We start from the raw sequence: 142,535 nt of genomic DNA, 5'->3' as shown, positions 1-142,535 counted from the left end.
GCTGGAGAGATGACTCAGAGGTTAAGAGCACTGGCTGCTCTTCCAGAGGTCCCGAGTACAAATCCCAGCAACCACATGGTGGCTCACAACCATCTGTAATGGGATCCAATGCCCTCTTCTGGCATGTCTGAAGACAGCAACAGTGTACAGGTGTAAATAAAAATAAATAAATCTTGAAAAGAAAAAAAAGAAAGATAATCCATGAGGGTATAGGAAGGAAAGAGTTAAACAGTAGACAAGTTTTTAATGTATATGGGCCTTTTGCCTGTATGTATGCCTGTACACTGTGTGTGTGTGTGTGTGTGTGTGTGTGTGTGTGTGTTTGTGTGTGTTTGTGTGTGTTTGTGTGTGTGTATAGACCAGAAGAGGGCATTGAATCTCCTGGAACTGGGATTACTGGTGGGCTCTTATCTACTGATCCATCTCTCCAGTTCCAACACTAGAAGCTTTTTTGTTAATATTTTTTTTCATACAGTATATTTGGATGATGTTTTCTCCACCCATCAACTCCTCCCATATCCTCCCCACCTCCCTACCCACCCAACTTCAAGTTTTGTTTTGTATTGTTTTGGAATTTGTTTGTTTGTTTGTTTGTTTTTGTTTTTCGAGACAGGGTTTCTCTGTGTAGCCCTGGCTGTCCTGGAACTCACTCTGTAGACCAGGCTGGCCTCGGACTCAGAAATCCGCCTGCCTCTGCCTCCCGAATGCTGGAATTAAAGGCATGCGCCACCACACCCGGCTGTTTTGGAATTTCTAGTATTGGCTTTTTATTTGTTTGTTGGTTTCTATTTGGTTTTTTTAAAGAGCATCACACACACACACACACAGAGGAGAGAGAGAGAGAGAGAGAGAGAGAGAGAGAGAGAGAGAGAGAGCGTGCAGAACCACAGTACACTCAGGTTCATAGCACAATACCAAGGAGTGGAGGCAGACCATTGTGAATGAAGAGATAAATAAAGTCTGTCCATACAAGGGAATATCATTGAGCCCAGGAAGAGAAGGTTATTCGGACACACAGTAGGACACGGAAGAACCTCGCAATATTTCTTGTGAAACGAGCCAGTTCTAAGAGAACAAACAGTGGACGTTCCCGCTCACAGGAAGCACCTGAGAGGCCTCTGTGGCTTTGGCTAAACTCCCAGAGACAGCAGAGGAAGATGCTGGTTGCAGGATGCGGAGGAGAACGATGGGGTGGACTTTACTAGGTGTGGGGTTTCGGTTCTAGAAGAGAGCTTTCCGTGCTGACAGCAACGACACTCAGGCAACCTCGAGTGTACGCGACGTCGCTGTTCATGGTGGCTGGCATGGAGAAGGACGTGTGCAGATTCTTCGCCATGACAAAAATGATAACTTATTTTTGAAAATGAGGATCTAGAGCTTGGTGGAATGGGGAAGTGCCAGCCACAGGCTTGACCGATCCATGTCACCAGTTTCCGCCCTGCACAGGAGGGCTTGTGGGTCCGTTACACTTGTCCCAAGAGAGGAGTTTATGCGTGTCCGGCTTCGGACACACAGGATATCAGACTGTACCTTAAAAATAGCAAGATGGGTCGGGCAGTGGTGGTGCACGCCTTTTTTTTTTTTTTTTTTTTTTTTTTTTTTTTTTTTTTTTTTTTTTTTTTTAGTTTTTCGAGACAGGGTTTCTCTGTATAGCCATGGCTGTCCTGGAACTCACTCTGTAGACCAGGCTGGCCTCGAACTCAGAAATCTGCCTGCCTCTGCTTCCTGAGTGCTGGGATTAAAGAGAACATAGAGAAACCCTGTCTCAAAAAACAAAAAACAAAGCAAGATGGGACAGCAGTAGAAGATGCATACCATCAGGCCTTACAATCTGAGTTCAAACCTCAGGACCCACAGGGTGGAATGAAAGAACTGAGGTTTGAAAGTTGTCCTGACTGCTGTATGTGAGCTGTGGCACACACACACACACACACACACACACACACACACACACACACACACACGCATGCATGTACACGCACACAAATGTGCACACACACACATGCGCACATAGCACATGCGCTCAGACACGTATCCACACATCCACATAAAGAGTAACAACAATAGCAGCAGCCTCTCAGACCCGTTTTGGAGACCTCTCCTGCTGCAACACAAGCATCTCCCAGGAGCCACGACCTCCCTGGGTGTCCATCTGGGTAGCATCCCTGTGGTCTGTTGTTTGGGATGACTTTCGTAGGACAGTGGTTTTTAATCCCTTACTGATGAAGGAGAGATTGTCTTTCACTGCCTCCCGGCACCGCTCTGCGGAGGGGGGTGGGCTGTCCAATTTCTAACCAGCTGCACCTGAGATAAGCTCACTCCAGGCTGCAGCTCTCCAGCATCAGCCTGGCCTCATCAGCACTTTATCCGTGAAGTCCTACATAACCAGTGTGGATTTAGACAGCTCAGACCATCAGGCTCATGAAGGAGGCAGAAGAGAGAGGATCAACAAAACCTCTGCTTTGGTGATGGAAAGCAAGGTGGCCTGTCTGTGATCAGGAGACCAAAGCGCTGAGCATCCTGGGCCATGACAGGTGACACAGAGCCCAGGATGAATGAACTGGGAAGGGCCCCAAGCATACTCCCTGGCTCTGGCTCGCTTCAGAGAAGAAAGGGTGGGTGAAAGAGACAGTCAGTGATACACAGTGAGCAAACCAGACCTGCAAATGTGTGCACATGTACACATATACATACAAGCATATATGTGCTGGGCTGCATGTGTGTGCATGCACATGTGTGCCTACTAGTGTTTGTGTGCCTAAGTGTATGTGTGTGCATACACATGTCTGTATACAAGTGTACGTGTGCTTGCTTGTATGCATGCACCTGTTTGTGTGTGTGCATTCACATGTATGTAGGCCTGTTTGCATGTGTGGGCCTGCTTGCGTGTGTGTATGCATGAATATGATTGCATATACACGTATATGTGCCTGTATGTGTGTTTATGTAAGCATGCAAGTGTGTATTACTCCATGCATGTGTGTATGCATGAACATGTGTGCATACAAATGTACATGTGTCTGCTCTGCTTGGGTACATGGGTACACATATGTATGCCTGTGAGGCCATCCAAGTCTGTCCCCAACAGCTGGAGGTCAGAGCTGGTGAGCCCAAATGCTGGTGTAGCTTTAGACAAACCACACCAGAGACTTCGGCTCCCACGGTGGCTTGCAGGAGCTAGACTATTTTCAGATTCAAAAGAAAATCTGTTCGTCCCACGTGGCATTAGCTCTGGAAGAAGCCTATCTCTGTAAATAGCATCAGTTCCACCTATGGCAGGCACGGTCCCGTGTTCACCAGCTCTGCAGACACTTTGACAAAGGCTCTACAAAGGGATGAATGTCGCAGGCCATTGTGGCCACACCTTTCATTCCCAGTACTTGGGATGCTGAGGCAGGAGAATCACAAGTTTGAAGCCAGCCTGAGCTATATAGTGAGACCTGAGCTCAAATAAAATAAGGAAATGAAACAACATGTTGGGGTAAAAACTGTGTTAAACGCCAGCACATGTTGCTTGTAGGAATATCAAATGACTAAAGTCCTGTCCCTGCACGTCTGGAGGGTAACTTTCCCTGCATAATGGGGAACGTCTCTGTTTGATGTTACTTCCGATAACTACAGCCCTCAGAGCGAAAGCAAACATGTAGGGCCACAGGAGTCGAACAAATATTTGTCCTGTGGTTAATATTAATGTGTATGTGTTTCCTTGGACCTTGCAGGCCGCTTTGAATCTGCGCCAACTGGTCAACAATCCGCAGTGGCTCATCAGGCAAAGAGACAGGACACATGCTCTGCAGACAGTCCAGAGCCCTTCATTATGGCCTCTGGCAATAATTTCCCCGCCCCTCCTCGACTTCTGGCTTAATTGCCAACGTGGACTGAGTCCCGAATACAGAGAGTACTTGAAATGTACTGTTGTGTTCCCTGATGTCATGTAAGCTCTACTCCACCTTCAGTATTGTCCCGAGGGTTTGAAGACTGGGGAAATGGGCAAAGACACAGAAGTAAAGTCGCCTGGTGTGGGAGTGACACTCAGTGACAGAGCACTTGCCTAGACCTGTGTGGCACTGAAGGCCACACCCAATAAAAAGAGAGAGACAGAGAGAATTAAAAAAAAAGTCTTTTACCAAAAGTCAAGTGATTTGAACCTACACAATGATGCAGACATAAATAAAGCCCTGAGTTCAGTCCCTAACACCACATACAGCAGAACATAGCAGGACAGGCTTATGAGCCTAGGTGTGCCAGAGGCTGGAGAATTGGAAGTTCAAGATCATTCTCGGCCACAACGTAAGTTCTAAGCCAGCCTGGGCTACATACATGGGACCCTGTCTTAAATAACAACACCAAATTTGAAAATAAGTGAAAACTGATATAATTTTTGGTTTTGTGTCATTATTTACTTTAAAGGGACTAGAGGCAAGATGGAGAAGCTGAGGCCACAGTCAGCTGAAGTGAAGTGCTAATACTGGCTGGTGGGAGACAGACACTCATTAAATTAGATGAAAATGCACCTAAATTATAAGTGCCTGGGCTAGAGAAATGGCTCAGCGGTTAAGAGCACCGACTGCTCTTCCAGAGGTCCTGAGTTCAAATACCAGCAACCATATGGTGGCTCACAACCATTGCAATGGGATCTGATGCCCTCTCCTGGTGTGTCTGATGACAGCCATAGTGTACTCATATACATAAAATAAATAAAATCTTAAAGAAAAAAAAATTTCCTGACCTGCACCCAACCTTGAGTTTGTTCATTCACAGTAGGAATTTTTAAAAATCTATCAACACAGACAGAGGCAGGGGGATATGCCGAGGAGAGAAGAGGCTTGGAAGAAAGATTTTACTGGATTTTGTGTCAGTGTGTGTTGCTATGAACAAAACCAGGTCTTATGTGCCTGGCAGGCACTCCAACAATGGGCTACATCCCCAGACTTGATGTTTCTGGCCCCTAACTCAGAATCTGCTCAGTCTACTGAGGATTACACACCCATACCACCACATCTGGATGAATGATATTTCAATATTTAAAATGTAAACTGGACTGGGGTGATGGTTCAGTGGTTAAAAAGGGCACTTGGTGCACAAGTAAGAGGCCCAGGGTTCAGATCCTATGTGGTGACTTGCCTGTGGTTCCAGCTCTGGGAGTCAGAAACAGGATTCTATGAGCAAGCCAGACTAGCTGATTCAGCAAGCTCTAGATTTGATTGAGAGACCCTGCTTCTTCAATAAGATAGAAGTGTGATTGAAGGAAGTTTCCTATAAGAACATCAGGCCTTCTCACACACAGACACACACACACACACAGACACACACACACACAGACACACACACACACAGACACACACACACACCTCAACAGACATTTTAAGTCTTTTCATGAGGCTAATCATGACCTTTGTGTCCCCAAGCCTTCCACTGTAAACACTGTAATGAGCACCCTGGAAGGGGTTGCCTTGGCTGGCTTCTTATTTGAAGGGCTTCAGTTACCTTGAAATTTAATTTTTGTGAGAACAGACCGTAGAGAACTTGCTGAAGAGTGTGTGATTGGTAGCCAGTATTGCCACGTTGCAAACACACCTGACTCTGTTAAGACAGCGAATGAGCTGCTTCCTCTCAGGTACAAACATCAGGGGCAAAGTCTTTTGAATTAAGTAAGTTAATTAATGCCATGAAATTTATGTTCTAGGCTTATCAACAAGCACAGAGGCAATAGATAGAGTTCATTGACTCTACTGGCTGTCTGGAGTGCCAGGTCACGGTGATTGATTAGTGATGTCTGCCATGGCACAGAGTGGGCTCTACTCACAGTGAGCCTGTTCCACGCCTGATCTAGATTCATAAATACAGGGTGTATGCAGAGCAGAGACCTGTCTGGTTAAAAATCAATTTTGATGAAGATGTCGATTTTCTTTTCTTAGAGTCAATGTACTGCTTATCTGTGCAGCCTCTTGCTTGGTATTCTCCCCACTACCCGTTGTCTGTTACAGAAATGAGAGAAACTGCAGGGAGTTAGCAGATTAGCAGACAAAAGCACTGAAAGGTGCAACTGTGAGCACATGTACACACACAAAGAGACAGAGAGACAGACAGAGAGATACAGAGAGAGACAGAGAGACAGATACAGAGAGAGACAGAGTCAGAGGGACAGAGAGATGGAGAGAGATAGAGACAGAGACAGACAGAGAGACAGACAGAGGATGCTTGAGAGAATGAGCTTGCAAAGAACCAAGCATCACAAAGAGTAGACTGGTCCTCATCACCACCTCTCATCCTGAAACCATTCCACGCCTCCTGCTGGCTTCCTCTGGATGTGGTTCCTAGGTACAGCCCCTCGGTCAGGGACTATTTTAGAACAGACCCACATCAGACCTTCCTTTGTGTGTCTCGTAAACATTTGCTCTGGGCCTCCCCCACCCCCATCCCCGAGGTTGTCTAGCAGAATTTGGCATCTCACTCACGGCATTCAGCCAAGTCATGGCTTATATAAAGACTTCCTTCCAGTGAACCCACTTTCAGTAAAAAAAAAAAAAAAAAAAAAATAGCCCCATGCTACTGCAAAACACATAATACATTTCAAGAATTTGTATGGAAATGATCCGGTCAGGAAAGGTTTGATTTTCCTTTTGCAGATAATTAAAAAAACAAAAACAAAAACAAACAAACAAAAAAACCCTCTGAAGTATCTGAGACGCCGGGTGGCTGCCTTGGTGTTGCATAACTGAGACAGTGTGCTCTACTGTCTCCTCTGAGGATATTCTTGCGGGGGGGGGGGGGCGGGGGGAGCCCAGGTATGATACCAGCTGTATGAGGAATACCATAAGTTAGTAAAATTGCACGGATCTCAGTCTACTCATCTAGAAGACAGCAAAGGCATCGGCTACCTCACAGGCTTGGCCCAGAAGTGGATATGTGGGCAGCTCCTGCCTGCAAGTGCTAGGCTGAGAAGCTAAAGGTTCCTTCAAGCTGGGCGTGGTGGACACACCTGAACATCCAGCATTTGCCAGGTGGAGAAGGGAGGAGCACGCATTTGAGGGCAGCAGCCTGGGTCTTTTCTCGATGGTCAGAAGACATGGCTCAGTGCGTATACCACTTGCCAGGCGAGCCTGATGGCCTGGTTCTACCCAGAGCCCATGTGAAGTTAAGAGAGAACCAAGTCCACAGCGCTATTCTCTGACCTTCACATGTGTGTCACGGTGAGCATAAGCCTGCACTCATACACACAGCACATGCCCATGCCCACGAAATAATAAACAATGCTTCAAAGGAAGCATAAAAGTTATAAGTAAATTTAACTTCCAGTTCTAGGAAGCTGTGTATATCACCTTAAATATTACCCAAAAGGCGTGAGCAAGTTGAGGCTTTCAGGATGGGAAGGTGAGAGTTAGCATGAGCTCCGGGTTCAGTGAGATATTCAGTCTCAAAAAGTAAGGTGGAGAGTCACTGATGAAGACCCACAATGTCTACCTCAGGCCTTCCCATGCATGTGGATCTGCAAGCACACACACACACTCACATACACACACAAATATTAATGGATAAACAAAGTATGGAATACTACTTAACAAGAAAAAGGAATAAGATATTGATTTACACAACAAGTGGATAAGTGTAACAAAAACAAAAGCGCCAAAACTGGATCTGAAGAGATGGCTCAGCTGTTAAGAGCACTGACTGTCTGAAGACAGCGACAGTGTACTCATATAAAGATATATATTTATCTATATCTTTTTAAAAAAAATAAAGCCAGACACAAAAGCACACACAGCATGATTTTAGTATATTGAATTATTTTTAAAAATTCAAAACCATAGTAATAGAAAGACACCGGGTACCCGGGCTTCAAAGGGGACGGTTTGTTTAGAAGGTAATAGAAATATTCTCTACTTGATGGAGTAGGCTGCGTTCACCTGCATGTGTGCTTTTTTTTGTTTTTCTAAACATCAAACCACATAGTTAAAACCTTGCAGCTCACTGCACGTCTCCCCCAACTCTGCGTGAGGTGACGGGACAAATAATGACAGCACAGGCAGAGATCGCCACAGCCTGGAGGCTGGGCGGGCTGTGACTTCCTTCTCTGGTCCACGGGCTTCATGGCTGGCTCAGGGCTCCAATTGACATTGCAGCTGGCAACCGGGATTGTGAGTTTTCCTCGGCTGAGTTACGCACTGTGCCTCGTCAGCGCTCCATCAACAACAGTAAAAGATTTCCAATCAATTCTAACCCCCTTGGGCTCTCTCTGCTGGTCTCCTGCAAAATGGAGAGAGACCGAAGACTCTCCCAGGAAGAGGGAGGCCAGTCTATGAGTGCAGCTCCCGGCTACACAGAGCTAGGCTTGAGGCTCAGCCCAGGAGCCCTGAAGGATCCAGATGCTTAGGGATTCAGGCTCTGTCAATACGACTCCTTGCTACCCGAGGAGATCTCTAATCCCAGGCTCACAGGGCAGAAGGAGCCTGGAAAATCACAAAAAGAAATATCCCTGCTCTCAGACCAGATCCTCTATGTACAATTCTTGAAAGATTCAGAGTGGAGGAGGGTGAGACCCGGGCAGTCAATCGCCCTGCTTCCAGGGACAGACTGACTTCAAGATGAGGAGAAGCAGTGATCCATCAGAGACCCGACCACTCCATGGGGATCAGATGGCCTGGTCTTCTTGGATGGGGAATGGAGAAAGTAGTAAGGAATTGTCCTCTGGGGAGCAAAGGGTGGCGGGAGACACCTGTTTTCCTCTTCTCATGCCACAGAGGAAGATCTGGGACACGGACTGTGCGCTTTAGGCGCCATAGGTGCCCTCTGCTGGTGTTTAAGACCTATTTCAGAAAGGCCTCCCTTGGCCTGAAACAGCCCTGCAGGCTCCTAACCACGTGGCAGGTTCCGTACTGCTGCCCAAAGATGCTGGGTTTGCTGGACTCAGACGGCCCCCACGCGCTTGCACAGTGTTCACAATGTCCCTGGATAAACCTCAGTCTGCGACCCATAAATCCTGCTTTGGAAATGCCAGTCCTCCGGGTTTGCCTCCCCTCCTCTTCCAGGGCCTCTCCTCCTACTGGGTGGGACTGCCTCACCCCCCTCACTCCCCTATCGTTGGGAGTGCCTTTCTTTTAGACAAGCCCGGTGCTTTCCATTCGGTGCCAGGGACTGGAGCCGGCCAGGCACAGACGGCAGCCACCGGCTCTGCTCTACATCGGCCGCTTTGGTCTCTTCTGTCTCACTCTCACTATTCCTGTCTCCTCAGCTATTTTAAGCTGAGCTGCGACACATCAATGGGTTTATTTGACATAGAAAATTCCAGAACCACCAGGACTCTTTCCTGTTTCAAGATGCTCTCATGGCCTGGATTCTCCTATCTGGAATATCCTAAATCCACCCCATGTCCTCCTTTGAGTGTGTGTGTGTGTGTGTGTGTGTATGTGTGTGTTAAAGGTCTAGACCCTTGCTGTAACAAAAGTATGTGGAGGGCTAGAATCTCCACCCCCACATGGCCACAACCTCTCTCTTTTATGCCGGAGATCAAGCCTAGGGTGTAACGCAGACTAGGCAATCTCCCTGATCCTGAGCCACACACTCAGCCCTTGACATTCTTTTCTTGTCTGCCTTCTGAGCCCAACAGACTGCCCGACGGAGAATTTAGACCAGTGTTTCTCAACCTTCCTGATGCTGCAACCCTTTAATACAGTTCCTTGCTTTGTGGTGACCCCCAACCATAAAATTGTTTTTGTTGCGACTTAGTAGCTGTAATTTTGCTACTGTTATGAGTCATAATGTAAATATTTATGTTTTCCTGCTGGTCTTAGGCGACCCCTGTGAAAGGGTCATTCGACTCCCTAAGGGGTCACGACCCACAGGTTGAGAACCACTGGCTCAGACCCGGTGAGTATAACTGTTTGCTCTAGCTCTACCGAGTGATTACTGAGGACCGCTATCTTAGTGTTGTGTCTTGCTGAACCAGAATACCACAGGCTGTGTAAGTTACACAAATAAGAAATCTGCTTTTATTTGCAGACTGTGAGGTCCAAGGCCAAGGGCCCTGCATCTCTAGAGACTCTGCCCACGGGGCAGGCAGATGGGCCCAGAGAAAGTAAAATAAGAAGAAACAAGAAGAAGCACACAGCCTCAATAATCCAGTCATGGAGGAGCGTCCCCAAACCTGAACACCTCCCACTAGGGCCCAACACTGCATCTTCCTGGGCCATCGTCCCTGCTCACATTCCAACATAAGATGGAAAATGATACAGGGAGACATGTCAGACTGTCCTCCACATGTGCATACCCATGCACATGTGTGCACACATATATGTACACACATATGTATATAGATTATATAAGTATACATATGTGTATGTATATATGTATGTATAAAAGTATATATTGTATATTTGTGTATATGTTATATATAAACATACATGTATGTATATATTACATATAAGCATACATGTGTGTATATTATATATAAGCATACATGTAGATATCTATATATATGTACACATATATGTATACTTATATACATTTATACATATAGGGTGGAGGGGGTTGATGGGATAAAATCCTAAAGATTTATATGTATATGTATGTGTATGTGTATATGTATACATACACACAAACACACACACACACACATATATATATATATATATACTTATGTTTTAAAAGTAAGAAATATGAATAGCTGGATGTGCCATGGGACAGTGGCTTGCTCAGATGTGCCCCGCCAAGGAACAATCCCAAGTGTTCTCCAACCAACAAATGCACTTTGGTATAGCAGGGAGAGTTCTGGTCCCACCAGCAGTGAGCACTTGACCTCAGGGCTCTTCAAGCCAGCCCTGTCCTGCCACACTCTGATGCAGGCAGGGACAACGGGCAAGTGTCAGCCCAAAGACTATCCTGCCCTTACATCTGCAGAACCTCAGATGCCTCAACACCCCCCTGCAAACCTCAAACAGCAGACTCAACTCCGCTTATACAGTCCAAGAACAGCGGGACTGTCTCTGAGGTGCCAGCACCAGAGTAACGACAGGGAGACTTTTTAATAATTATGAAAGCCTCGCCTTAGCTTAGGCTTGTTCCTAACTAGCTCTTATACTTAAATGTCCCGTTTCTACTAATCTACATTCTCCACACTTGCTCCTTCCCGGAATCTGGTTGGCGAATGATGTCTGACTGATGATTGTCCGCGCTCAGACTTTCCCAGAGTTCCCAACTCTCCCCAGAAGCCCCGCCTATTCTTTCCTGCTCTGCCATGGGCCGTTCATCTCTTTATTAATCCAATCAGAAGGCCATGGATAAGATGCTTGCAAAACTCTGAGAGATGGGATGCTTCATACAAAGACAACCTGTATACAGTGCACAAGAGATTCGCCCAACATCTAAGCCTCCCCTGTGCTTGGTGGGGGTGGAGGGAGGGAGTGGGATAAAATCCCAAAGATATCCTAGAGAATTTATTCCCCTCCATGTTAGTGTGGACCAGTGGTTCTAGGCCTGTGGGTTGCGCAATCCCTTTGGCTAACCTCTATCTCCAAAAATATTTACATTATGATCCATCAAAGTAGCAAAATTATCCAGTGACAACGAAAATAATTTGATGGTTGGGGGGGGTCGCCCCAACATGAGGAACTGTATTAAAGGGTCGCAGCATTGGGAACCACTGGGCTAGAGCAGTCTGCAAGTGTAAGATCTTTTTTCTCCACCTGCTGGAACCACACTTCTTGCGCGCTGGTCTCAGAAACAGAGGGGATTGGTGACCTTTCCATCTGGCCTGGATTTCCGGCTATCTGAAGGTGGAGATGCATGGCCCCCCTCTGCCAAGAGGCTGAGAAGCTGTCCGCAGCGCCACCCGGCTCCTGTCCCCTCTCTGCCAAAGGAGTCAGGAGCAGAGCCAGCCCCTGGCATCCCCAGCCAGATGGCAGGGGAGTAAAACAAAAGTGGCCTTGTTAGTACCGGGCGCCTTCCTCAGGAGAAGCTATTTTTGTTGTGGTTATGAAGCGAAATCTCCGCTGCACCCCCTTTCCTGGCGAGGAGGGCTGTGGGATGAAATTTGTTCCAAAGTTCAGGGTTTTAATTAGAACCAGAAGTGCCAGGTTTTGTCAGAAATATTTTGGAATTGGGTATGCTCGCTTGTGATCCCCACCCCCTACCCCGTCTCCCTCTCTCCTGGCAGTGGTACAAAGTAAATGTTGTCCCAGCGGGGACTCCCCTCCCATCACACTTCAGAGCAGAGGGGAGAACTGTTGCCCCTACCCCTGCTCGCAGCTGGGAGCTCTACCCACTTTATGGCCACTGTGGAACTGGGGGAGGGGCACCGGACAGAAGTGGAACCACAGTGTGGGGACACGCCCCCGGGGTTCTTTTGGGAAAAAAGCAAAGGAGCCTGGCACGGCGCCCAGCACATAGGGGCCTCCAGGAAATCCATGTGCCTTGAGAAGAGAAAACAGGCTTCCCCAGGACTGAAGCCAGTGGAGACACTGCAGCCAGGAACCCAAGTTCAGGGCTGGCAGCGGTGTTCTGGATCCAGTCAGCCCTCCTTGTTATTTTGGATTCTTACCTTCCTCTTTCAAAAAAAAAAAAAAAAAGTGTGTGTGTGTGTGTGTGTGTGTGTGCACGGGCACACACGCACACACTAGAACATATGTGTTCTGATGTGTGCATGCAGAAGTCACAGGACAGTTGTTAGCATCGGGGGATCAGGAGATGGGGTAGCACTCACCTTGATTTTTGAGGCAGGTTCTCTCATTGTCCGGAGCTTGCCATAACGTGCATGGCCAGTGAGTCTCACCGATCAGCCATCTTTGTCCCCCCGGTGCCGGGATTGCAGGCGGGGACCACTATATCTGACTTCTTTTCACGTGGGTTGTAGGGAATCAAAGTGAAGCCCTCTTGTATGCAAGATGACTCTACCAAAATATCTAGCCCTCTCCTCTCTATTCCTTCCTTCCTTCCTTCCTTCCTTCCTTCCTTCCTTCCTGTTTTTCTACCTTTTCTTTTCTTTTCTTTTCTTTTCTTTTCTTTTCTTTTCTTTTCTTTTCTTTTTTAATTGGGGTGGCTGTTTTGTTTCTCCAGCGCTGGAGACTGAACCCAGCGCAAGCATTCTCCCACTGACCTTTTTGCAGTTTTTGTTTTGAAGCAGGATCCGTACTCAGTAACCCAGACTGACCTTGAACTTGCAATCCTCCTGCCTCAGCTTCTGGAATAGCTGGGACGACCGGCCTTCACTACTTTCTCTGCTTAAATGAGTTAGAAACTCAAACCACATGTGACTCCTTCCCTCGCAGCAGAATAAACACAGGTAAGATGAAAGCATCCCCACCCTCCACGGGCTCCTGGTAATGTGGTGCAGTTGCCTCATGGTGACCTCCTCTGTGCTTGACAGAATCAAAGTGATGCTTTGATTACTTATGGCCTTTGGTTCGGTGCAAAGGGAGTTTGCTTCTGTCTTGGGGTGAGGTGGTTAGAAGTGAGGACTCGGGATCCAGCGTGGCTGGAGTCTAACTCTGGCTGCAGGCCTTTGTGGTAGCTTCAGAGTAGATGGGTGGGCCAGGCCTCCTGGTGTGTGACCGCCAGTGACCGCAGCGGCCTGTTCAGGGCTGTGTGTGGCCAGGCACTCTAGGAGATCTGGGCTTCCTGCTCTGGTCTCAGTTCTCTGAGGTCCAGGGTTACAGCCCTGTGCCATTTTGTTTATTTTGAGGCAGAGTCTTGCTTTGTAGCCTGGGACTTATAATCCTCCTGCCTCAGACTCCCAAGTAAAGGAGATCATAGCTGGGCACCACCACACTTGGCTCTGAGCCAGCTTTCCAACTAGAAGAAGAGCTATGTGCTAAATTTATGACTGCCCTTCCTTCCTTCCTTCTTTCCTTCCTTCCTTCCTTCCTTCCTTCCTTCCTTCCTTCCTTCCTTCCTTCTTGTGTGTTTACGTATGATGTGTATTGGTGTGTGAGCATGTGTATACTGTCCCATGGTATGCATGTGGAGGGCCACAATTCATCCAAGAACTGAATATATGTCATCAGGCTTTTAGGTCATTAGGTCATCAGGATTTTAGGTCATTAGGCTTTTATCTGTTGAGTCTTCTTGCCAGTCCTACCTTTAACTTTTCAGACATTACCTGGCTATCACTTCATTTCCAGAGCCTCAGGCTAGACCCTCAGACTTGGAGAAAAGACTCAGTTGAAAGAGATTGCTGAGGTCTGGGGTGGGGGAATGGGGGCTGTGTGTGTGTGCTTGTGTGTTGTGCTGTGTGTGTGTGTGTCTGTGTGTGTGTGTAGCAAATCCCCTGCTCACCTTAACCTCCACCTGCATTCCACTTTGACTTAAAAAAAATCAGTAAACAGCCGGGCAGTGGTGACACATGACTTTAATCCCAGCACTTGGGAGACAGAGGCAGGTAGATTTTTGAGTTCAAGGCCAGCCTGGTCTACAGAGTGAGTTCCAGGACAGCCAGTGCTACACAGAGAAACCCTGTCTCGAAACCCCCCCACCAAAAAAAAATCAATAAACAGAGGCCAGGCATAGTGGTTCACACCCATCATCCCAGTACTCCAGAAGCAGAGGCAGGAGAATCAAGGGTTGGAGGCCAACTTGGGCTACAGAATGAGTCCCTATCTTGAAACAAACATGCAATCAGTAATTGCCTACAGGTGGCAGAGTTGAGAAGACACAGGAACACACGTGGGTCATGGCTTTTTAAATTCCTGCTCCAGGGAACCCAGCACCCTCTTCTGGCCTCTACAGGCACTGCATACCTGTGTGCACAGACAGACAGACAGACAGACACACACACACACACACACACACACACACACACAATTGAAAGCCATTGGTGGTGCATCCCATGGTGATATGGAAGGCCAAGGCAGGAGAATTCCCAGGGAAGCTCGAGGGTCAACCCTCTTGTCCCATCAACTTGGTTGCCCTTTCTACATGATACACTTTTCCCAGAAGCTCCGGAACATCAAGCACAACACCTAGGGCCGATGAGTATAGAAAGCTTGATTTCATTTAAAATTAAAAGGATGCAGAAGTGCCGGTGTAATGATGAATCTGGCCGCCTGGCTTTCTATTAATGAAGTTGTAAAACATGTTTGTTTCTTCAGGAGAAAGGGGTCTGCCAAGGCAAACAGTCCCTCCCATAGGGCCTTCTGTACCATACAGGCTGGTTCTTCTTGTCACACGTTTCCTCTGCATCCTGAAGCATAGCACCCGAGCTCTAACCACACTTGCTCTTTCACATTTGTGCCTTGGACTTCCAGTCATGCCATCACATCCGACACAAAGCCCAGCACTAAGTACATGCTCAATAAACACTCGTTGCAGCCGCCCCCAAGCTGAGGCACACTCTACCCAACAAGAACCTCCCAGCTGTGATTAGCTGTCTGCCTGGCCTGGGAGCATCTGGAGGGGACAGGATGAAAACCCAGGGGAAATATCACAATGTGCATGGAAGAATTCCTGGTGCCATGGTCTCCCTCAGGGAGTTATGCCGGGGTGGGGAGAGGGGATTGGGGGTTCACAGAAACAAGCATTCCCTTGTCTGGTAGATTGTTTTGGAATGACACGCAGGTCAAGGGCTTTCTAGCTAAGAAGCTGGATGGTGTCTGTTTTAGAGCAAAGGGGACTTCTATCCAAGCCTCAGGCTGTGGAGTGTCACTGTGATGAGAAACAGGAAAGCCATCGAAAGGAAAGGGAAGGGACTGACCTAAGGTATAGAGAAAAGGTGAGAGCAGAAAGAGTCTATGAACATGGGCGGGGGGGGGTTGGGGGGGGGGGAAGTGGCGTCCAGGCAGGAAGCCCTGTGCAGGCTGCCCTGGAGGAAAGGAGGCAAAGGGTGATTTCAGTTCTTCTGAGAGGGACTCTGGTCAGGGCAGCTGGTGAGAGCTGTTACAGCCATCAGAGGAATGGGGAGGGGAAGCTGCTGCCAGAGGTGGGGCCAGCCTCTGGTAGACAGCGGTGATTTCCAATCTACCCCATCACTGGATCCCAGCACACACACACACACACACACACAAACACACACACACACAGAGAGAGAGAGAGAGAGAGACAGAGACAGAGACAGAGAGACAAAGAGAGGCAGAAAGAGACACAGACATACACACAGGGTGGGGGGACAGGCAGGTAGACAGACAGATAGAGAGAGGAAAGAGAGGGGACAGGCAGACAGACAGACAGACAAGCAGGCAGGCAGACAGACACACACAGACAGAGAAAGACACACACACACAGAAACCAGACAGACAGACACACACACACAGCTGTTGGCAAACAGGACGAACTGGTGATCACATGCCAACACCCCTCGGTTCACATTTGACTTGGAGGGAGAGTAGCTGGGACTCTATCAGACGCAAGCCTGACCTGGTTAAGAGTCTCCTGTCTCTGATAGCTCAGTGGGTGGAGGCACTTGTAGCCAAACTTGACCCAGTTCAATCTCCAAGATCCATCTGGTGGCAGGAGAGGACTGACTGCCACAAGCTGTCCTCTGACCTCACCTATGCTATGTCACACGCACAGCCACACAAACAACATATGAATATAATTTTTAAAAATTCCCCTGCCACCACAGGCCAAAAATCAATGTGCCTTTTCGCGGCCCCGGCTGTCGGCGTAAAACCCCGTATTAGTTAATGATACAGGAGGGACACTCTGATCCGATGCTGGGGGAAAAAATCTTATTTTATTTTTTGCTGATGGCTACCAATTGCTAATGCTTTAGCAGGAGGTCGGTGTCAGCACTTACAGCCTTGTCCTCTGTGACAAAGGGTGACACTGGTATTGTCTACACTGCAAAGTTTCCCAAAGCGTGAATCTCTTATCTTTCCCTTTAAACAGCCTTTCACTCGAGGTCCACACACCATGACAGTCATGGTATATGAAAGGGTTTCGGTGAACCCACAGTGTCTCGGGGCCATCTCCACAATCTAATTCTGGAAAGTCCATGGCTCCCCTAAAGAAAGCCCATCCCATAGAGGTGAGCCCAGGCTTCCCTCTTCTTCTGTGCATTTCCTGTAAATAGAGTCAGACGGATGGGATGTGGTGGGGCTTGCCTGTGAGCTGGGGCAACAGGATCTTACAAATTCAAAGCCAGCCTGCTATGCTAGTCAGAGTTCCAGGCCAACACACTGCAATAAATAAGTAAACATAACAACTTTCCTTTCTTTCTTTCTTTCTTTCTTTCTTTCTTTCTTTCTTTCTTTCTTTCTTTCTTTCCTTCTTTCTTTCTTTCTTTAACAAAGTAAAACATAAATTGTAGCTAAACAACGTGGGGTGTGGGCAGTGGAATAGTGTTTCACAGTGGAGATAAAGAAGTCGTTCTACAAGCACCTCTTGCAATGTGATGGGGGTTGGGGGGACACGATGCTATGTAAGGAAAGCTTCCCCAGAGACCACATGTTGTCTGCTTGTGTTTGTTTGTTTATTAAGTAAGTTTTGTTTGGGACAGGCTGACCCCACCCACAGCAGGCTGGGCCTTCCCACATAAATCACTAATCAAGAAAATGCCCACAGGTTTGCTTACAGCCTGATTTTTTTTTTTATAGGGGGAGGGTTTTGAGACAGGGTTTCTCTTTGTAGCCCTGGCTGTCCTAGAACTCACTCTGTAGACCAGGCTGGCCTTGAACTCAGAAATCTGCCTGCCTCTGCCTCCCAAGTGCTGGGATTAAAGGCATGTGCCACCACCGCCTGGCTACAGCCTGATCTTATGGGAGTTTTCTCAATGGAGGCTTCTTCCTCTCAGATGTCTCTCTCTTTCTCTCTTGTTTTTTTTAAATTGCTGTTTGTTTGTTGGTTTGTTTTTTTTTTTTTTTCACTTTATAATATCTCTTTTGGGGAGGGGAGACATTTTATTTATTTACATTTCAAATGTTAATGTCCTTTCCCGGTTTTCCCTCCGCAAACCCCCTTTCCCATCCCCCCTCTCCCTGCTTCTATGAGAGTGTTCCCCTACCACACCCATCCACTCCAGGTTTCTCTGTGTAGCCCTGACTGTCCTGGAATTTACTTGGTAAACCAGGCTGGCCTTGAACTCAGGGACCTACCTCTGCCTCCCGAGTGCTGGGACCCTGATGTTCCTGCCACCACCCAGCAGATGGCTTTTTCTCAACTGAGGTTCTTTCCTCTCAGCTTGTGTCAAGTTGACCTAACATTAGCCAGGAAGGACGGCCATATCTGCCAGGGCTTCTTTCATTGTTTGATTGGCGCCTTCCTTAGCTTTCTCTTCTAGACAGAATCTTGGTTTACACAAGCTGCCCTGGAACTCCCTGTATAGCCTAGACTGACCTCACACTCATGATCCTCCTGCCTCAGCCTCCCAAGCACTGAAGACGGCAGGTGAGCACCACCTTGCTTCTTTCAGTTTTAGTTCTATGAGGACAGTCCATATTGTTTTCTTCAGTGGCCGCAGCAATTTACATTTTAGCCCCCACTTTTTTTCTGCCTCTTCTCCAACTCTTGTTATCTTTAATAATTACAATAATAATAACAATACTCTTCCTTAGTCCAGTTCTAGTTGTGTGCCCAGAGGAATTGAAGTTGGGACCTTGAAGCTGTCACCGCACCCAGGACCTGATCAGGCATCACAACAGCCCAGGACAGAAGCAACCTGCATCCACCCAAGATGGATACATAAAGGAAGTGTGGTGTTCAGTCCAGAGGCATGTTCAAGCAGAGGCACATCCTGCTGACAGTGAAAAGATAGAGACAGAGAGACAGACCAGAGGATGTGATGTTTGTCACAATGAACTACACAAAATGGCCAATGAATGCCACAAGGTCCCTTGTATGAGGAATCTTAGCAACGCCAAGCTTACAGATGCAGAGACTGGGGGCTTGAGGCTGGGATCAGAGGCTGGGGTAGGGGAGGGGTGAGGCTGCCAAGAAGGACAAAACTACAACAGTGCAGGATGCTAAATCCTAGGGATCTGTGGGTGGCACTGCCCACAGTCAGCAATACTGTACTGCATGCTTAAAACTCAACAGGGCACTGGGCATGTTGGCACATGTCTATAATTCCAGACCTTGGGATGATGAGTTCAAGACAAGCCTGGGCTACATAGCAAGACCCTGTGTCAATCGGTTTCTTTCCTTGCTAAGAAAAGAGACAATCTAGTTAAATATCCTCCAATGGCCCATGTGTTAGAGGTTTAGTCTCATGCATAAGGCTGCTGGGACCTTTAAGTGGTGGAGCCAATCAGAAGCTTTCTGGTCTTTGAGAGCGTATCTTTGGAGGGTGTCTTCCCGATGCTGTGAAAATACCCTGGCAGAAATGACTTACTGGAGGAATGCTTATTTTCACAATTCCAAGTGACAGCCCCTTGTTTTAGGGGCGTCAAGGCAGCAGGAACCTGAAGCAGGCAGCCACATGGCACTCACAGTCAAGAGCAAAGAGTAATGAATTAATGACAGGAATGAGTGAATGCAGGCATGCTAGTGCTCAGCTCATTTTCTCCCCCTGCCTAGGGAATGGTGCCACCCACAGTGGTCAGGACTTAACACCACAGCTAAAACAACCAAGGGCCTCACAGACAATTCTCAGAGGCCAATTTTAATTTTTAATGTAAGAATACCTCACAGATGTGCCTGGAGGCCTGGCAGGAAGGTGTCAAGTTAACAATGAATATTGACCATAAAGAGATATATGCAAACCTTTCTTCCCTTCAGTTTCTTGCCATAGTTTGGGCAACTGTGTTCTGCATCATGCCTCCACCAAGGTGTGCCACCTTGTTACCAAAACAAAGGATGTCACTTATGAACTTGGGCTTTGGGTGTGGCTCAGTGGCTGAGCACTTGCCAAGTGTGCACAAGGCCCTGGGTTCTCAGCAATACACGCATGCACGCACACACACACATGCAAACACAGACAAACACACACAAACACATACAGACAAACAAAGACACAGACAGACAAACATTCACAGACAAACACACATGCACATACACATAGCCCCCATGGACAGAGACCTCCAAAACCATGAGCCAAAAATGAATCTCATATATATATACGGTGAGCATACACACACACACACACATATATATATATACTCACATCAGGCATTTCTTTCAGCGACAGTCAACTGACATAGTAGATACACATTAAGTAATGCAAGATGAAGCTGGAGAGGAAGAGGATGGGAAGCGGAGGGAGGAAGCATCCGCAGCTACAGTTATGTTTCTGAGTTGGACTAGAGAGAAAGCTGTCAGTCCTTGCCCAGCTGCCAACTTTCCCAGACGTAGACATTAAATACATACAGCTCCCTGCATGTCAATCATACTTCAATAAAGTGGCTCTTTAAAAATAAATCAATGGATGTGGGTTTAAGAGTCCAATGTGGAATGCCTATAGACCCTGAAGTGCTCTCTTTTAGCCTAATGACCTGAGAACAATGCTCTATTCTTGGCATTTTATGTTATCTTTTTTGTTGTTGATTTTTGCTTCTGTGAGACAGGGTCCTGCTCTGTATCAGAAACTGGGTCAGCTTCCTGGGTGCTGGATTCTAGGCATCGACATCATGTCTGCTCCATCTCATCTTTCCTGTTGAGATCTGTGTTACATTTATTTGCTGTTTGTTTGATGGATGCCTGCTTGCTTGCTTCATACCCAGCTCATACCTCAGACTTGCTGATCCACTAGCTCCATAGCAGATGTAGAGTCATCCCTGTGGGGATGGACAGGAGAAGCAGGTTAGCCAAAGCCCCCCAAAGAAGGGGCGTTACTGATCTCAGCCGAGTGAATAAGAGCCAGGGGCCCGCTTGCCACCAGTCTCCATGGCTCTTCTAGATTGATGTTTCTTTGGTGGGAGGCCTATTTGCAGACCTAGAAGGAGAAACTGAGGCATTGAAGAGACTGGATCTCACTAGGATCAACCAGTGAGACCAGCCCCAGTGCCCAGAACTTTCTTCTGAATAGACAATCTTGCCAAATTCCCAGCTCTGTGATCTTCAAGGATCTGATTCTGCACCCAGCCTCCCTGGCCTGTCTGAACACCCTCAGAGCCAAGGACTTGGAGACCTTGCTGAGTAATGATCTGGGGCTCTGTTTAGGAGCTCTGTCCTATCACTAAAATATGACCAAAAAAAAAAAAAAAAAAAAAAAAAAAAAAGCAAGCTCTGGCCCACAAGGAGACAAAGTGTAATTCTTGCACCTTCCTTCAATTAATTACCTCACTGAAATGGAGACATGCCCAAGAGGGGTTCCTGCATTACAGCTGCTGAAATGTTGAAGGCTGTATGCAGTGGATGATGTAATGGATGCAGTTGATGATCCAATGGATAATGCAATGGGTGATGCAATGAATGCAGTTGATGGTGCAGTGGATGACCCAGTGGATAGTGCAGTGGATAATGCAGCAGTTGTAGCAGATGATGCAGTTGGTGCAGTGGATGCACAGAATACAGAAGCAGAGGTAGCCCAGAGCTCAGCTTCACAAGAGCGGGATTCACAGCACCCACTACGTGCCACCATGACCCTCATGCCTTTAGTCCAGGAGCTTCGTGGAGGTCAAATCAGAGAAATGAAAAACTGGACTGAAGTCCCAAAGTCACCTGAGTCAAGGGTCAGCAGAGCCAGGGCTGAGGTGACCTTGTTACCCACTATGTAGCCTCCACGTGTCTATGCAAGCAAGAAGCACTGATGGGGACAGACAAGATGAGGCTCTCAAAGCAGAGTGTCTGATCTTAGGTGAGGAAAGATTAGCCCAGATGTGTAGTCCATAAACAATCACATTCTGTAGATGCAGGAAGAAGGGCTGGCCACTCTGGGTGTGACAGCAGAACTTCCCTGCAGCAGCCTCAGCCTTCACAAGCTCCCCCTCTCATCCCAGCCTTCTGTGGTCACTCCAGTGAAGGGCAGCCTGGGTATCAGGAAGCCAAAGATGGTCCATTTAGGAGGTGAGATGGATCAGCGGGCAAACGTGCTTGTGGGCAAGCCTGATAATTTGAGTTTGATCTCCAAAGCTCACGTGGTAGAAAAAAGGATCAACCCCACAAATTGTCCTCCTATGTCCACTCATTCTCTGTGTCACATCCATATACACACACCCACACACATGTACACACACCCACACAAACACAAATAAACAAACAAATAAAATTATATTTAAAAAAAACTTTCTTCAAGCCCTCAAATATAAGCTGGAACTCTATATCACTCCTCACCAACCAAATAAATTCCAGAGGGATTAAAATCAAGCATTAAAGTCATAAAAAGCCTGAGAGGGGTGGAATGTTATTAAATATGTATAGAATCCTAGAGATAAAAAGGAGAAATAAAACAGGCACAACCATAAAGAAAAGACGGGCAGACCCAACTGTACAAAAATTAAAGTCTCTATACAGTAAAAAAGAATTACAAACATAAACTATACACTGGGAAAAATATCGGGAGCCAGCCTTGTTGGTGTTCAGAAAGCTCATATATATCTTCATGAAAAAAAACAGAGTTCAAATAAAAAACTGCATAAAACACACACACACATACACATATATACCTACATATACACATACACATATACACACTTGCATACACACATATACATACACATACATACAAATATGTAAATACACATATACATATACACACATACAAACATATATACATGCAAACACACACATATATACATATATACACACCTACATATATACATACTTACATACATACATACATACATACACATGCACACATATACATACTTATACACATATATACATACTTACACATACATTCTTATACACATATATACATACATACATTTAGATACATACTTAGATACATACACATATGCACACACATATATACCTATATACACATACACATATACACACATATACATACATACAAACATACATACATACATACATACACACACATATATACATACATATACACACACACACACACACACGAAAACATAGTAAACATTTCTGGCCAATAAGCAAGCAGAAAACGTGCACTTGTGACTGATTTGAAGTAAGAGAGTCAAGTGGGCAAAGATGAATAGGGTTGGTGATGCCAGGAGACAGGGAGCATGGAATCCCAATGTTCATTCATGCTTAAGGAAGGCCAGATCTGCACAGCTGCTTGGCGTGAGACTGGGGGATACCTGTCAGAACTCAAGGTATGATACCCCTCATCTGGCAGGTCCAACCCGCAGCATCTGTTCTGCGTACACATCTGCAGCATGCTCTGAGACAGTACACTCAAGGGCACGTCAACATGCTCAGGTATTTGTAGGAAGACATTAGGTCAGGGGATGATGGCAGCAGGACTAAGTATCCAGTCTTGCAAAAGAATTACAAAGTAACTTGGAGAGACCTTCAAGGTGTACAGATCAGCAGAAATAGGAAATCTGAAGGTTTAGAATCATGCCACAGGCATCTCAGATCAGCTCTGGGAGGCCGAGGCAGGAGGATGACTGCAAACACTTGGCCACCTTAGACTCTTGAATAAAGACCCAGTCTCCAAACATTAATCAGGCATGGTGATATATGTCTATAATTCTAGCATTTGAGAAGTAACAGCAGGCAGACCAGATGTTCAAGATGTCATTGAGAACAGAAAGAATTCAAGGGCAGCATAGGATGTAAGACCCTGGTTCAAAAAGTGAAGAAAAGAGAATTAACAGCCCTCAGCTGCTCCAGATAGTTTAAAACAAACAAAACATCCAGGCACTAGGGGGCACACATAATTCCAGCACTCTGGAGGCCAAGATGGAGGACTGGAATGAGTTTGGGGTCAGCCTGGAATACACAGAGTTTGAGGCTAGCCTGAACAACATAGTATGGCCTGTCTCAGAAATCTAGGGTTTGGGGAATACAGCTCAGAGGTAGATCGCTTGCCTAGCATGCAAGGTGGGGCTGGGTTTCTTTGCCATCACAACAGAGATCTGAGCATCTTCAGGAGTTTCTGAGGAACACTGGCATCTCCTTTTCCGCCTTGCATCAATACCAGCGCAAGGACAGGGCTACCTGACTGGTTATCCTTGGGAAGCACACTCAATGTCTCTGGGTCTCAGGAAACAAATATTGCCCAGAGCTCAATAGTAAGTAACTGTGTGGCAAACACTCAGAAGAAAAGATGCCCAGACGCGGCAGTGAACAGTATGGATGTCTGTCCGTAGATGTCTTAGAGGAGCTTAACAAAGGCCATCTAAACATGGGAAATCCCATGAAGAGAAGAGGGAGAATTAGAATCACAGAAATAGTATGAATGGCTTCCATCCCTAATGCAGTAATTTGCATCAGTACCAGAAAATGTGACACCCAAGAAGACTCTCTCGGGATACCCGAGGGACCAGAGTTTTCACCATAAGCCCTTTTGAATGTTAAATTGAATGTATTAATTGCCATAAAGTCAGCATAATTTAAGAGTTAAAACAGCTACCAGAGAGATGGCTCAGTGGTTAAAAGCACTGGCTGCTCTTCCAGAGGACCAGGGTTCAGTTCCCAGCACCCATATACACGGTGGCTCACAACCATCTGTCAACTCCAGTTCCAGGGGATCCAATGCCCTCTTCTGGTCTCTGAGGGCATTGCACCTATCTGATGCACAGACATACATGTGGGTAAAACACCCACACATAAAAAGTAAAAATAAATGCTCACCTTTTAGGAAGACTGAGGTAAGATTTAGGCAGAGACTGTTTTCTTTTGTTTGTTTGTTTGGTTTGGGTTTTTTTGTTTTTGTTTTTGTTTTTGTTTTTTTTTTTGTGATAGGGTTTCACAATGTAGCCCTGGCTGGCCTGGACTTGGCTTTGAAGACCAGGGTGACCTCAGACTTACAGAGATCTGCCTGCCTTTGCCTTGCTGTGATTAAAGACATGCACCACCATGCCTGGTAAGTCATTTATCTTCTACCACTTATAACGTGAGTGTGTGTGTGTGTGTGTGTGTGTGTGTGTGTGTGTGTTGTAGAAATTATTTAATCCCAATCCGGGTTTTCTATCCTCCTGGATAAAAGTCGCACACAGCCTTTAAATTTACAATAAGCCTTAAACAGCACAAGAGCTGGGCAGATACCTGCCCTCTGTGGTATTAGAATCTACTTTCCCATCAATAACCCTGAGTTATTACTATGTTTCATCTGGGCTGCTCTTAACTCCAATTGGCCAGCCCTCAGGGCCACCTTTGCATGACTCACCTAACCCATGGCAGCTTCTCTCTCCTCCTCCACCTTCTTCCCCTCCAAACCCCAAGCCCAGGAATCCTAAATCCTGCCGATGCCTGCCCAACTATTGGCTATCAGCATCTTTATTCACCAATCAGAAATAACTTGGGGGCGAGGTCACACAGTGTCACTTAGGTCTATACACAGACTCTCTCATCTCTGGGATGACCAGGTCTTGAGGAACCAGTATTAGCATTAGAATACAAGCAGCATCAAGCCAACCCACTACATATGTGAGTGTTAACTTGTGCTTATGTGTTATGTGAGCTTTGTACAGTAATTGAAAACTACACACCCAAGCCAAAACAACACAAAGGCGAGAAGGGCTTCCTGTCAGTGGGATACAGAAGGGGCAGTCCTCCCCGGAGTCTGGAATCCTCCCCAGAGTCTGGTCGTATCAGCCGGGTGGCTGGCAGAGTCTGGAGTCCTCCCCAGAGTCTGGAGTCCTCCCTGGAGTCTGGAGTCCTCCCCAGAGTCTGGAGTCCTCCCCGGAGACTGGAGTCCTCCCCAGAGTCTGGAGTCCTCCCCGGAGTCTGGAGTCCTCCCCAGAGTCTGGAGTCCTCCCCGGAGTCTGGAGTCCTCCCCGGAGTCTGGAGTCCTCCCCGGAGACTGGAGTCCTCCCCGGAGTCTGGAGTCCTCCCCGGAGTCTGGAGTCCTCCCCGGAGTCTGGAGTCCTCCCCAGAGTCTGGAGTCCTCCCTGGAGTCTGGAGTCCTCCCCAGAGTCTGGAGTCCTCCCCGGAGACTGGAGTCCTCCCTGGGTTCCTCCCCAGAATCTGGTCCTATCAGCTGAGTGGCTGGCAGACAGCATGGGAAGCTGATGGGTGGTCGTGGCTCCAGGCTTCAGCCCCACACAGGGTATTGCTCCCATCCATCTCCCATTGGTAACAGAATCAATATCCACTTAAAAACCTCTGCTGGCCTCCCACTGCCTACAGGAATCTGTCCCTTCTCTGCATCACAGCATTAAAAGTCCTCTGCAGCCTGCCCTCCCCCGACCCACCAGCTTCATCTGTCTACCTCCAAACCACACCAAACAGGGTGCTTGGGAGAGCTGAGACCAGCAGACCTGGGAACAGCCATCCTCTTTTCCTTAGCCCATGACCTTGGCTGATCAGCCTGTCCCCAGCTACATCTGAGATCTTCATCTGTAAGCACAGGCTAGCACTCCCTAGATGCTGGGGGAGGCAGTGCGACCGTATATGTGTAGAATCTGCACACCACTCACCACAGACTATGGAAACCTTTGTTTTCCTCTTCCCTCCTCTTCTGGCCTTGGTAGAATCCCTTCCTCCTGTCTGCTAATCTCCTTCCTTGAAAACCCTTCCCAGACCACCCACTTTATGGTCCCCGATAATGTAAACTCATTGGCTCACATTGACAGCCAACACCTACAGTGACTATGTCCTGTGTTGATCTGCTTCTGGTACCCAGTGAAGGAGTTCATGGTCTCTATACCACTTGGTATAATATAAATGTAGACCCGAGCAGCACAGATGTTCAGCTAACGCTTGCTTTGTGTGTCTCTGGGTATGCTATCTGTCTCTTTTGGTTTGGGTGGTTTGGTTTGCTGAGACAGGGTCTCACTAGGTAGCTTAGGATGGTCTCAAACCTGTGATTCCCCCTGCCCTGGGTCTGTGACCCAGTGCTGGATTTATAGATAAGGACCACCATGTCCAACCTTCGGTACTTTTTGTTATTTGGTTTTGTTGACACAGGGTCTTAGGTTGCCCAGGTCAGCCTCAAACTCTTGATGGGGCCACAAACCCTCTCTGTTGTTTTGAACTCTTGACCCTGCTGCCTTCAGCTCTCACGGGCTGAGATCATGGGTGTATTCAACTAGTATACATTTTTTGGAATAAATATATTTACCCACCTATTCTCAGTAAGCCTCTAGCACCTACTTCATTATCTATATTACAAGAAAAAGACTGAATGGGAAAAAATAAACAGGATTACAGAGTGTGGATGCAGATGGAGGCTGTCCCTGCTCCTGTCTCTCCTCCCCCCCCCCCCACACACACACTGGGTTTTAATCTAATTCACACAGATCTTTGCTTACGATTTTCCGCAATGTTCTGCCGTTTCTTACATCCAAGCTCAGTGCACACCTGTTTACACGCAGTGTAACCCTTGGGTGCAATAGCGGCACCTTCTCTTTCAAATGGAATGCTTCTGAACAGAGAAAGGCAGGCAGAAGCACTGGGCCTCCAATTACACATGCGCAGGCCTCCAAAAGCCGCCTCTTAGGGCTCTTCCGGTTCACAAGCCTGAAAATGTCAGAACAGATGCTTCCAAATTGTAAGGAGAAATAAAAAAACACATCAATGGCTACCTGGCTAGTCCCTGGGGGCCAGAGTCAGTCTGGAGGACACTTTATGGCCAGTGGGAACCTGGAGATGGAAGTCCTACTTGTAGACTCGAGGGATGAAGAAGAAACCGCATCAGTTTGGCGTCTCCTTTGAACCTCGTGCTCCTCTGGAGTCTTCTGTGCCTATTGTTTCATATCACTTTATTCTTAATTATTTTAAATATATTCTTATTAATGGGGTAGGGAACAGGGCCTGAGTCCCGTAACTCACATGGTAGAGGTTGGAGGGAACTTGCGGAAATCCCATTCTCTCCTTCCACCACGAGGGCTCCGGGAAATGAAATCAAGTCACCAGGATTGGTAACAAGCACCTTTACCTGCTGAGCCATCGGGCTGGCCCCGGATCACTTTAATACCCATTCTGTGGATGGGCAGAGAAGGAAACTGAGGAGGGCGGGGCGCACAGGTATGGCAGAATTCAAGCCCCCTGCAGACTCCATATTCAAGCACGGGATGCTGACAGGCTGGTCTTGGCTTCTCCTCTGCCAGAGAGAGAGCCATGCTCCCTTGGATGCCCATGCACTTGGGCATGGGTAACCCTAATGCCCTCTCCTCTCCCCAGGCAGGAAGATGCCTATTCCTAGAGAAGCCAGGAGCTCACACAGAGGGAGAGGGGTTGTACTGCCCCCTTGTGTTGGGAGGACCAGCAAAGCACAGCCCTGGAACTCTGCACCCTTCTTTCTACCAAAGGGTACGTTGGGCTGCAACCAGGCTCTGACTTCCTACCACCGTATGTCAGTCACTCTGCTCCCATCCCAAGTTCTAGAACGGCGCTGGCCATTCACAGTGCCTAAGATGTGACTGTGTGTGGACTCACCTCCCAAGATGCTGGGCAAGCCACCTGCAGTCCACACCCCGTGTTCCCTTCTGAGCCTCTCTTCTTTTAAAGGACACGTCTATCCATTGTAGTACAGTGGACCTCTGTGATGCCCAACACATCTGTACGAGGAATGTTCCCAAGCAAGTGAACGCTGTCCTCACCCTGTTTTGATAGGCTTAAGACCCTCCTACATCAGCAGGGAGGGAGGGAACTCCACTTCTGTGTGCAAGGGCGTGGCGGGAGCAGACTGTGATTTGGACAAATCCAAGTCTTGGTGTAACTGATAAAAGACCTCCTGTTGTTGTATCAAAGGAGAGAGTTGCTGTTGTTGCTGCTTGCTTGCTTGCTTTCCTTCTTTCTTCCTTTCTTTCTCTCTCTCTCTCTTTCTATTCCTTTTTCTTTCTTTGGTATTTGTTTTGCCAAAAGACTTTCTACGAATTTCTTTTAAGAGGCTTCTGCCACGGTATGGGTTCTTTCCAAAGACTCTACAGCCTGAAGTTACTTGGGAACTTCCCTTCTCCTGGTCAGTCTCAGTTTCTCCTATCTGTAAAATGGAGCCATTCGTAAAGAGTCAAAGGTACTCTCTTGGGGCTTCCAGGACCTCGGATTTGGAGTTCATGTCACCTTTAAAGCGTTACACTGTTAAGTCCTGCCTCTTCACATGACAGACTGTGGATTGCATGCATTTGGCTTGCCTGTGACAGGAATTGGGGTGGTCATCTGTCAAAATCCTCTGCCTGAGTGGTGCCTATACCCTGGTTATCAATGAAGGATGTGTGTGCACAGGCACACGCTTGATCAAAGCACAGGCCTCCCTCAGGTTTTTTGCAATATGCAAGCTGTCACAGATCTCAAGGCAAGATATTATGTCTGATAAATAGAGGTGGACAATAGATAACTTCTATATTAATATCACTAAAATAGTGTCCCTCTCCTGCAACTCAATGGAGACAGGAAGGCCAGTGGATATATAAGAGGAGGCTACAGATACCAAACAGAGACTTTGGTCCTGTGACAGTTGGGGTACCCCCCACCACCAGCAGCACTTCGCAATTCACTCCCCCCTCCCCTGCCCTCTCTTCCTTCATCTTTTTCAGTTCAAAGAAAAGGGGGGGGGGTCTTCATTTTCCTCCTGCTGATGGGGGTTGATTAGCAGTCAGGTGAAGCAATACTCAGGGGACAGCACAACAGATTAATTAAATCACTCTGGCTGGCTAAGTGGTGACACTGTGATTTATAGCGGCGCTCACTCAACCAGACAGCGGGCTTTCCTCAAATGCCGAAGGAAGGAGGGCCAGGCTGGCCAGTGGTTACAGACCTCAGGCACTATAGACTTTCAGGGCAAGCATTTTTACCCTTAAGGCAGGCAGAGGGCCTCCAGCTGGGCTCGAATCTCTGGCATAGGAGAGAAACCAGAGAGAAGTGATGGACTGGCCATGTGCAACAGTCTTGATGTGTCTCTGCAGAAGAGGAGCCTCAAAGAGATTCCTCTGTAGCTCACCCTGAAGAAACAGCCCCCTGCCAGCTACAGCCTGGTGACTGGGGGCAGGGGGGGTGGGCTTTGTCCCTGTTCTCCAGGACAGAATTGTCTCCTCAGCAAGATGCCCCACTGTTTCCCTTAGATGTTTTGTGGGCGACTGCCTGCACTTCCCTGAGGAACTAGGTCACACAGAGTAGTGTGACAACGGGAGCTATTCTAACACATTTAGCAAGAACCGGTTCTGTGACACGCTGTGTGGGAGAGCAGGGAGCTAGCTCATTTCCACATCATTCCAGAATTCATGTGTGTGTGTGTGTGTGTGTGTGTGTGTGTGTGTGTGTGTGTGTGTGTGTGTGGTGTTAATTACACACGTGTACCTCGATTACGATGCCATGCCCTGAGTTTTATATGGATGGACCAGGCACTTTACCCACTGAACTGTCCCCACCCCGCACCCCCTCCCACCCTGGGCCCTCATTTTCCAGTCTTTCCTAAGGAATCAGAAACTGAGCCTCAGTTTCCCTAATTTATAGTGAGTTCTTCCTATCTCTGGCTTTCTTTTCCTAACTATCTGATGGCCCTGGTCAGAACTAAATTAGATATCTTAGACCTGAGTGCGTAGTCAGCCGGCAGGTAGTCATATTCAAGGAAACTAGACACCCCCACTGTTCATGAACAGATACATGAAAATAACAGAATACATGCAATGGGGTGTTATACAGAACCCATGCAATGGGGTCTTATACAGAATCCATGCAATGGGGTGTTATACAAAATCCATACAATGGATTCAGCCAATATTTCTAAAAAGGAAGAAAATTGGGAGGGGGTGGTGATGAAATAGTTCCGTTGGCAGGGTACTTTGCCTAATGTGAACGATCCCCAACACCACAGGTGCCAGGGTGGTGACGCAGGCATGTAATCCCAGGACTTAGGAACTGGAGCTGAGGATCAGAAACTCACCTACATGGTGAGTTGTAAGCCGGCCCTGGACATTTTAGACTCTGCCTCAAAAAATTAAAAAAAAAATTAAGGAATGAAATCCTGCCCCTGCTATAAGATGGGTGGACCCTGGGGTCATTGTACTAAGAGAAAGAGACCATACACAAACTACTGCTTGATTTCAGAACTCGGGAACCTGCTACCTTCAAATCCCATGGGGAGAAAGAGGAAGGATGGTGACCAGGCAGGAGAGAGGGAGATAGTGTGTGGTAGCTGTCCTGTTCATCGTGAGGTCTGGAGGTTCTGTGGAGGTTGGTAGTGTTGGCTGTGCCACCGTGAAGCAACACACCACACCTAAAAGCAGCTAACGTGGCAATGTGGCTGTGATTTCTAAAACTTGGGTAAATTATGTCACTGATGACAACAGCAAACAAATTTCCTCTTTCTCCTGATTTAAGTTTTTAATTAGCATGTAAAGTAATAGGTTCCATTATGACATTTTCAGAAACCTATGTTACTGTATCTTGCTCACATCCAGCCCCTCGGGACCCTACGTCGTCCACTCTCTCCCCTCCCCGATTTATTTTTCAATACCCAGTCCCCCCACCTTAACCCCACAAATGCTCTCCATTAGCCTCAACAAAGCATGCTTGCAGACAGGATGCAGAGAGATACAGAAGGAACCAGGAAGAAGCTGAATCTAGGTCTCCAGTGGCTTCCCCCCCTAGCTTAGGAGTCTCAGAAATCCCTGAGAAGCCGCCGGACCCTTATCTCAAGTATGTTGAGAACCCGGGCGCCATCAAATATTAAAAGGGTAGAGCGACCGACTGGCATAGTTTTCCATATAAATGACACTACTTACATATATGAAGATTGCTTTTCAAATTCAAATATAATTATTTTTTTAAAAAAGGCATCCAGCAAGCTTCGTCTCTTTCCCCACTCTGACACTTCTGGCTGTTGTCATGGTGTAGTGAGGTGCCTGCTGGCAGACAGCCCAAAGCACTTTGTAATATGCCCTACAGATCCTCGTTGAGAAGTGATCAAAGAGTTGGCAGCGGGTGAAGACGGGGCTGAAACCAGCCCTACGAGGGCTGGGGCCGGGCCATTGTCCCTCTTGGTGGGAACAGCTGCTTAGCAGACACGGGTACAGCCTGATTATCTCAGGCGTGCTCTCAGAAGGCTCTGGATTCTCTGGGGGCCTGCACCTTGCATTTTAGCAGACAGCTTGGTAAGGATGCCGTGTCAAACCCCTTTTGAAATGTCTCCTTGACGAGAGGGTGGAGATGGAGCCTGGGAATCTCATTAGGGGTCCCTGTCTCCCTCTGCCACATCCCCCTGCCTGCTGCCGAGCAGAGCTCATGGGGCACACAAATGGCTCCCCTCTTCAATCCGCTTCCAGAAATTTCTCTGCAGACATGGTGCAGGTTGCCTAGGTGGACCTGGGAAGCCAACTTCTGGGTACCCCTGGAAGAATGATTTGTGGGGTCTGCATATCTGAAGTGGGCAGGATGGTGATGCCTGGGGGGGGTGGAGGTAGGGGAGAAGTCAGCAGCTCTGGACTGATTTTTGTTGCTGATTTGACACAGGGTCTTCTAAATCTCTAGGTAGCCTTGAACCCACTGTGTAGCCAAGCACGGCAATCCCTTTGCCTTCACCTTGCAAATGGTGGGATTACAAGTGCGCACATTCATGAGTGATTTAGGAGCTCCTAGTTGTTATAAATGGTAAGAAACTACCACCAGGCCATTTCATATTCCCAGTATAGGCTAGAGTGGAAGAGGAGGCTCTGGGGGCGGAGGAGACAATGGGAATATCGTCCATCTGATACTTCCCTACTGTCATCTGTCCTTCCCACCGCTCCCCACACTCTCCCTCACCTCCATCTTCCCCTTCCTTGGTTCCTTGTCTGGTCTAGAAAGCTTAACCACTGGTCAGCATGAAGTCACAGCGGCAGGCATGGGCAGGAACTGAAGGTTAAGAAGGGTATCTGCCCTGTGCCAACATGCCTTGGCTCCTATGTGGCAGGGTAAGGACACGCCTCAGAGCTTATACACCTCAGAGGGCCATTTGTTTGGTTCTCTGGGGTGGTTTCCATCTACACCCTAAAAGGAAATGGGTTGGTTTCCTTTCATAGGGGTGGGGAGGGGCAGGGATATCAGCTGTAGCCTGCTGCCCAGTATTGTGTGGGTTCAGAACAATTCCAGCGCCTTTGCCTCCACCCACAGCTGAAGAGCTCCTGGCCTTGGACTCCAGAGGCAAAGGCTGATGGGAGGAGGGCCAAATGAATATATGCATGTGTGCCTTCCACGCTAATCACCAGGAATGTATTTTCGGGGAGGTGAGGCAGAGCGGAGCTGCGGGACACCCCCCATTAGTGTTAACTTTATTTCGGTAATGAGATGCCAGGCCTGGAACAATCACTGTGGCTAATCACAGTGATGAAGCCTGCGTGCTGGGAAGGGAAGGTAAGGCCATGGGAAGGGGGTCCCAGAGCCCTGGGGCCACCTGATGTGGAAGAGGAAACAAGAACAGGACAGAAAGGCTCTAGAGACTTTGCTGAGTGTCCAGGCCAGGAGGGAAAGCACCCATACAGCTCCATCCTCATCTGAACCCAAGGGATACAGCACACAGCACGCTGCTCAAGGGGTGCTGGCACCTAGAGGTAGCCGCAGAGGGAGAGAGCCCTCACGGCCATAGAGTCCACCCAGGCAGGGGTCAGGAGCACAGGTAACAAAAAGCAAAGCCACAACTATGCATTAGGCTGACCTGGCCAGCCAGGGAGAGAGACGGGGAGGGAAGCGAGGAAGTGAGCCACGCAGACCAGGTTCTAGGGAGCTGCAAGGAAATCCGAAATGTGCCCAGAAAAGTTCTGTGTCCCCAAACCCTTGGAGACCCCAGCTCCCACTGTTCAATGTGATGTGGGTCACTGCTGTGGTGAAGTTTGTGATCCAGTGACAAGACCAGGCAGAAGGGAGCGCACCTGTCCCCCAGCGCTTGGGAGATCAAGGCCAGGCCAGCGGACTGGGTGGGAAAGTCCCTATGGGGGGAGGAGGAAGGAAGGGAAGAGGGAGGAAGGAAGGGGAGGGAAGAAAGGGAGAGAGAGAGGGAAGGAAGAAGGGACAGATGAAGGAAGGCATAGGGGCTGGGGGAGTGTATAGTATAGCCTGGGAGAGCAGCAAAACAGCGAGTGACTCTTAGCAAACCTTTCAAGGGTCCCTCTCCCTAGTGAGAGGAACAGTTCCTACAAGAGCCTGAGAGGCTGCTGGTATGATTTAGGCAAGGAGTCGAGGCTGGAGGGTGAACAGGAGCCATGGAAGGAAGAATCTTGGTTCTGAAAGGACCACCTAGACTCCTACCTCCCCTCTGAGAGGTGCTGATGACATCTGGGATGGGGAGATAGCTCATGATGCCAGGCTGTCTAGGATGGTCCCAACCATTAGGAGCATCAGGACCAATGGTCAGACTCAAAATCTCACCCTAATCGGGATCCTGCCCCTGCCAGCCTCTCTCCCACCTGGCCTGATCCTGCCACTTGAGTTAGCTTAGCAGGTACTTCATCAGATGGATAAGGTGTCCTCCCTGACACATCTCGTGGTTTAGAGTGGCATTCACTTCTGTCTCCCTGGCTCCTGACATCGACACAGATCGGGGATGCTTCTGAATGGGCAGCAACCACATGAGAAACAGGAGTGTTGGGGAGCCAATTCATTACCCAGCTGTTACGAGTAACAAAGCAGAGACACCCAGCTTGCCTGATCAGGCTGCAGCAGGTGAGAGCTATCCTCTGCCTGGTGACAAGGCAGCCGCAAGCCCCTCCTCTCCATAATCTTGACCCACCAGGGCCCAGCCTCCAGCAGACCACAAATGGATGGGTTAATTCGTTTCCTGCCCCGTTCCCATCAGATACTATACACAGAACCAGCCACCACCTCAGAGAGTGCGGCTTTCACACGGCAGGTGCTGAGAACCACATGCCACAGAAGGAAGTAAAAGCGACTTCATGACAGAGATGTTTTTATTGGGGTCGGTTTGCTTAAAAAACTAGGTTTTTCCTCTGTGGGTTATTCTTACAAGCTTAGACCTCGAGCAACAAAAGATCACAGTTCCAGGTGGTATCTTTAAGGAGCGTTAATTAGGGCTCTTGGCACTTAGAACATGAAACATTTTAACATTTTCTGAAAAGCAATTTGCCAACATTTGCTAATTAAAATACCCAGCCTTCTACCAAGGGGTAGTAGGAAGTGAATGGAATCCTCTTTTCTAAGCTTCTGCTCTGGGGTTAAAAATTCAAATTCCTGTTGCTCCTACTTCCTGGTCAAGGTCCCGTGAAGGCTGTTTCTTGTTGCTCTCGAGCAACGCACTCAAGAGCACTTAAGGAAAGATTTCTGTTTCCCTCGCATTTAGAATCTATAACTAGGACAGTGTGGAAGGATCTTGAGCATGACGGCTGGCCCGCTAAACCGGGGGCCACAAAACGAGGGTCGAAGGCTGAATCCAGCCCTTGGCTTGTGTTTGTAAATAAAGTTTTATTGGTACATAAGCAGACCTCATTTTTTTTGCACTCCGGCTTTCATAATTCTCAGTGTGTTCACAAAGCTGAACCTATCCGTTGAATGCATTTCCCCTTACAGAGAAAGTTCACCGGACATGGTGCTAAACTGTCTGGCCATGACTTTCCATCCAGAAAGCCCTCAGCTGTGACTTGGAGATATGATTAGATTGAAAGTAGGAAAGAGAACCTGAGGAAGAGCAAGGGTTGTCTTTATCTGAATCCCCCCCCCCCCCGTTTCCCCTGCCCTGTCACCTACACACACTAAAAGCAACGGTCCAGGGATCTAAGAAGCTGGGAGGGAGGAAAGAGTCAGAAATGAGAAGTGGTTGTGCCTCACCTCACTGCTTCTTGCTCGTCACCTTCATGTGTAAAGCAGATCACAGTACGGGTTTTATGGAGTGGGCAGGGTGTGGGGATGTAGGACTTTGGGACATAGGGATGTAGGAGATACCTCTGTTAGTGGCTTTGCAGAGACCCTCGCACTGCTAGATACATCTGGGATGGAGGAAAAGCAGCATGCAGAATCAGAGGCTAGCAAAGATGCTACAGGGATCAGATGATGTCTGCAGCGTTCTCTCCTTCCCCTCCCTCTCCCCCTCCCCCCTTCCTCTCTCCCTCTGTCTTTCTCGCTTCCTGTAAGGACACTGAGCTAGGCTTATCATAGTGCTTCCTTTGAATTCAGCTCCCCCTCCCCTCCTCCTCCTCCTTCTCCTCCTTCTCCTTCTTCTTAATATTTTAAAATGACAATGATTTTCCTAGCATGTGTTTATGTATAGGTGTGCCACTGTACACAGGTGGAGGCCAGAAGCTAATTTATTGGGAGTGGTTTCTCTCCTTCCACCATGGAGGTCCCAGGGGTCACAATCGTGTTGTCAGGCTTGGCAGCAAGAGCCTTTACTTATTGAATCGACCCACCCACCCATCGATCATTTCCTTAAAGACCCTCCCTCCTAACAACCAGTATGGGGCTAAGGTTGCAACTTAGGACTTTGGAGACTCACAACTCAGCCCATGACAAGGACCACAGGACTGTAAGATACAGCCACTTGTCAGAGCTGGCCTAAAATGCTAAGTCCCCCTTCTAGGACAGTCAAGGACCAGGGGATAGAAAAGGAGGCTGGAGAGAAGGCCCAGTGGTCAAGAGTAGAAGAGGACCCAGTTTCTATTCCTAGTGCCTATGTCAGGTGGCTAAAAACTGTCTGGGACTTAGCTCCAGAGCCTCCAGGGCCTCCAGGGCCTCCAGGGCCTCTAACCTCCATGGGAACCTGCACTTGTACACATGCACACACACACACACACACACACACACACACATAACTAAAAATAATAAGTCTTTTTTTTTTCTAAAAAAAAAATCTTTTTAGTGTAAACTTTTGCTTAAACAATAGTCCCAATCCCAGGCCAATTTCAGGGCAAACACCTAACCTGCTACTCCTAGGGACCCCACTTCCCATATAGCAGGAGCTGTCTTCCCAGTGGAGGGAACCCCTGGCTGACGCCAGGAAGCCAGTGCAAATCTCCCCTGAATTTGTGTCCATAAAACAGAGATGAGAAGACCTGCCTAGGTCAGGAGGGTGGGTGGCAGGTGAATCATAAGCGACCTATTTAGCACCATGTCGCACAGGGCATGCTCACGAGGTGCCCTCCAGAGATACCTGGTGACACCTGGTCTGGATTTCCCACCAGGCAGATGGTTTGCGTGTGACCTTGAACCGAGAAGAACCACAGAGAGTCGGTATCTTCTTCCACCTAGGAGATCAAAGCGATGAACACCTCAGAGAAGGCGTAGTGGGAGTGGTCCCTTCGTGCTCCTAATCGCTGTCACAGAAGGATGGCTAAGAAGATCTACCTATGCTTTGTCCTGGCCGGGACCGAGGCTGAGAAGGGGGGCGCCAAGAGACAGTAGCTCATCGCCAGCAGGTTTATTTCCTCCTCGCTGAGGGTCCTGGTCCTCCAAAATGCCAGGTCTAGGAAGGAGTCCTGATTTGCTGCCCCCACCAGATAGCTCTCTACCCATAGTCATTGTTTTGGCGGCATCCTGGGGAAGTCTGATCCGCAGTCAACACCAGGCTCGCACCAGGGATAGAAAAACCTATGCAACTGGCGCCACCAAGTGGCAAAGTCAGCAACTGCCGCTGTGCGTGCCGCCAGCCACCAGCACTGAGCCGCGTTGGCTGCAGCCAAATAGCAAGAGCCTTAAGATCATGCCTGACTCGGTCTGTGGTCCCCCGCAAGGCTAAATCAGGTCAGCGAGCTTATTTGTGTCAAATAAGTCAGCCGAACCGACGGGTGAGCTGTCTTGACACTATTTGTCTTGGGTTAGCGCTAAGCTCAGACTTCAGGCAAAAAACCTAGGCAGGTTTGGATGCCAGGATGGAGCCGGAAGGAGCTTAGCCTGAAGGGCCGTCCAGAGTCACACCCACCGGGAAGGTTTGTGTTCAGCATGGGGGAAGGGCGCTGCATATGCCTATAGGAGCCAGCATAGCTCCAAACAGAGGCTGCTAAGGAACTTTTAGGGACACCCTCACACAGAAGTTCCCAAAACTTTTAAAAATCCACCATGTGACTGAGGCCCTAGCTGATGGGGGTTGGACGGGCGACAGACACTGCCCCAGGTATACATCTGCCTTTCCCTATGCTGCCTCTTCAGAAAGATGTTGGTCCCTGGAGCCTGCCTTGGACCTTTTTTTATTTTGAAACTTCAAAGATTTATTTTTATCGGTATGGTGTTTTGTCTACATGTATGTGGGTTTACCATGTTCATGCCTAGTACATACAGGGTAGAAGAGAGTATTGGAACCCGATGGACTTACAGATGGCTGTGAGCCACCATGTGGGTGCTGAGAATCAAACCCAGGTCCTCTGGAAGATCAGCAAGTCCTCCTAACTGCTGAGCCATCACACCAGTACCATTTTTTTTTAAGTTTTATTAGTTTTTTTTGTAAATTTCACATTATGCACCCCAGTCCCACTCATGTCCCCCTCCTCTCTCATACCCAGTCTCTACTGTTGCGACCCACCCCCAGCAGAGAAAAAAAAAAAAAAACTCTTCTTAGAAGCTGTAGTGTGTCACAGTGTCACACAGTGTACCCTCTTGTCCACACATCTTTGCTTGCAAATGTTCATTGCAAGGATTCATCAGTCTGATACGAGGCCTCTCTGACTTCCATTACTCTGTCAATGCTGGTTCCTCACTGGGACGCCTCTCAGATAGCCTGCTGTTGCCCTGTGTCATGGAGATCCTGAAGTTTGGATCTGTAGGACTGGCCCCTTTGTGCACCTCCGAAGTTCATCAATGATGGTAGATGTTGGGGTGAGCCAACTCAAAGCCCTGGATTTGGGCCCTAGAAGTAGCTGAGCTGCTCAGTCAGTCCACTGGCTCTCCTGCACAGAGCCAACTCACCAGCAACCCCTGCAATCCGGGCCAGCTCTACCTTGCTATCCAGGGGAGATGCAGGGCCCACTTTCCTGAGCATTGCAGCTGGTGAGGGACAGGACCAGTTCTCCCACTTTCATGACCCTGGGGCCATAGGTGGCAAGGGGTGAGGGTGGGTGAGGGAGGAGGGCATCTCTCCCTCACCCAAGTTGCCACACCACAAAAAAGTTGCTGGAGCCGGGCACTGGTGGCATATGCCTTTAATCTCAGCACTTGGGAGGCAGAGGCAGGCGGATTTCTGAGTTCAAGGCCAGCCTGGTCTGCCTACAAATTGAGTTCCAGGACAGCCAGGGCTATACAGAGAATCCCTGTCTTGAAAAACCAAAGGGGGAAAAAATTGCTGGGCCAGCTCCCCTGTGCTCACACCCTTGGGGCCAGTTCACCTGAGCTCTGGCCATCAGGGTCAGCTCCACTGTGCTGTCCAGGTGAGGTGTCGGGGCTTGCTCTCCTGAGAGCTGCAGCAGGTGAGGGGCAGGAACAGCTCTCCTCAGGTGGTGAGAGCAAAAAGAGGGGAGGGGATCAGTCCCTTATCCATGCCACCACAAGGAAGATAGTGTCAGGGTCGGCTCTCCTACGCTCACATCCTTGGGCCAGCTCACCCGCAACTCCTGCAGTGTATGGGCCTGCTCTCCCAAGCACTGCAGCTGGCTAAGGGCAGGGTCAGGGCCCCTACTCCCATATCCCCCTTAGAGGGCCAGCTCTGGCATGATGATCAGGTGAGGGGTGGGGCCAGTTCTGCATAACCCTCAGACATCAACCTGTCAGACCAGGGACATCGGCCTGGCCATTGGTGGTAGCAGACCCCTGTTACTGCAGGGCCACGGACCCAGACATGGTTCCTGGTGGCAGCACAGGCCAGGATCCCACCAGGGTCCCAGATGGTACATCACCGGCTACTCACATCAGGCTGTTCCTTGCTACCATTAAGTCTCCAGTTCAGCCTCTCTTCATTGTACCCACATCCTTCTTTCTTTTTCATTTCTCCACCACTTGCTCCTCTTAGAGGTGCCCAGGGTCTCTGAGTGTCTGGGGTTATCTCAGGAGTGGTCTCAAGGATGCTATATCTCACTCGTGTATTATGGCCCCAGGCAGGGGGCATCTCAAATATGGCCTTCTTACCTCCACCCCCAAGGTCCAAGTGGGGCCAGACTGATGGTCATCTCAGGCTAGTTTCCTGGCCGGGCCCCATGGCACCAGTCTGATGGTTATCTCAGGCTCGCTCCTCACCTGCCCAAGAGGCCCCACGTGAGGGTGTCTATCTCAGGCTCATTCCTGTCGCGCTGGACTGGCGGTCATCTCAGGCTCACTTTTATTAGGGAATGTTAGGCTACACAACATTCAGATGTTCACAGGTCAGAACATTGAGCGTAAGACGTAACCGCCCTCTGCTCTGCCACCTACTGATGCACACGTGAAACAGCAGCCACACCTGCAAGGCCTCTGGGGGCGTGGCTTTTTTCTTTTATATCTGCACTCGTGATTTTTTGCAGAATCAACAATATGCCCAAGGGATATGGACTATACTTGATTTGTCAGCATTTCGGGGACAATGCAGCCAGTCCCCAGAGATGCTGGATGCAGCTCAGCTCTGGTCTTGGAAAATGCCTGAACCTATCTGTGATAAACAAAAAGACTTCTCTCCCCATTGGGTAAAATCAGAGGAAGAGAAAGTGTTACCGGAGAGCCATTACAAAGGGCTGTAACCTCTCCTGGGCGTCACTTCTCCAGGCAGGGCCATCTGAACATAAGCTCTGGGAGGAGTTGGCTCTAACTGGATAAAGTCAACCAGCCAGAAACCCGGCACTGTAAAACAGCATGTAGTAGGATTCCATTTTTATTTATGAATGAATAAAGTATACATTTAGACAAAGTGTGGCAGAACTTCCCATCGCAGCTGTGGGCTATCCTTTGAGACCAGGAACTAAAGGGTTCAATTTAATTCTGGAAGCTTGTGTTCAGGGTTTCTACCCCGTAAGAGACACCCGCGCATGCTGAGAGATGTCTAGAGAGGTTCTGCTTGGGAAATCTGACATGCTCTGGGCATCTCGGCTGCAGGTCACTGAGCACCTCAGCGCTGCGTGAAGGGAATCTGCACTCGCATGGCTCTGTGCGTCCCAGAACCGGACCACAGCAGCGGACTCCACAGGTGCAGGGCGGCAAGCATGACAAGCAAACGGTACCCAAGAAAATCAGAGAAGATGAAGAGAACATCTGTCCAGCTTTGCTCTATCTCTGGATGCTTCAGAAAAGTCGCTTTGAGGACGACCAGGGTCCCGATGGCTGGTACCCACCCTCCCCTGTGAAGAATAAAGTCCACAGTGAGCAGTTAAGAGACAGGGCACTGGTCGTGTTTACCTCAGTGCTGGCATGTCCTGAAGGTCAAAGGCAGGATGTGGGACCAATACTTGTGTTAGCGGTCACTCTCATTGATAAGGACAATGAGAAGCCAGAGCCAGAAAGACGAGTTTATCCAAGTTCATGGACGCCTGAGCTGCTGTGAGGGGGGTCAGGATGCTGTTCACAGGTTCCAGGCCACTGTTTTTACACAGTACACAAGTGCACATGCGCCATGTACTCACACACAAGTACACACACGTACACACACACAGAGCCAATGCATGGGACATGCCTACAGCCACACACAGAGATTGTCATATTTATCATCTGAAACACCAACATCTGAGAAAATATTTTATGAAACTTTAAAAAAACAATAATGTGTTTCAGACAGGTCTCAGTATGAAACCCAAGCTGGATTCTCCAGACCAGCCTTTCTAAGTGCCGGAAATTGAACCACCCTGCCTGGTTCTACATCTTTTTTGATATCTACTAATACAACTATCAGTTTGTGTGTATTAATTCACAGTGAGCTGAACCCCACCCCACATTTTGATTGACCATTTATTATTTTGCCTCGTTCTTCCTATTGGTTACTACAGAACATTTTGAAATGAAGCCTGAATTATATATATATATATATATATATATATCGCTGCCTCCCCCCTTCCCCCCTTCTTTTGCCTTTGAGTTGGCAGTTTCTCTGCATCCCAGGCTAGCCTCAAACTATCTTCCACCAATAGCCTCCTGGGATTTAAACCTCGGCCCAGCCTCTTCTCGACAACTTTCCCTCCTGTGACACTCAAGCAATTGGTTCACAAACCTATCTTTCTAACAGAGTTAGGGCAGTGGCTTGTAACACGGGGCAGTCCCTCCCTGACCCTCAGGGGACGTTTGACAGCGTCTGGATACACTTACTTAACAGCTGGAATAGGGAAGATAACCACTTGTCCCTAATAGGTTGGGAGTCCATGATGCTGCTAGCCTCCCTGGCCCACAGCATCTAGGACAGCCACGCCTCGGATGCTGGCAGTGCCGCAGTAACTGAGCCCAGCTCTAGGTCACAGCGGTGCCCAAGGCTGAACTGAGAACTCCCAGCACTGAGCGCTGACTTCATTATTTCCCCACCCTGGAGAGATGCCATGCTAAAGTGCTGATTAAATTACGCTGTGATACCCACAGGACACGCTCAAATAACAGCACATTCCTGCCTCGAGGCACCGTGCAGTTACCCTGCGCAGCGTGAGTTTAGTGAGTTCACCATCAGCCCAACTTGCCTGCAGTATGAGCTGGAAGTCTGTGACCTAGTGGTGGCAGGCTCAATGAGTAGTTGGTGTCACGGATAGTCCCGGGTTCTAGAACGCGGCCGTGCTTGTTCTAAGAAGATAGGAATATGTATGTGTGTGTGTGCGCGCGCGCGCGTGCGTGCCCGTGTGCATCTGTATATACAAGCACCATGCCAATGTGTTTGTTCTGTCCTGTGTGGATGTCACATAGGCCTGCAGATAACAGACCCACAGGCAGTTTCCAAGGAGCAAGCCTGCCTTTGGTTGATTGGTTGGTTGTCACCTGGAAAGTGGCAGGAAGGAGAAAGTTGCTGGTGTTTATTTTTGGGCTATGTGACTTTTAGTTTTAGGTGATTATTTTATCATTAGTGTCAGGTCCAAAAACAAAAACAAAACAAAACCAACCAACCTCAGGACAAGAGGCTAGCTAGCTATGGTGCTTGCTAGCCTGCCTATGGGTGTCCAGCTTAAGTCTCCAGCTTCCCCTCCCCCAGCTTCTCATCCCTTTAGAGCCCTGCCATTTTGGCCATGCACACTTGATCCCCATCACTCTCAGTCATGCCTTTCTCCCCATCCTCTGGATTCTTCCAGCTGCCCCTCTCTTGCTGTCTCTCTCCCCCTCATATCTACAATACAATCCCCTCAACCATACCTTGGAGCGGTCATGTCCTCACTATATGGTTAGATGGTCCCGAATTCCCTAATTAAAAAGCCAAGGCCCTCTCAGCATTAAGTTCCTAATTATCACAACCAATGCTCTTCCATCCATCCCTCTAGCCCTTGACCCCTCATCCCTGCCTTACAGCTTCCCAGGGGCTGCCAACACTGGCCTCTCAGGAAGTCGGCTCTCACTCGGGACACCTCAGAGCACACTTGCAAGTAAACATGTGACCCCATTTTCTAAATGAAAAGTCACGCTGTTGAGAAGCAGTGGTCCCAGGCTCCAGCCACATTCCCATCCTGGCTGTGAGAAGCGGCCAGCTCGTGATTTACCTGCAACGCCCAAAGCTGGGAAGAACTGGACCCAGAATCCCACTGAGCCACCGTGTTCCCCACTGCACGCAGTCAGCCTTCAGGGCGTGTGAAGGACTCCATTATCACCCTACAGGACCTCCTTTACTTCTTCAAGAAGGCAGGAGTTTATCCTTCAACCCTGGCTGTGGCCTGGCAGGGCTGATGGGGGGAGGAGGGCGGGGCTACATTCTTCTCCTGTACCCTCTTCAGGACCCTCTTGCTAGTATGTTTCTCCTCTCCGAGGTTACACATGTGGTATCCCAGCAGTCCCAGCAAGAAGCCCAGCGACTGCACATTCAGACAGGAGAGAAGCGCTTGAGATCTGTCTGCAGCCCCTCACATGGAACAACATTAAACATCCTTTCTAGGTTGAGGATGTTCTCACAGCCTCTCTTCCCCAGGGCCCCTGCCCCATACACATCGTGAGATTAACTTGAGTCTTGTACACAAAACTAACTACAGCCTCTGATCCTCGGAACCTCATCAAGGGAGCTCAAACACAACCTTTCAAGGGAGGTGGGTGGGGGCCCTTCACTGGCCAGTGCCACACTTGTCTGAAATCCTGAGAATTTCTAAAGACACACACATACACACACACCCCTACTTGATTAAAGCACAAAACCACATTCCACAGCCACAGCTAATTTGAAAGTGACATTTGTGTTAGACTTCGTGTGGATATAGATGACCACTCTGCCCTCTCCTGCCTGGGATAATGGAAGGCCATCTGCTCTTAGGGGGAGACGGTATGAAGGCGATTCTGCACTAGAGGACATGGGGGCAGGATTCAAGATGAGTTCCTGTGTGGCTCTGCTCATTCTGTCTTGGCTGCGGCTCGGGAGGGCCTGTCTCTTGCAATGTCCTCATCAACTGAGTGAAGCACGAGCAGACTGGATTCTTGATCATGACGGCACAGACTATAAGCTCACAAACGTACACAGCATGCGTTTCTGATGCCAAGCCGGGGAGAGCTGGCAACAAATGTGATTGCTCATACTAAAACTTGGGTCAACAGTCTAAATATGACCAATGCCACTGGCGACCAAGGGTGGACTCCTCCCAGGGCAGGAGAGTCAGGAGTTTAAGGCTGGTGTCAAACACATATAGCACATGTCAGAACGTGCCAGAACATTCCAGGATGTGCCAGAACGTGCAGGATCACCCAGTTCTTCTATCAAGTTTGAGTCAACACACCGTGAAGTCCAGAGCAAACAGAAGAGAATCGCTGGCACCTAACACCAAAAATCAACTCCCTGGCCAGGGCCGTGGCTCAGGAACGGCAAGTTTGCCAATCCCACACAAAGTCCTGGGTTCGATCCCAGCATGGCAAGACAGAACAAGGGAGCAACTGACGGTCAGTTTGTCCTTCCGTAGAGCTGAGAGAATACAATTCCGACGTGAACAGCAAGAGGAAGCAGGAGCGAGCAGAGGGAAATTCCATCCTGACGGTACAAAGAGCTGTGAGACAAAGCTCCACATGGCCCCCAATAGGAAATCTTGAGACTCGCAGCCCGTCCATCCCAGATCAACCTGAACCAAAACCACAAAACACCATGGTCCACTGGAAGGGTGGGTGAAAGGTCTTGGGAGGAGGTATGTGCTAAAGGCTGGCCTGTAAACAGGATGGGAGAGTACAGGAGGAGGTGTCTTGACCTTAGGCTTCAAACCTCCATTTCAGTCGCTGTTAACAACTGTCCTGTGAGCACTGGACACGGACCTGCCTTTGGGATGCTCTCTAGACTGTGGCTACCACATTCATCTCCCACTGATGGTGGATGTGAAACTCGCGACAGATTAAACTAAGAGCTGGGGCTTTTCTTTATAAATGCCACCGGGCGTGGAGAACACCCAAGAATGAATGGCCGCTGTGCACACACACAGTCGCAGTCTCCCTAGCCTCTGTGACAGTCAAGAGAAGGGCTCCCCTGCCCTGAGGCTGAGGGGTTTCAAGGAGAGACAGCAAACTCCACTGGGAGAGTCAGCCAGGGATTCAGGCTTCCTGTCTACCATTTCAGTATATGAGCACACTGAGGCAGCTCTATGAAGGCTCAGTGGGGACCAGCACCTCCCTGAGGCTTCAGATACCCCTGAATGTTGGGATATGGATACAAGGGCCTGCTGGTCAGATGTTAAAACAGAACCACAACTGAGTCTGTACACCCACACTCCCAGAGACTAACTTTCATCCGGTGAAGGAGCATGCATGCACATCCATGCGACGCTCAGGAAATGAGAGCAACAGTCACCTCCTCCAATGTATTCATCTGGACAGGCAAAGGTGTCCTGCACCAAAAAATTAAAAAATAACCGTACCTTCCACCACTCTGAAAAGTCAATAAATAACTACAAGGTAGGAGCAAAACAGAAGCAAGCGCCCGGCCTCTGACCAGCAGTCCCAGGGGCCTGCAAGGTGCCAGGACCTCATCCAGCCTGCTCTACAGAACAGCTCCACCCATCAGCTCCAGCTGTCGGTGAGGGAGCTGGAGACACCCAAAGCCACAAGGACCCTTGTGTGGCTTTCTCCTTCATTACTCCAGTGGACCAGCCTGGTTCTGGGTGTGTATCTCTGTCGGGCCTCACGCCGGGAAGAGTTCAGGCGGGCTCTCTCCGTAGCAGTACTTGGCTATGGGGTCACGGTACGTGTTCTCGTGTTGCACACTCTGATGGCGAAGGAAGACAGGAGTGTGTTAGAGAGGGTCAGCTGCAGCGACAGCCACAGTCCCTGCCAGACCTCTAGCATGCCTAGAAGGTTTTGAGGGACTATTCTAGCTTGACGTAGGATATTGTTGGCTCTGAGTGCCACCAAATAGATAGGACATCCCTGTGCCATTTCTTCTTCTGCCCACCAGGGAGCTTCTGAACAGCCTCACTGCAGGCTACAGATCCCGAGACTACTCCATCCATCCGAAAAGAGCAGATGAGATGGCCAGGGGCTAACACAATGCTTGCTTCCAAGTCTGAGAGCCTCAGCTCCATCCCCAGAACCCACAGAGGAAAATGAGAAATGAGCTGCTGTTCTCTGACCTCCGCGTGCACATGGTGGCATTACCCGACCCCAATAGTATATATGAAAAGAACAGACAAACAAAATAAATCTGAAACAGACAAAGAGATACGGTGGAGCAGTGAGATCAGCTGCTGACCCTGTGGTCGGACAGACCCAGTCCCTGGTGGAGTCCTGACACGTCAAAATGCAGTCATGCACTAAGGGCCTGTGCACAAGTCAAGCATCCACCCCAAGAGTGCCCTGGCTGGGCACAGCAAGTGAGGTTGAGCCCAGATGATGTCCCGCCCCCACCCCCCTTGACAGACCCCCCACACACCCCCAGCAATTTCTTCTCATACAAACAATTTGAGGCTTTGGCTGGTCTAGAGCTCATTAATTATCCCCTACCAAAGCCATCCATCCATATTAATTCCACCTAAGAGATTCGCAGCCTGGGCTCTGGGCACTCGAACCAAGTGGCCATTGAGAACTATCTCTATTTGCACAAGAGGAAGTGACTTGCAGCTTGGACAGCGGCAGGAACCTCCCGAGTCAGTTCCCTTTGCCAAGGTGGGTCAGGAAGAGCAAGTGACCTGACTTCCTTTCCTGCCCACTCACCTGAGAAGCCCCCTCCTCATGGAGACTAGTGGAATTTCACATTCTCTCCGCTCCCTCTATCCTGTCCCAGGATGTTCTTAAGGAAACCAGAGATGGGAAGGGGGATTAATGAGCACAAAGCCGGAGTGTATCCTAGAAGGGTGTGCTTGTGTGAGAGAGGTGTGGTTGTCTGAGAAAGGGCAGAGACAAGTGGGTAGGCAAGATGGCTTAGCCTGAAAGGTGCTGGCTGCCAACGCTTGGTCCTCGAGCTACACATTGGTGTAGACAGAGAACGGACTCTCACAAGTTGTCCTCTGACTTGCACCTGTGGCTCTGAGCACAGAATAAACGGAAAAGGGAGGATAAACAGAGATGGGGTTGGTGATGGTGGCAGAGGCCCTCCAGTGCACTCCCTGCTAGGAGAACAGACACTCAATGGCAGGCAGTGTGTGCCCACCCTAGAAGCCTCAGATATATCCATGTGCCTGACTCTCCTATCCCCTTGGATCCTAATGCGAACCTCAACTCTGCCCCAGGGCAAGTAACGACTGCCTCCTCTCAATGGCTGGTACTGGATCTAACTCTCTCACCCCCTAACACAGCAGAACGTCAATGAAGCCCCTTTCCGCCCTGGCTCTACTCAGATCGGTCAGCTAGGGTTCTCCAGCTCTGTCTCCCTCTTCCATCCCCAGCACTTCTGACCTGGGAGGAGGTCCTGCATTTAGCCAAGCACAGTTCGAAGTGGTCTTCAACTGCCATGAAGAGGTTCTGGAAGGCCACAGCTGCCCGGTTGAGGAAGCGCTCCAGGAGAAGTTGCTATGGAAACAAGGCATTTGTATTAGTAAGTGCTGGCCGAGCCAGCCCGCAGGGAGGGCAAGGAGCCAGGTCTCTCTCATTCACCAGATACCTAGTTAGCAATAGCACTGTCCTCTCTGCAGAAGGAACTGTGAGGCAGGGAGACCAGCTCCTCCCTCGGGAGAGGCCACTGCACCATCACAACACTGCAGGAGATGCCTAGCTATCCCCCTAAAGTGCACAGAACACAAGGGATGGGGCCCGTACCTTGCTGGGCTGCAGGCAGCAGGAGACGCAGTACTCATAGGCTTCACAGCAGCCATTGGCCAGGCACCCATCACAGCAGTACTGCTTTGTGCTGGGGACGCTGACATCGCAACAGCCATTCGCCAACAGGTCCTTCCTCTCGCAGACATAGCCTGAAACCAGAGGCAGAGCTCAGCGGGAAGCTAGCCACCTGTGTTGCCTCTGAGGATGAAGAACTGCACAGGAAGAAGGCAGGCAGGAGCCAGGGCACCCTGAGCATCAGGACCAGACATGGAAACGTGTCTAGGGCTGGCTTCGCCTGGGCAGAGGATGATGGGAAGTTGGACCCCCTCAGTCATCGCTAGATCCGAGTTGTTACCACGCTCTGCCCCTTTCCAGTCTACTGCTTGAGTGTGAGCTTCTTGCCAGACCATGCCCTGCCTGTGCAGCTGGGATGCTAATGTAAGCACGCAGCCTTTCACCTGGGCTTTAAAAAAACAGTCCAAGACAGGAAACGAGGCACTCATTCACAAAAACAAGTGCCTTCCGGATTTAAAAAGCAAACATTCGGCTTTTGATGGCTCGTGGCTGTTGTGGTCATTTGAAGGGGCTGCTAAAACAGGAGGCCACAGTCAACCTTCGTGACTCTGCTTCCGGTGTTTGCATACCAGAGAGGGAGACACAACCACAAGCACCCCCCTAGAATTAGGGATGTTCTCAAATCCTCAAAAGAATGAAAAACCTAATTCACTCCATGACTATGAAATCGCATCACATAGATATGTGCACATCAAGCGCCATGTCAGCCAGGCTCCCTCGCTGAGACTACTTAACCACTCAGAGCTTCTAGGCAGATCGTTCCCTGCACTGTGAGGAACAGGACAGAAAAATATGTAAGTCTATGAGGGCCACCACCCAACCTCGAACACGCCCCCAGTGGCCATTTAGGTCCTCAGGTATGTGTGCATGTGAGAGAGCCTCAGGTGTATGGGGAGGTTGGGGGGGGGGGGGTCAGGTATGTATGGACCCTTGGGTGTATGCAGGGGCCCTCTGGTGTGTGTGTGTGTGTATGTGTGTGTGTGTGTATGGACCCTAAGGTGTGTGCAGGGGCCTTCTGTTAAGAATGGGGGGCCCCTCGGGTGTGTGCAGGGGCTCTCAGGTGTGTGTGTGTAGACCCTAAGGTGTGTGCAGAGGCCTTCTGGTGAGTATGGGGGGCCCCTCGGGTGTATGCAGGGGCCCGCAGCTGTGCAGCAGCTGTTCCCAACCAGCCAGCCTGAGTGCCCCGGCTCTGTCCTCAAGAGAACAAGGCTGGCGGAAGATGACTTGTTTTTTAGAACTGCTCTGGAAAACAAGGTCTGTGTGGGAGCTGGCAGAACACTGGCGATCAGGGACACCAGAGGGCCCTCAATACTTGGGAGACCAGGGGAGACGCCAACCTCTCCCAGTGCAGGGAGAGGCTGGTGTCTGTTGTTTCTGCTGCTGCATCTCAGGGGTAGAGAGATGAACATTCTGATGTCCTGGTAAACACTTCCTTCCCAGATGCCCTGACTCATGCTGTTGACAAGGCTTCTAAACAGAATTCCCAGAGAGCCCATGCGTTCCTCAGGATTCTACCCCGGATGAGAGCAACACGGCAACTCCATCTGTGTCAAGAATACTGTGCACCCCAATAACACCCGCTGACACTAACACCCCGATATCGCCCACTGACACTGTCCTTTCCTTTGGGAAGCTGGAAGCTGACATCTCAGGCCTGGTCCTACCGTTACTAACTCCCAGATCTCGGCTTTGAACTCTGGTACTCACCTCTCCGTGACCAGGTCTAATCTCTGGGGAGAGCATGCTCACCCAGGCCTCTCTCCCCATGTGTCATGCAAAAATTACCTTTTACTTTCTGAAGTCATCCTTATGTTTAATTGGATGTGTGAGTACATGTGAGTGCAGGTTCCTGCAGAGGCCAGAAGAGGGAGGCCTTGGATCCCTGGGAGCTGAAGTTATAGGCCGTTAGTGAGCTGCCTATCCTGGATGCCGGGACTCAAAACCAGGTCCTCTTGAAAGAGCAGTCAGTGCTCTTGGCCACACACCCATTTCTCCAACCTTTCTTATCTGATACACACACACACACACATCATACATAGAAATGGGTCATCATGATGCTTCAGTACAGATATACACCAGCTGGTGGTGGTGGCTCATGCCTTGAATCCCAGCGCCCAGGAGAGAAGGGCATATCTCTCTGAGTTCGAGGTCAGCCTGGTCTACAGAGCGAGCTCCAGAACAGTCAGGGCCCCACAGAGAAAGCCTGTGGTGCTTACCAGCTCTAAGGATGTTATTCTTACCAAGTCCTGGGAGACCAGGGCAGGCAAATGTGTTGGTCTTGCCTGGGAAATTAACTTTCAGCTTTTGAAAAGTTTGTGACTCTAATTGGCTATCTTGTTTAACAGTGCTGTTACCCTGGCGACACGGTGGCATCTCGTTGCTAAACAGCATCAACAGTTGCAAGTTTTCTTTATTAAACCACTTCCCCCATATTTATAATGGCAAAGTAAAACCTGCTGCCCTTGTGGGATTTTTATTGATTAAGAAGCTGAAGGAGTGTGAGTCTTTGTCTGACCTAAATTAACCATTTGTAGCTATGATAAAAACTGCCACCTAATATAAAACATCCTGTTGTCCTCTGCCACATACATGACATGGTGTAACAGACACACACATACACAGAAACACAGACATACACAGACACACACACAGACACATAAACACATAGACACAGACAGACAGACACACATATATACACAGAGACCACGCACAAACACACATACACACAGAAACACAGACACACACATATACACACACATATACACAGACCACACACACACAGACCACACACACAAACACATATACACACTGACACAGACACAGACACACACACACACACACACACCAATTAGAGAGACAAGATGAGGAACCCCATGCCTGTGCCTGGTAGGCAGTGGCCTGGCTCTGAGGCTAAGGCTGGTGCTGTAGGCAGAGGGAAATGCTAGGAGTCTGGGTGCTCAGCCAAGCCTCCCAGATGCTGCAGGGAGCCTGGGATGGAGAGGAGAGTGTGAAAGACAGACAGGGGCATCCCTGAAGACTAGCAAGAAGGGCAAAAGCACTGGGAGGGAAGGCTATCAAACCCAGAGTCTCTATGCCTTGAGTGCAGGGAGGGAGACGTACCCAGCTCGTCAGTGAGGAGGTGTTTTCCTTGGACGGAGTTCCGGCACTGGTTGCTGGGTCGGCTGCTGTTGCCTAGGTTAAACTGCACCTTCCACGGGATGGGCTGTTCCCGGTCTTGAACCTGGAGGAGGTTCCGGTCTCTCACAGCCCTCTCTTCCTGCAAGGAGACCACAGCGGGAGAGGAGGGTTCAAAGCGCTTTTCCTGCATTTTCTCACTTGCCCTAAAGGCATCTATACCTCCATCTCTCTACCCTCGACCCAACCCTCGGGCACAAGTGCCATCTATGTCATCAGGGAAACCTGGCAAGTTAAAGCTACCCCCCCCCCCCAGTTACTGCATTGATGTGCAAGGGCCCCAGAAGCAGACAAAAGATTCTGTAAAATCCGGGGTGGGGGGGGGAGCAAAAACTTTTCTCTCTGCCAGCAACTTAAGTTTTTAGATACTAATACACACACCATGGAACAGAACACAAAGCCCAAATACTTTTACAACCAGGAGGAAACTATGTAATTTTAATCATCTCAGGCTGTCTGATACCTCTAGACCAGGAGGCCTCAGCCAAATAAGTGACAAGTACTCACATACAAAACTTGTAAATGGGACTGGGGATGACTTCAGGACCAGACGAAGCCTGACAACCTGCAAGGCTCATCCTTTGTGTGACAGCACACAGCGGTCATCCTTATGAATACTTCCAGATGCCTTTCTGCCTACACAGCCCTTTGCCTTGCTGAGCCAGGAGAGAAGTGGACCCTGAGTGAGAGCCTGGATCCCTGATCCTAGACAGGAACCACACCATTGAGCTAGGAGGAGAAGCCCAGCTGCTGGAAAGATAGAGAAGCACAAGGCGGCCACATCTTTGGAAGCTTCTAGCCATGAATGTGTAACAAAAGACCTCTAAAAGGCCCTCTCCCGTTGCGCTTCTCATCCTGTAGTTCAGACCTGCCTGAAACTCACGGCAATCCTCCTGCCTCGGCCTCCTAAATGCCGTGATTATAGGTGTGAGGTGCCATGGCCTGTTGGTTTTGGAGGTTTTAAGGCAGGGTCTTTTAAGGCAGGCACCCTCTGCAACACCAAATGGCCCCCAGGTCCTCCTGCAACAGCCTGCCAGGTGCTGGAACTACGGGATTATGGTGTGCACCACCACGCCTGCTATCCCCATAGCTGGTGTTTTTTAAGCCTCACCAATGTTGCTCTGTAACTATGGAGACCCTGCGAATTGCATCGGATGGCAACACAGACAATTCAGGGAAACAGACAGGATCTTTGTAGTTACTGTGGGAAGGCAACCTAGGAAGTTGGTGAAGTTGAATATGCACAAACCTTGCTCTAGGAAACTTTACTGAGTGCCATCCCACAGGAACCATACACCGAGGTTTCCCATAGCTCTCTGTTTCAATGGTAGGAAAAACATAAACAAAACAAAAACCCCAAAACAACAACAAAAACCTAGAAACCCAACACCACGGAAATGTCTGACTAAACACTAGCAGGGACACACTATCATCAGAGCTAAGTTCTCATGACACCTCCCCACATGTTCACCTCTGACCTGTGACCTCTGACCCAGGGCATCACCATCAGCTGATCTCAACACTAAGTGGATAGTAAAGCATTTCCAAGGACCCACATTATCTAGATAATCGCATTGCCATGGATCCACCATGTCAATGTGCCATCATTAAGAACACAGCCTCCGCAGGCCAGCAACAGCCCCCTGGTTCTGCACGCAGGATGACCCTGCAGTTCGGTGTGGGGGTGTGAGAAAGTCCTGTCAATCACTTGCAGATGGAAGTGCTAGACAGTGCCTAGCCTCCCCAAAGTTTGATGAACCCTCTGAGGTATCATCAGCTGGCCTCTCTCCTACCACAAGCCCGGCAGGTCTAGGTTCCCCTTCTTCAGTTTGCTCAATGTAAAACAGTCTTTCAGGATGGCTTTCCTGTGGCCTGCCTTTCCTTTTATGGTTCTTTTAAAGGCTATGGCTAGGTGGCAAAGGACAGGTAGTTGTTACCTCAGTTACAGAAAGAGAAGGGCTGAGAGCAAGAACCCCTGGGAGACAGGGACCCCCTTAGGTGCAGCCTGTGGATCAGGAGTGGACCTTAGCTGAAGCCTGGAGCAATGGACCCCAGAAGGATCTCCACCATGAACCCTGTTCCTGGTGAACAGGAGGGCAGTTCTCCAGCACCTGAACTTGTCAAACATGAATATTCGAAACCTCTGCCGTGGGTATTGTGTGGCTAAATCGTGGCTGTGGTGCACTTTTGGAGGCAGGGTGGAAGGGACAGGAGATCTTCTTCCACCCAGTGGGTTACTGGACTTCCCTACTGAGTTCCCTCTGGGCTGTCTTGTCTTCGAGCAGCACTTCACCAAGTATATGACTTCTTTCATTCAGAATCCATTCAAAGCTGGGCGTGGCAGTACTCATCTTTAATCCAGTACTCAAAGAGGCAGAGGCAGGTGAATCTCTGCAGATTCAAAGCCAGCCTGGTCTAACTACACAGAGGTGATTCAGGACAGCCAGGGCTACAGTGAGAAACCTTGTCTCGACAACAAGGAAAACAATATCCATTCAAAGGGGATTTTCACAGAGTGCCATGGACACTTTAGACAAGTGCTCCAATGGGCTGCTGACAAAGGCTTCCGTGTGAATCAGAGCCACCCAACCCTCAAGGTGTTAGCTGTCCACAGATCCTGCAGGGGAAAGGTGGGATATGGAGTGGGGGGAAGCACAAGAGAATGTTCTCTGTAAACAGTTGTGTAGCCTGCATAGCTAATGGACGTAGCCTCTCCTCAGATTTTCAGGGGGTTAATTAGGAAGTGGGCTGTGTTAGTTCTTATGGGAAATCATAGCAGTCAAATGAGAGACATGTCCCATGGAAGATGACAGTGACAGTGTACTCACATTCATAAAATAATAATCATTTTTTTAAAAAGATTTTTTTAAATTTATTTTATGTATATAAGTGCAGTGTAACTGTCTTCAGACACACCAGAAGAGGGCATCAGACCCCATTACAGATGGGTGTGAGCCACCATGTGGTTGCTGGGATTTGAACTCAGGACCCCTGGAAGAGCAGTCAGTGCTCTCAACCACTGAGCCATCTCTCCAGCGCCCCCCCCCCCCTAAAGAACTCTTAAAAACGAGATTTACTTTTATTATTTGTGTGTATGTGCGGGTGAGGGTTTGCATACAGAAGCCAGAAGAAGGTATTAAATCCCATGGAACTAGAGTTAGCAGGTGCTGCTGGCTGGGAACAGAACCCAGGTCCTCTGCCAAAGCAGCCAGCACTCTTAGCCACAGTGCCGCCTCTGCAGCACCCTCCCCTTCCCCCCAGAGAGTTTGTAAAGATGGGGAAACACTTGTACATTAAGCGTGGGGTGGGGTGGGGGGATGAGGGGAACGACAGCACACCTCAAGTGAGAGAAGCAAAACCATTCAGATGAAACAGAAGGAAGAAATGACACCCAAATGTCCCAGTAGCCCTTCCCGTGGGTGACCCCGTGCCCATGCCATGCCTCGAAAATGTTGCAGAGCTCAAGTCTTTGTTGGTACCCAGTTTAAAATTGGGGTTGGGTAAGGGGAACGACACAGGGGGCAGCTCTCTGCACTCATCACGTCTTATACAATGCCTATGTGGTGGTTTGATTAAGAATGCCCCCTCCCCGGGTTCAAGTATTTGAATACATATATACTCGGTCCCCAGTTGGTGGAACTTTTTTGGAAGGATTAGGAGGTGTGGCTTTGGAGGAGGAGAAGTAGCACTGGGGGTGGGCTCTGAGGTTTCAAATGCCCAAGTTAGCACTCCCTGCCTAGTGGTTTGGATCAAGATGTGAGCTCTCTGCTATTGCTTCAGCATTCTGCCTGCCTGCCTGCCTGCCTGCCGCAATGCTCCCTGTCATAACGGTCATGGACTCTACCTCTCTGAAACTCCAAGTCCCAGCCAACCAAACTCTAAGCTGCCCAGGTCACGGTGTATAATCAGAGAGATAGAAAAGCAACAAAGACAACCTCAGACAATCTGCATCTTCCCAGCAGAACTCACTGACCTGCCCTCCCTCCCTCCCTCCCACTCCTGCAGCAAACAGCAGGCACCCAGGGAGTAGACTTCAGTGCTCGCTCCACCTCCATCCCCCATGCACAGGCCACCCGGCGCCACTCACCATCCCCAACACTCTCCCCTGATGGCATCCTCTCTGCCCTCCCATCTCTCTAGCAATTTAAATTATCCCCTAAAGCATTAATTAGGATAAAAACCAAAGAAAAAAGGCATCCCAGGATCCAAGGCAACGGAGATCAGCAGCTGTCTGGGCAGAGACTGTTGTACAAGCTTGAGAAGTCTCAGGGATGCAGAGCCAAGGACGGGGGGCGGAGGGGGGGGCGCGGGAGGGAGATGACGACTATCTGGGATGAGCATCTTTTCTTCCTAGCCCACCTCCACATCAGAGATTTGAGGGAAAGGCCAGGCCAAGTGAGACCAGCGGGGCACCCAGCTGCAGGGTAGCAGATGGCAGTCAGCCAAGCAAGAAACCAAGTCAGGATGGGACTGACTCACAATGGCAGAGCACAGAGAGGAGCCTGTGCAAGAACGACTGGTCCAAGCCAATGAGGACCCACAGTGAGAGCTCGTGCCTACAGATGGATTCTCAGAACTCAGTGGGCTTAGTGGGTGAAGGTACTTGCCACCAGGCCGGACAACCTAAATTCAATCCTGGGGGACAGACATGATGGAAAGGAAGGACTCCCCCAAACTGTCTCCTGACCTTATGCACTCTTTCCTTTCCCACAACACTACACAAACACACACACATAAATAAATAAGAATGCAATACATTTTCAGACAGGAAGTCGACTGGAGACTGTTTAGGGCTGAGAGGGAGAGCAAGTCCATGAAGGTGTCCTCAATTGTGACTGTGGTAACAGCTACCTCACTGTGACCTTACTAAAGCCACTGGGATATGCACTCGGGTGAGCTGTGTATGGCTTTGGAAGGTGAACTGTAGGTCAGCGTGCGCACATGGGCTCTGAGCATGGCCTACCCACTCACAAGCACTCAGTAATGTCCTGCTCTGTAAAGAGATCTTCGCAGATCTGCCAAAGGTTGACACATTTCTGTCACATTATATACCACACTTGTTCATGTCACAGCTAATGGAAGTTAACAACTCAGGGGAGGAAACAAAGTCTCCAAAAGTCTGATTTTTCTCTCGAATTCCATTTTATGTCTGGCAGTGGAAGACATCAACTGTCTCTGAGGGAGCAGGCTCTCTCCTAAGTCTCTTTATTTCTTTTTTTTTTAAAGGGTTGCAGCATTAGGGAGGTTGAGAACTGCTGGTTTATTTATTTTATGTATATGAGTACACTGTTGCTGTCTTCAGACACACCAGAAGAGAGCATCGGACCCCATTAAAGATAGTTGTGAGCCACCATCTGGTTGCTGGGAATTGAACTCAGGACCTCTGGAAGAGCAGTCAGTGCTCTTAACCTCTGAGCCATCTCTCCAGCCCCTCTCCCAAGTCTTATAAACAAGCCATTGACCACTCATTCCTCTAGGTGAGAAGCAGGGAGGGGTAGGGCTGGCTAGTTTAGCTGGTAACTCAGTTGTCAGCCAGAGTTCAGTATGCAGAAGAAGGCAGCACAGGCTGCCTACCTCCCACCTCAGCAGAGTAGTTGAGAGCTTTCAATCGGTCATTTTCCCAGCCTCCTCCTCAGTGAGCCAGCAACTCCATCTGTCCAGGCAACAGGAAAGAATCTGCTCTAAGGCAAATGCTAATGGCTCATGCCCTAGTGTGCTGAAAGCACTTTCCACCATGACCGGTTACTGCTGGGACAAGTGTCACCACAACTGAACACAGCCAACATGGTTTATTAAGTGTTATTTCAAAACTAACTCGGACCACAGACTCCTTGAAGCAGGCTCTCTTGGGGTGTGCAAACTAACTGGCTAAGTTACTCTGAAAAGCCCCAAGAGCTTAACACAATACACATTTCTTGTCTGTGCCACCAGTGGTGTCCCTCGGTGAGCAAAGACAGCACTACAGGGTGGGAACTACAGATGTATCTAGACCAGACTCCTCCCCTCTCCCCCCTCCTTATCTTTACAGAACTCTCCCTGTAGACTGGGATCTGCTACTATGTAGTTACTATGTAGTCACTATGTAGACTCACAGCGATCTGCATGCCTCACCCTCCCAAGTGCTGGGACCAAAGGTGAGTGCTTCCATTCCCAACGGTAATCCCAACTTTAAAAACACTTCACTCTGGATGCTGGCTTACATCTGTCACCTTGTCACAAACGAAGAACCTCGGTTTGAAAATCTCAGCTGGTCTGCATCACATTCACAATCCACAACTCCTCAAAGAAGCCTAATTCCTAGCCACACCCAAGTCCTAAGAAAAGGACTTTGCTCCACAGAGAAGTAGTTTGGCCACAGGACCTGAAGATGAGACAGATGAGTGACACCCAGACTGTGGCTCCACTTCACAAACAGAAGGTCAAGCAACACAGGCAGAAAACAGCCTGAAACCAGAGAATGGAAGACGTGACAGCCACAAAGGAGTCTTAGGCAAAGCAACCCTAACAGTCTATAGGAATGCCCCAAAAGCCACACAGGAGAGTGCTCCAAGAGCCACACAGGAGGGTGCTCCAAGAGCCACACAGGAGGGTGCTCCAAGAACCATTATGAGAGTGCTCTAAGATTCATCAGGAGAGTGCTCCAAGAGCCTCATAGGGGAGTGCACCAAAAACAGCACAGGAGAGTGCTCCAAGAGTCAACAGGAGAGTGCTCCAAGACCTTCATAGGGGAGTGCTCCAAAAACAGCACAGGTGGGTGCTCCAAGAGCCAACATGAGAGTGCTCCAAGACCTTCATAGGGGAGTGCTCCAAAAACAGCACAGGTGGGTGCTCCAAGAGCCATCAGGAGAGTGCTCCAAGAGCCAACAGGAAAGTGCTCCAAGAGCTGCACAGGAGAATGCTCCGAGTCAACAGCAAAGTGCTCTAAGAGCTTCACAGGGGAGTGCTCCAAGAGCCAACAGGAGAGTGCTCCAAGAGCCAAAAGGAGAGAGTGCTCCAAGAACCAGTGTTAAAACACAGGTGAGGGCTATTCTCTGTACCCTAGGTAGGGCAAGAGCACAAGGCTGGCTGAGGTATCAGCCGCTCTCTTAGAAGTATCACATCCCAACCTGATAGTACACCCCACCAACCACTTCTAAGACCTCCACTGCACAGGTGAAAGCCAGGTAGACATGCAACAGTTCCAGGACCAACAGAGTTGCATGTAGCTCTCCAGTGGTGAACTGACTGCCCACCCCCATCCCCAAATCAATGTTAAACCCTTCACACCCAAGATGACATTAGCAGAGCAGTGAAAACACAGACTGAGAAGTAGGGTGTCTCCTATGTAACCAGAATTCTGTGAGATCATGGGGTGGAGTCCCCATGAATGGACTGGTAGCCTTGAGAGGAGCTGAAGGGACCAGGGTGCATTCTCCACTATACGAGAATGAAGCAGGCCAGGGGGTACCACCACACGTGGAATCAGTTGGCATCCCCCGTCTGATACCTCCCAGCTGCCAGAGTGCATGTGTGGTGTTCAGGCCACCAGAGTCCATGGTGGGGTTTCAGTTGCCCACACTAAGCACACAAGTTCTTCTCACCCTCATGGAACTTTATCTCACACAGGTTCTCCACATGTCCACAGAGTTTAGTCATCTACTGGCCAAAAGCCCCATCATGACAAGGGGACAGCACAGGATGGCAAAGATAATCAGTGCTCTGGCTTCAGAGGAAACAGAACAAACAAACAAACAAACAAACTAGAGGTTTCATAATGACCCTTGTATAGTCTTAAATCACAAGCAAAAAAGCAAAAATGAATGAATGAATAAATAAATAAATAAATAAATAAATAAATGCAAGCAAGGCAGCCAGGGGCGGTGCATGCCCTCAATTCCAGCACTCAGGTGGATCTGTGGGTTCAAGACCAGCCTGGTCTACAGAATAGCTAGGGAGATACTTATACCTACCCTACCACAGACAGACAGACAGAAAGACACACACACACACACACACACACGTCAAGTAATTAAAATGGGGCTGTAGGAAAGGTCACCACGTAGACAGCATCTGAGCCAAGATTAATAAATAAATAAATAAATAACCTGGCTTAGGAGAAAAGTCAAGTCACCCCAACCAAGACTCACGTGAACCAACATCTGGTCCCCAGGAAGTGCCTGGGGGGGGGGGGGTTCGGGCAGAGATGAAGGCTGCAGTGTCCGAACAAGACACACAGGTCTCTGTTCTCAAAAAGCATTATGTTGAGCAAGAGGGTGAGGTAACATACACAAACAAACATACAAACAAGAAATGCTGGGTCAGTAATTACCACAAAGGCAAGTGGCCAGACGGTGGGCAGGAGACCGCACTACAGTAGGGCACTGGGCATGGCTCGAGTCACTGACTACGGTCAGTTAGACCCAAACTGACCAAAAGTAGTTCAGTCGCACAGACAACGCAGATGAGCCCTCTTCGCTTGAGCAAAGGGTTACACATTTGAGAAGGCCTGTGGTGGAAACCTTGTCTAGACTATCACCCTAGGACAGGCTGTGAGACAAAGCAGAAGCAGACTGGCCGGGCTACGGCACCGGACCGGGAACAGATGACAGTGTCTTGCCCCTGAAGGGGCATCAGAAGTAATTCAGGCAATGAGTGTCTTAGTTAGGGTTTGACTGCTGTGAACAGACACCATGACCAAGGCAACTCTTATAAAGGACAACATTTAAAGGGGGCTGGCTTACAGGTTCAGAGGTTCAGTCCATTATCATCAAGGCAGGAACATGGCAGCTTCCAGGCAGGCATGGTGCAGGCAGAGCTGAGAATTCTACATCTTCATCTGAAGACTGCTAGTGGAAGACTGACTCCCAGGCAGCTAGGGTGAGGGTCTTAAGCCCATGCCCACAGTGACACACCTCCTAATAGGGCACTGTAGAGCCAGAGTTTTGGGGCCTGAGGTGACAGGAAGAAATGAACAGCCTAACTGTGTCAACAGTGATGACATATGTCACTTAGTGAGATGCTGAGGACTGGAGAGGTATAAATCTGGCAGAAGAAAGGCAAGAGTTCTGTTCCAGGTGGGTGCAATGGAGACAATTATCAGAATGTGGAAAAGCCAGACAGGATTACAAGGTCAAATCTGGGCAAGAGAGTAAGACCCCCTGTTAAAAGGAGTGACCGTGCAAAAGCGCAACCATTCAAAAGACAGACTGTGATTCAGAAAACCAGAGAACTAAACGCATAAGAACAGCAAAACAGGGTGAAAGGGCGCACAGGAGCAGAAAGGCGGAGGGGCAGGCGACCTACAGAATGCAACTCAGTCAAGTGTGGTTTCTAGGCAAATGCTGGGAACTGGTTCCTACTACAGTGGGATGCCAGGTCTCTAGGAACTCTCTACCAGGACAAAAACGGGAAAGGGAGGTTGAGAAATTAAAAATAAAAATCTACCCAACCAAGTTGTGCCCCAAAAGGGAGCCTGTTGGGTCACCCAGGTGAACAGGCACAGAGAGCCCTTGGCCACTTCCTGGTCTAGCCATCTCTACCTTCTGCCCATCAAGAAGCCTGGGGCTGTGCGGAGCAGGGAACGCTACAGAGGAGGGTGCACAGGTCTGAGGACCCCATTCTGCCTGGCCTACCAGCCAGATCCCTCACGGAAGAGGGGCGGTACCAAGACCTGCAGTGGGACGCCTCCCTTAGCGGCCTTCAATTCACAGGAGGACAGGAGGAGGATCACACAATCGGAGGGAGGAGGACTAGAAGGTTGAGCACTAGAGAGCTGGGGGGAGGACTAGTGGATGATCCAGGGACTGAAAGGAAGAGGCTCAGAGAGAGGACTGAATGGCTGCATATCAGGAGGACTACAAGGTGGAGGACAGGAGAGAGGAGCATCAGAGGACAGAGGATCAAGGGAGGGAGGAAGTGTGAGGATCGAGGAGGAGGGGTTGTAAAAGGACTGAGGGTGAGAGGTAAGAAGTTGGAGGGCAGAGGAGAACAGAAGATGGGGAGGCAGAGAATTCGAGGGAGGAGGAGGAGTGGAGGACGGAGGGAGCGAGGAAGGGGAAAGGAGAAGGGCAGAGGAGGACAACGCAACGGAGGGAGAAGGGCTGAAGGAGGATTTTAGATCAGAGGGAGGAGTGCTGAGGAGAAGGATTAGAAGAACGATGGGGAGAAGGACATAGTATTTGTGGGAGGAAGAAGGATCGGAAGGACGGAGGTCCTGAGAGAAGTCGCTTACCTGCTTGAAGGTGCTGCTGAGGAAGTAAACCAGCGAGAGCCCGAAAACCAGGGCGAGCACCCAGCGCTTGCGCAGGAGCCGGCGCCACAGCAGCGCCGCCAGGTTCAGCATCCCGATAGGGCGCAGGCGCAGAGGCGACCCCACGGCATGACCCCTGCAGTCCGCTCCCAGCACTGCTTTACCTTCCCGCAGCCAACGCGCCGGCCACGTGATCCGCCGCACGCCCCGCCCCACCTAGTGACGCCAACGCCAGGCCCCTCCATGCCTCCTCGCCATTGGTTCTGCCGGAGCCTCGGCTCTCCATAGGCTGAATGTGACGGCAGGGGCGGGCCTTCTCGGACCAGAGGCAAGCCTCCCTGTGCGAGGGTCCTAGCGCCGTCCGTGTTCTCGGTGGCACAGCCAGCCGGAAGTCACGTGGCGCCCTGGCCACGCCAGGGATTGGCTGGGCTGGATTAGCAGAGGCCGTGATTGCTGCAGTGTCTGGCAGGTAAACGAAGGCGATGCTCGGCCGCCTCTACCCTGTGACCCCGCGAGCCTAGCGGCAGAGGCGCTTCGCCGTCGGGTCTGGGGACGCCGCTCGCGCACAAGCGTCCTGTAGGGGACCGTACAGCCTCCTAGGGAGGACCAGGGTGTGTGGGACGGAGATGGTCCATTCATTCATTCTGTAGCATCCTGTGGGCTCCAGTAGTCGATAAGAGCATACTTGTACCGCCCGCTTGCCACAGAATTGTGGGCATTTAATTTATGACGTTTTCTCAAAGCTTGTAGGTGGAAACTTGGGGGACACCGTGTTTTAGTTTCCCCGAGGATAAGGAGTAGTGGGGCCACCCGGAGTATCAAGCCAGATTGCAAATTCTTGAGACATGTTATCTGATGGATGACAGTTCCTTTATGAAAATGGCAGGGTTGAGGGTGTAGCTAGGTGATAGAGGGCTTGCCTGAATATGAAGATGATGCCAAGGAGTCTTTTCCTAGCTAATGTAACCTTGCAGAAAAGACAGGCACCTTAGCCTGTGGCTTCCTAGCTAGCTGCAGCCGAGAAGGCTGTGCAGAATTAATTAATTCCGCACCCATTTGTGTTGGCCTGGGCTAAGAGATGGATCTTTCTCTGTAGGGAAAATATGCCGGGAAACTGAGCCTGTTCATGGAAGCATATTCTTTATTTCTTAAAAGATTTTATGTATGTATGTATGTATTTTTTAATTACATGTGAGAGTGGGTTTGCCCATGGGAGTGCAGGTGCCCTCCGAGGTCAGTAGAGGGAGTCAGATCACTTAGAGCTGGAGGTACAGGTAGTTGTGAGCCACCCTTGTGGGTGCTGGGAACTGGACTTACATCTTCTGCAGGAGCAGTAGCTATATGGAGTCTCTCTCCAAGCCTTGCCCCTTCTTTCTTGGCTTTTTATTGGTGCGGGAGGTAAGACGAGGTGTGTGCTGATCTGTCGCTGGGGAAAATCAAGGTGATCTAATCTCTGCAGAGACATTGGCCTTCCATCTCTGCAACTCCAAGGAGGAGGGGCAGCCCAGACACAGGACCTCTCACGGGTCATAGTAAACAAACCCGCATGTCAATGACTGGTAAGTGCTGTGAGGGAAGCAGCCAAGACCCAACAGGAAACCCGAGAGAAAAGGAGGCCTCTGGAAGGAGCTGCCATTAGCCTCAAAGGAGGTAGCCTGCAACCCTCAACTGGAAAACCATGCCAGGGAAGGAACAGCAGGTACAAAGGCCCAGAGGCAGGAACTCTTAACTTTAGAGTGTCCGGAGGTACCTGGAGTTCTTATGGCCAGAGATAAGTCACAGAATCAAGGTTGTAAAAGGGTAATGATAACCCCCAGCACAGCCTGGAAGCCTCCAACGACTCTGATTTTTATTCTGGTTTCACTTACAAGCCAGTAGAAATTCTAAATCATTTTTATGCCCCCCCCCCGAGTGTGTGCTTGTGCACATCTGTGCGTGTGTATGTGTGTATAAGCGTGCATGTGCATATGTATACATGTAGGTATGTATGGATGCTCGGGGTGGGGGGCCATTGCAAATGTCTAAGGAGGTCAGAGGTCACCCCCAGGTGTCATTCTGCCAGAACTGGGCACCTTATTTTTTGAGATAGAATCTCTCACTGGGACCTAGGGCTCCTCAGCTGGAAGGACTTGGCCAGGGAGTACTGGGAATCCTGGTTCTGCCTTCCCAGTGCTGAGATTACACAGTGCAATACCATGCCTGGCTACTTACAGAGGTGCTGGGGATCAAAGTCAGGTCCTCATGCATGTGTGGCAAGCACTTTATCCACAGAGCTCTCTCTCCAACCCTCAGGATGCATAGTTTGCTGATAGGACAAACCTAGTAAGGCCATAAGCCACCATCAGCACCTCAGGGAGGATAGCTCCAAGGCTACCAGAACTACTGGGCTATTACAGTACCCAGTCACATCTGACAGCTTATTCTGTAACAAGTCATCCCAAGGCCTGTTCACACAAGTGCTTTGTGCCACCCAAGGTCTGCTGTTTCCGATGGGTCTCCTTCCCTGTGCTTCCCTCTGAAGAAGAGGAGGAAGAGGAGGAGGAGGAGGCCTGCTCTCTCTGGGACCCAGTGACCACATCCCATCAGGAACCCTGAGTGTCCACGGCACATTTCGTCAGCATGGAGTTCTGAGGTCCATGTGGCTCCTTGCTGCGCACCAGGTGACGTGTCTCCAAAGGGATTTCTACCTTCACTTATGAAGTGATGGAACCCTGGGTCCCACCGCTCCATTATCTCCCCAGGAAACAGATGGGGAGTGGGGAAGCCACAGAGAGGTCCCTGGCTTCTCTGAGGCCACATAGCAAGTTAAAGGGGGGCAGTGTCTGCTGCTCACTGCACCCCAGCAAACACCAGTGTCTGCGCCCCTATTTGTTGTTTTCTCCCTTTTGGGTAGGAGCCACCTCCACCTGTGACTCTCTGTATTCTCACTGTGAGATGGGGTACTTATTTACAGTCACCATGACAACAGGCAAGGAAGGGGTGTGTCCAGAGATGTAGCTCACACGTGTGTGTCGCTTTCAGGTGCTAAGGAAAATGCAGAGACGCCACAGTAGCAACACGGACAACATTCCACCTGAAAGGTAAGAGTCTCTGCCCCCCCCCCCCAATTTCCTCCCATCTGGGGAACCTAGCCTTTTCAATATTAGTTATTGGGGATATAAAACAGACCCAATAGAGAATTGCTTTGCAGTGTATTTGGCAGCTTCCCCTTCCTATAAGAACGCACCCAAGGCCGCCGGCTTTGTAAAGAGAAAAGGTCTGTGAAGATCACAGTCTTGGAGGCAGAGAGAGCCAAAGGCAAGGCCGGCTCAGTGGCCATATTTGACCTCATCACCTAGTGGCGTGGTTGTCGGTGGCGGCTGCATGCGTGGGTGACTGTGATTTACTTCTCAAACATGATGGAGAGGACCAGGTAGCCTCCGTGGATAAAGTGCTGTTGTCTTAGGACAATTGTCAAACTTGTGAGACAGGTCTATGTGACTCAGATTCTTCCTGCCAGGTTTTCATATATAGAGACACCTGGCCTCCCTCCATGAGCTGCTGCAGCAATCCCCACAGGGTCTGGCCTGCCTACTGGAGCATCCCTGACCAGTAAGGAGGCTGCGAAGCTCAAAGTCAGGGAGCTGGCAGATCGGTGCCTGGTGAGAGCTGGTTCCTGGATGGCTGTCTGCTTGCTGTGTGAACCAATGTGATTACTGGGGTCACTTTCAGGAAAATGAGTGTTTCAAAGGCAGCGGCATCACCAAAAAAGCCCAGCCCAGCAGGGCTGAGACTCACACTGGGATCCTCCCTGGAGAAAACTGTCTAGGTCTTCCTGGGGCAACATGCACGCAGCTGTGGAGGTGCATGAGGCAGGGGAGGGGGCAGGGTCTGATGACCTCCCCCCTGCTCGCTCTTTCTCTGTGAGGAATGTGTGCAGCTGTTCTGATTTCCGGAAGGTAACAGCCACATCAGTCCCAGAGGACCGTGTTGTGTTGTACACCAATATCCAATCTCAGGCATCTATCGTGAACACGGATAGGGAACAGATGCGCCAGCTGTGGTGCCTTTCATGGGAAGCAGCAACCTCCAGGTCTCAGACTCTCCAGCCGTAGAGAGGTGATACAGGTGAAGTTAGAGCCCCTGATGGAACAGTGTATTCGAGAGCCCAAGGACACACACACAGCACCCGTCCTTCGGTTGACAAGCCGGGTGGCATCTTCTGAGCTGAGGGCAGCTTTGCTCTCAACTGAACCCGGACAGATGTCTCTGGGGACAGAGACAATGGCAGATAGAACACTGCCCACCGTGCACTGAGGGGCCAAGCCACACCTCCCTAAGAGCCCCCTGAAGATAAGATGTTTGAGAGGGCAGGTCCGTTAGCAAAGACACACAGCCAGGAAGTGGCAGGGCTGAAATTTGATCTCTGGTCCATTTGTTCCTTATCAAACTTTGTGCTTTAATCTTTAAATTACATTATTTATTTATAGTTTTTAATTACATTATTTATAATGTAAAATTACATTATTTGTAATGTTTAATTATTTATTTGTAATTTTAATTACATTTATTTATTTACATTATACATGTATTTGCCTCCAGCTACTGGTATCACAGGCAACTGCTAAAACTACCCAGTTTTTACATGACAGCCTCCACTGCCAGCCACAGCACTAGGTGATAGTCAAAAATGACCACTGAGCCGGCCTTGCCATTGGCTCTCTCAGCCTCCAAGACTGTTGTTGTCTCTTATAAAAAGATAAAGAGAGAAGGGATATGTTTGGTGGATGTGCAGTCAGGTGTGGGGGGAAGGGATGCCTCTGTGGGCCCAAGCTAAGGCATCCCTTCCCCCTGAAGGACCAGCCACACAACTACATGACAGTAGAGTATAGAATAGAGTTTATTCAGGGCATGGGGAGGGGAGTTAAGAAGAGACAGAAAGGCAGAGAGAGAGAGAGAGAGAGAGAGAGAGAGAGAGGCCAGCCATGAGCACGTGGTGGAGTGGGGGGGGGAGAGGGAAATGGGGAGAGAAGGAGTAAGAGGCAAGAGGACAGAGCGAGAGCAAGAAGGCAAGAGAGAGAGGAGGGGGCAAGCAGCCCCTTTTATTGAGAGTCAGGCATACCTGGCTGTTGCCAGGTAACTGTGGGGCAGAGTGTAGACGAAATGCCAAAATGCTAACAACTGTGATCTATATAAACCTTTTCTCTATAAAGCCAGCTGCCTTGGGTGTGTTCTTACAGTGAATGGGGTGCCTGTGTCATGGCATGTGTGTAGGCCAGCTTGTGGGAGTTCTCTCTTTTCACCAGGTATCAAACTCAGTTTGCCAGCCTTGTCTGCAGACACCGATACTCAATACTCATGAATGCATCTCATGGGCTCTTTCAGATGCATAGTTGGCCTTCTCACTCCCCTGGGCTGTGAGCTCGGCTGCTCTTAAGTGGTTAAGTTGGAAGTGCGTAGTCTCCAGCTCCCTAAGGAATGGTCTTTCCCATTTAGGCTACAGTCCCAGCTGGATACAGGAGAAGCTGAGGGGGAGGGAGACCAACTAAAAAAAACCCCTTGGTGGTTTGAGCTTTCCCTATTTGTCCCGAAGTTCCCTGGAGCCTCAGGAACTCAAGTGAGCTCAGGGGTTGCGGGAGGCTTTCCAGAGTCGCCTGGGGCGGTGGGGTCATCCATGCAGGCCTGAACACCAGGCAGGACGTGGGCTTCATGAGCCAAGCTCTTGAGATGCGGAGCGAGCTCGGTCCCTCTGAGACACATAGCCATGGTGTCTGTTGTTGTTGCCGCCGCTAATATCATCAGTATTTTTATCCGGAGCCCCAGGGAGAAGGACCACACAATTCCCAGGCTTTGGAGGCCACCAGGGAGGGGGCCCAGAGGGGAGAGTAATGAGGCCACGCCAGGGTTGGGATGACATTACCATGAAGCCCAGTTTGTGAAGGAAACAACCCCGAGGTTTCTCCAGACCAACCTGTTCCTTTACCCTCGGTGTCCTGTACAGCAGCAGTAGGCTTTCCACAGAAAAAAAACAAAAACAAAAACAAACAAAAACAAAAACAAAACAATTGACTCCATGATCAGGTGAGTTTTGTAAATACCAACCTCAATCAAATGCTTTGAACAATCCCACCTATCTGTGTGTGCTGGGCGTCCTGCCAGAAATGGTTCTCTCCTTTTAACATGTAGGTCCCAGGATTTGAACTCAGGCTTTGCAGCAAGTACTTCTACCCACTAATCCATGCAGTTGGCCCCTAAGATGTACTGTGTTAATTACTGGCCAGACTAATCCCTCATTCCTCCAAACAGCATTGGTTGAGCAGGCCCTGTGCGAGATGGATGCATTGTGCTTTCTGGAGAGGTACAAAGGGAGTGATCAATCAAGGTTGTCCCTGTCACTCAGATCTCCAGGAGATTTGTCACGGTAGAGCCCCCTCCCCGGGCTTTGATGGGTCTGGACCACTGGCAGTTTTGCTGGGCTCCGCACTGTAACCACAGCACACAACTAGGATTGAGCGCCGTGAGTCTCTAGGGAAAGGCGGGCAATAAATTGACCACCAAGTCCCCTGCAGGCAGGTGCAGGCTTTAGAGGTAGCCCTGTCTTCCCATCAAAGAGGAGCTGTGTCGTCTGACATCTGATGGAGAAATGCAGGGAACCTAGACAGGGTGGGGGAGGGCTAGGGGACAGTCTAGTGCCCAAGGCAGCTGAAGCAGGAAACTCTTGACAGGTAAGAAGTCCACTGATAAACTGGGGCTTGGGGTGCTCATCTGTAACCTCAGTTTTCATCTGTAAAATGGGAATGCACTTGGTATCTGTCTCTAGAGCTTAGCAGAGTCTTCTAGAAATATAGACTGGGGGCCTTAGAGAGCTTTTAGTGTGATAGTGAAATACTAACTCTACCTATATTTAATAATTACATGAATTAATGATCAACTAGTAATTAAACAACTAATCATATCCATATAATAAGTAGAGGCTGGGTAGCACAAGGTCAAGGCCAAAGCAGCTTTTATGGGGAGTGACTGAGAGTGAGAGCCCAGGGCTGGGTTATGGCTCAGTGCAGAGAACGTTCACCTTGCACTCAGAAAGCCCTGGGTTCAATCCCCAGCACTGTATAAACCTGATGTGGTGGCACACACCTGGAATCCCAGCATTTGGATGGTGGAGGCAGGGGAACTGGGAGTTCAGTTTGAGGTCAGCTTAGAGAATAGATGAGACCCTGACTCAAAAATACACAAATGTAGGCTGTAAAGTTGGTCCACCTGGGACCAAACCCTCCTTTCTTATTCCTCACCAGCAATTCACCAGTGACCAAGTGCTTGCGTCTGTGTGTGCCTCAGTTGGTTTATCTGTGAAATGGGGATATTATGTATAGCTGATGTAGGCTGGTAGGAGGATTTCATGAGTCATTTAGAAACACACAGGACCGCATACAGGACCTCGAGCAACAATACCCAGCCTTCTTCCCAGTTTCCCAAGACAGGGTGAGTTGCCCAGCCTGGTCTTGAAGTTGGACGTCTCTCAGCCTCCCAGGTTCTGGGATCACAAGCCTATTGGAGCTGGTGCCACTGGTGGCTTCCCACACAGAGATTTGATTTCTCATGATACCCAAGGCAGCAAAGGGCGGGGTCCACTTCCTGGAGTCTCTCTTCTCCATCTGCTGTGTGTCTGTCCCACAGAGACATCTGCCATTCGGGACTGGGGTCCACTATTTAAGACCCTCCCCTAAATAGGGTCACGTTCTGAGGTTTGGATGTTAGGGTTATCTCACAGTTCCGGATGTTCGAGGTGCATCTGATTGTGGGGTTTTCCTGGTTCACTCCCTCTTCCCAAAAAGCTTTCAGGATTCAATCCTGGGGATAAACTTGATATCCTCTAAGTGTGCAGACCCCCCTTCCCTCTAGACATCATAGTGGAGTTAAGTCTGCTCCCTCCCAGCACAGACACCGATCTGCTGTGTGAGTTTGGGGCCTGGTCTGATGTGAGCTTTGTTTGTCATCTTGTCTCGCAGCAGAAGTCGCAGCCAGGCGCTCAGCCCCGAGGCCAGCGTGGATGAGGGTGGTGTATTTGAGAGTCTGAAGGCAGAGACGGCCTCCCCTCCTGCGCTTTTCTCAGGCCTGGCAGGTAGCCTGCCTGCCAGCCCCTTCCCAGCAGGCCTGGTGCTGGGCTCCACAGCGGGTGGCGGGGATGTCTTCATCCCCATGCCAGCCACCAGGGATGAGGCTGGTGGCCGCAGCGCTGAAGGAAGCACCTACCACCACCGCCAGGCCCACCACCACTTCCACCATGGTGCCCACCGCAGTGGCTCCCTGCTGCAGCACGTGGGTGGGGACCACCGTGGACACTCAGAGGAAGGGGTCGACGAGCAGCCCGGAACTCCAGCACCCGCACTGTCTGAGCTGAAGGCTGTGATCTGCTGGCTTCAGAAAGGACTGCCCTTTATCCTCATCCTGCTGGCCAAACTGTGCTTCCAGCACAAGCTGGGTGAGTCCCAATGGGCCCTCAGCGCCAGGGAAGAACTGCACATGCCTAGAGCTAGGTCCAGACCGTGTGCCAGGGACTGCGCATGCCTAGAGCCAGGACCAGCCTGTAGAGGAACCATGGAGTTTTGGGTCAGCCCTGGATTCAAATTTCCAGCCTAACTGTGTGACCTTGATCAAGTGGCCTGACCTCTCTGACCTTCGGTTTTCTCCTCTGTCCAGTGGGGTTGAGATAGAAACTTCTTTAGCTGGTCTGTCTGTAGGTAGGAAGGGAAGAATAGAGCGTTAGGCTTTGGGGAGCACAGCTCTGGCCCTTTCTAGCTGCATGACACTGGGTATTTTATTTAGCTCTCTGCTTTGGTTCTGACTGTCTTTCAAATAGGGGTTAAATACAAACAGCTGTTCCTCTCAATCTCCCAATTCTCCATCTGTGATTCAGCCAACTACCCTAACAAGACAGTTAAGGAAGAGATGGGGTATCTCAAGGGTGTAAAGTGCCTGCTCGTAGACACGGGGACTTCTGTTCATCACTAGTAAACCCATGTAAACAGCTGGGCAAACACTAGCATCCCAGTGTTGGGGAGGCAGAGACGGAGAATCCCGGCAGCTCACTGACCAGGTTCCGTCACTGTGAGTGTTCAGAGGTGATTTAACCTATTGCAGAGGGGAGGGGTGTTGGGTCTATGCAAATATCGTGCCATTTCCTGTTCAAAGTGAAGCAGCCACAGATTTGGGAGTCTACAGGGATCCCAGAACACCCCTCACAAACACTGAGGGGTGACTGTACTTTGTGGAGTCCCAATGAGGAAGCCTTTAAAGGTCATGCATTTAAAACACATAAAGGAAGTGTTCGTTACCGCCTCGTATTCAGACCACCAGATCCGGCCAGATGGCTCAGCAGGTAAAGGCCCTTGGCACCAAACCTGATGACCGGAGTCCAGTTCTCCCGACCCATTGTAGCACGAGAGAACCCACTCCTACAGGCTGTCCTCTGATCACCCCACGAGTACCATCTCACACACATGCACACACTGACAGAGCCTGGCACATAGCAGGTACTCGGCATGACGGGGCCTCGTGTAGCCCTTAGCCAAGTACCTAGCGTACTCTTATGAGCTATGCTCTGCCGCTCTGCCCTGCAGTGTTTATAGACTGTGACTCAGTTACTTCTTCTCATACAACCTCCAGGGCCAGAGAGGTGGCTCAGTGGGTGATGGTGCCAGCCTTGCAAGCACCCGTGGTCCTGGGGAAGAAGACAGCTGTGGAGGGTTGTCCTGACCTCCTTACATGCACTGCGGCGACAAGTGTAGCCTCACAGTCAGGGACTCACACACAATAATAATAAAACCAAAGCAACAAAAAAGAGAATCTCAAGATGAGACCATCTTTTGTGTCTTATTTTCCCCTCTCTGGAGAGCTCCAGCCAAGTTTATCACCCCCTTCCTAGCTGGAGCCCCTATGTCACCACCCATCCCTTCTGTCCCTAGGAGTGGAAGCCAGCATGTCCTTAAGTCTCACCCTAAATTCTGCCAAACTTGTGTCTAAGGGTTTTTTGTTTTGTTTTTTATTTTTTGAGACAAGGTCTCATTTGTAGCCTTGGCTGTTGGTGTGAGTTTGTAGCTGAGTGTCACCTTGAACTTGCAGCAATCCTCCTGCCTCCACCTCCTCAGTGCTAGAATGATGGGCTCGTGCCACTGTGCCTGGCTCTTGCAGCTAAGTTGTCCTTGAGGGTCATCATTGGGTGGTGTTGTTGTTGTTGTTGTTATTTATCAGTTTGTTTGAGAGAGTGTCTTCCTCGGCAGACATCAAACGTGGTGTCCTGCCTCAGGTTCCTGGGTGCAGAGATCACAGGTGTGCTATGTGGTTGTTTTTAATTTACATTTGTATACTTAATACATTTGTATATGTGTGTATGTGTGCACAAACATATGTATGATGGCATCTATATGGAGGTCAGAGGACATTTTTCAAGAGTCTATTCTGCCGTACATTGTGGGTCCTGGGGATTGAACTCAGGTTGTTAGGCTTGGCTGCAAGCCCCTTTACCAGCTAAGCCAGTTCACCATTCCTTTTGTTTAATCCCAAATCTGCCTGCCTCTGCCTCCCAAGTGCTGGGATTAAAGACATGCGCCACTACAGCCTGGCTAGAGTTACCATTCTTATGTATTCCTAACGAAGATAAACACTTCTATGTAGTCGATCTAGAAGAGTTGAGAGCACAACATTGCAACGCCAGCCACATCTCAGTCCTGTCTGAAACAACAGCAGGATTGGAAGTCATTCCACAGGAGCAGACCTGGGCCGCAGCTACATGGACATTGGTGATTAAATGAGTGGTGGAACCCAGTTCAGTCCTCTCCTCCCTTCTGCCCCGCCCTCTTCCTGACAGCAGACATTCCCATCTTCTCCCTTAGCATAGCTTCACCCTATGGTCATCTGGGTCTGTATTACAAATAACTCCAGGTTCATTTCAGAGTAGACAGGGTCACTGCTGGAGGTTACAGCCTGTGTGCCTTGCCCCACTGTGGGGTAGCTGCTGTCAGCTGTCTGTCCATCACACAGATGAGGGTACTGGGGCTCAGAGAGGGGCAGCAGCTTGCCTGCAGTCACACAGCAGAAGTTACAAAGCTGGAATTTGGACTCTAGTCTGGCCATGCTGCACAGCTCTCTCTGGCCTCTCTAAGCTCTCTCCAGATGAGAGATGCTCAGCATCCTTGCTGACATCTCTGCTGGCCTAACCCCCGGAAGCTGGCCTTCCTTCCCTCAGTTCTTCCCTTGCCAACTCCAGAATCATGGTGGATTTCTTTGCCAGCATTGCTCAGGGTCCTGGGCTAGGCTGGAGGCTGAGTGGGTGGAAGCCAGAGTGTCCCCCATGTCAACCTGCTGTCCCCACAGGCATTGCTGTGTGCATCGGGATGGCCAGCACCTTTGCCTACGCCAACTCCACCCTCCGGGAGCAGGTGTCCTTGAAGGTGAGTTCCCTTCGGCTGCAAGAGCGATTGATTTCCTGTGTCGCAGCTTTGCAGACTCGAGATCTGACAAAGGTCTGTCTAGGCCAAGGTCACAGCAGCCAACAAGGTGGAAGGAGGACGAGGACCTCCAGCCAGCGTTGTCCTCTGACTTCCACACGCACACTGTGTCGCGTGCACGCCTGCAGTTACAAACACACGCACATCTTTTTCTCTCACACATAAACACAATTAAAAAAAAAACCACACTCATCTTCAGGCACACAGTAGGTGCCTTGGCACTGTCAATAACTCAATGCCCCTTCAGACCCACAGTAAGTGCCTTGGAGCTGTTGGCCACAGGTTTTTTTCTCCAGATTGCTCCCTGACTTCTGAGCCCTTGAGTTTTACTGTCTCACCTTTACGGCAGTAGCTGAACAACAAACAATCTATCTGTCGCCGACTATAGCAGGGTGCAATGGCTGTACCTTTAGTCCCAGGACTCGGGAGGGTAAACTGGGAAGATCTGAAAGCTGGAGTTCCAGGCCTACTACCAGCCAGCCCAGACAGGTGACAACCAATGTGCTCTGTGTGCTGGACTACCAACCAGGACTGCCCAGCAGGGTGGGTGTGATCCAAGTATTATCACTGATTATTTACAACTTAAAGTGGATTCATCAGCACAGGTTCGTCGGGTCTTAAGTCAAGGCCCTCTACAATCCAGACCCGTCAAGGTGATTAAATGAGATAGAGCTCAGAATGGGTTGAATGTGGTGTCCACTCTGCTGGGAAACATTTGAGCTCTTTTACAAAACTGCTCTCTGCAGAGCAGGCTTATGTACACACTACTCCACCCCATAAAGTGGGTGCTGCTGTGGACCTGTGTGGAGTGGGAATTCTGGAATTTTGATTCCTTTTAAAATACTAAAATATTATAAGGTGTGTTTTCATTTTAACCCCAGGTGTGGGCTGTGGGGCCCGCTGTGCAGCAGCTGACTGTGATTTGCCTCGTGCTCTAGCAGAGGCATGATTTTGTCAGCTGCAAATAAGTTCTGTGATTGTGTGATTGGAATTTTGGGAACTTTTCAAAGGGTGTGGCCCTGATAGGTAGGATCAGTGCTTGTTGATAGTTCAGGGGGGTTGGTTGTAGTTCGTTGGTAGTCATGCTCAAAGAAGGAACAAGAAGAAATTAGGTTCAGATCTCTCACTCACTCCTTCCCTCCCTCCCTCCCACTCTATCCTTTCTCTCCTATCTAGTGATGGGGGGAAGTGGGGGTGTGGAGGATAAAGGATAGGAAAAAGAAGAACCCACAGAGTAGCAAAGACAGGCTACACCCATTCAAGAAGCGTGTTCAGGACTGGGCAGCTCCCAGATGCGATGGAGCCAATGGGAGTGTGTCAGATGCCAGCCCATATCACTCCTGAGCCTGTGCTCTGAATGGGAGCTCTGGTCTTTGTGGATGGCTCTCCAAACAGGCGCCCTCCTCCCTGTCACCTTTGGTGTGGCTCGTCCTTGAGTCTCAGTGGGAGGGAACGACACCAGAACCTTCCCTCACCTCCTGCTTGCTTTAAGACTGTGAAGTTTGCACATACCCCAGACATTCTAGAATGTTCCACCACCAGCACTGTTGGCCTCACAGCACCCTCACTCTTTCTGCAGGAGAAGAGGTCGGTTCTGGTCATCTTGTGGATTCTGGCCTTCCTGGCAGGGAATACCCTGTACGTCCTTTATACCTTCAGCTCCCAGCAGCTCTACAGCAGGTAAGGGGGGCCATCTTGGGGATTGGGGTGCACAGCTGAATGCCATTACGTGAACAAGGATGCCAGACTCAGGCCCTGATTAAACTCAGATTCCACTTACACACACACACACACACACACACACACACACACACACACAGAGAGAGAGAGACAGAGAGACAGAGAGACAGAGACAGACAGAGAGAGAGAGAAAGAGAAAGAGACAGACAGAGACAGAAAAAGACAGAGCGAGAACACCAGTCTGTATGCAACTTTACATTTCATAGTTGTCAAAGAAGAGTACGACCACGTGGAATTAATTTTAGTGATAATTTCATTGAGCCATCAGCCTTCCATAGCTGTGCATTCTGGAAACGCAGATACAAAGTACTCAGGAAACGAACAGTTCTGTCTGAACTGAACCCATGCAGGCACTGTCCTGGCTACTTCTCCCTGAACCATACAAGAACTGTTTGTGTGACATTTACATAGCATCTCATATTCAGAGTCTTGTAAAGACGGGCTGGTGAAGGCATGTGAGGATATTTGCACATAGTAGGCTAGAGACTTTGTATTTAGCCATCTTTGGGACTCCCAGGGACAAATCCTTCACGGGTGCTAAGAGATGACTCTGTGTGTGTGTCCGTGTCCAAAATATTATTTCAATACTGGAGGAAGCTGAGGCAGGAGAATTTTAAGTTAGAAGCTAGGATGGGCCACATGATGAAACCTCCTATCAAAGAAGGAGAGAGGGAGGGAAGTGAGAGAAGGAGGGGAGAGAAAGAATGGTGGTCAGCAGGAGGTGTGTGGCTGTGCTGGCTTTTTGCTTAATGGGTCCTGGGGTTTTGTGGGAGGAGGTGCGGATGGGGTGAGTGCTGTCCACAGTGGGGTGCGCTTATGTTAGCTTACATGATTAAGGGAGGAGATTTTTCCATTCCTTGTGTTATACCACGATGGGAAAAGGAGACACACGTATTCATCCCAGTACCCCTTCCTGAGTTGGGGGTGTTTTAACCTCAGCAGTTTGTTAAGGATAAAGAATTGTACTGTGGGTAGGATGAATATCTTAGGACATCTCTGAAAAAGGTGTCTGGGTGTCTTAGGTTCAGAGAATCTCCCCAGAATGTTCTCACTGTGTGGCAATGGTCAGAGGATTCCTGTGGGTGGAGAGGAGGGTTACACTCTGGACAGGGTGGAAATAGGTGGGCTCCTGGATTATGGGTAATGAACGGTCCCCTCCTGTGAGAACAGGCCTGCAGTGGTGGCGGGGGAGGGAGGTTCCAGAGCAGTCTTGGGAGTCAGCCAAAGCAAGGCTCACACTCTGCACTGGTCAGGTCTGTTGTCCAGAATGCTAAGGTCCTGCTGCAGAAAGGAGGAGGTGGGGTTTCCCAGCAGTCGGGACCAGTTCCCGCCCATGCTGTTTTCTAGGCACCATCTTGTTCCTGGACGCAGACTCAGGGTCTCTTTAGACCAGGGCTGAGTCATGGCAGCTCAGGAGACTGGCAGAGAGGACGACAGAAAAGCCACAAGGCCGTGACCTTGTCTTTTCTGGTGCCACCAGTCTCCAGTTGTATGTGAGTGGTTCCAGCAGCCACTGTCATATGCTTGGTGTTCAGCCCAAGTGGGGAAACACTTTTGTATTGCCGCCCCACCCGCCGCCACCAAAAGCTAAAAAGAAAAGCCACCGAGTTGTAGGCGCACACCTGTCATCCCAACACTGGGGACACTGAAGCTGAAGTGAAGCATGGTGAATTCGAGGCCAGCCCGAGGCACTTAGGAAGACCACGTGTCAGCAGCGTGGTCAGCCTGAGGTTGGGGTCCCCAGGAAAGGATGAGAGGCCACGGAAGTTGCTGAGGTGTGGTGTGGGGCCTACCCCACACCGATTTGTGCCCTGTTAGGTTTCCCCGGCTCTTAGAAAACATCTCTCCATGTTTATAAGTTTCCCTGTGATGACAGAAGCAGGTAGCAGCCTTTTAGGCCATCTAAGCCTCTAAGCCAGTGCCCACCAGCCTGGCCCCACTCCTAGCACCACACTCTAAAGGCACATGAGCAGGTGACTCTGCCTTTCGGGGCCACGGCATCCTCACTTGGAATGGCGTACTCTCTGTGCCTGCCTCATCCCTTCAGAGCCTCAGGAAGGATAAAGTGAGTTGAGCTGAATAGAGCGGGAGCTGGAACCACAGAGGGAGACAGAATGCTCTCCTGCTGTAAGAATTATGAATGGGAAGTTGGGGAGCAGAGCCAGAGTGTGGGCCGTGGACTGGGACCAGTTTGGAAGCTGCCTGGTGTTGAGGTAAGTACAGCAACTGAGCATGAAATTCAGAATGCGGGGTCCTAGACAGCGCATCATCGTGTTCACAACACGCAGATGAACCGGCCCCATCCGGCACGTGGGTTTACGTCCTCCCTAATCACAGGTGCAGACTTTCCTGTGCCTCTGTTTTCTCGTCTGTAAAATGGGAGTGGATGACAGAAACTCAGGGTTTCTGTTGTTATTGTCACTGCTGAGTGGCAGGGTCTACAGTCCCTCTGTGATCTCATCCTGGCCTGTCAGTTAAGCTAGGAGAGAGGGAGCAAGCCCTGATATGCTGATGGCACTGAGGTAACTCAGCAGCCAGCCTAGACGTGAATACAGGTCTGTCTGGTACTGATGTTCTTGTCTGGCTGGCTTGTGGCCTTGAGCTTCAGCCATGCTCACTGCAGAGCCCCTTGTGGTGGGGTAGTTATGAGATAGGGCACAGGGCATGGGATAGGGCACAAAGCTCCGCCCCCGCCCTGCCCCTGTGCCTCCTCTTTTCCTCCTTTCTATGGAGATGATTTTGGATAAATGAAACTGAAGGGGAGGGTGGCAGAATGGTTGGGGGGGAGGTGCTCTGTAGGCAAAAAGCAAAGACCTGTGTTTCCCAGAACCCTAGCAAAGAGGAGGTGGAGGCAGGGGCATCGCTGGGGCTCATTGGCCAACCAGACTCCAAGTTGCCAATTGGCCGAGTTCCAGGTCAGCGAGTGATCTTGTATCAACAAAAAGGAAAAGAAGAGAAAAGGTGGATGGCTCCTGAGGAACACCTCAAGTTGACCTCTGACCTTCACATACATGTACAAACTCATCTGTACACACGTATACATCTACACACACATAAATACATACAACACAGACCCAAATGGTGGGGACCTTTATGATGCTCCAGCCCAGTATCGTCATTTGATCTCCAAGGGAAGTAAGCTCAGAGAGGTTGAGAGTCCCGTCTGAGGTCACACAGCAGGTCAATAGCAGATGGAGATGCAGGCCACGGAAGTGTGACGCCGAGGACGGTGTGCTTTCTGTTGGTGATATTTGCAAGGTTGCCTAGTGAGGGAAAGCTGCCAAGGACTAAATGCCAGGGTCTAAATGAGTAACCTGGTTCTCGGAATGTCCCCCAGCCTCATATTCCTGAAGCCCAACCTGGAGACCCTGGACTTCTTTGACCTGCTGTGGATCGTGGGGATCGCCGACTTTGTACTGAAGTATATCACCATCGCCCTCAAGTGCCTCATCGTGGCCCTGCCCAAGATCATCCTGGCTGTCAAATCCAAGGTAAGCCTGCCCGCTGCCACCCAAGGCCCCAGGCACTTCAAAGGAAGAAAGAACAGGGGCAGAGCTGATGTAACCCTGCCACCCACCACGATGTCCCTACATCTGTAGCCCTCGGTGCGTTTTCCTCAATAGAGCCTGCGCACCTGCCCGGGTCCCGTAACTCTCAGAGAAGGGTGATGCTAACAACTTTGACTCTGTACAATCCAGGAACTCTTTTTGTAAAGGTAACTGAGGCTCAGTGGGAAGGGGCTCTGTGATCAATTAGTAATGCCTGCTGCGGCAAAGGAGGGGGTGTGTGTGGGGGACCAGTGGTGCTTTGCAATGTGCAGCAGGGAGATGCTTTGGGCTGAGGAGTTCTTGAGGCATGGCCTTTAGAACTCAGGAGAACTGAGCCACTGTCACTTACACCAAGGACAATGGGTTGAATTAGCCCTCAGCCTTGAGTGACAGCTGACCAAGCCACTAGGGGTTAATTTTTTTCTCTCCACCGTGCACTGTCTCAGGTGAGCCTAAACCCTAGGATGTTGAGGTTTGCTCAGATGAGGCCATATCTCTGTGCCCTAGACCTGTCTGCATTCCTCGGGAGAGGAACCACTGGGCATAAAGAGCCCTGAGCTACCTCTCCAGATTTGCTCAGACCATAGTAACCGTGGTCATGGTTCATGCTGTGTTCCAATCAGCACTGTGAACTTGATACAGAAAAGCAGCGTGACCAGTGGTTAGGTACAAGGACTTGAGCATCAGGCACACTTGTGTCAGGCTCCAGGTAGATTCCTGTCTGCCTGTGTGATGTTGGGCCGGTAACAAAACCTCTCTGAGCTCCTCACCCATCTACTGTTGGAGATCATGCCTTCCCTCCAAAGTGCTGACCTTGTAGGAAAGGTTGCTTTGGGGAAAGAGAAAGTGCCGTGCCTGCACCCGGTGCCTGAGGAGATAGACGCTCAAGGAGCACAGCTTCATCTCTTCCAGCCAAAACGCTCGGATCACAGTCCTTCAGATTCCATGTAGGCTATCTGCATATTGATAATGAGTGTGTCAGGAAAGTGATCCAGGCAGGAACATGAAATTCACCTCCATCTTGCCCACATGGCAAGGTGGCATCAGACAACGCTGTTGGCAGCACCTGCTTTCTGCTGCACTGTGTCATGGGAGGTCAGGGTGGAATTTTCCACTCGTGTGTGTCTTCATGTCTGAGAGAACAGTTGCAGATTCTCGGGCATTTGGGATGCTATAGTCTTGGTTGGGGTGCTCCACCTGCAGGGATACGACGTAACCTTCATGTCACCTGATCCTTTTCCAGCCGACTGACGTTGCAGAGTCCTGACCTGTTTCTCAGGCTCCGTGTGCACTGTATGGTGGCTTTGTATTCCAGGACTGGGAAACCCAGGGCTTTAGAAACTTCCACTTTCCTGCCCCCTCCAGGCTCTGACAGGCCTAATGAGTGACATTTCACGATGCATAGTGTCTGCCTCCTGGAGGCCATGCGCCTTGACAAGGAATAGCTTACAGCCATTAGCTGCTTGGACAAAGTAGGTCATTTCCTTCAGGAATACAGGCTTGGGCAGCCACCTGCAGATACAGAGCATTTCACCTTTGTGATCCTCTTGTCCTTGCCCATAGCCAGCGTGGAGCACAGCAGTGCAGGCTGGGGAGGAGCCCAACTGTGGAGCACAGCAGTGCAGGCTAGGGAGGAGTCCAAGCATGGAGCACAAGCTGGGAGGAGCTGGGGCCAAAGCTAGCAGACACAGCTCTGCTCTCCCTCCACTCATTTGAGCAGCTGTCACTACTGGATTGTCCTGGCTCTGCACAGGATCCACCTGGGACACAGGAGAGGCAGAGTCTCTACCAGAGCTTGTGGTGGGCGCTAAATGATGCTGAGAACAGACTGTCAATAGAGGTTATTTTTCCTGCCCATTCTGGCTGCTATCGGGAGCAGCTGCTAAACTGTCCACCACTGGGAGGGCCCTTGGCATTTGCTGGTCATAAACTTGATCTTGCCGTGACTACCACTCCCTTTCCACATACATAGAGACTCTGGCACAGGGTGGTTTTGTGGCTTGCCCAGGACCACAGTCAGAAGCTGAAGAGCAGACAGGACTGTAGGAAGTCACTCCTAAATCAGAGCACTGTGGTTGGACAGAGGTACTGTGCACTGCTTCAGATAGTAGCTGGTGGCACAGAGGGTGACAGAGGCAGGAAGACTGTCTAACTCTGGGAGGACTCTGGAGGCCCAGCTGATAGTCACGATGGAGGAGCATTGCCAGGCCATCACCACAAGCCTGTCAGTGGATCCTGAAGGTTCAAGAACTCTACATTTGCCAGGCGTGGTGGCGCATGCCTTTAATCCCAATACTTGGGAGGCAGAGGCAGGTAGATCTCTGAATTCGAGGCCAGCCTGGTGTACAAAGTGAGTTCCAGGACAGCCAAGGCTACACAGAGAAACGCTGTCTCAAAACAAACAAACAAACAAACAAACAAAAAAAGAAGTCTACATTTGTAGTGACACATTTGTCAGTTCCACTGTCATGTGCCTTGTCCTCTGGAATTTTCCTGTTCTTGTCTCTGGGAAAGAGGTTTGTTCTACCAAGTTCCCATTTTGAATCGGGCTCTTTGTAGCTTAGGGAGAATTCATGCTGTGTACACACACACACACACACACACACACACACACGTACACACACCAAATTCAGCTGCCAGCAGGGAAACCTGGACTATGACCACCTGCAGAAGGTTCTTCCCAGCACGGCTGTGGCTGAAACAGGCAATGTGCTGGTTTCCAGGAGTGGGCAGGGGACCCCCTTCAAGCCTGGGTGTGTGGGCATCTTCTGGCTACTCTAGATCTCAGAACATGGCCGGTCATGAGCCCATGGCTTATGTTCACAACTTGGGAATGGTCTTAAACACCTCTCCTTGCTCTTCTCGGTGGCCATCTGCTTCTGTCCACTTTGTACTTTAAGTGACTCTGAAGTCCCATGATGGTGTAAATAGTGAATAGCACCCTGCTATCTGCTGCTGTACCCTAGACTTTGCTGCCATGACACCCAGTGGCTTTTCAGTTTCTCCTCTGCCTCCCTTGCTCTGCTCCTGCCTTTTCAGACAACTGACATGATGGTTCAGTTCATTGCTTTTCTCTGCTCCCTATGGCTAAACCTCCTGTCCCTAGACGGGAGTGATCGCATCTAAAATAATTGTTGTTGGGACACAGCATCTCTGTGCATTCACAATCACAGGGGCATGTGTATGTGTGTGTGAATGGGAAAACGAATGGATGAAGTATACGAATAGGAAAGTAATGGGTAGATTGTGCATGGTACATGAATATATGAATGAGGCAAAGAGAAAAATGGATGAATGGATGAGTGGATGTGTGGATGGATTAGTGAATGGATAAATGGATGACGGTGTAGACAGAAAGGTGGATAGGAGGATGGACAGAAAGACAGACGGGTGGTGAATGAGTTGGATAGACAGGCGGATGAGAAGACAGACGGAAGGAAGGAAGAAAGGATGGGTGGGTGGGTGTATAGCTGGACAGGAGGATGAGTGGAGGGATGAAGGGAGGAAGGACCAACCCGGCTGTCTCCTCACTTTCTCCACTTAGAACAGTGAGAGCTAGGATCCCATCCTTGGCCCTTTTTATTTGTACCCATGCAGATGTCTGAGCATGGCAGTCATGAAGACAGAAACGCACCACGTCACATTCTTCTCTATGCTCTGAAAGGCAGTAGGGACTCTGGGAGGACTCTGGAGGCCCAGCTGACAGTCACAATGGCGGAGCATTGCCAGGCCATCACCACGCGCCAGGCAGTGGATCCTGCAGGTTCAAGAACTCTAAAAGACTGACAGGGGCCCCAGCACACCCTCCCTCACCTCCAGTCTCATCAGTCCTCAGAGAGGAGAGGCTCTGATCTCTCTCCACAAAGACTGAGCCAAGTGCTGTGGCAAAGTCTGCAGACTTGGAGCTGAGCACGGGCCAGCTGCAGGAGAGAGGCTGTGGCTCAGCCCTTCGTTAGCCCTCGTCAGCCCCTGCTCACAGCGGCCTCATAAGGCAAGGGCAGTTGTCTTGGACTTTTAGAATATTTTATTTGAGGTAAAATTCACATAAAATTAACCAGCAATTATTTAAAAGGGTGCCTTTGACTCTGTGACATTTTGTACAATGACAGTGTACCCAGCACTCCTGTATAGTTCCAGAACATTGCTGTTACCCCAGAGGGAAGCTTGTATTCATTAAGCCACTTCCCCAGGCTCCTTCCACCAGCCCTAAGCAGCCCTAAGCAGCCCTAATCTGCCTTCTGGGTACAGAGTGGATTTGCCCGCTCTGTACAGTTCCTATACATGGAATCACATCATAGCTTTTAACCGATATTTATTTAACTTCAAGTTCATCAGTATTGTGCGTGGGCTGGCATGGTCTCACACACCGTAATCCTAGTGCTCACAAGACAAAGGCAGGAGGATCAGAAGCACAGGCAGCTTGGGAATGCAATAAGACCTTACTCAAAAGAAAACAAACAAACAAACAAACAAACAAAAAACAGAGATTAGGAGATGTCCCAGTGATGTTAGAGCACTTGCTCTGCAGGCAGGAGGTCCTGATCACAGGATAGCCAGGCATGGCTGCAGATGCCCGTAACCCCAGCATTGCAGGTCCCCAGTGAGTATTCTGTCCCATGAGAGACTCTGTCACAGGCAGTAAAAGATAACTCCTAAGGTCTTTCTCTGCACTCTGTGGCAGAGTACCCCACACTCATATTGCATGCCCCTGCCCCCCCCCTTGTACACACACATGTGCGTGCAAGAAAACACAACACCATCACATGGGAGCGTGGCTCAGCCTACATTTCTTTCCCTGACAGGTTCTCATCCCACAGTGTGCACAGGCCACCATTCACTTAGCCATCTGTCCCCCAAGGGACTTTAGGGTGCCTACCACTTGGTGTGAGGAGTGCCAACAGGACATTCCATGTACAGGAATGCAAGCATGGTAAGTCTAGTCTCTTAGATGTGTTTAGTGAGCTAGTTAAGAGTCAGGTTTGTGGACACAAATCCCTGCCGTAATCACCAATCCAGGCTGGAGAGTCTGTCTTTTCTCTCCTTCAGACGGTACTCTGTCAGTAGGCCCAGGGGGTGGGGGTGGGCGCTGACACCCCTTCCCCATACCTCTGAGGTGTGGGTGACAGTTATTAATGCCTCTCTGGCACTCGTCCAGCTCCTTCCTTGATGATTATTATTTTATTCCAAGAGATTAATGTGCTGGGTCAGAGCGTAATCCAGTCTGTAACAAGTGATGTGAATGGCCCTCCCAAGATAAATTGCAGGCTGGGAAAAGGTCTGCAGCCTCTCCTTGCCTGTCTGAGAGCTCTGGAGAGTCCCCATCAATCCTTGTCCTGGAGGAAGAAAGCCACGGGTGTTCCTCTGCAGCTGGGGTGGGGTGGGTGTGGGGGGAGACACATCTGTCAGGGACCCCTAATGGCCCTCAGCACAGATGCTCCTCCACAGGCCTCCATGCCAGCCCCTGAGAGAGTGGGCTGGCAGAATATCGCAATTATGATATTGGAGGCCTCTGGTATTTGGCTCCCTTTGATGGCCTGACTCGAGGCTGAGTAAGCCACCTTGCCTGGGGACTTAGGGAGCGTCTTCATTTTCTTCCTCTTCTTAATCATCCTTCTGCTGTGACCAATTCCCCAATCCCCTCATGCCTCCTAGCACGACAGGGTCTGTCAGGGACCCTCACAAATGGGCCCCTTGGTAAGTCAGGATCCTCGGGTTAAAGATGGCGGCCACTGATCTTCAAGCTCAGCTCCAAACTGTCACCCTGGTCTGGTGTTCTGAGCTGACACTTGCTTTTGTGTGTTTCTTAGAGTTTCATTGTGTATCCTGGGCTGGCTTTGAATTCTTAATCCTCCTGCCTCAATCTCTTGAGTGCCTGGAATCTGGGTGTAAACCACCACACCTGGGGCTGAGCGTCCACTTGTCATTATAAGCCCACATAATAGGCTAGGGGTGTAATTGGGTAGAGCGCTTGCCCATATCAAATCAATCAATTAATTATCCCCATATAATATATACAGCGCATGTAGCTTGGGCCTGCCAGATCTGACTTCTACTCCACCTCTCTCCTCACCATACTTTCTCCCTCCCCCCTCCCTCCATAGACCAGCTTCCTTGGGGACTTTGCATTCTCCTTCTCAAGTCCTTCACATTTCCTGTCCCCTCTGCCTGTGACAGCCACCCCACTGTTCCCATAACTGTTTCCATCCCAGGTACCGACAGGTAGGCAGAGACAGACACACAGGGAGGCAGAGAGACAGACACACAGGGAGGCAGAGAGACAGAGAGAGAGAGAACTCATCTCTCTCCTTCCTAACTGTGGCCAGCCACTTGAAGCTCCTGTAGCCATCTCTTCCTGCCACAATGGACCACATCTTCCAACTGTGAGCAAATAAACCCTTCTTCCTTTAAGGTTGTTCTTCTCAGGTCTTTGGTCACAGCACTGACTAAGGCGGCCACTGCATATGAGTAGCTGGCAGGGGTGGTCTGCTCGACCCTCTGGTGGAGAAACATAAAAGAGTTGTCATAAGAACTCTGCAAGGCCCCTTGCCAAGGGAAGCCATACCACAGGGCGGATGCCACCCAGGCCTTGAATCCTCATCAAAGCTGGACTTCAGTCCTGGTTCCTCGTTGAGTTCAGGGAACCTCGGCTTTCTGCTCTCTGTGCTGGTCACATGTATCCCGTTATATGCTGAAGACAGAGTCAGGTGTCTGTTGTGCTACCACAGTGGACCAGGGCGAGCCAGAGCATGGTGAGGTTGGCTCTGCCAGTCTGACTGCTCTGAGGGACCCATCATTAGGTTGCCTGCTGTCTCCCTGAGGGCCAGGGAGGAGAAAGCCACTGCCACTGCCAGCAGCTACTGCTAAGTGGGGGCTACTTAGCAATGCCTCTAAAGCTAAGTCCCCAAGCTGGCCCCTAAAGTAACAGCCTGCAGTGTATATCTCAGAACTTTTCATGTATTCAAGTCCTAACCCATACTACATCTGCATGAGGGTGTATATGCATTTTTTTTAGTTTTAATTTTTTTTAAGTTATACTTATTTAGTGTGTGTATGCACATACACCACAGCTCACGTGGTGGTTAAAGGACAACTTGCAGTTGTGTTTTCTCTGACTCATGTGGTCCTGGGCATCGAGCTCAGTGCTTCAGACTTGACAGCAAGTGCTTTACCCACTGAGCCATCTTGCCACCCCAAGGGATGGAATCTCTGAAGAGTGGTGAAGAAGGTATGTCTGTTATGTTTCTTATTCCCGTGACAGAACACCGGACAAAGAGACCCAAGAATGGAAGGCTGTGTTCTGGCTTGGGAGTCAGGGTAGAGAGTTGATGACGGAGATGACACAGAGGCAGGGGCTGCCCTTTGCTGTGGCAGAGGGATCCTGAGGGGACTGATATATAAGGTAGGATGTAAGGAATAGGGGGTACAGCTTAAGTCCTCATGTTCCACCCCACATTCCAATCCTGGTCTAAAACAGCACCATCAGCTGGGGACCAAGTGTTTAAATACACAGTCACAAGAGAGTCAGAAACCACAGGGGTGTGCCCTGTAGTCAGGACCATAGCAAGCATTCTGGCTGATCTGAACATACATCATTGACCCACATGGTTTATTCCTTATTCGGCACTGTGTAATATTCCCAACATTAATTGACCCAATATAGTGTGATAGTTAGATTGTCTCTTCGTCTTTGCCATAATGAAAGATACAACGCCCAGCATCCTTGCAAGCACACTTGAGCTTTCTCCAACGTGGCCATGCTGGATGGAGCGAGTATCTTCCACTTTATAGGGAATCCCAGTGGTTTCCCTGTCTCCCATTGACTGTAGCAGTGTGCATGCCTGCAGGGCTGGATTGGAGCTGCATTTTCCCCATGCCTGTCTCCCTGCTTTAGCTGACTATGAAGTGCTTCATCTTCAGGGCAGACCAGGATCCCATCCTAAGGAAGGCTAAGCTAGTGTCCTTTGGAAAGGACATTAGGGTGAAATGTGGACCCAGCATGACTCCAGCAGTACCCTCTCTCCCAACCTGCTGGCTCAGTAGCTCCCTTGTTGATTTTTGCCAGAGCAGTGGTCTGCAGTGCAGTCTCCCTGACTCTGTCAAGGATCCGTATCAGACAGATTCTCTTTCCCAAGAGACAGAGCAGTAGCTTGCTTGTGCTTCGAGAGCTTCATTTCAAGGAATGGGCTCCATGGTGGCAGGCTGAGTAGATCTGAAATCCTCACAATGGCCTGGAAGCCCTGGCAGGAGTAACACAGTAGCCAAGGAATGGGCTCCATGGTGGCTGGCTGAGCAGATCAGAAATCCTCAGGATGGCCTGGAAGCCCGGCAGAAGTAACAATGTAGCCAAGAGCAAAAGTCCCTCCTTCCCAGGGAAGGCCTTTGCGTGGGCCAGATGATGAGGCATACTCACAGGATGCAGAAGGTCCGGTCCCTGCCACGTCCTGACAGAGGTATCAACCAATCTGCACCTCACCGTGACGTCTAGGAGAGTGCTAGGTGGCAGAAGTGGACACTGGCCTCCTTAGCAAAGTGGATGTGAGATGCCTGATGCTTTCCCCAAGGCAGGGCAGCATCCCGATGCACACATGGGCTCTCCATTCCAGCTGGGGGATTCAGTTCAAAGCCAGCCTGGGCTTGAACAAACATGCAAAACTACATGTAACTCTTCCTTCTATGCCTCTCTCTGGTGTGCATGCATGTGGAATCAGAGGGTTACCTCTGCCAATCCTCAGGTCCCATCCACCCTTTGCTTGACAGTCTCTAGTTTGGCCTAGAACTTCACATCTAGGCTAGGTGGGCTAGCCGGGGAGCCTCGGGGCTCTGCAAGTCTCTGCCTCACTGGGATGTTGGGCACTTTGCCACTAAGCCTGGTTTTTTAAGTGGACACCAGGGATCTGAACGCACATCCTCTTGCGAGGAAGGAGCTTTACCAAGCTAGCCATCTCTCCCGCCCCACAGACAACAGAGAACCTTTCAGAAAAATGTATCAGGAGGTGGCAATGTGCAGTCACACAGTTGGGGAGCTGAGGCAGGAGGATGGCCATGAGTTTTAGACAAGCCTAGGCTACATAGTGAGACCCTGTCTCAAAAAAACTAACCATGGAGGAAGGGGAGAAAAAAATGCCCAGTCCAATTATCAGCACTGAATTTGATGAACAGAATCTTATTTTTGTCATTGGATCTGTGTCTGGGAAGCATTGTATCATGGGGTCATGCAATTTCCTATTATAAAGCCCTCATTCCCAAATAGAGAGAGAGCCACCCACATGATGTCAGGGCTGTTCACACTCTTTATTATTGTTGTTGTTGTTACATGTATTCTGTGTGTGCAGGCATATGTTTGCCGTGGCATGTATGTGGAAGTCAGAGGACAACATGTGGGCATCAACTTCTCTCTTTCCAAACTGCCGGTCTTAGGGATCGAACCCAGGTCCTCAGGCTTGGCTGCAATCACCCTGATGCACTGAGCCATCTCACCAGCTAATGTTCCTGCCGTAGGGTTTTGGCATTGATGTTCTCGTTTATCTCCCCACCCCAAACAGCTCCCGTCTTGCTTAGATCCCATTGGCTTTGTCCAGCCGTACAAACAGACCACTGACCACTGGCATACCTTGTCAGTGTCATGAAGCCAGTGCTGTTGAAGCTAAGGCCATGTGGAGAGTCTTCTGTTAAAAGAAGGGGACAAGGGACACGAAGAGACACAAGTCTCTGCCCCAGGACCCTAACACTTCTCTGCCGATGAGCCACCCCAGCAAGATGTATTCATTTATCTAGGGTCACACAGCATCCTGTGACAGAACAACAGTGTGAGACTCCAGGCCTTTCAGATAGTGAGGGGCATGCCCTTGGGGGTCCATGGTATCAGTCAAATGATAAATGTCGTGTTAATCCACTATAAACATGGGAAAGAGCGGATGCGTCTGCACCCATTCTTGGAGCATCATCTATGGAAGCTCATTCTAAGTTTAGTCACTGTTCTATAGCTGTGAGGAGGCGCCATGGCCAAGGCAATTCCTATAAAAGAGAGCATTTAATCCATGATCTTCATGGAAGAGAGCAGACAGGAGTGGGGCCAGAGCAGTAGCTGGGGCTTTACATCTTGAACTGCAGGCAGCAGGCAGAGAAACACACACTGGGCTTGGTGTGGACTTTTAAAACCTCAAAGGGACACGCCTCCTCCAACCAGGCCACACCTCCTAATCCTTCCCAAGGAGTGTCACTAATTGGGGACCAAGCGTCCAAATATATGAGCCTGTTGAGGTCATTTTCATTCAAACCACCACCCATGCCCATAACCCATTGTGAGGCAGATAGTCTTATATGCTTCACTTGACAGAGAAACTGAGGCACAGAGAAGCTAACTGACCTAATGGGTGTTAATGGGTGGTGAGGCATACACTTGAATTCCATTCTTTAGTTTCAGAACTCAGTTTCTTGACATGTTGTCTCACACACACACACACACACACACACACACACACACACGGCACACATGCAAACATGCATGCAAGCACACAGTAGTGCGCATGCACACATCCCGGTCCCATACTCCTACCAACCTACCACAGGAGAATGATAGCCACTGCTGCTCAACACAGTGGGAGACAGTCATCATTGCCCCCTGTCAACTCAGGCCCCACACCCACATCAGCCTCTCAGACTCATGCCCCAGCCCTCTGCCGCTCAGCACCCCAGCTTCTGGCTCAGGGGACTATTTTTGTTTGTTTTGTCCCCTCCTGCACCTTTACTCTGTCCCCTGGGAGACTCTCAAAAGCTCCAGTCAGCCACCAAGGGAGACAGCAAGGACAGGACCCAGTGAACACATGGGAGTTCTCACACCTTGCACACCTTAGCTCACACATACGTGTGTGTGTGTGTGTGTGTGTGTGTGTGTGTCTGTGTCTGTGTGTCTTCGGGGAGGAAGAGGGGGAGGAGTTTACATTATTTATTTATTTACCCCTCTCTGCCCTACTCCACACCCCCCAAGCTGTTGTTCCCCACTGGGAAAAATGAAAAACAGCCTCAGACAACAGCAGACAAAGCAGACCACATGGCCCCCGCAGTTTAATTTCCTTTAATTCATTTTATATTGAACCAAATGATACTGTTTGTTTTTAATGGCAAACACTCAGCACGGAGGAGGAGCAGCCGGGATCCTGGGGGAAAAGCAGGAACACAGCTGCTGTTGAAATCCTGGCTCCTTCTATCCCCAGCCCCCAATCCCAACTCCCCATCTCCCTGGGAAATAGGTTTCCAGGTTGAAGGATGACACCCTTCTCCAGCTCGGCTGGTAGCTGTCTAGGGGCCAGCCCTGGCTGTGCCCCAACTCCGACACCCAACCTAGGGTGGCCCCAGTGGAGAAATGGAGGCCCAGGCCAGGCTGCTGTGGCTGTTCTTTCTCAGTGCTGCTTCTTGCTTATCACTGGCAAGCAGGACCTACCCCATGCTCAACCCCAAGGCATGGACAGTACACATGGGAGACACAGCCCAAGCACACTCCCTAACTCCAGAGCCCGAAGCAGCCTCATAAGGGGATCCACAGCAGCTCCTGTGCTCAAGAAACAAAAACGGGCAAGAATAACTGCCTACATCCAGACCAACTATCCAGGGCCTTCCCTTCTGTGGGCTGGTTGGGGTCTGGTGCCTTCTATGATCCTAGCTCTTCAAGACCCCTTTTTGCCGAGCTGTGCCTTAGCTGATAACTATTCTTACACGTGAAGAGAACTCAAACTCTGAAGCTCTGGGGCAAGGAGGCAGAGGCCTTGGGCCTGATCGTGGTCTTGGTGAGGCCAAGCCAACATGATAGATGCCAGAGGAGCTCATACCTAAGGCCTCCTCGTGCTGCAGGGGGGAGTCACTGCCTGCTCTCTTGTCCACACTCAGAGATTCAGACAGGCCTCTGTTCTTCTGGTAAGAAAAGCAGGGTAGTTGTGGGGTCGCATGACTCATTCACAGGTGTGATTGTCTAAGATCGGCTTCTACCCTCCCTTCGGCCAGCTGGAAGCCGTGCTGGAGCTGCCCTCAGAGTTAGGGCTTCCAAGCTCAACCTTCCAGTGCAGCAGGGCTGGGTAGGGGAGCGGGCATCTCAAAACAGCCACCCACAAGGCTGCTCTAGTCTCACTCACTCTGTAGCCATGGATGGACCCATGGCAAGTCTCCTGCCTCAGCTTCCCAAGTGCTGGAATTGCAGGTGTGTGCCTGTAATGATTGGGGCAGAATTGGCAGTGGGAAGCCAGAAGGTCCTTCCAGAGGAGCCAACAGTCACAGCACAGGCGTGACTTTCCAGATGATAGTAGAAAGGCGCATTGCTTACAGTGATGTCTGCCAAGCTCTCACCATGAACACGTACGGTCACGTTATCCAGAGGCCAGGAAAGCCTGGTAATCTGTACTTCGAACAAGGCAGGGAGGCCAGAGTCAACTGTATCCTACCATGCTGCTCATCCTGTGGGTACAGGGTGGCAGCTTCCCAGATGAGGGGATCCACATGCCCCTCTAGTAAATGGCAGCAGCTTGCATCTAGGGCGTGGCCCTGCTCCCGTTTATTCTACCAGCCCTCCTTCCCAGAGCTGAAGCTGGCCTGGGAGCCCACTGGTGTGAGCCTCCACTTTCTCTCCTGTTCACAAAGGCTCCAAGGTGTTAGGAAAGAGCAGGGCTCTAAGCCACCTGCCATGGTGCATGCCTTTGATCCTGGCACTCAGGGAGCAGAGCTTTGTGAGTTCAAGGCCAGTGTCTAGATAGTGAAGTTCAGGCCAAACTGGCCTACATAGTGAGGTTCAGGTCAGCTAGGGCTACATAGTAAAACCGTCTCAAAAAAAAGAAAAGAAAAGATGCAGAAATGTGGGCCAGGCAGTGGTGGTGCACGCCTTTAATCCCAGCACTTGGGAGGCACAGGCAGGTGGATTTCTGAGTTTGAGGCCAGCCTGGTCTACAGAGTGAGTTCCAAGAGAGCCAGGGCTACACAGAGAAACCCTGTCTCAAAAAACAAAAACAAACAAACAAAAAAATCAGAGTGTGCAGATTTTAAAGGAAAGACATAATGGAACTCCCATGACACATTCTGTGGCCATCTATCTCCCTTTCCGTTGTCCACATGTCTGTCTTTTGTACATTCGTCTGTCTCCATTCTCAACAAGCTATTGGTCATGGACGGAGCAAACATGGAATATACCTAGTTTTACTCCCAAGTCAGACTGGAGTTTGACTGTCAACACTACCCAAGTCCATAATTTTTTGCCTTCACCCCTAAAATATTTATCATGCACAGTCTGACAAACACTTGGTGTGGTGTAGGGACTGAATAAAAGTTCCAGGTGAGGAGGCAGGGCCTGCCCCCTTTGGTGGTGATCATCATTAACCATAAGCCATCAGATCACAGTCTGTACTACTCAAGGGTGAAAGTCAATCTTGGGCACTGGAAAGATGGCGCAGCAGTTAAGAGCCCAGGCTGCTCTTGCAGAGGACCTGGATTTGACTCCCAGCACCCACAAGGCGGTTTACAGCTATCTGTAACTCCAATTCCAGGGCACCCAATACCGTCTTCTGGCCTCCGTGGGTGCCAAGCACACATATGGTGCGCATACCTAATGCAGACAGACACACATGCATACATACATTCATACACATAAAACCGCATCCTGGAGGCTTGGGTCAATGGGAAGGGCTCTCAGTTGTGACTACAATGGTCAGGTTTCTCTGCAGTGGGCTTGGCCCCGTCCTGGAGCTGGGACACCCGGCTGCCTTAAATGTGAAGCCTGCTAAGGACCCAGTACAGCCCCAAGTCTGAAACATCGCCTAGACTGTCAGTCACCCCAAGAGCTCCGCACTCCTTGGGCTCCGAAGTCTCTTGGCGCGTGAGTGATGTCATCGTCCTGCGCCGTCCCGCGGGCCAGGGGCACTCCAGATGCTGGCAAGGAGCCTGTTGTGGGGAGCTGGGGAGGCCACGATGATCTCATCCACCTGGGAGAGGCTGGCCGGGGCTGACTGCATCGCAGCGCCCGTTGCCAAGCAACGGTGGCCCCACCCCAGCTTCCTAGATTCTGGGTTGCTCTCCCCTTCTTTCTCCTGCCAGCGTTCGCTTCTTCCTCTTGCTCCTTCTTCCTCCTCTCCCCTTCTTCCCTCATCTTCCCCTCTTCTCACATCTCACTATATTTCTTAGGCTCTTGTTTTCTGACTAACTCACGGATGTCTTGAAGCACCCCACAGAATTAAGTCCTTGCTTCTCTGCCTGTCCTGTCTGAGCCAGCTTCCTCACCTGATAACAGTGCTAATAAGAACAGCCTCTGATCAGCCGTGGGGACAGCGTGAGGGCGCTAAGTTTTCCACGCACAGCCTCTCCTCACCCACCAGGCAGCCCATCTCCTTTACTGTCCCTTCACTTTCTGCTCAGATAGTCCTCTAAATGGTTTAGTGTTTGAGTTGTCTAATCTCGTGCATGGATTTAGTCATAACCACCTCCCTCTCAGAGGGGCTCTGGCTGTGCAGTTAGTTCCTGCTTGACATGTGCTAAAGAAGGAGATTATAAAACAGGCCTGGTGTGGTACCTGTAATCCCAGCCCTTGGGAGTCTGCAGCAGGAGGATTATAAACTCCTGGTCAACCTGTTCAGTGGCCTTTTCTATCAGGCCTCTGACTAGCTCATTTCTCTCCTGTCTTTGGCCCAGTCTTTTTTTCCCATGGTCCTCTCTGCCTCTCCCCCCCCCCCCCCCCCCCCGTGTTCCTCTCAGCAGCCTTTCCAGCTTCTTCTCCCAGAGCTCAGAGGTCAGGTAGGAGCCTCCTCTCTTGGAGGAGTCCTGATGCGCCCCTACGTCCCTGGCTTTGCCCTTCAGATGATCGTCCCTGGCTTTGCCCTTCAGATGATCGCTGGCATTGTTTTGTCCTGAGGGTGCCGGCAGCTGAGGCCCTAACATCCCAGCAGCCTGGGAAGTCATTTTCCTAGGAAAACAAGCCTTTATTTTCAGCCCTCTGTGTCTGCTTGGGGAAAAAAAATGCAAACAGGAAATGGGGCTGAGGAGCCCCTCTGCCCTCAAGGCTACAGTATTTTTCATTTATTCTCCCCCCACACACACACATTTGAGGAGGCTTTGGGGTGCATCCAGGCTGTAGACGCAGACAGTGGAGCTATCTACCTGCCTTTGCTGGACCCTTAACTTCCCAGGGGGAACCCCTGGCTCTCTGTACAGTTTTGAAAGAACTGTCATGGGGCCTTCCCCACCATGGCCATTCAGAGAATCAGGTGACCAGAAGGAGGCTTAACTGCAACTGGACCCTTCCAACATTTGCTATGTACTTTGGTGCCCAGGCTCAGGAAGAAACACAAAACCAGCCCTTTCTGTGGGAATTCAAGCTATTAAAACTATTGCTAGCCGGGTGGTAGTGGTGCATGCCTTTTAATCCCAGCATTTGGGAGGCAGAGGCAGGTGGATTTCTGAGTTTGGGAGGCCAGCCTGGTCTACAGAGTGAGTTCCAGGACAGCCAGGGCTACACAGAAAAACCCTGTCTCAAAAAACAAACAAAACAAAACAAAAAAAGTATTGCTACTGGCTTCCATCATCTTAACAGATCTGCTAAGTCCAGCATTTTTTTTTAAGCCTGGGTGACTTAGAGCAGGTTCCCTTACCACTCTATGCCTCTGGCACTGACTCTGTATGAGAGTGTCAGCTGTAGTTGGACTTTGGTTACTTTGTGGGTCCTTTTTTGATTCCATCCTTCTCCATTTCTCTTCTTCCACCCTTTCAACCCCTAACACTAGGTAGGAGAGAAAGGATCGAGGGGAGAGGGAAGAAAGAGATCCCTGAATAAAGTTGGGGTAGGAAAGGGAGTGGCCATTAGACTATTTCCTGCCGATTAGGGGAATATCAAGTTCCTTGGGGGCAAGTTTGATCTTCGCTGTCAGGACATCTCATTTCTTCTCCTCTCTTTGCACACAGCTACTTAACAAACAGCAACCCATGAACAGCCGCACTCTCAGGGCCCTAACATTGATTCATGTATCCTCTGAAAGTCCCCAGAATTCTGTATGACAACACACTCATGAAAGTTCTCTGCAGCTGGCAAAACCACACCCCTGCCTGAGCGCTAGGCGAATCACAGTCACCTGCTGTGAAGCAATCCCCACATCCGGACACCTGGGACTAAAATGAAAACACATTCACATAATATTTCTGTGTTTTTAAGAGAAACCCAAGTTCTCACTACAGCCAGCAGCACCTGCCTCTGTGGTGCTGTGTGCAGAGTGGTACCCAGTATATATGACCTCCTAAGTATTAAGTCATCAAAGAAGAGCAGAGACAACCACAGCTGACAAGTGGGGACGTGAATAAGGGAGTCTTGACTCCATGTTTGAGCTCCTGGATCCACCTGTACTTGAAGCTGCAGCCCTCTTGCCTCCTGGGCTCTGAGATAAACACTTATTTCTCCAAGCGACTTTGTTACTTCTCTGACCCTCATAATCCCAGGGGACTCTAGTACTTGAGTTAACAGTGACTAGAGGTTCAGAAGGCCAGAGCTGGGTTAATACCTCTGGAATACAGAGCAGAGGTGGAGAGTGGGGGGTGAGGGGAGCAGCCCTCACTTGGAGTACCAGAACCATGAAAGATGTTCACCAGACTCTTGGACTCATAACCACACACATTTTTGCATTGATCTCAATCAAGAAGGCTTGATGCAAGCCAGGCGGTGGTGGCGCACGCCTTTAATCCCAGCACTTGGGAGGCAGAGGCAGGCGGATTTCTGAGTTCGAGGCCAGCCTGGTCTACAAAGTGAGTTCCAGGACAGCCAGGGCTACACAGAGAAACCCTGTCTCGAAAAAAAAAACAAAAAATAAAAAAGGAGGAGGCGGTGGCGGCGGCTTGGTGCATTCCCCACAGGGCCACAGCAGACCCTCGTTGAATGAACGAGGATGAACCCCACACCTCTCGGGCCTTAGCTCATTGCCTCCATCAGTCCTAAGGCGGGGGGGGGGAAGAAGGGGGGCTCCCACTGGACCTTGTTATCAGCTCCCGTTGTTGGCATTTGCCAGGAGAATCTCAGGAAGAACGCGTTAGAACTCTAACCCAGGGCAGAGGAGTGGAAGTCCACACCCTTTACAGATGCCGGGAAGGGTCCAGTTGAGTCCTGCCTCCACCCCAGTCACTGCTTGCTTCTCTCCTCACTGGGTACTTTTCATGATAATCTTGTGTCTGGTACAGCAGTGTCCGCCAAACCATCTTCCTCACCCAACCTCAGTGATTTCCTTTCCAAGTTGTGTTGGGATACAAGGATGATCTGGCTGTGACATCTCTCACCCCACTGATCACCAGGGGTGACATGTATCAGCTGGCTGGCTAGGTGGATGCTCACTCTCTCTCCCCTCACCACTCCCTACGCGCCCCTTGAAAGGCTGTGTGCTCACTCAGTGGGGACCGGTCCTCTGTCAAGAGTATATTAGTAGCTGCCTCTCCTGCTAAGAACAGTGGTTCTTAACCTTCCGAGTGCTTTGACCCTTTAAGACCGTCCCTCGTATTGTCTGCTAAGAACAGTGATTCTCAACCTTCTGAGTGCTTTGACCCTCCTTCCTAGTGTTTGTGACCCCCAACTGTAAAGTTGTTCTTGTTGCTGTTTCACAACTGTCATTTCACTATTATGAATCACAATGCAAATATTTGATATGCAGGATATCAGATATGCGACCGATCCCGAATGGTTCAAGACTCACAGGTTGAGAACCTCCAAACAAGCTCCTAGAGTCGGGTTTTTTTGTTTTTGTTTTTTTTAATTTTTCAGTTTTTCGAGACAGGATTTCTCTGTATAGCCCTGGCTGTCCTGGAACTCACTCTGTAGACCAGGCTGGCCTCGAACTCAGAAATCCGCCTGCCTCTGCCTCCTGAGTGCTGGGATTAAAGGTGTGTGTCACCTGGCTCGAGTCATTTTTTTCTTTAAAGTTCCTTATGTTCAGAGAGTCCCTGACGGTAGCATCTTTGGCATTAGAGTCCTGTGAAATGATGGCCATAGGAATCCACCTAGCTGTTTGAACCATAGCTCCACCCAAGCTGTCCACCAAGACTCAAGTGAAAAGGCCAGCCCAGTAGGGAGCAGGTGCTCCAGGAGGTGGGGGGGTGGGGGTGGGAGGAGCCAGTGCAAAGGCCCTGGGGTTTGACTGTGCCTGGCTCACAGGGATGCTGGCTGATGGTACATTGTGCAGACAATGGAAGACATGGTGCTTTAGACACCTCTCTGAGTGTGCCAGAAGACACTGGTCAGAGCGAGTCTGACACAGTTTGGGAGTCCAAGATGGGCCTTGTATTCTGAAAGCTTGGACTAGCCACCATGCGAGGGATTTACTACAAAGAGCTGTTTGTATTAGGATCTCTAAGTGAGTTGAACATTGGTCATGACAGCCAGAGACATCAAGGGCGTGGAAGGGGTTTGGTCACAGAGAGGAGACATACTTCACTAAAGGTGCCCAGCTGGGAAAGGGCAGGGCTAGGATTTGAATCTGGCCGATAGGAACATACAAAGACCTAAGCTTTAATCACAGGTCCACTACTGGCCGGCCCTACCCCTCTGTTCAGGTTGCTATGACAACCAACCTGATACCAGAAGGCTTCTCACAGTAGGGAAGGCTGTAGAATCCAAGATCAAACCCTCATATGATTTAGTTCCGGTGAGACCCCTTATCCTGTGTTCTCTCTGTGTAGGACAGGATGGCCTCAAACTCACAGCTACTTCCTTTCTCAGCCTCCAAGACTCCATGAGGATGAGGCTGAAATTATAGGGATGAACCTATTAGTTTTACAGGTGTGTCTGTGTGAGTGGGTGTGTGTACCCAGAAAACTATGTAAGGTCTCTAAGACATTGTAAGCCCCCTAATATGGGTGCTGGGAACCAAACCCAAGTCTCCTCTACAAGAGCAACAAGGGCTCTTAACTGCTGAGCCAGCCGCCTTTCCAGCCTGTGGTATCTCTTTTTTTGTTTGTTTGGTTGGTTGCTTGGTTGCTTGGTTGGTTGGTTGGGTTGAAACAGAGTTCCTCTGTGTAGCCCTGGTGGTCCTGGAACTCACTCTGTAGACCCGGCTGGCTTCTAACTCATAGAAATCTTCCTGCCTCTGCCTCCCAAGTGCTGAGATCAAAGCTGTGCACCACCACTGCCTGGCCATGGTGTCTCTTATAATGGCACCAATCCTGTCACAAGGTGCCACCTCATGTCCATATCACTTCCCATGGGTCTTGTGTCCCAGTACAGCTGGCTGTGTCTCCAGGTTCCACACCAAGCATTTAAGCCTACTATGGCTCGGCATTACTCAGGGGGCTTGTGGCTATCCTGGAGTGGGCAGACCGTTTGTCATTGTTTCCTAAGCAACAGAGTCTATTTACATGGTGTTTACATTGTATCCACATCAGAAGCCACTGCAGCCTACAGGGTGTGGCTTCTATGCAGACATTCTACTGTCTTGTATGAGAGACTTGAGCATCACAGATTTGACCATGTTTTGTTTGGAGGATTCTAGAACCCTCCCCGGTGGACACTGAGGGATGGGGATTAGGGCTTTGGTGCGTGAGTTTGAGGAGATGTAGTGTGGTCCAGAGACTGCAGAGTACCCTTGCCGAAATGCTGCTACTCTCTCCTCCTCCTCCTCCTCTCACCCTCCTCCCTCTCCTCATCCTCCTCCCCTTATCCTCCTCTTCCCCCTCCTTTCTCCTCTCATCCTCCTCCCTCTCATCCTCCTTTTCCCCCTCCTCTTCCCTCTCATCCTCCTCTTCTCCTCCTACTTCTCCCATCTTCCCCCTGCCCCTTCTCTTGCCCCTTCTCCTCTTCTTTTTGTTCTTGGCTTGAAACCAAAGTCATTAATTCTCTCTGTTTTGTGATTCCCAAGTTTATTTGGGGTATGCTGGGGACAGCTCATCTCTCTGCCATGTGATATCCTCCTGGCCAGGACAGCCCATCCAGGCCTGGTCTCTTCATTCTGCTCCCTCAGCTGAAGAAGCAGAGGTGGCTGGCTCAGGATCCCAGACTCTTCTCTTGCTCCCCCTGCCCCACCCTGCCCCCAGCTGGCCTCACAGACAGCAAAAGCAGAGAAGGGAAAACTGCCCCATCTCCTCAGGTCTGGACAGTCTACACATGTCTGCCTCACTTCTAACCTGCTTACCTTCCTTCCTTTCTGGGTCTCCTCCCACTCTGATGTTGGGGTTGGAACTCAGAGTTTCATATACGAAGCCACCCTGCCCCACTGCATCCCCACTCATTATTTCTCTGAACCTGAACTCTTCCATGTCTCTTTCCAGTGTAGCACTAGCGTGTAACACTCCCAGGCCAGGGTCAGCCTGAGGCCAAGCATTGGCTGTAGCCATATCCTGCACTCTCACTGGGAACCTGTATTATAGACCCCCTTAGTCCCGCGGATCTTCACGGTATCTGTGATACCATGGTCACCTGGCAGATCCAGGCCACCTGGGTTCCTGAGAGTGGAAAGTTGAACTTTCAGGAAGTTTGCAATGGACCTTATGGGAATATTTACACTACGGATATTGGCAAACACACAAATCAGGGACTGTTTACCCCCAGGGGCCTGGTTTACCAGAATGCCACTGCATGAAGTTGTGCAAGTGTGAGTTTATGTGGATGTGTGTGTGTGAATGTATGAGTGTGTGTATCAGCATATGAATATGTATGTGCATGTGTGTGTGTTGTAAGCATCTGTGGGAGTGTGGGGGTGTAGGTGATGATAGTGAATGTGTGTGAGTGCGGTAGGTGGGTGTGGACTGTGTGTACACATGTACATATGTTTGTCTTTGTATGTAGATGAAGCAAGGCTTAGGGAAGTGATATTACTGTCCAAAGTCAACCCATTTAGTGAGTGGCAGACCAGAGTGTGTCAAGTCTCCTACCATGAGCTCTGAGCTGTCCTGCCTCATCAGAGAATGCTCAGTGTGAATATTTGTTAGTCTCAGGACACATGGACAACCAACCCTTCCCCTCTATGTCCACATTGATGTCTCAAAATGGTCCCTCCCCTCTGTCCTCCTCACTCTTTAGACCAGCATCTCGTACCCTGCCCTCTCCTCAGCCCCAGGTTCTTCAAGCTTTTGTTCTTTCCATGTTTGCCTTCTTTTCTGTGTCCCAACCCATCCTGACAGTGAGGAAGGGAGACTGCAGCTCGTCTGGGACCGCCCCTGCCTGCACCCCCTTCCCCCATCACAACCCCAAGCCTAGAGCCCTCCCATCACTTCCCCACCCCTCACCCCACAAGCCTTATAACAGTCTCCATGTGTCTCTCCTGGTGACAGGGAGGAGAGGCGCCCGCAATCCGTCGCCCTCCCACTGTTGGACATGCCATAGAAACTCCGCCTTCTGTTTGGTGGTCGTCAGAAGTAACATGCAAGAAACCTGGAATTAGGAAACTGCTTAATTAGGGAGGATGTATGTTCTCCCTCCCTGGATATGCACAGTTCCCAGTGGCCACCCCACCCCACAGCTAATTGCTACTTTTAAAATGGTTCCGCTAGGCTCTCACTCCCTTGATTTTATTCTCCCTGACACAAGGGCTTGCTGATGAAAGTGTTCTTTCCCACATTCCAGCTCCGACTATCTGTCAGCAAAGTGTAAGAAAGAGCCAGGAGTAATGAGGGTGGAGCCTTCTGCCCTACTGTGTGCAAGGATATGCCCTGAGTCAGAGATGCAGGGTGGATGACCTGAACTCAAAGATCTCTGATAGCCTTGGAGTCCAGTGGGAAAGATAGGGACTAAGGCTGGGAAAAATGAGAGAGAGGAGGGAAGATGGATATAAAGAAAAGAAATATGCATGAATGGATGGATGTATGATGGATGGATGGATGGATGCATTCAGTCTCAAGCATTCACATTCAAATAAATAAATAGGTCAGGGCAGTCAGTGCACCCATAATTCCATCATGATGGAGACAAGATGATGGTGAGCCAGCATAGCAGGGGAACCCCAGATTCAGTGAGAGACCCCATCTCAGAAAACAAGGTAGAGACTGATTAAGGAAGACACTCAACCAACATGCCTCTGGCCTCCACACATGCATGAATACACACGTCTGCACCTACATGCATACATACTTGCATATGTACCCACCGACACACACATATACACACACTGCACATGCATACATACAATGTGATGCAGACTGAGGCCCACCTCCAGGTTTGTCTGTGAGAATGTTGTCCCCAGGAATGGTTCCTACATGATGGATGAATGGATGGGTTTCTTCATGGGTGCGTAATTGGGTTCCTTTATTGGAAGGTGATGAACGATAGAGGTGCGGCCTCGCTGGGAGAAGTGTCACTGGGCCCTGTCCCTGGAGGATGCATCTTACTCTGTTCCCTTTTTTTTTTTTCTGTTTCCCGTCCATCCTGAAGAAGCTGCTTGACTTCACACTCCAGTTGCCATGGTACCCTTCCTCACAGTAGACCTAGAAACACAAAGCCATTGTCCCCTCATGGAGACCTCTGCTGGCTAAATAGTCCTCGCCTCCAGTCATTTTTGTCAGGGTTTTTGTGTAAGGCCAGCAGTTCTCAACCTGAGGGTCGCAAGCCCTTAGGGGTCGCTTATCATAAATCCTGCAGTCAGACGCGAGGGAAGCATGGAACAACTAAGCTTGGATAACCAGGAAAGCAGTGGGTTCTGCAGAGCTTGGGACCTGCTGTGAGGGCAGGGCCAGGTGGAGAGAGGGCAGGGCCTGCTCGCCATCCAGGGGTAGGTACCATCAACACATGACAGCCATCCCTGACTTCCACAAGTTCCCAAAGGAACTAGAATTGCCTCCAGGTGATACTTCTGGGGTGAGAGACCATATGAATGGAGCATCAGAGGGAAAGGAAGGCCCTTCAGAAAACAGGGGACCCCACACACACACATACACACACACACACTCAGGGGACCCCACATACACACACATAAAGGGGACACACACATACATAAAGAAGACCCACACACGCACATATAGAGGACCCACACACATACTTGGGACCCACATACACGGATACACACACATCCAGGGGACCCAGCCCCCCCCCACACACACACACACATACACACATACAGGGGACCACACACACACACACACACATACACACACACACACAGAGGGACTCAGCCAAACAGTCACAATGGGAGCAGATGGCTAGATGACCAGTCTTGGTCCTTACACGTATCTGCTTCAAGGAGTCGCCTTTGGATGCTGAGCGCCTAGCCGTCATGGCCAATGGAGAGCGTATAAAGCCTCCCTTTGGGCCTTTGGCTGGTGAAATGGCTTGGCTCATAAAGATGCTCACTGCTAAGACTGATGATCTGAGTCTGACCCTGGAGCCTGCGTGGTGGAAGGAGAGAACAGATTTCCTCCAAGTTGTCCTCTGACCTCCCCGCACAAGCTGTGGCTCACACAAGCACCCTGCACTAGAGAAACAACAGGCAGTAGTTTCTGTAAAGAACTTGCGCTCATGTCCTGCACAGGCTTATTCCTTTTCCTGGGCCGTCTCCCATCATCCTTTTCCTGGGCCGTCTCGGCCGTCTCCCATCTCCGAGTCCTTCTTTGTCTTGAAGAGTCCTGGGTGGTTATTCTGCAGGCTCCATTATTTGAATTTGTCTCTCTTTTCCTCGTGGTTCCACTGAGGACAACAGACGTGACACTGTCCTTCCCAGTGTGTCATAGTCCAAGATTTATGGCGTTAGGGTGACTTATGTGGAGGGTGCTGACCCTGGTTGCTGGGGTAATATGGAGTGCGGTTAACCACAGAGTTGGTGTTTCACAGGGTAATCTTTCATGGCTGTGTGGCGCTCCATCATACATCTCCGACAGTCAAGCCCCGCCTCTTGTGTGTTTCCTTTGTAACCTCTTTGCTGTTACAAAGATCGTCCTGGTGACAGTCTTTCTTGGCACATTCTGTGGGAAGCCTTGGTTACTTTGTTAGAGGAGTTACAGGCACAGAGCTCACTGACATTTTTAAGGCTCTGGACACCCAAGGAAGGGCTGTTGGCTTGTGTGTGTGTGTGTCTGTGTGTGTGTGTGTGTGTGTGTGTGTGAGACACCCTGTCTTATCCGAGTGTGATGTACATATAATAAAGTACACAGCTTTGCAGCATAATTTCTGTGAGCTGAGACATGTGACCACACCCACATAAGCACCATTACAATCATCGAAGAAGCCATTTCCCATAATCCCCTAGTGTTCCTTAGAGTCTCACCCTTACCTTGGACAGCCACAGTTCTTCTTTCATCTCACTCTGGCTTAATGTTACCTGCTCTAGGACTGTGTATAAACAAGGGTTGTCAGAGAGAGAGAGAGAGAGAGAGAGAGAGAGAGAGAGAGAGGCATGTGTATATACAAGTCATGTGTGTTTGTGTGCATGCAGACTCCCCAAATTGATGCTGAGTGTCTTCCTCAATAACTCGACTTTATCCCCTGAGGCAGGATTTCTCACTGAACCAGGAGCTCACTGATCCAGCTCCAGCTTCGCCTGGGACCCCTGTCCCTGCTTCCCAAACACTGGGATTGTACTGCGCCTGCCTGGTTTTTTATGGGTGGGAAGAATCTGAACTCTGGTCTTTACGTTTGTTAGGCAAACCCTTTATCCACTAAACCATTTCCCTAGCCCAGTATGAAGGCTTTTGAGACCGTCTTCAAAGCAACATAATCCCTGCGAAATCCATACAAGTTGATAGGAGTATCAGTTCTCTGTTAGCTACACTCTCGGAGCAGTCTCCGATTTCATAAATATTGCCTGAATTGGTGTTAGGTGTTCAGCTATGGGCAGTGCATTTGGGCAGTTTCCAGTCAGTGGCTCTTGTGATTACAGGTATCTAGAATATTTTCTACAAGTGGGACCTATTTCCATTTCTATCAGGGAACGTCCTTGGAGGGGTGTCAAAGGCCCTCCCCATCAAGGTAGCATTTACATAAAGGAGGAGCTTACCCCCCCCCCAGAAAAGGCCCTGCCTCCGGAGGCTTGTTCAAGGTCAAAGGATAGCAGGAACCTGTACCTGTAGCATCCCCGGAGCACAGAAGAAGGTCCTCTTCCTGCTCAGTATCTTTACTGTACATCTCAGAGCAACCCCTGGGGTGAGAGACCAGAAACTTATTCTGAGAATCAACCATGCTGAGATATTTCCCAAGTCAGAACTGCAGAAGTAGGTGCCTGCTTTGGCTCCCAGCCTGGCCTTCCTTGCTTCTATCCTGGGTAGTGTGGGGAGGCAGTGAGCTACCCTGTTCCCTCCATACTGCACTGAGGCAGACAGTTGACCACACCCACACCCCATTCCTGATACCTGATCCTGACACTTCCATCCTGGGGACAGTGGGCAGTGGGTGGTGGGCAAGGACTTCAGGCAGGAGCCACGTCTCCCTGGCCACATCCATTGGTCCCCATTAGAGCCAGCTTGAGTGCTTTCCGAAGCTGATTAATGGCCTGCCTGTGACCTGGACTGTCATTACGGCCCTGCCTGGGCCCCAGCTCTGTCCTCTGGGTCTTTGCTGCTAACACTAATTGATGCTTTTTGTGTGGCTGCAGGGAAAGTTTTATCTGGTCATCGAGGAGCTGAGCCAGCTGTTCAGGTCGCTTGTCCCCATCCAGCTGTGGTACAAGTACATCATGGGGGACGACTCCTCCAACAGCTACTTCCTGGGAGGAGTCCTGATCGTCCTCTACGGTCTCTGCAAGGTGAGCTGCTTGCTGGGCCAGGCTTGGGGGGCTGCCGAGCAGATAGGACCAGCCACTAAAGTCTGCCTGTTTTAAATCAAAACGTTATTTCATATAACATAGAACTAACCATCCATCAGTCTATCCTTTTCTCCCTTCTTTCTCTGGTGCTGGGAACTAAACCCAGGGCTTCGCTCATAGCAGGCAGGCACTCTGCTGTTACACTGTCTCCCTCTCTAAAACTCTGTTACAGGGTCTCGCTACATTCCCAAGCAATCCTTGAACTCCCAATCCTCCTGCCTCAGCCCCCAGAGAAGCTGGGAAGGATTGCAGGTCTTCATGATCAGGGCTGGCTAACCTTAGGCCGTGTACAGTTGATGGCACTTGCTGTCACAGTGTGTTACAGCCACCTCCCCTATATGGTTCCCAAGCATGCCCTGATTTCATAAACAAACCCAGTACCCAGATCTTCTCTTCGGGACAGCGGCCATTCTCCATCCCTCCTGCTCCCCAGCCTCCAGCCGACCGACACCAATTCTGTCTCTATAGATGCACTGATGCTGGGTGTTTGCTCTCGGATGTACAATGACCTTTTGATTGTGGCTCATTTGATTTATTGAGATTTATTGAGATTTATTGACATTTTTTGAGATTCACCCACATCATAGCATCATAACATATACTGATACTTCCAAAAATGCCTTTAGTGTTAACGGTGGGACATGCATGCCGTTGTGCATGTAGAGGTCAGAGGACAACTTGTGGGAGTCAGGTCTCTCCTTACTAACCCCTCTGGGTTCTAGGGATTGAACTCAGGAAGTCAGGCTTGATGGTAAGTACCTTATTGAAGCATCTTACTGGCCCTAAAATGTAAACTCCCATTCTCTCGCTTGCCTCTCTCCTCACTTCCTTCTTTGTTTCTGGCTTTAAAGGGCCTAGGGACAATGAATGTGTCCTTCCAACAGGACCAGCCAAGCAATCCGTGTAGAACCAGCCTTGGGGCCTTATCTTGCTCACTGTGATCAGCTAGCAGTAGCTGGCTATAGTGCGGGGAAAGTGATGCGGTTGATAGTAATGCCTGCCCTGGGCTTGGCAAGGGGAAAGAGTACTTTCGCTGTTTGGTCAGAGTAACGGAGGAGACTGTTGATACCGGCTGTCAGGACAGAAGTCTGTCAGGACAGAAGTCGGGCAAATGGGAAGATGTTTTCCTGAAATGGTCAGTCAAAGCTGAAGGTGAGGACTGCCAGGAGACTGTTCTCAGCCTTTGCTCTTCTCTCCTTTCAGTCGTTCGACATCTGCGGTCGCGTGGGCGGACTCAGGAAAGCATTGAAGCTCCTTTGCACCTCACAGGTGAGTGAGTCCCAGGCCCAGGGAACCAGATGGTGCAGCCCACGGCAGCCCTTCCTCATCTCGCAGTCACCGCCTCACGGAAGGGCTCACGGCTATGTTTGTCTCCCCCTCTTCCTCAAACAGAATTACGGGGTCCGAGCCACAGGGCAACAGTGCACGGAGGCTGGCGCCGTCTGCGCCATCTGCCAAGCTGAGTTCCGAGATCCCATGATTCTCCTGTGCCAGGTGAGAAAGCAGTGCCCCCCATGGGACCCCACTCCAGAAAAGAACTGATCTGTGAGCACATCTTTAAGGGCGACCTGGTCAAGACCAGAAGCAGCTAGACCGAGGTTCAAATCTCTGTCCTGCTTTTTTTTTCTGGCTGAGTAGCCAGGGGCAAGCTGCTTTTCCTCCCCGAGGCTCAGTGTTGTTGGTAAATAAGGAACTTGTGCATCTTGGTGTGGTGTAATATCAGACTGTTCTGAGTGCGGACCCCAGCCACATCCATTCTGGCGGTTATTCCCGGCTGGTGAAATGAGCCAATTCAAGCCAAATGAAAGTATACTGGCAGGTTTATTGGGGGCACCTCTTAGTGAATTCACCGACCACCCAGGAGTTGGACAGTGAGGTCGCCAGGGAAAGGGAAACAGAGGGAAAGGGGAAAAGAGAAACAGTCAGATATGGGGGGCAGTGATCAAAATGTCTGAATTATGCACTGAGGAACTTGAGCATAGAGGGTGGGGTACACTGGGAGAACCTAGAGACTAGGTCTACTTTGGGATGTAAAAGATGCACCTCCACCTCTGGTCCAGGGTCTGAAACCCATTCTGTAAAAATGTCCACGGTAGACGTAGCTCAGCCTGCTCATGCTTACTGTGCATTGTACCACCGAACACCGCTCCCTCTCCTCCTAGCAACAGCTGGCGGTTTTGCTGGTATTTGAGACAGGGTCTCACTCTGTAGCCCAGGAATCCTGGAACTCAGGATCCTTCAGCCTCTGCCTCCCAGCCCTGAGATCACAGGTGTGCGCCACCACACCCAGCTTCTCGAAGTGTTCCTGATCCCTGGGCAATGTGGGGGTGCCACTCCATCTCCCACCAAATGATCATGATGCCGTTGTGTACTGCGTATGTGTCTGACCGACTCCAGTTACAGGCATATAGTACTGCCTGTACCACCTGCCATGTAGAGCTGACCCTGCGTGGCTCAACACAGCTGTTGCCAGCGCTGTCTTTATTATTCTCAGTAAAGTTATCATTACCCTTTGTTTTCATCATTATGGAGGGGGGGCGTCCCCAAGCCACAGTGGTAAGTGCTTTGACTCTCTAATGTGCCCCTTCCCCTCTTCCTGACTCCAGGGGCCATGTGTCAATTAAGTAGATGTGAGGGGGGCAGGTAGGGGCAGGCAGAGTTCAGGGGAGAGGCGGAGGGCACACAGAGCCTGTCCCCTCCTTGGGAAGCTTGTGGTCTCCTTAGGGACTCAGAGACATATTCATAAATAACTATGAAACAAGGCAGGCAGTGATAAGAGCTGTGGAAGAGAGATTCATGTAACGTCCCCAGGGACCGGGGCAGAGAGGGAAGTGCTCCAACATGGGGAAGCTTTTTGCATAAGCCTGGGTTCCAGAAGGAATGAGAAAGAAAGGCAGATGGCCTCCCTAACACCCTCGGAAGATGGGATAGGAGGTGGGGTCCTCTTTTAGCATTAGCAAGAAAAATTTGTTATTGCTGTTTTAGAAAGAGTTTTTGAAGAAGTTTGGTTTTAATTGAATTTTTAATGCTCTTTCTGTCTTTTTTTTTTTTTTTTTGAGACTGGGTCTCTTATGTAGCCCCAGACAGTCTCAAACTCACTATGTGGCTGAGAATGGCTGAGCCTGATCCTTCTGCCTCTGCCTCTGCCTCTGCCTCTGCCTCTGCCTCTGCCTCTGCCTCTGCCTCTGCCTCTGCCTCTGCCTCTGCCTCTGCCTCTGCCTCTGCCTCCTCTGCCTCCTCTGCCTCCTCTGCCTCCTCTGCCTCCTCTGCCTCCTCTGCCTCCTCTGCCTCCTCTGCCTCCTCTGCCTCCTCTGCCTCCTCTGCCTCCTCTGCCTCCTCTGCCTCTCGAGTGCTGGGATTGCAGGTGCTGTGGCCAGGGCCTCAAGTGTGCTGAGCAGACAAGCTACTAACTCAGCTGCAGCCCCACCCTCTTATTGTCATCTGCTTTTAAATGGACAGTGAGGCCAGCTGTGGTGGTGTACATCTTGAATCCCAGCACTTGAGAGGCAGACAGAAGGATCTCCCTCCACAAGTTCAAGGCCAGCCTGGGCTCCATGGCCAGCCCGGGCTCCATGGCCAGCCTGGGCTCCATGGCCAGCCCTGTCCAAACAGGCAAACAGAATGACAGGTTGTGTGCCTGAGTCAAAATTCGGAAGGGAGACCTGACAGCTAGCTAGAATGTGCAACTGGGTTTGGATCCCAGAACGGGGAGGAAGATAAAAGTGCTGTTTGATGAAATTTAAATCAAGTCTAGAGTCCATCCATAGTAACATGTCAACCTGGTTCTCTTGACTTTGGCAAATGTTCTTCTCAGGCATGCAGTACTTGGAGGGGAAACTGAGGCTGGGTGAGGGCCATGTTTCCATCACTGAGCTTTCCCATAACTCTGAACTGATTCCAGAAGAAAATATTCTGGATTTTTTTAAGAAAAAGATTGTTTGCAAGATATGCAAGGACTGGAGCTAGTGAGGCAGCAAGGTGCCTGTGTGGTTGAGGGTGTTGGCTGTGTAGCCCAATGGCCCTAGAACCATGTGGTAGAAGGAGAGAACTATCTCTCATACATTCTCCTCCAACCTCCACATGTGCACCATGGTCTATGCACACACATAAAATAATACATATGTACATACATACATGATACATATATGCATACATGATACATGTATACATACTTACTTGCGTACAAAGGCTAGAGACAGGCTACTCATCCTTGTCACCAGGTCTCTAATACATCTGCGTAATACATACATACATACATATGTACATATATACATATGTACGTACATACATGATACATACATGCATATATGATAGATACATATATACATATATGATACATACATGTATACATACATACTTGCATGCAAAGGCTAGTGACAGGCTGCTTGCCCTTGTCACCAGGTCTCTGTCCTGTACCAACCACAGAAACAACACAGTTACCAGCTTCCTTTATCTCTTGCCAAAGACATTTTATAGAATTCAAAATCACGTCAAACATATCATGTTCACGTGTTTAGTGTGCACGTGTGTCTGTGTACACATATACAAACATATACACCCATAAACGTCTTTTAAAGCAACCTGAACTTGCAGCATAATCTCCCCGAGCTACATGCTGCTCAGCACCATTGTAACCTGTGGCTGGCGCTCAGAGATCACAACTCAGTCTGCCTTACAGCCACAGACCTGACATTCAGTGGATAGACCACCATTTGTATGGCTATGTCCTGAGAGGCACAGCCTCTTACCATCTCTTATTACTGTGAAGATGGCTGTCACAAAGGTGACTGAAATAGATTGATCGTGCCTGCCTGAACCCACGTTGTTGATTAAATGAGTTCTCTTAGGTAGATCCTCAGAAGCCTGTGACAGGGCTCAGCACATGGTAGCTGTTCCCAGCAGACGCTCTGTCTTGGTGGTGGGGCTCTTGGTCACATGAATTCCTACTTGGTAGAATTCCTGGGTGAGGGGTCGCTCGTTTTTGACGGGTCTTACTAAATTGCCCTCTTTGGAGAGACTACCTGCCTGTTCCCCATTCCAAGCGTGCCCCAGCCGCTTGCCCCCACCCTCCCTTGCACGCAGCATTCCCGAAGCCCTCAGCTTTGCCAGACTGACAGGTGACAGTGCTGTCGAGCTCCGCTTTCATTTGCATCTCCCTAATTATGAGCGTGGCTGGGCAGCTCCGCGTGTGCTTTGGAGCCATCTGTATTTCCTTCCCTGTGACGGGGATCATCTGAACATGATGGCGAGGTGGAATTCGTTCTCCTGGCAGTCTCCTCCGGGCCTCAATCTGCCTGTCTCTTCCATTCTTGCACCACATCTTCCCAAAGGTGGAGGAGGAACACTTGGGAGGGGGTAGACACCATTGTCCTAGAACTAGAAGTGACAGCCACATACAGCAGCTGAAGGTACAGAGCATTGGCTGTCTGAGCTCACAGCCCCACCTTGCTCTGCTGCAGTGTGCTGGGCCTGCAAGTGCTAAGGTGACCCGTAGGTGAAAGGGCCTTACTTCATTGATGAATGAATGAGCTCAGATGTCACCTAAGAAAGGCTTCCCCATTTGTGCCTCCCTAGACAAGCTGTGATCCTGGCTACTGTGGTCTTACATAGTGTGTTCTATACACTATAGTCTTACAGACTGTGGTCTTATACACTGTGGGTTTTCACCACAGAGACCTTTCCAGTTGTTACCATGAGTACTTATGGAATAAATGGTTGTGTAAGATCTCTCTCCCCTTGGCCAAACTGCAAGCACCTTGATAGTGGAGGCTACAACTCTCTTGTTTAGCAGTAGAGACATAGTCTGGGCACAGTGAGTGGGTGGGTGAGTAAGTGTGTGGGTTCATGGATGGATGGATGGATGGATGGCCCTCCTGTCTCACCTTCAAAGAGTTACCAAGCAAAACTCAGCACATCACTTCCTCTGCCTTCAATGTTCCCTTTGAGGTAGTACCTGGAAAGATTACAGGTGGAGGGTGGTCAAGCAGTGATATCCTCCAAGGCTGCAGCTCTGCTCTAGTGCTGGTCCAGGAAGCCTCCCCACATGTGCTCCTGGCCTACCACCCACCGAGATACAGGAGCTCGGGAACTGGAGATGCTCAGCTTCAAGTCAGACTTCTTTGTTTTGTTTTAAAGATTTATTTATTTATATAGGTACACTGTAGCTGTCTTCTAGACACACCAGAAGAGGCGTCAGATCCCATTACAGATAGTTGTGAGCCACCATGTGGTTGCTGGGATTTGAACTCAGGACCTCTGGAAGAGCAGTCAGTGCTCTTAACCGCTGAGCCATCTCTTCAGCCCCGAAGTCATAGTTCTTGGAAGGGCTCCTTTGCCAAAGAGCAGAGAGTGGTCAAAGAACAAAGCACATCCCTAGTTCTGGACCACTGCGAGCCTGGCTGAGGGTGTGACCAGCTGACAAGACACCCATTGATTTGGACTTAATATGTGTAAGAGGCTGTATCTTTCTCTATCTTAAGACTACCCGTGGGGAGAGAAGAGCTCTGCTTATTAGCAGAGCAGAGTTGGGGTCAGGAAAGCAAAGACATGCTTGCCCAAGATACAGAGCCAGGATTCACACCCAGGGCCTCTAGTGCTGTTGGCTCTGTCCTCTCCAGTAAGCCTTGCCTGGAGTCACAGAAGGCTGTGCTGGGGCGGGGGTGGTTAGGGCACCTCCCCTAGGATTCTTGCCAACATGCTGAGGTCTGTCCAACAAAGCCTGTCCTCACAGTGAGGGAATAGCCCAGCCGGGATCCAGGCTGTGTTTACCTGCTCGTGACTACTGCATCCTTTCCCTTACAGAATGTGTACTTCCTAAGCACCAACGTCCCCTAAGTCCTAGCTCTATAACCAAGCAATACAGCTCATGGTGGCCCTGGCCCTCTAGGCCATCATCCATCCCAGGGTGAATGACCTTGCCCTGGGCAAGTGTGGCTCTCCCAATGCAGTCAGAGGTAATGATGTTTGCAGCTCTGTGTTTAAAAAGCAGACCATAGCCGGGCATGGTGGCACACGCCTTTAATCCCAGCACTTGGGAGGCAGAGGCAGGCAGATTTCTGAGTTCGAGGCCAGCCTGGTCTACAAAGTGAGTTCCAGGACAGCCAGGGCTATACAGAAAGATCCTGTCTTGAAAAACCAAAAAAAAAAAAAAAAAAAAAAAAAAGCAGACCATGCCTTAGGCTGCGGTTTAATCCCAAGTCTGGACATGGCTGGCCTAGTTTGTGACTTAAGAGGATCTAAGATTGATTGATTGATGTGTGTGTGCATGTGTGTTTGTGTGTGTGTGCATGTGCATGTGTGTGTGTCTTATGCATAATAGTCACATCTTCAGCAATGTTTTTATAGACTCAGTTGTTTCTGACCTTGTGTCTCAGACCCTCCCAGCATGCACACTATACACATAGCACAGAATGGACCAAGAGTGACTCAGACTCAGGCACTGTGTATCAGCTGCCGCTGCTACAGAGCAAGTTGTTCCAAAACATGGTAGCAACACTATAGACATCTGTGATTTCACAGTTCCCATGGGCCACAAACCCAAGCCCTGATTCGCTATGGCCTCTGCTTTGAGGTAACCCACAGGGTAGCATTGAGAGTCTCCTAGCTCCTGGGGGAGCAGCCTCTTCCATATTCTTTCTTTAGGATATGGTTGTGAGCTGGACTTAGATCCTTGTGGCCTGTAGGACTGAAGGTCTTTGATGACTCTTATGGCCACAAATAGCCCTGGCTTCCTTGCCAAGCTGGAATCGTTGGAGTAAGCCCATGAGGACCTCAGAGAGTACATAAGCAAGGTGAAAGTCGTGGGTTTTGTAATCTACTCCAGAGGTGACTTCCATTACTATATTGTCCCTGTAAAAGCAATGCACTATAGGTAAGGGTCCTCAAGGGGGAAAAGGTCACATGGGCCACAATACACAGCTGCATGCGACACTCCTGACTCCCACTGCCTAGCTGCTGTGCATCCTTGGCCCTGTGTCTTCCCCTCTCTGAGTCTCTTTGCTGGGATGTGATCACATGGGTAGAGAGCATCACAGTGGAGGGATTGTATGGCTGCCCCTGTCTGTCACCTGCTAGACCCACCTGTGTCTGTCTGCTTGCTCCAGGCTCACACGGATGTCCTGGACAAGAGACGCTGTCTCCCTCCACAGCCCCCTTCTTCCACGCAGGCAAAGCAGCATGGTGGTCCAGTACCCCTGTGCTGCTTTCTCTGAGATTGTAATGAGACTGAGACACCCGCCGTATGAACACAGTCCCTAGGGCTCCTCTCCCGACCCCACGATCCGTGAGTCACAGCCTAGAGAGGAGAACCCTCCAGTGTCCCGGCTGCACTTGTGCCCTCTGACCCCAGCCGGGGAAGGTCTTCATCCCATCCTTCATAAGCCTCCTCCCTCTGCAGAGGCAGGCCAGGGCTCCTTAGTGTCTCTGAGCAGATGGGGTTCCCTGAATTCCTTCACCTGACCCTGTTCTCGGCCGAGGAAGCAGGCACAGGGTCTTCCTCCCACTAGAGTCTCATGAGTCTCTGTCCTGACTCACATTAATTTCTCAGACACAGTGACAGAGCTCCTCTCGACTCACAGTCACCTGTAACTCCAGTTCTGGGGAACCAACACACATACATACATACATGCAGGCATAAAAGTCTTTTAAAAGGCTATGAAGTCCACGTTAGTATAAGATGGTTCATATGTGAAACAAACTGTAAAGGCAATTTGAGCTAGGCTTGGTAAGGAATGCCCTGTCTGTCTGTCTGTCTGTCTGTCTCAGCATCCTCTTGCCCCTTGGACTCAGCCACATGTCCTGGCCTCAGGACATACTGTCTTCTGCCAGGTGTGCCCCACAGCTCACTCCACCCTCCCACAAAGGGTGCTACTTTCTCAGGACTGCTTCTGGAGGCCCCACCTCTGCCTGACTTCCAGCCAGGGCACCAGCTACCGATATGTCCATTTTAAAGCTGATGGGGCTGCTGTCTGTCGCTCCTCCTGGAGGGCATGCATGGATGACCTGGCTAGTTGGCTGCTGTGGCCAGGCTCCCGGGTAACCCTCTTTCCCTCTGCTGTCCTCCCCCACCCCCAGCACGTGTTCTGTGAGGAGTGCCTCTGCCTGTGGCTAGACAGGGAACGCACCTGCCCGCTCTGCCGCTCGGTTGCCGTGGATACCCTGCGATGCTGGAAGGACGGGGCCACGTCTGCACACTTGCAGGTGTACTGAGCTAAACACGAGTGTCTGGGGAGCCCAACCCCGAGGATGCCTGGGAAACAGCCTCCAGGACTTTCTCCTGCCTCCCACCACCTCTACCTGATGACCCCAGGGCCTCCACACCAACATTTCCTCAGCGCCCTGGTACAGTGTGTGCATCCTACCTCACCAGAAAGGGGAGCCCTCCTCACTCAGACTTGGCTCCCCCACAGGTAGGTGATCCGCCCCCTCTAAGTGGAGGAGTTACCCATACACAGTCTCCCCTCATTTAACCTGCTTCCAGCCGCTGGTGCTCAATGCTACGAACTAGTATGAGCTCAGAGAGTATAGTCTGACCCAGGTCTGCACACAGGAGCCGCTGGGAGAACGTCCAACATGTGAGCACCAGGCTTCACCCACCTAGCTGACCTTCGAAACAGCAGGATGCACCAAGCATCCTGCTCATGCCGCCTCCTGGCATCTCCACATCAGCCCTAGGGTGGGGGTACTCTCTCTCTCACACACCATTGGCAGATGAGAAGCTTGGTGTGGCCGCCCAGCTAGTAAGGGGCCGATGCGTCTCCAGCGCTGCCTGGTGCTGTTGCTGCAAGTGCCCCTCGCTGGCTGAGCATCCGTGGCCTGGGCATACAGCACATCAGAGACAGACTGCTCTGAGCATGCAGGCAGCGAGGTCAAATGGCAGGAGCCATGGACAGACTGCACCTTTGTGATTCCTTTTCTCCCGGGATCCGCCTGGGACAGTCAGTCTCAGAAGGGTCAGCTCTGGTCCAGAGTGCATGCCACCTGCCTTCTCTCTTTCTTCTGTCCTTATTCTCTTCTACATTGTCCCTCACTGACAGCTCAGGCCTGTGCAGAGCTGTGGACATGGCTGCCTCCCCCTGGGAGGCTTCAATCCATGTCATAAGTGGCACACGGCTCCTCCGGAGCGATCCATGTCCTCCCTACCCCCTCTAGTGAGGTAATTAGCTCGGAGAAACAACAGTCCTTCCAGAGTCTCTGAAAACACGGCTTTATATCTTTAACTAACCACCCGAGCAAGCGAGCGGGAACGCTGGGAGCAGATCGCAGGTGTGCTTTCACATCCTTCGGTCTCTAGGACACAGCTGCTTCTCCCCCCGGGGAAACTCTCTGATTGGAAACCTGGGACGAAATAGCACAGGTGACCGCACAGAAGCCTCTGGAATTCTGCCTGCCTCCACCGGCTCCCAACTCGGTTCTCTCACAGCCAGCATCCGCACAACAGGCTGGCCCAAGCCACGTTTGAGATTAGCACCGAGGGGGTTGGGGAAGGGAGAAGGGAGCCTCTGTAGATTCAGGGTGCTCTCTCCTCCCCTTTGTAGATTTAGGACCCATGCCTTGGGCACCCCTGCTGGGACTGCTTCCTCTGCTTGGTCTCCGGGGCACTTTCCTGGTACCAGTAACACACCCACCCTTTCCAGGGGACCAGGGCATCCTTCAAGCTTTGTTACTATGGCAATGGCCATGATGTTAAGCAATCCCACTGCCTGGATGTCCTAAGAGGGAAGGGAGGATGGGCCCTTCTGTCCTCTCTGGTTTGAGGGGGTACCCAGGAGAGTGGTGGGACTGCCTGCAACTGGTTTTTATCAGAGAGATTGCTTTGCCTGAGATGCTGTCAGCATTGTGGAGGGGTGGGAGCTGCAGGAGGTGCACAGAAGTGTAGGGTGGGATGGATCAGAGGCAGCCACTGGGAGTCGGGCTTGGAAACCTGACTCCAAACTTTGTGATGTCCCTATACCCTGTATCCCCCCCACCCTCCGTGGAGCTACAAAACCTAGTGTGTTCCTTGCTGGGACCGAGAAAACTAACAACAGGACTGAAGATGTAGGTCAGTCGGTAGAGCACTTGCCTAGTGTGCAGGAAGCCCTGAGTTCCGTGGCCAGCACCACATGAACTAGGCATGGCAGTGCACACCTGAATTGGCAGCGCTGGGTGGGAGAGGCAGGAGGATTGGAAGGACAAGATCATTCCTTGGCCACATAGTGAGTCCCAGGGTAGCCTGGGCTCCGTGAGACTCCATTTTAAAAGGGAGAACAGGTGAACTAACAGTGTGGGTTACTGGAGAGTGTGCCAAGGGTTTTGCACCCCCCTCCATTACTTCTCTGACATCTTGTAAATATATACCATATCCCTACCACACATGGAGCATCCCCTGGGACAGTGAGATGCTCTTCAGTTCCCATCCTTCCAGGGAACACCTCAGCTGGCCAGTGGGGTTCGTCCAGTTTAGAGGGCTCAGGCAGTTTCCTAGACAGCAGGCTGTGGGAAAGTGTCCCCTGCAGTGACATATCAGTCCTTTGCTTTGAGCAGGTCAGTGGAGCATCAGGGGCCAGATCTGGCTCCCGGTATATTGTGGGTCACAGACTCAAATCCCTCTGAGTCCTCCAAGTCTTGTGTGTGTGAGGACCTGAGATTAACAAGGTAGGGGAGGCTGGTAAGAGGGCGGGGGGTTTAGAGTGCTTGGCTTGCGTCTTTAAGAGGACCCAGGACTCACACCAAAGGGCTCACAACTCCAGCTCCAGGGACACACACATCATTTAAAACAGAAATCTTCAAGAACCATGTGGGAAGAAGAAAGGCCTGCTTTGGACCCGAGCCTAACAGGCCCAGCGCTTTCCAAAAGAGAACAGCACAGGTACAGAGCCTTGGGACCATTCCCCCTGCTGAAGCGGAAGTGGGCAGCGGCCTGAGGTCCTCTGCTTTTGCTTTGGGACATGTCTTTGGTGTCTTTGAGAACCTTCCACCAATAAACCTCCCCCATGGATGTAACTTGTATCTGTGAGTCACCGTGCCACCCGAAGCCGGGTAGACCTGTGTTGAGAAGTGGCTCGCATAGCCTGTGGAGAGGCAACAGGTGCTTCTCCTTAGAGAAGCCAAGAAGGAAGGAAACCAGGGTGTTGGCTGTAGAGATGCCTCAGTAGGTAGAGTGCTGGTCCCCAGGCACGAGGCCCTCATCTGGATCCCGAGGGTCCATGTACCCTTGTAAACAGCTGGGCCTGATCATTGACCTCTGGCCTCCAAACAGACACATCTGCACATGCGCACAGAAGAGCAGAGGTGAGATGGAGCTGCGAGATTGCTTCTAGCAGCATCCCAAGGGAGGCGCTGCTGGAGCTCAGGGTGTGTCTGAAACTACCTCTCTCTGGCTTTTGTACTCACAAAAACGCACCAGGGGTCCTTGACTTTGATTGAGGGGAGTCTTCAGGGCGTGTTAGTCTGTGCATCTGGGAGGCCCCACATCTTGCCAGCAAAGTGCACCCAGCTGCAAGATCGGGTGTGGAATTGGTGGTAACCCCGAAGGTTTAGCCCCCCTGGGACCCTGTTCTGTGATCTGCTTAGATTCTGCCAGCTAGGGTGGGCGTGTGTCTCCGTGGGAGAGTGCTTGCTGAGTGTGCCCAGGGCTCTGGGTTCCACCTCTAGCGCTTGTAGGTAGAGAGAACTGCTGAAAACTAGGTGTCCTGGTTCACAACTATAATCAGACTGAGAGGAAGACTTGAGGGTTCAAGGCAGTCCTGGGCTTTATAGTGAGCTCCATCTCAAAAACCCAAATAATTTTAAGAAATATAGACCTTGCCAGGGAGGCAGACAGGCGGAAATCTTAAGTGCAAATTATTAGCATAAGGCAACAATGTATCCAAAAGGGTTTGCTAGCTGCCCCCAGGGAGCCACAGGTCCAAGGAAGAGACCCAGTTTCAAAAGACAATGCTAGGCAGAGTATAGCACACCAATCCCAGCACTCAGGAGCAGAGGCAGGAGGACAACCTCTGCTGAGTTCTGGTCTCCTCGTTGAGTTCCAGGCTAGCCCGAACAACACAGAGATCCTGTCTTAAAAAAAAAAAAACAAAAGAAAACAAAACACCCAGCACCTGCAGATGACCTCTGACCTTCATATGCAAGCACACATGAATACACATAAACCTGGAGGATAAGTGTTCAGCCTCTAGGTCTGCACAGTTGCCATGGTTATCTGCTGGTCTCTGAGGACCCACCTTCCCCGAGAAAACACATAGAGGCCTTCGTTAGAGGTGCACAGTCAATTTTTTAATAAAAGTATAACAAATATGTACAAAGCATCCAGGTAGGGGACCCCTCCCCTTACAAAGAGCACGAGGCAACAAGGTCAGGACCCAGACAGAATGTCCCCCCAAGTTACTGCCTCTCCCCCAGGCTCCAAATGCCCTCGCCGCCATCTCTACCATGCTTACGGGCTCTTTGACTCTTCTAGTGCAAAGACCTTGAGGATCCAGGGTTGGGAGAGAAGATAGAAAGAGAGGGGTAGACAGACTTCCCAGGGCCTCCGGAGTAGTTGGGACAAGCAGTTTGTACATCAGATACCCTTTACCCTGGAGTTTTCTGAAACTGGGGACAGTCCCCTGAAATCCTTCAGCCTGTCCTCAAGTGTCCCCCAAATAAGGTATTCTCTCTTTTCAGCTAAAGTAGACACTCCCTGCTGGGCCACAGGGTTGTCCTTGCCCTTGGATTAGCAACATTGGCCCTTGAGCTAAGAATACCCTGCCTTCACCCACAATGCCTGCTTTTCAATGAGCCACACCAGAGCCACTTGATCTGATACAACAGAGCTGGTACTACATTGGCTTGGGGGTGGGTCGGGGGAGCGGCACACAGACTCCCTTAGTTCAGCCATTTGTGTGCCCTCAGCTTCTCACCTGTAAAATGGGATCCATGGTACTACCAATACCAATAGGATGGGGGGGGGGTCTCTCCGGGGAAGCCTTGGAAAGCGCCTTGTGCAGTGTTCAGTGGCTGTGCTCCTGCGGGGGGGGGGGGGGCAGGGGGGTGTCTTTAACTATTGTACAAAAGGGACCAATCCTCCCTCTGAGAAGGAGACAATGTAGCAATTTTTTAAATTGCATTCAGCCCAGAGAGTGGCATGCAGAAAATACTATATAGCAATCTGCCAGCAAGGCTTGGGGTCACAATGGTGACCTGGCAGATCTGTTCTAAATTATGAGCCAGACTGGAAAGGGACATTTCACGGCATCTGGTCTCCAAAAAGGACTGTTGCTGTACCATAACTGAGTCGGTTTGTTCAGACGGGGAGATCTTCAGCTGGCACACTGTAGATGATCAATAAATAGGTGTCAAGTGAATACATTAAAACGTTAAAAAGAAACTTTTGGCTAGAGCTTTCAAGAGACACTGTGATGTCTTAGTGGGACTTCTGAACCAGCTCCTATGGAAATTGTCTGCTGCCCCTCTCCCCAAATCTCCAGGCAGCCTCTGACATCCCTGATCTCCCCAAGTTGACTCCAGACTCAGAATAGAAAATAGCATGAACCCAGAAGAGAGCCCTGTGTTCTGGTCACTGCCGCTTCTAACAGTTCTGTGTGGACATCCAAACAGTCCATAATATAAGCCAGGGCAGTGGCCCATGCCAGTAATCGGGAGATAGAGTTCAGGGTTATATCCTCTGCTGTATAGTGAGTTCAAGGTCAGCTTGGCTCCGTGTCTCAAACAAACAATGATAACAAACAAGCAGTCCCCAATAGTGACCCAGTGTCTCCCAGAGATACTCGAGTAGCGCGTGCCAGGACATGCTGCCTCCCCCCCAGTTCTCAGTGAGCAAGAATGACATTCTGTCCATTTTAGAAGCATGACAGTAAAGTCAGGTGGACAGAAGACGTGAGCTCAGCTCTACAGAGTGTCATCAGGGCATTCAGGGTCTTGTTATCCTGCGACACTGGGCTTCAGTTACCACCACCACCCTCCATCAAGGTAGAAAGGAAAAAGATCAAGGCTATCACAGAGATGGGGAAGCAGCCTCCAGGATAACTGGGAAGGGGTGAGGGATGGGAGTGTGGGGGCATGACCTCCTGGCCCAGGACCATAGACATGGTCCTTCTCAGGCTCTCCAAAAGAAGTCTGGCTCCAAATCCATCTAGTCAAAGGGAGCTGGAACCCCAAATGTGAACAGAGCTCTTGCTGGTAGGGGGAACGAAGTGAAAAGAGAAGCTTCCCGAAGGGAGTGGACCATCTCTCCAAGACTTCGGTCCCACAGACTCCAGGGCTCACCCTCAGAGAGCAGCCAGCAGCTTTGGGCCCGGGTGGCCGATAGCCCCTCAGCTCATCACACAACCAACTCCCTAGCAATGATCTCAGACCTCCCAGGCTTTGTGCACACGAGTACACACACACACACACACACACACACACTGCTGTCTGCTGAAACCCAGTATGAGGTCTTTTTAAAATTTATTTCAAAGCCTCTCTCCCTCTTCAGAGACTCTACATAGAAGCGAGTCAAAATCAATGCGCCTTGGCAGCCAGGGAGAGCAGGATAAAGAGAGTGATCATGCCAGCGCTTCACACACTGTGGAAGTTGGGTTTTTTTTTCTTTTTTTTTTTTTCTTCTTTTTTTTCAATAACACCACCAACAGAAAGGCTGTCCCATTATCTCATGCAGTCCAAGTAACACCACGGGCAGAGACAGTGAGACAATAGAGACACAGCCAGCATGCTTCAATATCCTAATACAAATGTCCATCAAGAAGTCAGATCTCATAGAAAAAAAACAAAACAAAACAAAACACAGGCATTTAAAAAAAAAACAAAAAAACAACCCCATCAAACCCGGGGCAATGGAGAAGCGCACTAAAATGAACTGCGTGCTTGCCAAGACCCGGATTTGATAAATACGTGGTTTCCATTACTACAGGAGAGTATTTACAGAGGACTTGGCTGAAAAGTCCCATCAAGGAGGGTCAGGGCTGCTTGGCTCTCTCAGTAACACAGCTTCATTGAAATGAAAATCACCAGAGATGCCAACCCCCCCCTGTGTTTGGAGTTCAAATCCTCCAGGGAGCTATCATTAGCTAACAGGCCAAGCCAGGCTCAAAAACAAAACAGAAAAGAAGAGGTTTTTCTCTCACCCCTCACCCTTGCGCTGGGTCTCTCCAGGGTCAGCATGTCCCCACTGCGATCTGGACAGTGTGTCTTTAAAGAGGCTGACACCACCGAGTCCCACCATGGCACACATCTTCTCTGGAAATGTGAGGCGTGCAAAGACTCATTTCTTTGCTAGGAAATGGACTAAATACAAGCAGAGGGTGGCTTCCAGATCATTCTGGGACCCTCTATGTAATTCTGGTTGGGCGAGGGAGGGGCACGGCCTGCTGGCTGCTACTTCCCTGCCAGACAAGCTCAGCTCTTTATTTATTTTTCTTTGCTGAGTTCAGTTCTGGTGGATAAAAGCGGGAGGCCTCAGCACTGAGTTTTCGGTTGCATTTTTTTAAAAAGTGGTTATTTAGAGAAATATAAGGCATAGATTTAAAGTGGTGAGAAGAGCCTTTTGACGGCAGACTGAGGAGATGTGCACTTTACTGGTCACGCCCACTTTACTGGTCACGCCCAGCAAAGCTGGCCCTTGTGGCCCGTGCACCTAACCAGCTGATGCTTTCTAGCAGACCCCCTGATCCCAGGTACCTGGCAAGTCACCTGCAAATCCAACCAGGAAAAAATGACACTGCTCCAGTAGCTAGCGTCGCAAATGCTAGATACCAAGGCGGGAGGGAGGCTCAGTCTGGGTGCCAGGGTGAGGCCTTGTCTCCACAATTAAGTAGGAAAAAATAAAATAAAGTAAAAATAAGAGTAACTGTCTCGCTGAGCCCACACAAGCATCCCTCGCCATCTTGGCGACAGAGACCTTGATGGGGGTGATACAGTATCCACGCAGAGGAGTAATACCTGTTCATGTTGAGATTTTTTAAAAAAGACGAAAGCAAAATAAAAATAACCACCAGCCCTGAAGCGGTGAGCCGTTGCAGCCAAATGTCAGTCTAGCACACAGCTTCGTTATATATGTATATATATATATATATATATTTATATTAGCCCTTCTAGAAACTTCTGAAAACAGTAGCTTATTCTGTGTGTTTGGGAACCACGGGAAATCGGACATTTTATTTAAATGGTCCGCCCCCTTTCCCCAACATCCCCTGCTTATAAATCACGCCCCATCAGAACGTAGCCATTTCTTGGCTCTTAATCTATAAAAAACCTAAGCCCTGAATCCCTGTAGGAAATTGGGGGAGACCACAGCAGTCTCTCAAAGTACTGCTGCAAGGAGAGGAGGGACTGCCTTTTCCTAAGCAGCTGCTGTATACTAGCCTGCCCCTCCCCCCTCATAGCCCTCCCCCTTGGTGGTGGGGCTGCTCCTAAGCCCTGTGAGCACCACCCCTCCCCCCATAGAGAGACTTTCCAGTGGCCATCTTGTCACCTAGCCCTTTAAAAAATAATAATAATAATGAGAGTATATCCAAAGAGCAAAATAGAAACCTCTCATCCCCTGGCCTTTCCAGTCCGTCTATAAGACTCTGGCCGTACCAAGAAGGATACACTTAGCACCAAGAAACTGTGAAGTGAAGCACCAGACACACTATATAGGTAAGGGAAGAAAATGACATCCCGTTTCTCTGGATATGACCACCATGAGATCTAGAGAGCTGTCTCGACGGGGACAGAAAGAGGCTAGGACATGTCAAGAAATGGAGGGATCCCAGGCTGCCCCCAACAAAATGGGCCCCACGTCCCCTCTGTCTTGTCCATCTTGCCTTCGGCCCAGTCCCCTCTACTCCACACCAGCATCTGTGCTGAGCAGTTGGTCCACGCTGATCCCACCGGTCCATGTAAGTTTCCTGCATGGGCAGCGACAAGCATCTCTCTCCCCTGCCACCCTAGACATTACGAAGTCTCAGAGTTCACATCGCAAGGTTGCGCGTGTGGAAAGGAAAGGGGCCACCACGTCCCCCGCAGGCATGCACAGGTACGGAATTTTGTATTTTCTCTTGGTTTGTATATATATATAGCTAAATAGCACTGGGGTGGCTCTCTCTGTAGCTGGACCTCCCGAGGGGCTTCCTCTGTCTGTGTTTCCACCATCAGCTCTTTACAATTCTGCTTCCTTCCACGCTCTGGGCTACTCCCTCAGGAAAACAGGAACCAGCTTCCTCCAAGGACACAGGGTTTCGCCAACCTGTAGAAATAAAGATTTGTTTTTTTCTGTCAGTGCAGTCAGCTTCAGGGATGATGTCAGTGCAGAAGGGGAGGGGAAGAGGGGGATTTGAGACACAAAGCTCTGACTGGGGAGGGAAGGACTCCCCAAAGCCAGGCCTGGCTCTTCTCAGCCCCAGAGGCTCTGTGCATGTGACAGTAACAGCCCTCCTTCCCTGAGAGCATACCACACACGCACACGTACACGTACACGCACACGCCCACACACACACACACATATACAGGCACACACCTGCTCTCAGACATTTATATGAGCATCATCTGTGTTTAAAAAGAGACTTTGAGCCAGGCATGATGGCACACACCCTTGATACCAGCACTTGAAAAGCAGAGGCAGGCAGATATCTGTGAGTTCAGGGCCAGCCTGGTCTACACAGTGATATCCAGGATCTCCAGGGCTAAAGAGAGAAATTCTATGTAACCTAGCATGCAAGAGACCTCTGGTTTCCCCCCTTAGCACTGCAGTAACCATACTCAGTCTTGCATGTCTACAATTCAAGCATTGAGAGGAAAAGGAAGAGAAGGAAGAAGGGGAGGAGGAGGAAGATAAGGAAGAGGAGGAGGAAGAGGATCATGAGTACAAGGTCATCCTTGGCCAGGCTCAGAAACTAGAAAGTTCCAGAATCATCTGTGGGACATAAGACGCTGACTGGGCTGGGAAGATGGAATGTATTGAATTTTGGCCCTGAAGGTAGGTACTGTTCTCTGCACCAAAATTAAATAAGTTTATTGATGGCAATTTATAAATGACATGAAGATGATTAATAGATAAATTATGGGTGTAGGATAGGTAAGGAAGTAGGTGGATGGGTGGATGGATGAATGGATGGATGGATGGATGAATGGATAGATGGATGAATGGATGGGTGGATGGATGGGTGGATGGATGAATGGATAGATGGATGAATGGATGGGTGGATGGATGGGTGGATGGATGGGTGGATGGATGAATGGATAGATGGATGAATGGATGGGTGGATGGATGGATGGATGGATGGATGGGTGGATGGATGGGTGGATGGGTGGATGAATAGATGGATGAATGGATGGGTGGATGGGTGGAAGGATGGATAGATGGGTGGGTGGACAGGTAGATGGATGGATGGATTGATGAAAATCTTTTTGCAATTTTTTCCTTTATGTGCATGAATATTTTATCACATGTATGTCTGTGCACAGCACTGTGAAGGGCAGAAGAGGGAGTCAGATCTTCTAGAACTGGAGTAGCAGACCGTTGTGAGCTGCCCAGTGGGTGCTGGGAATTGAACCTGGGTCCTTTAGAAGACCAGCCAGGGTTCTTAACAAATGAGCCATCTCCCCAGCCTAGACTGGTAAAAATCTAAAGGCTCATTACATGACCCTTTCCCATTTAGGAACAAGTTCTTCATCTGTCCCTCTCACACTTCCATCTATCCATATTCCAGACAGAGTTACGGACAGTCTAGTTTCCTCACTCACCCATCATCCCCACACTCCCCACAGCCATAACCCACTGCAGTGCTCCCTCCCCACCCACTGGAAATTCTGGGGCCATTGGAGGCAGAGGGCAAGAAGTTCCTAATACTGATTTCCTGAAGAAGAAGAAGAAAGCAGTCTGGGGAAACGCAGGCTACAGCAGACCAGGGAGAGGCAGCACAAAGGCACAGAGAGATCCCTACTGAGAAAGGAGTCCAAATAACTAGCCAGACTACTAGGAGGCTCTCAGGCAGGGCTGGATATGGGGTGGGGGTGGGGGATAGAGCTAGCAAGCAAGTGAGCGAGCTCATCAAAACCTAGTGCAGGGCTAGAGAGATGTCTCGGTGGTTAAGAACACCTACTGCGCTTTCAAAGGTCCTGAGTTCAAATCCCAGCAACCACATGGTGGCTCACAACCACCCGTAATGAGATCTGACACCCTCTTCTGGTGCTGTCTGAAGACAGCTACAATGTGCTTAGATATAATAATAAATAAATCTTGAAGAAAAAAAAAAACCTAGTGCATAGTAAACACAGCCTGCTATGGTGATATCCCCTGACAAAGGCTGGAGGTGGTACTGCTCCATCAGTATAAACTCGAGTGTTCAGAAAACAGTTTGATAACATGACTAGCATACACAATGGGGACAGATATAACAGCCCCCCAGGGACCCAAGGGGACATCGCCAAAGATGGGGCAGAAAGAATGTAAGAGTTGGGGATGAGAACCTGTACCAAAAAGATGTCTTCTGGACACAGCGTGGCTGTCCAACTCATTGGTTGGGCCCATCGACATTGCATCATGGGAGGGGACAGAACCCACCAGTTCCCACTGCTCCTAGCAGGACCACTGAAAATTAACATTTGTTGGGGGAAGGTGTCACCACCTTCAGTGGTATAGCCACAGATAACTTGTCCTTGTTCCAGGGGGTAATTTTTTGCCCACACTCAGGCTCTAGTTAAACTCAGTGACAAAAAGAAGACAGAATTCTGAGGAGGCCTTGTTGAGAATAAGGGAGCCAGTGGGGAAGGGACATGACTATTTTCACTATATAAATGTATGAAGCTGTCAACAACAACAACAAAAGTACAGGGGACATTTGTACACAGACATTCATAGCAACATAATTCAAAATTAACAAGTGGAAACTCCCAAACATGCATCAGAGATGGATGGATTGAGTGCATTGTGGTTTGCCCGTGCTGTGGAATATTATTTGGCCATAAAAACGGACTTTCTACTGATTCTTACACAAGAGGGATCAAAGGTGGAATCTTATGCTAAATGGGAGATACTAGGGAGAAAATGAGAAACAGCACAGCGTACATTTGTATGAAAGGTTCACCAGACAAGGCAAGTCTTTGGCCACAGAAAGTTGAGCATTGGTTGCTTAGGGCTATAAGGATAGGGCAGTCCTGGAAGTGGTTGCTCATAGACAGTTTAGTTTCCTATGTAGCACAGGCTGGCCCAGAACTTAGAACTTTCCTGTCTCCACTTCCACATGCTGGGATTTGAGGTGTGCACCACCCTGCCTGGCTGATTTCAGAAGCAAAGACAACACAGGTTATCGGAGGAGGCACAGACAGGAAGAACACACTCAGTGGTTTGAGAGAAAGCCCACAGATCTTTATTTTCTGGTTGAAAAAACAATCTAGAGTGTTGATTGAATCAGGGGGTATCTGTAGTTTCTGGCATCCTACTGAGTGTAGCCCACCAGGGGACATAGGTAGACCCTGGGTAATTATTCTTTAGGGGACTTGCCACTGGTCACAGACCAGAAAGCCTCAGCCCCAGCTACACTCTACCCCGTTTGGCAGAGTGGTAACAGCCCCCCCCCCTTTCCAACCTCGGGGCACTACCTCAACCTAAGCCCTGTTTACATCTCTGCCTTGAACCCTTGCCAACCTTTCCTCTGATGAGTCAAGTTGGGGCTAGCCTCTGCCTCTTCCCTGGACATGGACTGATGTCATGATGGTGAGTCAGACCCACCACATGGCCCCCACGGTTCACATCAGTGAGTCACAGGGATCTAGATTGGGGACTTCAGACCATAGACTTGCTTAGCCATTAGTAGAAGATGCTTCAGCCCCCCTCCCCAACCCCCATCCACTAACTCCCTTTCTCCACAAGCAAGGCATGGCGTACCAGGATCCCCACACTGTCCTGGCCTACTTTCTACCTTCAAAGAATCCAGAACTGGAACGATCAATGCACTCGTCAGATACACACAAGGCTACAGGATGAAACTCAGCAGAGCCCATGGCAGTGATGGAGACAGAAGATAAGGGTCCTGTGGCAGACATTTAGTAATCCCAGAGCTAAGGAGGCAAGACAATGGAGCAATGTAGGGAGTGGAAGGAGTATTTACTGTGTACATACTATGTTCTAGGGTGCTGACTATGTGCTAAGCATTGACCTCTGTACTAAAGAAGGGCAGGCTCCCTTGATTTGCCCTCCAGCCTCACTGGGGAAGGTTGAGCAGGTCAGTGCTTGTGAGGGTCTGAATGAGAAATTTCCTCCATAGGCTCGTCTCATTGAACACTTGGTCCCCCGTGGTTGGGGACCCTAGAAATCCCTTCATGGTGGACCTCAGGGTATATGATGAAATAAACCCTCCCCTCTCCCAGTGGCTTTTGGTCAGCGTTTATCACAACAACAGGAAGGCAGACTGGAGCAGCCTCTGAAAAGACCCAGGATGCGAACAGAACCTTGAGATACAGGGATGGTCTCTCTGAATACAGGGTGGATCATTAAAGTGAACTGGAGCAAGCAACCCCAGAGAGAACCGGAGGTGGGAACTGCACCAGAAAGTGGTAGGAACTGGGGTTGTATCAGATGTTAACTGCTTGCAGCTGGAGAGAGGGGGACACTCATGGTTTCTAGATAGAGGAAAAGCCGCATTCAGAATCCATCTGCCAGCTTTCCATCCCTGTAACAAAATACCTGAGTTGATTGACTTATCAAGAAAGAAGGTTTACTCAGGCTCACCGATGTGACTTCATTGTTTTAGAGCTGGGGGTGGGGTGGGGTGGGGTGGGGTGGGGTGGGGGCACAACCAAGACGCTTTCCTTTTGGTGACCAGGAAGCAAAAGAGGAAGAGTCTGGGGACGCAACGTCCTCTTCAGGGTACACCTCTGATGACTAGAAGATATTTCTCTTTAAGCCCCAACACTTAAAGGCTCTACCGTCTCCAAGATGTTAAAGCAATAGAGTAAAACAGGCCTTAAACGCTCAGTCTTTGGGGAACTACATCAAAGCCACAGCCCCACAGCTGCCAAAGGGACCAACTCGAAAGCCCATCTAAGCACTGTTTACTGAGTGACGTCCACAGAGACATGAGCCCATGAGTACCACTGATGAGCCTGTGCCCCTCAAGCCGCAGATGCCACGTGACCCAGTCCCAAAGTCAGAGACTGGCCTGGGTGTGCATTTTTATGAGGGTTGACAAATCCCATAAATATACCCAAAGTACTGCGTCTACCTTGATCCGTAACCACGGCAGCCATTTGAAAGGACTTGAGTGGCTCACAACCATCTGTAATAGGATCCGATGCCCTCTTCTGGTGTGTCTGAAGACAGCTACAGTGTATTCGTATACATATAATAAATAAATAAATCTTTAAAAATAAAAAAGGCAGCCAGGGGTTCCCAGAGTACCCTGTCCAACCAGTGAGCTCTAGGTTCAAGTGAGAAACCCTGTTTCAACACATGAGATGAAGAGAGATGGAGAAAGATATCAGACATTAACAGTGAGCCACCAGTGTGCACACACGCGCGCGCACACACACAAACAGTGTTTTAGAGTTCACATTTTCAGATTAGGGTTGCTCATATGATCTAGCTAAACTTGTGGAGACACAGACAGCTCACTGACAAGACATGATCTAGCACATATGTGTATAATTTGACAGAAGGACGAGATGATACAAGTTCTTCACCTCCCCTTCTGTGGCAAGGGCAGGTTTTCTCTGTGTAACCCTGGCTGTCCTGGAACTCACTCTTGTAGACCAAGCTGGCCTCGAACTCAGAGATCCACCTGCCTCTGCCTACCAAGTGTTGGGATCAAAGCCACCACGGCCCAGTGTTTTGTTTCTTGCCTACCTAACTTTCTGTCTCCAAAGCCCAGCCATATGCTAAATCCCACGTCTGCTGCACACTGGTGAGCCCAGGCAGGTCAGCTGCCAGCGGCTCCTTATGTTTGAAGGAGTCAGATGGCAGCAGCGCTCCTGATGCAGGGATTCGGAGGAAAGCTGTTTTGGGCAGCATCCTCGAAGATGGAAGATGACTCTAGTGAGTTCTCTTTTCAGTTCCTACCTGAGTTTTTCATGCTGGAGACTGAGGGGAGCTAATGGGACTGAGAGACCTCTGGGAAAGGTGTCTGTTCCCCTTGGCCTAGCCCCTGATAGCAATCAGTAGATGTCCACACAACCTGCTAGAGACTAAATGGCTCTAGTTCCCACCAATGCCAAGCACAACCACTGACTTTCAGGAGGGCTCGCTCAGCCTAGAATCAGCCCAAATAAACTGGGCATTCCTTTTTCTCTTTGATACATTTCTTTCTCTCTTTGATACATTTCTTTCTCTTTGCCCAGATGCTCATGTTAATCTCAGACTCCTGTCTCAAGCAATCCTCCTGCCTAACACTCCTGAGCTTACGCTACCACAGCTGTGTGCCACCAAGCCCAACCTGGACAGGCCCTTCATAAAGCAGACTAACGGATACAAAGATGATCGTGCCCATATGTGTCACGTGTTATAACATGGACATGCTTTGACGAGACGATGTCACCTCTGAGAACTATGCCTTTTGCTTGGAAGGTGTCCAAACAAAAATGTTCACTGCGAGCTGGTTTCCAGGGTTACCAAGTGGGAAAGGGTGGATGTCCGTGGAGGAGGTGACTAGCTAAGTCAGCGGTGCTTCCTACAGACAAAGGAACGGCTGGCAGCCATAAAGAGGGTAATGCCCACCTTCCAGTGTTTGCAGGGTGAGATCTCAGTGGATGAGCTCAGACACTTAAAGTAGGATCTGCACAGGTGTGCGTGGGCCTGGAGGGAGGACTGCCAGGGAGGAGGAACCTCCAGGTGGAGGGAGGACTGCCACAGGTATGCACTGAAATCCATTGAGCCCCCTTTGAATCAGCCAGGAGGAACCGTGGTATATGGATGGGTCGGTAACTCACATACAAAGGGGGGTCTTACTGGCCCGTAGGCACAGAGACTCATTGTCACTAGGACTTTCCATAATTTCAAGAAAAACTGGAAATATAAGCTTCTGTAGGGGAGTGCCTGCTTTGTAAGTATCTCAGGGAAATCCTAAATCAAGCAGGACCGAGGCCTCATTCCACGTGGAGGTCACTGTACATAACCCATACTTGGGAGCAGCTAGCTGGCTTTTAAACCTATCACATTTTACCACCAAGAGTTTCCTCTGGGCCTCAGTTTCCCCATCTGCAAGGTACAGGAGATGCGTGGAATGGTATCTATTGTCCTAATATCAGGTCTGGATGTTTTTAGAATACTAGTATTTGGGTGGCTCACAGATCTTTTGGGAACAAATCAGGACAATGGCCCTTTTCCCGAGTAGACCGGAACCCATAAGTATGACACCAGCGCCAGGTTTACTGACTGTGTCGTTTCCGGGAATTGCTAAATCCCTGCAGACATTCTCAGTTCTACACACCTTAGGGAGGGATGAATGCACATAGTCACTTGATCCCCATGACCCAAGGCACTAACCATACAACCACAATCTCAGCCTAGACCTGCTGACTTTGGCAGACTGCTAAGGCACAGATCAGGGGCGGGGCAGGGGGGGGGCAGGGAGGGCAGCGTGCTTTAGACCAGGCTCAGAAAAGTCCTGGAGTCCCTTCCCACACCATGAATATGGGCACACAGGCTGACCTCCACCCCAGAGAAAAGCCACACATAACCCCAAACTGTCAACCAGGTTCATCCATGCCAGGCCATGCAGGTTAGACCTGCCTGTCTCCTTGACACCAGACACACACAGTGGGTTCTCACAGTTTGGTGATATGGGGCCAGGCCCTCAATACCAGGACCCACGTGTGCTAGTGTCCCTGGGATCCCAGTTCACAGAAGAGCACCAGGGCCTGGAAGGTAAATGGATGTGCTTAAAGTAAATGGTAAATGCCAGGTGGGAACTTGAAGTTAGAGGGACTCCAGGATTCATGTCACCCAGATGTCCCCCCTTGAAACAACCCTGGAGCATCAAGACATATCATAAGGATGGGACAGCGAAATGGCTCAGGGGGTGAAGGCGCTTGCCACTAAGCTTGAAGACCTGAGTTTGACTCCCCAGGAGGCACATGATGAAAGGAGAGACCTGACTCCAGCAGGTTGGTCTCTGACCTCCACACCTGGGATGTGGACACACACACAGACATATACTTACACACTCATATACATACATGTATACATACATATAGACACACACGCACAATCATACATACTCATATACATGCATATATACATACACACAGACACAATACATACATAAACACAAATAAAGAAATACAATAATTTTTAAATTTTGATTTCTTGAGACAGGTCTTACTATGTAGCCCTGGCTGTTCTGGAACTCACTTTGTAAAAGACCAGGCTGGCCTCAAACTCACAGAGATCTGCCAGCCTCTGCCTCCTGGGTGCTGGGATTAAATGAGTGTGTCTGTCACCATGACTTCTCCACATTTTTTTGTTTGCTTTGTTTTTTTGAAAAAAATAACTTTAAAGAATAGAAAAATATTGTAAATGTGAGGAAGTATGTGCTGTTGATGTTAGTTCTTTGTATCTGCAGCTTCCCCACCGGCAGGCTCTCATACCAGTGGATTGAAAATACCCAGGGGAGCCAGGCAGTGGTGGTGCACGCCTTTGATCCCAGCACTTGGGAGGCAGAGGCAGGAGGATTTCTGAGTTCGAGGACAGCCTGGTCTACAGAGTGAGTTCCTGGACAGCCAGGACTACGCAAAGAAACCCTGTCTCAAAAAACCAAAACAGAAAAAAAAAAAAAAAGATAAGAAAAAGAAAATACCCAGGGGAAAAAATGGGCATCAGCACCCAACATGCACAAGAGTGTTTGTCTCCCTAAACCACCATGAGCAACTGTTTGAGCAGGAAGACTCTACATATCCTCTCAACTTAAAGCACACCAGAGGGAAAAGATCCACTGGTGGTGTGCAAACATCATCCTGTTTTGTGTGTCTTAAGCTTATCTGCCTATTGATATCCCAGGGATCCTGAAACAGGCCCCTGCGCATACAGAGGAACAAATTAATTTTAAGGGGCTGGTGGTATAGCTCAGCTGTCATAATGCTTGCCTAATGTGCACAAAGTCCTGGATTCCACCCCTGGCACCCACAAAACAGCTGTGGTGATGTGCACTGTAATCCTAGAGACAAGGTTTCTCTGTGTAGCCCTGGCTGTCCTGGAACTAAAGTCACAGGCTGCTCTGGGAGGGGACCTGGCTTCAGTTCCCAGCACCCACACAGCAGCTCCAGTCCCAGAGGCTCTGCTGCCCTCTCCTGGTCTCTGCAGGTACTGATGTATGGGGTGCCCAGACATACAGGCAGGGCAAACATTCATACACATTAAAATAAATATTTTTTTAAAGCACACTGCCTGTTGGAGCTGCCCTCTCATAGGACATGTTCCCCCCTAGATGCTATTTGTCTAATAAATCACACATTTATCTGTGTCTCTTAGAACGCAGCCATCTCTCCCCAGTGCATAGCCGTGCAGCAGGGACCAGCGAGTCACCAAGGGCTGAGCAGCACTGGTTCACACAAACTTTAGTGATGCGCAGTGGGAAACCGAAGCTGGGTCCCTTCCTGCCTCTATGGTACAGCCAAATCTTAGAGATGGAATGGCTGAATCCACCTGGGCCGCATCTGGAGCATACTCCAAGTACCCAGTGAAGCTCTTCCTGCCTCAAGGCTAACTCGGGGCACTTGTGCTCTCGTGGCCTCTCACTAGGGGTGAGAATGGCTCAAAGACAAGGATCATGTGGCCAGAAAGCTGGGCTTCCGGCACATCCTGGCCCCAGCCCCTTCCTCTTCCCGGAGTTCACCCTTAACAGCTGTCCTCCTGTGGTGACTGTCTCCCTCCCCAGCTAAGCTGGAGCCTGGGCTTTGGTGAGCCTAGCGCGCAATCCTGGCGAGAGGGCAGCCAACGGACGCACCTCCAGATTTAACCACTTAATCCCCGAAGTCCCCTGTGTAGCTGGCCGACCAACCTGGCATTAATTCTTTAAGGCTTCCCTATTATTTGTCACCTAGACTGGGGCTCCTTTCTCCTCTTCTAGTCCCAAGGCAAGAGTCCGCTGCCCTTCCCTGGTTCCCCATCCTCTCTCTTTCCCCTCCCCCTCTCGAAGCAGGCAGCTCCCAGCTCTCTCCCTCCCCACCCCCCAACACAGCCTCTTTTGTTTCTCTCCGGTATCTTTGGGCAGTGACTAAGGTTACCTCACACACCTCCCCCTCCCCCCCCCCCCGCCACCCTTTCCCCACCACCCCAGCCTTCGAGGTGCAGAATGTACGGTGGACCCTCCCACCCCCACCCCATTACCTTACCAGATGTCCCCCTCCTTCCATGCAGCCCCCCCCCCCAAGCCAAGGCAAGGGGTGGCTAGCCTGTCAAAGCTTGACTGTTCAGTCCAGTTCATACTTTGCAAAGACTCAGGTCGATGCTCTCAGCCTCAGTTTCCCATTCTTTTTTGAAGTGATAAGAATGAACCTAACTATTTCAAATGGAGTGAATTAAAAGCTAGACACAGCCCTGGCCTTAGCGCCCCTCCCCACAACACACCCTGGAAAAGGGACCGCTCTCCTTTACAGCCAGGTTGAGTGCAGCAATGGCTCTTACCTGCCCACAAAGGACAGGTACCCAACTCCCGTGCTAGGACTGGAACCCAGGGCATCCTGCATGCTGAGCAAACCCTTTAGCACTGAGCTGCATCCCTAGCCCTTCTGGTCCCTAAACCTACCTCATATGTATGCAAATTCAGACCAATCAATCCAAGTGTGTGCATACAGAGACCAGAGGTGGAGGTTAAACACCTTTTTTTTTTTTTTAATTTCTAGAGTCCCTCCCTGCCCCTGTCTCCTCCCCATCCCCAGTCATTTTAACTCAGTCGGCTGACCAGGGAGTGCCAGGACCACCTGTCCCTGCCCTCACTCCACCCCTCCCTCTAGAGCAGGGGTTACAGCCTCCCTCTCTCCACAGGGCTTGGGTCCTCATGTCTGCCCAGCAAGCACTTTGCCCACTGCCCTGTCTGGCTTAGAACTCTACCAGGTTTTAAACTGACTTCCCCAGAGGGCTTGGGGTGGGAGGATGGCTCAGAAGGCACAGACATGGTCACCCCTTACACTTGATCTCTCAGGACATGCTCTGAGGAGAGAATCCACTCCTCCAAGCTGTCCCCGGACCTCTGGACTCGTGCCATGGCACTTGCGTACCCACACACAATAAATAAGTTAATAAATAAAATAAATAAGTTTTCAAAAGAATAGTGCCCTTCATCGCAATGACCATGGTAAACTATGGCCAAGGGTGGAAAAAGATTCCAGCTGTTAAATGGTCAGTAATGGTCATGGTAGCTCACATCTGCAACTGCTTTATTTATTATTGTTGTTGTTGTTATAATTAATTTGATGCGATAATCCATCACCCAGCCACACAGGAGCCCCATCCCTTACAGCCACCTCAGAAGCAGTAAGAATTATTCCTTCAACCCTCCTAAAGTCACCTGTGCTGTAAGCTCATTGCTACTATTATTGTCCCCGTGTTGAGTATGGAAAAACTAAGCCTTTGGGGCTTTATTTATTTATTTGTCTCTTTTATTGGTAACTTTGTGGACCAAATGTTACTGGCTCACAGTGGGGGCAAAGAACAAATTTGCTGGGCCCACTGACCCTGGTTAAAGCTAAGCTCTTAAAAGATACCCCCCAACCCAACACCCTCCCAGAGTCACACAAGGTAGACCAGAGCATTCTCATCCCCACCCCACCCCCCACCCCCCGCAATGCTGAGCACCAGGAGAGCATCCCACATCTAGTACACAGAACTCAACCGATTACCCTCTCGGCGGGCTTTCCTGGCTCTAGCCAAGTAGGGCAGACTGGAAAATGAGGGTGTGGTCATCTTGTTACCGGATGATGGGAGTACCCCCGACAAGGGCTTCAGGGATGCAAGGGACCATCTAGAGGAAAGCGCCGGCACTTCCAGGGGTCAGGAGCACAGAGAAGTGAGAACCCTGGTGGGTGTGGCAGCTAGGAGGGGAGATGTTCTAAGCAGAAGCCAGGAAGGAGGTGGGGGCGGGAGTCAGGACGCAGCACGGAGCTCTCTGGGACGGAAACGGAGCTGGAATAGAAAGTTAATTCTAAGGCGAAAGTTATCTCTTATTTCCCCTGCACACCACATCCATACCGTACCACCGGGCTCCAGTTTCCCAACTTCTCCTTGTCAGAGCTCAGAGTGGAGCACCGGGCCTGCGTAGACCGCAGCCTCTTTTTCGGGTTCCCTGAACACCCCAACTCCCGACATGCATGCACACCGATACCGGCTATCGCCCTCGCCCGGAGTCTTGAGTGGAACGACACTAACAGCACTTCTGCCATCCCGCCTGTGCTCCAAGACTCCAGAGTTAACATCCCTGCCCACCCCTCGCTTCTATTAGAGATTTCCTTCCCTCCCCATTCGCTTCTGCACCCTCCATTTCTCCCCCACGCCCCACTCTCCAATTCATAACCAGTATGAACTTCCCTTTTCTTCCTCCCTCTTTCTGCCTCCTCCCAAAGTCTACATTTTGGGCGTCAAAGCTGTGGCACCCTCCAAAATATTAGCCCCACCCCCACCCCGGGGATTCCGCAGCAGCGGTACTTTTGAAAGGGAGAACAGAGAGGAGGCGCGCAAGGGACCTTCAGAGCCAGGGAGCCGGGCCGCAGGGCGCCCCGAAGCGACAGTTCTCTTCGCCAGCGCCCGGGCTGCGCGGGCCCACGCGACATCTGTCGCCCGCGCTCCCGGCTCACACCCCGCTCACCCCCGCAGCTCCTCGGGCGCTGCCACCCCCCACGCTCCGGCTGCCGCCTCTCCCTGCGGCGCCGCGCCAGCTTCCTAAGGTGTCTGCGCTCCCGTCGGGCAGGGCTGGGATCAGTCCAGAGTATCTCTCAGGGTCTCTGGCTACCTTACCTGTGATCTTCACATTCCGACCCACTCTCGGAAGTCAGCCTAGTTCCCACCCACCCACCCCACCCCGTTTTCTGAAGCCTCTGCACTCGAGAATATAGAAAGGCGACCCCGACCGACACTTCTTGCTCCCCCCAAACCGCCTAGCCCAGTACCTGGCACACAGCGGGTGCTCACAGGTCACCCTACCAAGGACCCACCTATAGCCTCCCGATATCAAACATTAGGCGCCCAGCATCCTGGGACGGTCCGGAGCACACTGCAGGCGCCCACACTTCTCGCCGTAGCTGGGGAAGGTGAGAGGAGGCCAAGCTGTAAACCGCGACACCTCGTGGTAAAAGGAGCAACAAAGTTACCCAGGAGATGGGACCCTGACGTGCGCCTGCCTTGGAGAGAGGACCACGACCTACCCCCGAGAAACTTCCACGGGAGCTGGGGTAGGAGGAGTTGAAGGAGGTCATAGAGAATGGGGATCACCATAAACTGCAGACCCTTGAGACGGGAGTTGGCAGTGGAGATATGGAGACCTGGTCAAGTTGGAATACCAGGCGGTTTGAAAAGGGCCAGGGACTCGAGAACCTGTGGTGCATAATTAGGGGAGACTCTTAGCTCGGACTGATGCAGTTCTAATGTGTGTGTTTACTGGGGACTGGCAGCGATTGTGGTGGCTTAAGTCCTTCTAAAACCACTATGCTGCAGAGGAAGGAGGGGGAGAGAGAAGAGGGAGAAAGGAGAGAGGGGACAGAGAGGAGAGAAAGGAGAGAAAGGAGAGAGAGAGAGAGAAAGAGAGGGAGAGGGAGAGGGAGAGGGAGAGGGAAGAGGGGACGAAAAGACACGGGGTAGTGGAGAAGAGAGATAAAGCAGACTGGAGAAAGGGAAAACAGGAGAAAGGGAAAACAGGAGAAAGTGGAAAGGCAGAGGAGAGCTAGACAAGGGGAAGAATAATGTGAGCCAGGGGATGGGAGAAAGAAGAGAGTGAAAACACTGAAGAGAGATGAGAGTGAGGGAGAAGAGAGAGGAGTGGGGAGCGGGGAAAGAGTGAAGACAGAACAGAGACAGGGGAGCGGGAGGAGAGGGGGGAGGAGGGAAGGAGAGAGAGGAGAGAGAGGGAAAGGAAGGAAAGGGAGAGGAAGGAGAGAGAGGAGAGAGGGGAGATGTAGAGGGGAGGGAAAGGGAGAGAGAGAAAGGAGGGAAGGAAAGGAGAAGAGAGGGAAAGAAGAAAGGAGAGAGATGAAGGAGGGAAGGAGAGAGGGAGAGAGAGGAAGGAGGGAGCAAGAGAGAGAGAGGGAGAGAAGAGAGAGGGGAAGGAGAGGGGAGGAAGAGAAGAGAGAAAGGAGAGAGGAACAGAGGGAGGAGGAGAGAGAATGAGGGAAGAGAGGGAGAGAGAAGGAGAGAGAGAGAAAGAGAGAGTAGGGGGACGAGGCGGAGCAGATACTCCGGGTCTGGATAAAGAGGGACAGAAGGCAAGCGAGGAGAAGGAGACCGGGTCCTCTGTTCCTCGCCGAGGAGCCCTGGCTCCCGCTGTCGCTGTCGCTCTCCCGCCCGCTTGCCCGCGTACCTGTTGCTCGGTCCGGGCTGGGTCTCGGCTCCGGTCCCCCCCACCAAGAAGGCCCCGCTCGCGCCGCCTACGCGCTCCGCCTGCCGAGCAGCCAGGCCGCCAGCGCCGCCACCTGCGCGGCCGCGCACAGCCAGGGCCAGCGGGCGCGGAGCGCGGGCAGCAGCGCGGGCAGCGGGTCCCGGGGCCGCGCGCGACGCCGCATGGCGCGTCGGTGCAGCTCGTCGCCCAGCGCCTGCAGCCGCAGCGCGGTCACCTGCGCCGCCGCCCAGCGCAGCCCGGGGCGAGCGTCGCCGCAACCGCACACGGCCGGGGGCCCGCGGCCGCGATGCCGGGGACACGGGCACATGGCGTGCGGAGGAGCCTCCCTGGACCCCAAGTTTCGCCCTTCGCCGCGCGTTTGTTGTGCTGACGGCGCTATTATTAATTAAAGTGTCACATGGTGGAGGGGGCGGGGAGGGCGCGGGGAGGGGGTTACATCATCCGGCCCGGGGGGTGGGGAGTGTGTGCAGGAGAAAAAGCCGAGAGGTAACTTTTAACCCTCGAGACGCCGGCAGGGCAGGGACAGGCAGGGATGCGGGGCTTCGGGAATGCTGGCCCAGGGTCCGCTGTTTCGCATCCCGGGCTGCGGGAGGCTCCAGCTCGGAGATAGCCTGGAAAGCCAGCTCGGTGCGCACTGTGGATTGAGCTCCGGGAGAATTCGGCCGTAATGCGAAAAGATCCCGGGGCTGTTGTGTGGCCTGGGTGGTGGGAGGCAGGGTTCAAACCGACTTGCCCTGTTTCGGGGCAGCCTCGGCACCTGTCAGCTTCCGGGTGGGTGCACACATTCCTGACACGCGTTCGCACCCCCTTCTGGTGACCTGACTTAAGCGCACCCCGGGGTGGGAGCCTGAACCCTGAAATGAAGGCGGGGGACCCGGGATGGGTTGGACTCCAACTTGGGCGAGTCGCCTTTGCACTCAAGACATCCCCCACCCCCCCACCCCCCACCCCACCCAAGAACATGGTTCTAGAGAGAAGTTCTTGCAGCCTGCTTGCTTTTGTAGGCTTTATCTTTTCAAACGGGGTCAGGGTTTGCCGGAGACCCTGTAAGGCTCTGGCTTGGTGCCCAGTGAGGTTACCTAACCCAAAGGAAGACCAATCCAATTCCGCTCCAGCCTGGGAAGTCCTCTGAAGAGGGCGCCGACCAGCGAGGAGGCTCCTGGGACTCCTTAGGGTGCTAGAGAGACCCGCCCACCATGTCCAAGCCGCTGGATTTTGGGCATCTTTGGGATTGGGGCCTGGAGGAGCAGGGAAGTGGCCCCTTCAGACCTGTAGAGTATTGATAAGGCCTGGTGAGGTCTCTGGTCCCTTGGGAAAGATTCTTCATGACCATCAACTTGGTGGAGTAGCACCCAGCGGTAATCCTCCAGTTCCAGCACTACAGAAGCAGAGGCAGGAGGAATCGAAAGTTCAAAGACAACCTGGTCCATATAGTGGTTTCAGGCCAGCCACAGTTACAGAGAGAATCCTTTATTTAAAAACCCCAAAGAGTCAGGGATGCCTCTTTGGGTAAAGGTGCTTGCAACCAAACCTGATGACTTAATTTCAGTCCTGTGAGTCCGTGTGTTCCAAAGACAGAAATCTGATACCCACAGATTGTCTTCTGACCTCCTTATGTACTACCCTATGTGTCTGCACATAAAATAGATAGATAGATAGATAGATAGATAGATAGATAGATAGATAGATAGATAGATAGATAGATAGGAGACAGACAGACGTATTCAAAAAGAAAACAAGCCAGGCAGTGGTTGTACACACCTTTAATCCCAACACTTGGGAGGCAGAGGCAGGCAGATTTCTGAGTTTGAGGCCAGCCTGGTCTACAGAGTGAGTTCCAGGACAGCCAGAGCTACACAGAAAAACCCTGTCTCAAAAAACCAAAATAAATAAATAACCAAACCCCAAAAGATAAGAAACTATGAACTCACCTTTTTGGAGTTCTGTGATGTTATTGTGACTTTCCTTTTGTTTCAAAAACTCCTGCTTTGTAGTCCAGGCTACGGTGTAACCGGAAACTCTCCTGCCTCATCCTCCTGACCACCAAATGACAGGAGGGCTCTGCAGCTTGACCGACTTTCAGCCACATCAATGGGCTACGAGCTCCCTTGGCAGCTTGGTGAGGTGATTGTCAGAGCTCAGCACAGCCCAGCTGTGTGCTCTTGGTGACCCTCGCTCCCACCCAGTGGGCAGTCACTGTGCCCTTACTACCCACACTACAGAGTACCCCCCATGCCAGCTGCCTGCCAAGGTCCTGGCCTGTGCTCCTACAGAGAATCTTTCGGTGCCCTGTTTTCAACATGAGGAAGCCAAAACCCAAGTCCATGAGGCCTCTTACCCAAGATAGGGGTTAGTACAAAGCAAAGGCTGGCCCTGAACCAGGGCACCCAGTAGCAGGCACAAAACTCTAGCTATGGCTTGACACTGGCCTCTGTATTCTGAGACTGATAATACCTCCCTCCCAGGACCGGGGCCCAGATTAAATGAAAGAACCTTGTGCCAAGCGCCTGGCATGCATTGGGCTCAAATAAACCTCCGTCCCCTCTGATTCTGGCCAGTACTCCTTCCCCATCTCCCGGGACTCCCCCTCCCTAATCCCAGCCATCCTTAACAGAGGGGCAGCTGAACCGTTGCCCGAGTGTAGTGGTCCAAGATTGAAGATACAGTGTCTATTTAAAAAGCCCTTTGGATTTAAATTGAACAATCCCCCCTCCCTTTTAATCTCCACGCTTTTAACGGCTCACTTCATGGACATTAATTTTAATGGGACGATTATTACCCTGTTTGGAAGCCTGCCCCTCGAAATGCTGGGCTCACAAGGTGGCACTGGGTTGGCTCCCAGCAGCTTGGACTTTTTTTTTTTTTTTTTTTAAAGCAGAGAGTACCGCTTTGGCAGTGGGGAGGAGAGGGGAAGAGAAGAGGGCTATGGGGAAAGAGGGTCAGGGAAGGCCTCTGTCCCCTCATCTCTGAATCAGAGTCTCTAAAGTTACCCAGTTACCCTGACCCTCTCTGCACTTGGTCACTGGACCTTGAAATGTAGCCTTTAAAAAGTTCTCTCTCTCTCTCTCTCTCTCTCTCTCTCTCTCTCTCTCTCTCTCTCTGTGTGTGTGTGTGTGTGTATGTGTGTGTGTGTGTGTGTGTGTATGTGTGTACGTATGAGATGGAGTGCATGTGGAGGTCAGCAGGAGTAAGTTCTTTCCTCCCACCATGTGGGTCTTGGGGATTGAACTCCCATTATCAGGCTTAGTGGCAATCACCTTTATCCACTGAACCCAAGATGGGTCCTTTTGAAGGATCCATTCTTCTCTCTCTCTCCCTCTCTCTCTCTCTTAAAGAATTATTTATTTTATGTATATGAGTATACTGTAGCTGTCTTCAGACACACCAGAAGAGGGCATCAGATCCCATTACAGATGGTTGTGAGCCATCATGTTGTTGCTGGAAATTGGACTCAGGACCTCTGGAAGAACAGTCAGTGCTCTTAACCTCTGAGCTATCTCTCCAGCCCGAAGTATCCATTTCTTTAACTGGGAAGTAAAGATGACATCTGTATCTGCCACACAGGCTCAGGACTCTTATAGGCCACCACAACCAAACCCCACAAGCCTGGAGCCTAGCATACCACGTTCATTTAATAAAGGAGCCAGGCCTGATAGCACATGCCTGTAATTTCTGCTGCTCAAGGAGGCTGAGGCAGGAGCATTGCCAAGACCTTTCTGCACGACCGAGTGAACTAAAAGCTAACCTGGGCAGCTTACTGAGGCCCTGTCTCAAAACAAAAGCTGATCTAAAGGCTAGGGAAATAGTTCAGTGATAGAGTACGTGCCTCAAATGCAAAGGGTCCTGGGAGAGAGAGAGAGAGAGAGAGAGAGAGAGAGAGAGAGAGAGAGAGAGAGAGAGAGAGAGAGAGAGAGAGAGAGATAGGCTTTAGAGTTGGTCATGTGGCTGTCACTCAGAGCCTTCAGAAGAATGCAGGGCATGTGCAGCCTCCTGTCTGTCTAGCTCTTGCTCAGTCCCTGAGGTCTAGCTGTTGACCAGGGAAGCAAACTCTTTGGTCAGCAATACAAGGCTCTCCCAACACTTCTGTCAAAATTGATGTTGCTAGTTGCAGGCTCTTGTTTGACACCCCCAGCACCATATACAGGGAATTTGAAGCTGACCTCGGCAACATGGCAAGAAGGAAGGAGGAAGGAAGGAAGGAGGGAGGGAGGGAGGGAGGGAGGCAAGGAGGGAGGGAGAGGAGGAGGGAGGTAGGTAGGTAAGACAGGAAGCTTTAAGAAGTTGTTTCAGCCAGCATAAGATTAAAGGCAGTGCACGCCTTTAATCCCAGCTCCTGGGACAGAGGCAGGAGAATCTCTGAGATTTGAGGCCAGCCTGGTCTACAGAGGTAGTTCCAGGACAGCCTGGGCTACACAGAGAAACTCTGTCAAAAAAAAAAAACACCCAAATAAACAAACAAACAACAACAAAGTCACCTCAAAAAGCAGTTCATAAAATTCCAAATGAAATTTTTTTTCCAGGGAAAACATTCCTAACAGTTGCAAGGGAGTAAGAACTGAGGAAGATTCTAGTCTGAGTTGATTCCTCTTGTGTCCAGCAGGGAGCACAGCTGGTTGACACAAAGACTGACTAGTTGAATGAATGACCATCTCACTAGATGACTGGCTGGCTGACTCTCTGACTGAGTGATTGAGAATGAAAAATGGATGGATGGAGGGATGAAAAAAGGAATTTTTATTGGTCTTTTCCTCTTTTAACATACAATGTGGGAGCTGGAGAGATGGCTCAGAGGTTAAGTACATTTGCTGCTCTTCCAGAGGACCCAGGTTCAGTTCCCAGCACCTGAATCTGATGGCTCATGATCACCTGTAAAATCCCGGTCCAGGGGATCCAGTACCTTCTGGTCTCTGTGAACATCTGCACACATGTGGCATATATTTACACACACACACAAACATACATATACATACACATATAATACATGCATACACACATAAACATACATACACATACAACACATGCATACACATACACACATATATACGCATACACATGCATACACACACGTACACACATACATACACACATACATACACACAATTTAAAAATTCTAAAAACACAATGACGAATGTAGAAATGTTATAAAATAATATACAACTGTGTCTCTGTGAGTATGCATTTATAAGTACATGTATGTATGCATGCATATACAGGTATACACATGTACATATGTCTTGCCCAGGTCAGTCTTTTATTTCCTACAGAATACAACACTGTCCTGGGGCTGGAAAAGGTTTGATAGTTCTTTTCATTGGTTAATACATTTTTTACTCTCTCTGATGTTTGAGAGCCAGGGAGCCTTTCCTCAGGTGTTTTACCGTGTGTGGCCGTGTCAGCGGCAAATGAAGGGACAGCTGTTGCCTCTTCCACACAGCTGTGTTTCTGGAAGACGTCTGTCCATGCCAAGTCCAGCTCTCATACCAGGCGCCAGCTCACAGTACCCTGCGTTCTCCACTCGAAGCTGGGGATGGCAGGGTGTTGGATTCAAGTCGGGGAGCCAGAGGGAGCTGGGTGACAGCCATCCTAAATGGCAGCTGGGTGCCTTGGCAAGTTGTGCTTCTCTCTGGGCCTCGGGTTTCCCATCTCCAGATTGGGAATGCCAAGCCTACCACTGGGATGGCTGTGAGTACTGAATCGGAGAATTCATGCGGGGAGTTAATGACGTGATCGACGCTAAAAAAAAAAAAAGTGACTTGTGGCCTTTGTGGTTGTCTTGGGAATAGTAAATATCCTTAAGAAACAAAATAGGGTCCGTGACCCAACCCCACTGAGAAAACAAGGAGAGTCAGTCAGTGCTCAGAGATCCTGGGTCCTCTTCATCTCACAGCTATTCCCAGGAACGTCCCCTCCACCAGAGCAGCGGAGCAGCGTGGCTCTTGTCCTTCCTGGCTATCCCAAGAAGATGGGGTAACCCTTCTCCAGGGGCTTCCTAACGACCCCTCTGGTGCCTTCCGGAGAGCCTTGTTGAA

General features: G+C 50.2%; 3 protein-coding genes and 1 non-coding gene across 8 annotated transcripts; 1 reads left to right on the top strand and 3 right to left on the bottom strand.

The window, feature by feature from the left end:
* Nucleotides 1-40,060: 40,060 nt before the first annotated feature.
* LOC115031202 (small nucleolar RNA SNORA17) lies at nucleotides 40,061-40,193 on the bottom strand. Its single transcript, XR_003836821.1, has one exon. It is a non-coding gene; the product is annotated as a small nucleolar RNA SNORA17 (small nucleolar RNA).
* A 351-nt stretch (nucleotides 40,194-40,544) lies between these two features.
* Nucleotides 40,545-61,730, bottom strand: Spring1 (SREBF pathway regulator in golgi 1). Its single transcript, XM_021163442.3, has 5 exons — nucleotides 61,508-61,730; nucleotides 51,223-51,379; nucleotides 48,025-48,176; nucleotides 47,665-47,778; nucleotides 40,545-46,039 (listed from the first exon to the last, which is right to left on the bottom strand). The coding sequence occupies exons 1-5, from the start codon at nucleotides 61,616-61,618 to the stop codon at nucleotides 45,956-45,958; spliced, it is 618 nt and encodes a 205-aa protein (XP_021019101.1). The 5' UTR covers nucleotides 61,619-61,730; the 3' UTR covers nucleotides 40,545-45,955.
* Nucleotides 61,731-61,837: 107 nt separating this feature from the next.
* Rnft2 (ring finger protein, transmembrane 2) lies at nucleotides 61,838-115,991 on the top strand. 4 transcript variants are annotated; one of them, XM_021163275.2, is made up of 11 exons: nucleotides 61,838-61,994; nucleotides 64,001-64,185; nucleotides 64,547-64,605; nucleotides 69,517-69,986; nucleotides 72,878-72,954; nucleotides 74,591-74,691; nucleotides 78,089-78,242; nucleotides 103,805-103,954; nucleotides 105,218-105,283; nucleotides 105,407-105,508; nucleotides 113,087-115,991. In XM_021163275.2, the coding sequence occupies exons 2-11, from the start codon at nucleotides 64,162-64,164 to the stop codon at nucleotides 113,219-113,221; spliced, it is 1,338 nt and encodes a 445-aa protein (XP_021018934.1). In that variant the 5' UTR covers nucleotides 61,838-61,994; nucleotides 64,001-64,161; the 3' UTR covers nucleotides 113,222-115,991. The 4 variants fall into 4 exon arrangements, with proteins under 4 accessions (XP_021018934.1, XP_029332755.1, XP_085693215.1 ...); XM_029476895.2 differs by having other exon boundaries at nucleotides 69,514-69,986; XM_029476896.2 differs by having other exon boundaries at nucleotides 61,990-62,136; nucleotides 69,514-69,986.
* Nucleotides 115,992-121,397: 5,406 nt separating this feature from the next.
* Hrk (harakiri, BCL2 interacting protein) lies at nucleotides 121,398-136,882 on the bottom strand. Of its 2 annotated transcripts, XM_085837088.1 has the most exons (3): nucleotides 136,468-136,882; nucleotides 135,110-135,196; nucleotides 133,761-134,084 (listed from the first exon to the last, which is right to left on the bottom strand). In XM_085837088.1, exon 1 carries the CDS (start codon nucleotides 136,811-136,813, stop codon nucleotides 136,535-136,537), a length of 279 nt encoding a protein of 92 aa, XP_085693214.1. In that variant the 5' UTR covers nucleotides 136,814-136,882; the 3' UTR covers nucleotides 133,761-134,084; nucleotides 135,110-135,196; nucleotides 136,468-136,534. The 2 variants fall into 2 exon arrangements, with proteins under 2 accessions (XP_021017444.1, XP_085693214.1); XM_021161785.3 differs by lacking the exons at nucleotides 133,761-134,084; nucleotides 135,110-135,196 and adding an exon at nucleotides 121,398-122,219.
* Nucleotides 136,883-142,535: the final 5,653 nt, after the last annotated feature.

The sequence above is a fragment of the Mus caroli genome, unplaced genomic scaffold (assembly GCF_978045245.1).
Source record: "Mus caroli unplaced genomic scaffold, Mus_caroli_1 scaffold_4, whole genome shotgun sequence".
Taxonomy (NCBI): Eukaryota; Metazoa; Chordata; class Mammalia; order Rodentia; family Muridae; genus Mus; species Mus caroli.
The sequence above is the reverse complement of the archived record's forward strand: the minus strand, read 5'-3'. Positions and strand labels throughout refer to the sequence as shown.

What these genes read in the sequence shown, in the direction of transcription:
- Rnft2 (XM_029476895.2), top strand. Translation starts at nt 64,162, where the DNA reads ATGTGGCTCCTTGCTGCGCACCAG. An exon ending in TCCCAGCAGCTCTACAGCAG is followed by an intron (nt 74,692 to 78,088) that starts GTAAGGGGGGCC and finishes AATGTCCCCCAG; the next exon opens with CCTCATATTCCTGAAGCCCA. An exon ending in CCATGATTCTCCTGTGCCAG is followed by an intron (nt 105,509 to 113,086) that starts GTGAGAAAGCAG and finishes CCCCACCCCCAG; the next exon opens with CACGTGTTCTGTGAGGAGTG.
- Hrk (XM_021161785.3), bottom strand. Translation starts at nt 136,813, where the DNA reads ATGTGCCCGTGTCCCCGGCATCGCGGCCGCGGGCCCCCGGCCGTGTGC.
- Spring1 (XM_021163442.3), bottom strand. Translation starts at nt 61,618, where the DNA reads ATGCTGAACCTGGCGGCGCTGCTGTGGCGCCGGCTCCTGCGCAAGCGC. An exon ending in CCTCCTCACTGACGAGCTGG is followed by an intron (nt 48,177 to 51,222) that starts GTACGTCTCCCT and finishes CTCTGGTTTCAG; the next exon opens with GCTATGTCTGCGAGAGGAAG. An exon ending in AATGCAGGACCTCCTCCCAG is followed by an intron (nt 46,040 to 47,664) that starts GTCAGAAGTGCT and finishes CTTCGCCATCAG; the next exon opens with AGTGTGCAACACGAGAACAC.